Here is a 144,179-nt window from a genome sequence, read left to right as displayed (position 1 = left end):
CAAACTGTGTGTAATGTTACAGTGGCCAAAAATATTAAATATACCTATTAAATAAAGGCCTACTACACTAGAGTATTTAATGTTGGTCATTGTGCTGGTACTTGGAGAACAACGTTTTTTCTGAGGTGGTACTTGGTGAAAAAAGTTTGATAAGCACTGTTTTAGTGTATTTATTGTGTGTGTCTCTCCCCCCCAGGTGTCGGCGCTCAGAGCGAGATGTCTTCACTGAAGAGCTGAGCGGCGGCGACTCAGCATGTAGCGCAGGAGAAAAAAGTCCATTCACGCCTGCCAAGAATCTGACCAGGTGAGTCGCCTTGTTCCTACAGATGGATTTGAAGGATGACCGGCCATATGAACACATTTGTTTTAAAGGCAACAAGACTTTATATGACAACAACTTGTCTTGGGAAACCCTCAACGCCTTGTTCAAACAAAAGCAACAAAGCCTGAGGCGCCGAGCTAAACCGACTTTAAAGAAAATAAAAGTCCAACCGACTGATTCTTGTTATATGAGCGTGTCAATATGTTTGGTCGGTCCAGCGAGCGAAAACACGCCCTGGACTTACAGAAAATGAGCAGATGCATGCATATTCACACGCTAACTTTTCCAGCCTGAGTAACCACACGCATTGACTTTCCAACATCACAAGACATGTTATTATGCACTGGTCACCATTGTTCACTACTCTACTACTGCACAGGAAGTTAAATCGCTAGTCCACCAGATTTGTGGTGTCCCATGCTCAAGAAAACACTGCCCCCTTGCATGTTGGTGAAGGACTGCAAACTGTCAGCCCGTAATCGCATGAAACATTTCAATGTCACGTGTCACTTCACATCGGCAATCCTTTACATGTTTTTCACAAAAGTAATACTTTCCCAGTTAACTAATTACTTTACATTACAGTTGAGTTAATTCCATTACTAATTCAACTATGTTTGGGGGAAAGTAACTATAACTACTTACATATTAAAAGTAACTAAAAAACACCACTGTTTCCCACACATTCATTTATTTGTGGCGGCCCGCCACGAAAGAATTACGTCTGCCACAAATAAAATAAAACATTTTAAATTTTTATTTTTATTTTTTGTCCTGTCCAGGTTCTCAGGCAAATCATATAGTTGATGTAGATGCCCATAAAGGCTGTTCAGATTTACTTTACAAAAGAGAAGTGTAGGATACTTCTCTTGTTGCCTTATTTGTATTAGACCACTACTGTTTTCTGTTTATTTGTTACTGACTGTGGCAGGACACCTATGCCTCTGTTTCACTTTATGTTGCTGGTAAATAATATGGTTGTAGTAGTAGGCTAAAGTTAAATGATTTAGTATGCACTAATAAAGGGGCAGGGCTTTAAGAGACATTTTAGCTTTTATATTTTATAAAATATATTTTTTGTAAGAACTACAATTAATAAATATATTTCAGTGAATAACTTATTGTTCAAATCTGTATATAAATATGTACATAAAGTGTTGTAATTATATTGTGAAATGGATGGATGGATGGATGGATGGATGGAAGGACGTTTAAAACAAAACTGTTATTATTAATTAGTAAGTATACATTTTTTGAGCCTTTTTAGAGAAAATCATATCATTGTAGTAAATTATGCAAATTACTCGATGATGTCATGGTGACCACGCCCATAGCCACGCCCCCACCGCCACAGGTATCATGGCAGTTTATGGGAAACACTGAACACTGACAGTATTATATGTATTTTCAATGAACGATGCAAACATAATGATAGGGTAATTTCACTGAATCGGGGAATCTCACTCCATTCACTTTCCACCACTCTGCATTGTATGTAGCGATTTGGTAGATGATGCCCCAGTGAGTGTATTGCACACCCACTAGCTGTATTGACACTGCACTAATACTCAGTTACTGTTTCATAATGGTCATCCGTCATCTGCTTGATTAAAAAACTCACTAAACGAATAGCTCCCGAAAAGAAATATGAAGAGTACAACTCTGGTCAATAAGCCAAATAGTAAACAGGAAAAATAACATACACCTTTTTTGAAGCTATAAGATCAAAACGATCCCCGACTTCATAATTGTTGTTTTCTTAGTTACATTTAGATCAGGCGTTCCCAAACTACGGCCCGCGGGAAGTCCCAAGTTTTAAAAAAAGAAGTGATATTTTAATTATTTTTTTAAATTTTTTTTTTTTTTTAATCAATCAATCAATCAATCAATGTTTATTTATATAGCCCTAAATCACAAGTGTCTCAAAGGGCTGTACAAGCCACAACGACATCCTCGGTACAGAGCCCACATACGGGCAAGGAAAAACTCACCCCAGTGGGACGTCGGTGAATGACTATGAGAAACCTTGGAGAGGACCGCATATGTGGGTAACCCCCCCCCTCTAGGGGAGACCGAAAGCAACGGATGTCGAGTGGGTCTGACATAACATTGTGAAAGTCCAGTCCACAGTGGATCCAACACATCAGCGGGAGTCCAGTCCACAGCGGGGCCAACAGGAAACCATCCCGAGCGGAGACGGGTCAGCAGCGCAGAGATGTCCCCAACCGATGCACAGGCTAGTGGTCCACCCGGGGTCCCGGCTCTGGACAGCCAGCACTTCATCCATGGCCACCGGACCTATGCAACTCCCCCTCGCAAGGGACAGGGGAGAAGAGGAGAGAAGAAAAGAAACGGCAGATCAACTGGTCTAAAAAGGGGGGGTCTATTTAAAGGCTAGATTATACAAATGAGTTTTAAGATGGGACTTAAATGCTTCTACTGAGGTAGCATCTCTAACTGTTACCGGGAGGGCATTCCAGAGTACTGGAGCCCGAATAGAAAACGCTCTATAGCCCGCAGACTTTTTTTTGGCTCTGGGAATCACTAATAAGCCGGAGTTCTTTGAACGCAGATTTCTTGTCGGGACATATGGTACAATACAATCGGCGAGATAGGCTGGAGCTAAACCGTGTAATATTTTATACGTAAGTAGTAAAACCTTAAAGTCGCATCTTAAGTGCACAGGAAGCCAGTGCAAGTGAGCCAATTAATCTGTCCTTCCTAATCCATTTTCTACCGCTTGTTACTCTTGGTGTCTCCTAGCCGCTCAGGCAAATCACATTGTCTAAAAGTGCATTTTTCCTTTTATAACGTGACATTAAAGGCCTACTGAAACCCACTACTACCGACCACGCAGTCTGATAGTTTATATATCAATGATGAAATCTTAACATTGCAACACATGCTAATACGGCCGGGTTAACTTATAAAGTGCAATTTTAAATTTCCCGGGAAACTTCCGGTTGAAAACGTCTATGTATGATGATGTTTGCGCGTGACGTCAATGGTTGAAGCGGAAGTATTGGGACACGTTGTATCCCAATACAAACAGCTCTGTTTTCATCGCAAAATTCCACAGTATTCTGGACATCTGTGTTGGTGAATCTTTTGCAATTTGTTCAATGAACAATGGAGACTGCAAAGAAGAAAGCTGTAGGTGGGATCGGTGTATTAGCGGCTGGCTGCAGCAACACAACCAAGAGGACTTTGAGTTGGATAGCAGACGCGCTATCCGACGCTAGCCGCTGACCGCACCGATGATCGGGTGAAGTCTTTCGTCGCGCCGTCGATCGCTGGAACGCAGGTGAGCACGGTTGTTGATGAGCAGATGAGGGCTGGCTGGCGTAGGTGGAGCGCTAATGTTTTTAGCATAGCTCTGTCGAGGTCCCGTTGCTAAGTTAGCTTCAATGGCGTCGTTAGCAACAGCATTGCTAGGCTTCGCCAGGCGGTACAGCATTAACCGTGTGGTTACAGGTCCAGAGTTTGGTAGTATTGTTGATCTTCTTTCTATCCTTCCAGTCAGGGGCTTATTTCTTTTGTTTCTATCTACATTTAAGCACAATACTATCACGTTAGCTCCGTAGCTAAAGTGCTTTGCTGATGTATTGTCGTGGAGATAAAAGTCAATGTGAATATCCATTTCGCGTTCTCGACTCTCATTTTCAAGAGGATATAGTATCCGAGGTGGTTTAAAATACAAATCCGTGATCCACAATAGAAAAAGGAGAAAGTGTGGATTCCAATGAGCCCTTGTACCTAAATTACGGTCAGAGTGAAAAAAGATACGTCCTGCACTGCACTCTAGTCCTTCACTCTCACGAATCTTTCATCCTCGCTTAAATTAATGGGGTAATCGTCGCTTTCTCGGTCCGAATCGCTCTCGCTGCTGGTGTAAACAATGGGGAAATGTGGGGAGCCCTTCAACCTGTGACGTCACGCTACTTCCGGTACAGGCAAGGCTTTTTTTATCAGCGACCAAAAGTTGCGAACTTTATCATCGATGTTCTCTACTAAATCCTTTCAACAAAAATATGGCAATATCGCGAAATGATCAAGTGTGACACATAGAATGGATCTGCTATCCCCGTTGAAATGTGAAAATTTCATTTCAGTAGGCCTTTAAGTGCGCACTCTTGCAGTCAATTAGTGCGCGAGGAATTTATACACACATATATATATATATATATATATATATATATATATATATATATATATATATATATATATATATATATATATATATATATATATATATACATATATATATATACATATATATACATATATATACATATACGTATATATATATATACATATGTATATACGTATATATATACATATGTATATACGTATATATATATATATATATATATATATATATATATATATATATATATATATATATATATATATATATATATATATATATATATATATATATATATATATATATATACATAAATTGTTTTAACTCAATGGGGCCCCGAGTCAAAAAGTTTGGGAACCCCTGATTTAGATCGATGTTGCTGACGAAAACAGAGTCCTTCAACTTCTTTTAGTACAAGGAGTCACTTGCGAGCTGAAAGAAGCGCTTCCCGATAAACACAGTTTGGCGCTTCACATTGAAATGACACAGCAGTTGTATCAGTCATGTGTTTTGTCTTTCTTAAAGTGACACCAACATCGAGCCTTCGAGTGACACAGCATCAATCCTTGTGTTTCATGGGGCATCAATGCTTCTGTATCGTTTGATTAATCACTAATTGTATGTATATTGTAATGTCTGCTCAGTGGCCTTGTGGTTAGAGTGTCCGCCCTGAGATCCGTAGGTCGTGAGTTCAAACCCTGGCCGAGTCATACCAAAGACTATAAAAAAATGGGACCCATTACCTCCCTATTTGGCACTCAGCATCAAGGGTTGGAATTGGGGGTTAAACCACCAAAATGATTCCCGGGCGCGGCCGCCGCTGCTGCTCACTGCTCCCCTCACCTCCCAGGGGGCGATCAAGGTTTTGTGTCAAATGCAGATGATCATTTCACCACACCTAGTGTGTGCGTGACAATCATTGGTACTTTAACTTTTAACTTTACAATGAATGATGTCGGGCAGTGGTTCTCAAACATTTCGTCACCAAATACCACTTTCGAAAAAACTTTGCTCTGCAGATACCACCGTTAAAATACAGTAGCATAGTGGGCCTAAGTATTCATTAAAAAACAAGGCAGAGGTTTTATTTAACAAGCATATTTAATATTTGTGGCCACTGTAACATTACACAAAGTTTGAACAGTAACACAATGTTCGAATATAAGCGAAATAAAAAAAACTGTACTTTATTTGATTATTTGGCGTACAACTGGATGGAGCCCGCATACCACAGTTTGAGAATCACGGATGTAGATGTGATCGGTAGCTTGTGAGTTCAATCCCCGGCCGAGTCATACCAAAGACTATAAAAATGGGACCCATTACCTCCCTGCTTGACACTCAGCATCAAGGGTTGGAATTGGGGGTTAAATCACCAAAAATGATTCCCAGGTGCAGTCACCGCTGCTGCTCACTGCTCCCCTCACCTCCCAGGGGGTGATCAAGGGTGATGGTCAAATGCAGTAAATAATTTCACTTAGTGTGTGTGTGACAATCATGGGTACTTTAACTTTTTAAATTAATGTGCTAACTTTGCTCCTCTCTGAGCTGCCACCTTACCGTGGTAAAGGAGTTTGCGTGTCGCAATGATCCTAGGAGCTATGTTGTCCGGGGGCTTTATGCCCCCTGGTAGGGTCTCCCAAGACAAACTGGTCCTAGGTGAGGGATCAGACAAAGAGCAGCTCGAACACCTCAATGAAAAATAAAACCTATGGACCCAGATTGCCCTTGCCCGGACGCGGGTCACCGGGGCCCCCCTCTGGAGCCAGGCCCGGAGGTGGGGCACGATGGCGAGCGCCTGGTGGGTCCCCATGGGGCCCGGCCGGGCACAGCCCGAAGAGGCAACGTGGGTTCCCCCTCCAATGGGCTCACCACCCATAGCAGGGGTCATAGAGGTCGGGTGCGATGTGAGCTGGGCGGCAGCCGAAGGCAGGGCACTTGGTGGTCCGATCCTCGGCTACAGAAGCTAGCTCTTGGGACGTGGAACGTCACCTCGCTGGGGGGGAAGGAGCCTGAGCTAGTGCGCGAGGTGGAGAAGTTCCGACTAGACATAGTCGGACTCACTTCGACGCACAGCAAGGGCTCTGGAACCAGTTCTCTTGAGAGGGGATGGACTCTCTTCTACTCTGGCGTTGCCGGCACTGAGAGGCGACGGGCTGGGGTGGCAATTCTTGTTTCCCCCCGGCTAAGAGCCTGCATGTTGGAGTTCAACCAGGTGGACGAGAGGGTAGCTTCCCTCCGCCTTCGGTTGGGGGAACGGGTCCTGACTGTGGTTTGCGCTTACGCGCCAAACCGCAGCTCAGAGTACCCACCCTTTTTGAAATCACTCGAGGGAGTACTTGAGAGTGCTCCCCCGGGTGATTCCCTCGTTCTACTGGGGGACTTCAGCGCTCATGTTGGCAGCGACAGTGATACCTGGAGAGGCGTGATTGGGAAGAATGGCTGCCCGGATCTGAACCCGAGCGGTGTTTTGTTATTGGACTTTTGTGCCCGTCACAGATTGTCCATAACAAACACCATGTTCAAACATAAGGGTGTCCATATGTGCACTTGGCACCAGGACACCCTAGGCCGCAGTTCCATGATCGACTTTGTAGTTGTGTCGTCGGATTTGCGGCCTCAGGTTTTGGACACTCAGGTGAAGAGAGGGGCGGAGCTTTCTACCGATCACCACCTGGTGGTGAGTTGGCTGCGATGGTGGGGGAGGATGCCGGACAGACCTGGCAGGCCCAAACGCATTGTGAGGGTTTGCTGGGAACGTCTGGCAGAGTCTCCTGTCAGAGAGAGTTTCAATTCCCACCTCCGGAAGAACTTTGAACATGTCACGAGGGAGGTGCTGGACATTGAGTCCGAATGGACCATGTTCCGCACCTCTATTGTCGAGGCGGCTGATTGGAGCTGTGGCCGCAAGGTAGTTGGTGCCTGTCGTGGCGGTAATCCTAGAACCCGTTGGTGGACACCGGCGGTGAGGGATGCCGTCAAGCTGAAGAAGGAGTCCTATCGGGTTCTTTTGGCTCATAGGACTCCTGAGGCAGCGGACAGGTACCGACAGGCCAAGCGGTGTGCGGCTTCGGCGGTCGCGGAGGCAAAAACTCGGACATGGGAGGAGTTCGGGGAAGCCATGGAAAACGACTTCCGGACGGCTTCGAAGCGATTCTGGACCACCATCCGCCGCCTCAGGAAGGGGAAGCAGTGCACTATCAACACCGTGTATGGTGAGGATGGTGTTCTGCTGACCTCGACTGCGGATGTTGTGGATCGGTGGAGGGAATACTTCGAAGACCTCCTCAATCCCACCAACACGTCTTCCTATGAGGAAGCAGTGCCTGGGGAATCTGTGGTGGGCTCTCCTATTTCTGGGGATGAGGTTGCTGAGGTAGTTAAAAAGCTCCTCGGTGGCAAGGCCCCAGGGGTGGATGAGATCCGCCCGGAGTTCCTTAAGGCTCTGGATGCTGTGGGGCTGTCTTGGCTGACAAGACTCTGCAGCATCGCGTGGACATCGGGGGCGGTACCTCTGGATTGGCAGACCGGGGTGGTGGTTCCTCTCTTTAAGAAGGGGAACCGGAGGGTGTGTTCTAACTATCGTGGGATCACACTCCTCAGCTTTCCCGGTAAGGTCTATTCAGGTGTGCTGGAGAGGAGGCTACGCCGGATAGTCGAACCTCGGATTCAGGAGGAACAGTGTGGTTTTCGTCCTGGTCGTGGAACTGTGGACCAGCTCTATACTCTCGGCAGGGTCCTTGAGGGTGCATGGGAGTTTGCCCAACCAGTCTACATGTGTTTTGTGGACTTGGAGAAGGCATTCGACCGTGTCCCTCGGGAAGTCCTGTGGGGAGTGCTCAGAGAGTATGGGGTATCGGACTGTCTTGACTGTGGCGGTCCGCTCCCTGTATGATCAGTGCCAGAGTTTGGTCCGCATTGCCGGCAGTAAGTCGGACACGTTTCCAGTGAGGGTTGGACTCCGCCAAGGCTGCCCTTTGTCACCGATTCTGTTCATAACTTTTATGGACAGAATTTCTAGGCGCAGTCAAGGCGTTGAGGGGATCTGGTTTGGTGGCTGCAGGATTAGGTCTCTGCTTTTTGCAGATGATGTGGTCCTGATGGCTTCATCTGGCCAGGATCTTCAGCTCTCGCTGGATCGGTTCGCAGCTGAGTGTGAAGCGACTGGGATGAGAATCAGCACCTCCAAGTCCGAATCCATGGTTCTCGCCCGGAAAAGGGTGGAGTGCCATCTCCGGGTTGCGGAGGAGACCCTGCCCCAAGTGGAGGAGTTCAAGTACCTCGGAGTCTTGTTCACGAGTGAGGGAAGAGTGGATTGTGAGATCGACAGGCGGATCGGTGCGGCATCTTCAGTAATGCGGACGCTGTATCGATCCGTTGTGGTAAAGAAGGAGCTGAGCCGGAAGGCAAAGCTCTCAATTTACCGGTCGATCTACGTTCCCATCCTCACCTATGGTCATGAGCTTTGGGTTATGACCGAAAGGACAAGATCACGGGTACAAGCGGCCGAAATGAGCTTCCTCCGCCGGGTGGCGGGGCTCTCCCTTAGAGATAGGGTGAGAAGCTCTGCCATCCGGGGGGAGCTCAAAGTAAAGCCGCTGCTCCTCCACATCGAGAGGAGCCAGATGAGGTGGTTCGGGCATCTGGTCAGGATGCCACCCGAACGCCTCCCTAGGGAGGTGTTTAGGGCACGTCCGACCGATAGGAGGCCACGGGGAAGACCCAGGACACGTTGGGAAGACTATGTCTCCCGGCTGGCCTGGGAACGAGTCGGGATCACCCGGGAGGAGCTGGACAGGTGGCTGGAGAGAGGGAAGTCTGGGCTTCCCTGCTTAAGCTGCTGCCCCCGCGACCCGACCTCGGATAAGCGGAAGAAGATGGATGGATGGATGGATGGTGCTAACTTTGCACTCAGTATACATGACTGTGGTACACTTGCACTCAGTATACATGACTGTGGTACAATGTATGTGTAGCAATACTGCAGTATTTACCAACAACAATGACTGTAGTGGTGAGCTAACCTTGCCTTTGTCTTTGGAACTTTACTTCACCGACCTTTCACTCCTCTGTTTATAAAGTACCGCAGCGTTCCCAGTTAAGTTATTTTCCTGCTTCTAATGGTCCTGCGCCAAACTTTGCTGTATATTGGCATATTATCTACTTCCCTTCGGCTGGAAAGCAGCTGGCCTGGTAATACTTGCACCCACTGCTGTTTGGAGAGATCCTGAAAGTGCGCCTCCTCTCTGTGACTTAACAGTCCTGCTTTGACCACGGGGTCACATTCACGCAATCTGTCACCGCCACCCAGAAGCAAGAAAACGACCTTGACTGCTCCTCTGATTGGCTGACATCCAACACCCCACCTTTTTTGTGTCTTCCACCGTCTTTGAAGTACCTCGCTACTGCAAACGCGTGATCCATCAAGCGCAGATCGCCTCGGCTGGCGGCCGAACGACACCTCTAAAACATCGGTTGGCACGGTCTCTGCCGCAGTGACGCTTTGTTTTAAGCCACGCAGGTGATGAAAGGTCGCTGTGCGCGTTCAAGGAGGTTAATGACAAATCTGCCCACTGGGGCTTGAGGGTCAGCTGGGGCCAAACAGGCCTCCGGAGCCCTTTTTTGACTTCACAATTGAACAGGCAGTGGCTGCTTAAAAACACCCTCAGGCCTTAATTTTCCTTCTTTTTAGTCCATCTGTCTTTGTCTCAGCGTGCAGTCACCTTCCTGCATCAGTTAAATACTGTAGTGTGGTTCTGTTAAGCTGCTTATCTCTCTGACAGCACAATCAGCCACTGTTAATCTTGTCTTTTGTCTGGCCTGCTTAGATTCCTCCCCAGGTTGGCTCTTAGGTAAACGCAGAGAAACCTGTCCAGGCGTGGGGCAGAGGGGCTTGTCAAAAATGTTAAATATCTGTGTGGGCTTAACTACTCGCTACAACAGTATAGGAAGGGGATTAAGATGGCCCCAAGAAACATGACAAATTGGGGGGTGCACTATTCACTTTAGCCGTCAGACGTCAGTAGTGTTGAAAAACTCAAAATGTGTTTTATGGCAATTCCAACTTTGACCACAGCGTCAGTGTCTATGCAGAGGGGCCGCTTTCCGTCATTTTCAGCAGACTGCATTGCAAAATGATTAACCCCCATCGCCTCTTCCTTTCATGTGAGATCCACCCAGGAATGAGACCATATGAATCCCTTCCCTACTGTAGTTGATGATTGGCTGAGTGTTACACATATAGCAACTCTTTACCAATCAGATTTTCTAATCTAATCTGTGTGTGACGCATTCAGCTAATATCTCTCATAAATCCATAAAATGTTTTAATTAAAATAAGTGTGTGAATGTGAGTGTGAATATTGTCTGTCTATCTTTGTTGGCCCTGGTATGAGGTGGCGACTTGTCCAGGGTGTACCCCGGCTTCCGCCCGAATGCAGCTGAGATAGGCTCCAGCACCCCCCGCGACCTCAAAAGAGACAAGCGGTAGAAAATGGATGGATGGAATATAAGAAAAATAATATTTTAAAAATGTATTGTAATAATCTTCCCTTATTGTTCCCATTGGGTTAAGTTTTTTCTTTCCCGGATGTGGGATCAGAGCCGAGGATGTCGTGGTTTGTGCAGCCCTTTGAGGCATTTGTGATTAAGGGCTATATAAATACACTATGATTGATTAATTGATTGATTGATTGTAAAACTGGTGCTGCTAGCATGTGACAGTTACATTTTTTGCACGTATGAAACCAATTATAATAATTATGGACTTTCATCTTTTACACTATATTTAAAAAAAAATACTCAATTTACTTAGCAAATGATGAAGAGGATATGATGAATAATCATAAAAATATTTTAAAAATACAACTGTTTAAAACATATATTTATATATTTGGCATGAAATCAACTGAAATTAGATTATGATACACAAGGCTATTGGTTATACTTGATCAAAAATCAATAGTCATCCCTCACCACATCGCACTTCAAAGTATGCTGCTTTACTCCATAGCAGATTTTCTTAAAGCATTTTATAAATTTTTTTTGACTAAATTAAGCATTTTAATCATAAACTATGGCTGAATGAATTAAAAAATATCAGCAGGACAGACAGTAGTATTGGACTCTAGATGAGACCAAATTAATCAGAGCGCGCTGTTCAGTATCGTTGCCACTGATAGGCTCAGTCTCAGCCCACATTACTATATTGGATTAAATGTTTGTATATGTGACAATATGGATGTATTTTTACATCTAAGGGGCTTTCATAATGTTAAAGAATGTATTTGGAATGTCATAAACAAGGATTTTTATGCTCTGGCTATGAAAATATTTGATTCCACTTTGCGGAAATTCATTCAGACGCGGAACCAATTAGCAGCTATAAACGAGGAATGACTGTATTATCAATTTAGCTATAGTAGAAGGAAAATATTTTAGAAACAGTTCATACAATACAAATTATATTCTACATATTGTACTTACAAAATGAACTTGAACTACTGTAATAAAACTCTGAGGCAGATTTTTTGACACAGCTCTTGTCTTGTTTTAGCTGGTGCCTGAGCTACCCCCGTTTTTGTAAATAATGGGAGTTCCAAATTTCACACGCATATTTAGTGGAGCACATGTTGAGAATGCCACCAACCTTCAGCCCACACACAAGGCCTGACAGATGTCCAAGGGTGGACCTCCTTGAGGGAGAGGGGGTGCAGCACAGTGAGCAGAAAGAGCCTAGAGATATCAACCTGGCCCATCATGTGGAAGTGGTCGTCATGCATTTGTAGTTTAATTCAGAAATGTACCTTTTACTCCTCAGATCATGGGAAACTCATACGCCGGGCAGCTGAAGTCTGCTCGATTCGAAGAGGCTCTTCACAATTCTATCGAGGCATCTCTGCGCTCCAGCAGCGGAGATCCACAGCCCATCTTCACGCAGCTCTACCTGAAGCCGGAGTCGTATCCCGGCAACATGGAGGGTCAGTGGAGTGCTGTGGGAAAGTTGGAGGATGCCATTGAAGTTACATGCTCTCACAGGACAAAGGCTAGAAGGCTGTCAACAATCTGACACCATCTCTAATCTTCTACCAGAGGTGAAGCCAAAAGCTGAACTCCAAAGTGGCGAGCTGCCCGGCCACGAGCTCCTGAACAGCCACTCCTCCAACGACCAGGAGGAGCAGGAAGAGGAGGAGGACGAGGAAAGCAACAGCCCCCCGCTCCCCTACCTGCAGGGCCCTGCGCCAGACGGCTGCTGCACGCTGGATGGTAATCCACCCAAACTACAAGGCCTTTTTACAGGAAGCTGTCTTCTTTTCTGACTGATCTTTCTCAGAGCATTCTTACATTACATACCTTAAGGTAGCAAATATGGTTCTGATCCTTATAGTACCAAATATGACTCATTTTCTAATAACCGCTCATGAGATCCAGCGCCCTCTGCAGTGGGCATTTATTCAAGGACCCTTACTGTCACATGAGGCGGCACGAAATGTACTACCTGAAGTCCTAGGTTTAGCCCATTGATTACCAAAAGAACATCAGTATGTACACTACCGTTCAAAAGTTTGGGGTCACCCAAACAATTTTGTGGAATAGCCTTAATTTCTAAGATCAAGAATAGACTGTCGAGTTTCAGATGAAAGTTATCTTTTTCTGGCCATTTTGAGCGTTTAATTGACCCCACAAATGTGATGCTCCAGAAACTCAATCTGCTCAAAGGAAGGTCAGTTTTGAGGCTTCTGTAACAAGCTAAACTGTTTTCAGATGTGTGAACATGATTCCACAAGGGTTTTCTAATCATCAATTAGCCTTCTGAGCCAATTAGCAAACACATTGTACCATTAGAACACTGGAGTGATAGTTGCTGGAAATGGGCCTCTATACACCTATGTAGATATTGCACCAAAAACCAGACATTTGCAGCTAGAATAGTCATTTACCACATTAGCAATGTATAGAGTGTATTTCTTTAAAGTTAAGACTAGTTTAAAGTTATCTTCATTGAAAAGTACAGTGCTTTTCCTCAAAAAATAAGGACATTTCAATGTGACCCCAAACTTTTGAACTGTAGTGTACATACTCATTTAAATAAAATATAATATAAATATAGTAGGCTATATAATAGCTTCGATAATAGGAATAGATTATAAATACAATAGAATAAATAAAATTGATTGTGATCCTGTTGTCCAAATAGAATGTAAAAAAAAACAATGACAGCAAACCAAACCAAGTAAAAGCCCAGTTCAGTACATTGTGACACCAGTTTAGGTTTTGCATAATAGCAATGTTATTTTTCCAAAATGTGGGTATACTGACCAAAATCAAATGTTTGCTGTGGAGGACATTGGTTTTCTAGAGGATATAGAAAGGATATCTGGCTGTGCAGTGGCCTAGTGGTTAATATGTTGGCCTCACATAGCCAAGAGATCAATGGTCTGAGTCTGTGCCTCGGCATCTCTGTGTGGAGTTTGCATGTTCTCAACGTCTGCAGGGATTTTCTCTGGGCACTGCGGCTTCCTACAAAGTCCCGAAAACCTGCATGTAAGCTTAATTGGGGACTTGAAAGTGTTCATAGGTGTGATTGTGAATGGTTGTTTGTCGTATCTGTAGGTGTCTTGCTTTTGGCTGGCGACCAGTTTAGGGTGTACCCCGCCTCTCGCCCAAAGTCAGCTGTAGCACTCCTGAGAACCAGTGTTCTCTGTGATGTTTCTTTTTTATCTTTTGTCAAAATCACAAATGTTCCAAATAGCCCCTAAAGAGGACACTGGTTGTCGGGAGGACATACAAGCTTTGATACCACTGCTGCTTCTCATCCTTACCAAAATGAGAGTATTTTTAAATGAATTAATGCGTCCTACTCAGGGTTCTGCCAGGCTGGCAAGGATCTCCGTCTGGTCTCCATGGTAACGGAGCCCACTGACGTGCCAAAGGGCTTCGAGCTGGTCGGCGCCAAGTCCCCCAGCATCCCTGAGCACATCCTGGTGTGCGCTGTGGACCGTCGATTTTTGCCGGACGAGAACGGGAAAAATGCACTTTTAGGTCAGCGTGATCCCGGATAGCTGTTGTGTCATCTAACTGACAGCATCTTGTTCAACAGTAATTTTCCCTTTTTTTCCGGACCGTCAGGTTTTTCAGGGAACTGCGTGGGCTGTGGCGAGAAGGGCTTCAGGTACTTTACGGAGTTCTCCAACCACATCAACCTCAAGTTGTCCACGCAGCCCAAGAAGCAGAAGCACTTAAAGTATCACCTGGTTAAGAACTCTCAGGGTGCTCTGTGCAAAGGACCCCTCATCTGCTGGAAGGGTAGCAAGCAACACCCCCGTCTGACTACACTGAGACAAAGAAGCACACATTTCAATACTCTTCTTTTGTTGCCGTTTGCCGACTTGCCTTCAGATTGTAAAACACGTCAGTTCTCCAGCTCTGCATCCACGTCCAAACCCAGCTCCTCCTCCTCGGTCAGTAGTAAAGAAAACCTAGGAACCAGCGGAAATGGTTCATCGCCCTTCTCCCTCTCAGGTGAGCCGCAATACACTTTACTGGAAACAACATTAGGTACACCTCCGCAGTCTAATGTGGAACTGCACTGCATTGGATTGAATTGAAGCATTGAATGTGTATCTTAGAGGCTTGAATTAACTTTAACTTCTTCCTTCCACTTACCCCCCTGGTATTAGATTCTCCACCAACCAGAATGACGTCAGCCTCTTCCGTCTCTTTTGGCAGTCAGGACCTGAGCAGAGAGTGCAGCTTCATCAAGCCTCTGGCCTCCACACATGGAAACAAAACCCTACCAATAGGTGAAGAAGCCTCATGACAATGACATGCAGGGTCTGGAGCATTCATTACTGGGGATTTAGGCCTGCATGTGAATGTCACTTTAGTGGCCTTGCCCTTATTTGAAAAGTTGCTTAGCTACAAGGGAATATTTGTTTTGGTCCTTGTGTAAGACAGATGGAGTCACAGTTGACCATAGAGACGAACCTCTGCTATGGATTGCTTTGACACGCACACACATACACATACACACTGATCCATACCAAAGGAAAGAATGCTGTATTGACTTTTTAAGGTTTTGCTATTTATTATCCCATTTTACAAGGTTGTGTGATACTGACACAAAAATGTTATTATCAATGTTTTGTGTATTGCATACACAGTGAATATGATATTGGCGATGTCATTGGCAATCAATGTTCAAATAGAGAAAGTCAGAATTCATGCATTCCTCACAGTACAAATGATTGCAGCAGCATTAATACATGTGATCAATCAAAAACACTTACTGCATTAATTAACAAAAATTAATCACGCAATTTATTTTTACCGTACATGCTCCTTTAGCTTAACCGCGGATGGTTACCTGAAAGGCGGCGCAGGTTGTTATACGGTCGGCGATAAGGTCAATGCAGACGTCAGTGCATGGGTGAGTGAGGAGACTCTCACTGGGGTGTTTACTGGCAAAATTCCCTTCAAAATAAATCTTGATGGTACTAAGGTTTTGACCAAATAAATGACATGCATTCAAGTAAAATCTTAGAAAAAATGTTTGTGTATGATATTCCCACAATAAAATTACATTTGTGTCAAAATAATGGGGTCTTTTTTTAACAGATAATCTAAATTATGCATTAAGTAATTTACTGTGATTATTCAAAAATGAAAAGTGTGATAAATTACACAAATAATGTAACTCAAAATCTGCTTAAAGATATAATTGTTTTCCTACATTTAAAACATTTCCTTGTGGTCTACATAACATTTAATGGTGGTGTTTTGGTCAAATTTTTGCATAAATTATGTTTTACAGACCATCTTCAAGTCGCTTTCTAACTGTCTTTCCAGAATGTGCCGTTTTGTGGGCGGTCTTATTCACATGTCAAAGCCCTCCTCCACGCCAAGCCCCCTTCAACTGCATCTCTTTCCCATCAGCCATGTTGTAGTTTTTAGCGCTTCTATATCGAGTCTACCAACAGATATACGTGAGAACTATAGGCTACTTTTTTATTAGAAATGGCTACCGCGGCAGATTTTAGCATGCATGTGCATGTACGAGCCAGTCTACCCCTTAAAAAGAGGATAGAGAAAATTAAGGAACTTATTGACTACAACTGGATAAAAAAGGCAGACTCACACAAAGCTCTTTGGGTAAACCTTTACCGTACAAGGAAATATCCGCTGACATAACTAAGGGAAAATATGTCACTTCTTAAATCCTAGTTGGCTCGTTTGTAGCAAGTTTGGAAGACGGCAAGATGGTTTGATATCACATTTTCAGGACTTATGGGGAGCCCAAATACACAAAAACAGATATCAATAGTTAAGAAAAGTTGTTTTTACGTAATAGGGCCCCTTTAAAGATAGGAGATGCACGCTGATATACTTAGTAGTTGTTTACAGCCTTGGATTCATAGTTCTATCTATAGAGGGCAGACTTTTTCCATCTCTTAGGATTGTGCAGGTGTACCTAATGTTGTGGCTTGTATCGTCCTGAGAGTCAGCGTCTTCTGCAGTGGAAATTTGGGTTTGGCAGCTTGTTTGTTTTTTTCAGAAATGTGTAACTCTGACAAAATAACTTGACCAAAAACAAATGGGTTCTCAGGAGAATATTAACTTGATTTTCCATATGATTTACCAGTTCCCACAGCGCTGAGGGTAAACGGGCCGACCAATGGCTTGAGTGTTGATGGGCGTCCTCCTCTACTCAGCCCCTCCCAGGTTACCTTAGGACCTCCAAGTCAAGGTTATCGAACATCTGACTTGGGAGACAGTCCGGGTAAAGCTTTCCTTTCCTCCAGTTCAGACAATCCAGTATTTGTTGGTTTTTGTGTTTAAAATAGGTTCATGTTGTTTTTAAGTGCCCTCAGCCATGAACTCCGGCCCACCCAAGAAGCGCCATCGAAGCTGGCATCCCAGCTCCATTGTGCCAGTCCCTCCCACGGCCGTCCCTGTGCCAGCAATCAGGCCCATCGTCTGCTCTCCAGGTTGGTGTATGAATGTGCTTCCGCATGAATCAGACTGCAGCTTGACCCTCATGTGTCTGCTTTTGATCGTATGTCATGTTTGCGGACGTGCTCAGGCTATTTTGTTAATAAGCTCTCCTAGGTCTGGTTTGATGACGACAAAACAACATCACTGACATTCTGTGGGGTCGTTAGGGATGATTTGATCTCCATGGAGATTGAGCTACTGGAGAGTTACAAATTATTTAAGAGTAACCTGGAGACAAAAGAGAATGTATCCAATATATTTGTGATCATGCTCATGCCATCATTGCACATTAATTGTCTCGCAAATGTGTTTCACTTGATTTATACAGCAGCTAATCACAGTATTGTTACGCTTGTGTATACTGTACAAACAGGTTCTGTACTGGGGGGACCGACTCCTCAGCCACCGGGGCCGGGTGTCATCCAGCCCCAGCCTGTCAGTGCTGGAAGCACGGTGATTGTATCCGACAACCTACTCAACTGTGCAGGAGTTCGCCCTGTCATTCTCATTGGTACCCGACTCTTTTTCCATCTTGTATTCATATCAACACATGCTGGAAATATATTGTAAAGTTGTTTTGGGGGGGATACATTTCCAGAAAGCTAAGGACCGGGGGGCCGGACTTATCCCTTTACTATTATTTTGAGTTTGGTCTATTTATTTATCAGCGCTCGCTGCTGTTTTTAAGGACGATCTGCAAAAAAAACTAGTCAAAGATCATCTCTATGACAGAATTCTTGTGTTTTTAAGAATCTGCTGTGTCTCACAAGTTTTTTTAACTGAACTCGCGGGCTATTAGTTGAATAGCACAAATGATGAAAAAGAGAAGACCTTAAATGTAATCTTGAGAAAAACTACTAGTATAACAAAAGAAGTTGAACAAATGACTACTGACTGCATTTGAGGTAAACAATCTACAGAAACACACCTGAGTTACATAAATCACATTACGAAAATGAAAATAAGTTACTGCCAAAAAAGAGATGATTAGGGGTGCCTTGAGCAAGTTTGGACCCCAGTGTTTAATATTTGGTAGCAAGATTAAAATGCCAATGCAATGATCTGCCAATTTGTTTATAGTGGTCTAAGTTGCTCTATACCAGAGGTTCTTAACCTTTTCCACGAAAAAGGGGCCCGGAGCCCGCTCAAATATTAACACAAAATGAGTAATCTTTCTCTTGATTTTAATCGTATTCAATGATTATATCTAACCTACTTATTTTACAACCTTTTCCAAATGATATGAACCCATGTGTTAATAACAAAGATTATTATTTATTTAACACATAAACCTTAGGCTTAGGTCAGGCTGATTGGAAAAACTAAGCACCAACCAAATATAAGGCATAAAAAGGGACTCATAAATAACTGACAAACAATACATTTACATACAATTATTGTTGTGCTAAAATAAACTACTTTTATAATGAATATGTTTCTTAACTAAACTGTCCAAAAAATTCAGTTAAAATTAAAATATAGCTTCACCACTTTACTCATAATTTTTGTGCTTAAGAAATGACTTTATCTCCTGATTTCTTCTGTTTGATATTGACATTACTGCCACAAGTGGTGGAAAAGTGTATTACAACTACAAGATATTTTTTGGCGGCCCTCTGGGGAGCGCTTGTGGCTTGACAGCGGTCTCTGGCCCTGTGGTTAAGAAATACTGCTCTATACAACAATAACATTTTAGTGTTTTTATGACTTTGTGAAAAAAGTCTTTGTCTCCCAAGTTTTGAAATGAACCTGTCAGATGAATGGCCCTGCATTATATTGTATGCAGTGCCCTCAGTCTCCTCTTGGATAACACTAATACAATGGAGACTCATTCTCCTTCATCTTACTCGTGTTTTGCTGCGTCGATATTACATAATATAGGAAAGTAATGTTGACCTAACACAGTTGCAGTTTCCCTTGCGGCATTACTTCCCCCATCTGCTGCATTGTTTACTTTATTGTTTAACGGTGTTTCTCCAGGGCACGGCACTTTACCTTATTTCTACGGCAACATTGGGGATTTGGTGGTGAGCCCACTGCTGGTGGGCTGCTATAAGAACAGCCAGTTGACGGAGAAAACCTTGGAGACTCTGGGCCTGAGCAGCAGCCAACTGCTGAGCGTGGAGACCATGATTCTTCTTACGCTGCAGTATCTGGCACGTCTAGGTGAGCTGCAGAAGACACACAAAGGATAAACACTCTGTACTATACTTGCAGGCTAGCGAGGGTACTGACCTCTCACTCTTGTTTAAACACCACCCAGTAAAACAAATACACAAGTTAGTAGTGCGTGCATGTGTAACCCGTAGGGGTGTAACGATTAGTTTTAACAACATTTGTGGTAGCCGATACGATTTAGAGATTTTTTCAGAACGATACAATATGACACGATTCATTGAGTTGAAATTGATTCAGTAACTTTTTAGCAAAAAAATAAATAAAATGTGACTGTGACATACATAGCGGATACTGGACATTGAAGGTGAAGTTTCCTATATTCCTGTTTTTTCTTGTAAGGGAATTAATTATGAATGAATTTGGATACAAACAAGCAAGTAAACAACACTTAATGGCCAATGCGTTCACATCTTATTTGAATAAAGTGCAACCAACACTTCAGGTTGAAATTACAAGAGGAAACATTTTCTGCTCACATTTTCAATATTCAAGCAACTTTCAATCAAAGTAATGTAACAAACATTTTAAGTGTAGATTATTTTACCTGCTAAATAAAGTTCCCCGACTCGGCCATACAGTATCTGTCCCCTCATCACCACGAGCTAAACTGTTTTCAGATTTGTGAACATGATTGCACAAGGGTTTTCTAATCATCAATTAGCCTTCTGAGCCAATGAGCAAACACATTGTACCATTAGAACACTGGAGTGATAGTTGCTGGAAATGGGCCTCTATACACCTATGTAGATATTGCACCAAAAACCAGACATTTGCAGCTAGAATAGTCATTTACCACATTAGCAATGTATAGAGTGTATTTCTTTAAAGTTAAGACTAGTTTAAAGTTATCTTCATTGAAAAGTACAGTGCTTTTCCTTCAAAAATAAGGACATTTCAATGTGACCCCAAACTTTTGAACGGTAGTGTAAATTAATGTATCGATATATCACTCAGTTGTTACTCCTCTAGTCATCCGCGTGGTTCAGTCGCTGATTTTTCTGTTCAATCCGGGACTCGAACCTGGGTTGCCGGCCTGAGAGACAAGGGTTCTAGCTACCGAGCTCAAAGCCGGGGCTGTCAACCTGGTAGCCAACTCTGTTCTTGAGGTTCCCAGGGCCATGTGTACCAACGTACACATGGCCCAGCCAGACTGGCTGGCCTCCGTCACACATGTGCTTCGAAAAAGCAATTCCTCACCTAACTTTTTGGGTCATGCTCGTATTTTGGTGCGTCTTGCAGGCCCAGAGCAGATCCCCCTAAGGGAGGAGTTAGAGCAAATCGTTTTGAAGGCCATGCTCTGTTGCCCCGGCGGTCCCACCATCTCCCCTTCCCAACTGCCCTGGTTGGCTCGACTGGAGGCCAGCGTCTCCGGGGGCACCGTCCAAGTGGTGGTTACCCATAATTCCCTGGGGGAGGGCATTTGCGAGTCACTGCGCGCCCTCAGCGAGGTTCCCCACCACCAGCAGTCGCTACCCATCTACGTGGTCATCATATGTGCCTCTAAAATGAACAACAGCGAGTTCTGCGTGCTGGTCTTAGGTATGTTTCTTTTTTTTTTTTTTCACTATTGTTTTGCATGCCAAGACATCTAACATGACATGTTTGCACCACAAAGGGAAGTACCAAGCACGGGCTTTGGCGGAGGGCATGCTGACTACTAACGAGTTCCTGAAGGAAATCAGCTACGAGCTCATCACAGGGAAAGTCAGTGTGTTGGCATCTCACTTCAAAACCACCTCTCTAGGTAAGTGATAACTGGTTGCACTCTAACAGATAACAATACTTGTCATAAGAACAACAAATTCCAACATAATCTGAGGTATGAAAATCTTCATTTGTTAAATGTTATTACCAGAGCTAACTCATTTATCTAATACATTTTTGAAGTACTCAACACACATGATTTGATGATTTGGTGTAGCTTTACTCCAGAATGCAAGACCATGGCTGCGTGTAGGATCGTAAAATATTCATAATAAATAATCTGTTCACACAAAGCAATGTTTAAAAAAAACACAGAAAGGTGCATAGAGCTAACTAAAGACAAAACAGAGAAACCAAGACTCCCACTTACAAGGACTAATTACAGATCAAAATACACTGCAGTTAAGAACAGCATTACGAACCAAAACAAAAAACAGATGTTACAAAATAAGTCCCAAAAAGTAATGGCAAAGTACTCCAAACTTTCATGTGGAAAGTGACTGCCGAGTATGTAAGTCATACATCCGCAGCCAAGAAGAGCTTTTGTAACCTGTAACCTGTTTTAAAAAGGTTTTATTATAATTGTTATACCAAATGATATTGCGGAAATCGGTTTGAATCGAGAACTTTGTTGAAACGATAATTGTATTGAAGCGAATCGTCACTCCAGGAATCGGAATCGAATCATGAGCTTTTGTAAGTTTCACATCTCTGGTTATTAGTACTATTTAGTGAATTGTTGTTTTCTTTGTTTCTTGCATTGAACAGAAAGAGCACAGTCCACCAAGTCAAATTCCTTGTGTTTTAAACATACTTGGCCAATAAAGCTGATTCGGATTCTGATTCCGATTCTGGTAATGGGAATATTTCAGACACAATTGCAAATGGTGAATAATCATGACGAATTAATTTGAAAACTGTAATTAATCTGATTCAACATTTTAATAATTTGTGATTGTTGTATCAAATTTGAATTGCACTGTATCAGATCTGGACTGAACTTGGTTTTACGCTACATCTTCCAAGCCAGCAGACACAAAGTTAGTTAATTAGTTAGTTTTTACAGCTGTAAATATTTGAATATTCTTAGTGGATCAAATCTGCTCACTATCATCATTAGTCATGCATGAGTGTTACACACCGATGTTTAATATTCATGCCACTGTGTGTGTGTTTGTGCTCATGTTCTTATGCATCCGGCTGAACATTTGCCTCGCTCGTGGCTGTGTGGCGCCTTGTGTGTGTGTCTGTGTGTGTTACCATGGGGACTGCTTGTTTTCACAGGGGACAATCTGGACAAGCAGCTGGTGCGGTATCAGCGCCGACGGAAAGGCCAGGTCATCCAGCCCTTCCAGGGCGATGTCACTGACTACATCCACTCACAGGAGGCTGCCAGCATGTCACCACCTACAGACAGAGGTGAGGAACTAAACAGGATTAATTTTGACTTTGGAGCACAGAGTGAGGCAATATTTAATACCCGCCCTCTAGAATAGGCCTAATTTGATCTGACATGTTTCAAGAATCATTAAAAGAAGATTTTATAAGGTTGTATCTTTCCCTTGTTTCCCACGTCAGATCTGCTGAGTAAGGTCTTCCAGATCTTTCCGACCCAGCTGAGCGTGGCCCGTCGCCTCCTCTCCCAGGTCTGCTCCATCGCTGACTCAGGCAGCCAGAACCTCGACTTGGGGCGCTTTTGTAAAGTGGACTTCCTGGTTTTAGTCCCGCCCTCTCACATTCTGGTAAACCAGACGGCACAGCGCATCCGACATTCGGGTACGTAGCCAAAGCGGTGACCATGCAGCCGTAGTAGGAAGTGTCTTATCATTGCCTCCTATTTTCCACAGGCGTCCTGGTGGACTTAGGTATGGAGGAATCCTGCTTGGCCCAGCAGAAATGCGACAAGTACGTAGTGCGACTGGACACCGACGTGCATGGCAAGATGGAGGCTTTCATGAGGAAAGTCAAACAGAACCCTTACACGCTGTTTGTCCTCATCCACGACAACTCACATGTTGACCTAACGAGGTACGAGACACACTTGTGAGTTGTTATGGCTGCACGGTTGGCCTTGTCCTCTAGAGGAGGAGAGAGGAAGAAGGCTAACAAATACAATGGAACGACCTCGAAGTTTGCATAAATGCTGGTCAGGTCATTGAGTTTTATTTTCCATGCTCTTCTGCAGGTGTTATTTAGCATAGACACACAATCTTACACGATCCAATCCAAGGCTGCTTAAGAATTGATAATTGTAAATCCAAACAGCTGTTGTGTTGGATACACTATATTGCCAAAAGTATTTGGCCACCTGCCTTGACTCACATATGAACTTGAAGTGCCATCCCATTCCTAACCCATAGGGTTCAATATGTCGGTCCACCTTTTGCAGCTATTACAGCTTCAACTCTTCTGGGAAGGCTGTCCACAAGGTTGCAGAATGTGTTTATAGGAATTTTCCACCATTCTTCCAAAAGTGCATTGGTGAGGTCACACACTGATGTTGGTGGAGAAGGCCTGGCTCTCAGTCTTCGTTCTAATTCATCCCAAAGGTGTTCTATCAGGTTCAGGTCAGGACTCTGTGCAGGCCAGTCAACTTCATCCACACCGGACTCTGTCATCCATGTCTTTATGGACCTTGCTTTGTGCACTGGTGCACAGTCATGTTGGAAGAGGAAGGGGACCGCTCCAGACTGTTCCCACAAGGTTGGGAGCATGGAATTGTCCAAAATGTTTTGGTATCCTGGAGCATTCAAAGTTCCTTTCACTGGAACTAAAAGGCCAAGCCCAACTCCTGAAAAACAACCCCACACCATAATTCCTCCTCCACCAAATTTCAGACTCGGCACAATGCAGTCCGAAATGTACCGTTCTCCTGGCAACCTCCAAACCCAGACTCGTCCATCAGATTGCCAGATGGAAAAGCGTGATTCATCACTCCAGAGAACGCGTCTCCACTGCTCTAGAGTCCAGGGGCGACGTGCTTTACACCACTGCATTCGACGCTTTGCATTGGACTTGGTGATGTATGCCTTAGATGCAGCTGCTCGGCCATGGAAACCCATTCCATGAAGCTCTCTGCATACTGTACGTGGGCTAATTGGAAGGTCACATAAAGTTTGGAGCTCTGTAGCAACTGACTGTGCAGAAAGTCTTTGCACTATGCGCTTCAGCATTCGCTGACCCCTCTCTTGTCAGTTTACGTGGCCTACCACTTCCCATGGCTGAGTTGCTGTTGTTCCCAAACTCTTCCATTTTCTTATAATAAAGCCGACAGTTGACTTTGGAATATTTAGGAGTGAGAAAATTTCACGACTGGATTTGTTGCACAGGTGGCATCCTATGACAGTTCCTCACTGGAAATCACTGAGAGCGGCCCATTCTTTCACAAATGTTTGTAGAAACAGTCTCCATGCCTAAGCACTTGATTTTATACACCTGTCGCCGGGCCAAGTGATTAAGACACCTGATTTTGATCATTTGGATGGGTGGACAAATACTTTTGGCAATATAGTGTACATCCCGGTCATTTGTGACTGTATTTTTAAAAAGTGCAAGCTTGTAAGTGACATACAAACGAGAGTCTTTATTTTACCGTATCCAGCGCTCTGTCGGGCTCTGTGTGCCACGGCGAGCTGCAGGGTCTGGCTGACAGAGTCGTCAATTGCCAGGAGGTCCTGGAGGCGGTGAACCTGCTGGTCTTGCAGGTCAGCTGCTTCCCGTACACGTTGCAGACGCACCAGTCACGCATCAGCGTCCACAACGAGGTGCACTGGCCCTCCAATGAAAGCCTGGTGAGGATCAATTCACCACACTGTTATTGTTTTGCTTCCATGGTGTTATAAGCATCCCTGATTATAACAGCACAGTTGTCATACAACTGCTCCACCTAGTGGACATAAACTACACGTACATTCTGGTAATAAAGGTGGAAGTGGGGCATAATCACAGATGTATTGTTAACATTGACCTACATGGGCTGTGATGTATTTTATTGTGCAGTAAGACTCACAGAAAGGCCTGAAAACGCTAATCTGGATCAAATTTTACACCTTCAAAAACAACCACCTTTGTCATTAAGATGCATGCATTACTCTATTGACAAATTTAATGTATAAAATACACACAGTTGGCCCAGTTGACTAAGATAGTTTATTATTTAAGTTTTTGCTTTGGCCTACTTGTAAATGCCAATCACCTCCTTGGAAGAGACAGCGAGCTATTTTTGGTCCATTACTGATTATAGATAAGGTGTTTTGTTGCATCTTCCAGCAAGGAGTGCTCTCTTCTGGCGAGTTGGTCTACTTCGGCCTGATGGACTACAGCAGATCCCTGCAGTGGGGCGTGGCCAGCCCCATCCTGCGCTGCGACGATGCCTTTGAGAAGATGGTGCACACGTTGCTGCAGAGGTCAGAAGTCACAACTTTATAATGACGATAAAATGACTAATGTTTTTTTTTTTTCCGTGTCACCAGACACCCGCACCTGCACAGCATGGTGATTCGCAGCTACCTGCTCATCCAGCAGTACACAGAGGCCATGATGGCGCTCACCTCTTCGCCGTCCCTGAGAGACCACATCACACCGGAGACGCTGGCCATGGTGGAGGACTTGATCAACGCCCCCGGCAGGGAGGGCTCCCAGGGGCGGGGCCACATGCTGCTGGTCCGCGTGCCTTCGCTGCAACTGGCCATGCTGGCCCGGGAGCGGCTGGAAGACGTGCGGGACAAGCTGGGCCTCCAGCTGTGCTTCGCCGTGCTACTGGGAAGCCCTGCTTCCGAACTTAACCTGCCCAGGAACTTCACAAATCGCCTACGGGTGAGGAGCCACTCTGAGATTGTTAATAACTTCCATTAGAATAGTTATTATATGTGTGTGTGTGTGTTGAAGACATGGCGGGGCGGTGAGAATGAAGACTGGGTGCCGCTCACATACGAGGATCTAGAGGGTCTGCCCTGTATTGTCATTCTCACGGGGAAAGACCCTCTTGGAGAGACCTTCCCCAGGTAATTCCCTATTATTAACAATCCTTGAGTGTATAATTCCGTTGACTTCAAATAAATTTCCACTTTTCAGGTCTTTGAAGTACAGCGACCTTCGCCTAATCGACTCCAGCTACTTGACGCGGACGGCACTGGAGCAGGAGGTGGGCCTGGCCTGCACCTACGTTTCCATGGGGGTGGCCAAGGAGCCCAAAAAGACACCGGGCCCTCGGGAGTCCGACGTGGAGAAAGCCACCGCCAGCATGAATGACGGAGACGAGCTGGAGCGACCTCAGAGCAATGGCAGCGCAGCAACCAGGACCTCTGGTGGGTCGCCGTCCCTTTGAGTTTGAGTTGATTTATTTCAAGGCACAATGCACATTTATGAACACAACACAAGATGTTGTGTAAATATGCCAGATTTTAGCAAGGATGCTAATTTCCATCCACAGTCCTTAGACAGATGAACACAACAGCACAATACATTACACCAGTGTTTTTCAACCTTTTTTGATTTCATTGAAAAAATCCAAAGGCACACCACCAGCAGGAATCATTAAAAAATGAATTCAGTAGACAATAAAAAGTCGGTGTCGCAATTGTTGGATATGAATTTAAACCATAACCAACCATGCAGCACTATAGCTCTTGTCTCAAAGTAAGTCTACTGTCACATCACGGCGTGACTTATTTTGAGTTTTTTGGTGTTTTCCCGTGCGCATACATTTAGTTCTTGTCTTGCGCTCCTATTTTGGTGGCTTTTCCTGTTTTGTTGGTATTTTCCTGTTGCAGTTTCATGTCTTCCTTTGAGCGCTATTCCCTGCACCTGCTTTGTTTTAGCGATCAAGAATATTGGAAGTTGTTGCTATCTTTTTTTGTGTGGACATTGTTGATTGTCATGTCATGTACGGATGTACTTTGTAGACGCCGTCTCTGCTCCACACACTGTAAGTCTTTGCTGTCGTCCAGCATTCTGTTTTGCAGCACCGACACTCAACAACGGCACACTATTTGCAGATTATAATTATTGGTTTGCAAAAAATATTTTTAACCCAAATAGGTGAAACTGCATAATCTCCCATGGCACACCAGACTGTATCTCACGGCACACTAGTGTGCCGCGGCACAGTGGTTGAAAAACACTGCATTACACAACACAATAAAATACATTAGAATTAAATTTAAAAAAACACAGGCATATAGCAGTACTTTTAAGATTGTTTAGAAATGTTTGTATGTTTCTTTCTTCTTTACATTGGTTGAAAAACACTGCATTACACAACACAATAAAATACATTAGTATTAAATAAAAAAAACACAGGCATATAGCAGTACTTTTAAGATTGTTTAGAAATGTTTGCATGTTTCTTTCTTCTTTACATTTAATTCCGGTTGTATTTACAATTTTACTCTCTTAGGCTCTTTGGTAGAAAACGGTGTGAGTTCATCAGACGCCACAGATTCCCTGCAGAAGCCCTCCACGTCTACCTGTACACCAGTGGGTGCAGACACATCAGGTTTCAAGCAGGAGTGTGACTCCATGGGAAGCCAGCTCTCCTGTAACCCTCCCAAATCCTCCAAAGCCCCGGCCTCCCTTTACTCCAGCTCATCCTCCTCGTCCCCATCACCGTCCTCCTCTTCCACCCAACGGCCCAGCCAGTCCACGCAGTGCAGCCGCAACCCGAAGCCCGCCCGCGTTTCACCGAGGACAGTCATCATGTCGCGAGCGGCGTACAATCTGTTGGCGGGCGACTCAGGGAGCCAGCTGTGCTCCTTCTCCCTGCTGCCACATGCCGACGTGGCCTGGAACAGCCCTCTGAGGCCCCCCATCACGGCGAGCCTGCAGAGTGAGCAGCAGAGCACCTACTACCGACAGTGGACCGTTGCCAGGCAGCAACATGCTGATTACGAAGCTCCACCTGTGCCGCACCCTCGACGTCTTCTGCTCAGTGGACCCCCACAGGTAATTTCACACTTTATAATAATGAAAATCTTTAGAAATACTTTTTTTTATGGGGAACTGCTCTTTTTTTAAATGTTGTCTATCATACACAATCCCAATGTGACACAAGAACATGTTTTTACTATTTTTTTGTGTTTTCTAAAGTGTAAAATACAGCTCATAAGAGTCAGCTTTTGCGCCCATAAAGCCCTCTAAAAAAATCTGAAAACCACGAACAATACATGTCATGACCTGCACATTAATAACCAAGTGTTAGCAACATTGTTGTTATAAGCGCTAACGCAGAGGACATACTATTAGCAGTGCACTGATCAAAGAGCGCTAACTAGCTTATGCTATACTGAGCTGCTGCATATTGCCTCTGTGAGTTGGTCAAAAGTTAATTCTAGATAATAAATCATCCCTTTCACTTGTATAGCAGAAGGTTGTGGCCATAAACCGAAAAGTTGACCAACTTTGACGTTCAATTTAACCTTGAAGACATCGCTAGGAATACCCGACAAGACGCTAGTCGGGGGACACAAGTCTATTGCTGAAAGATATAAACATCCCGTCAGTCAGCATCCCACTGAGAGCAGACGTTGTACAGGGAGTGATTTTTTTAATTGTCTTTGTAGCTTGTATTTCTTGTTAAGCACTTAGAAATAGTGCTACTTGCTGGATCTGCTTATCACACAGCTTCTCAAATGTGTAGGTCATCCTCCGTATATTCAGGCTAAAAAATATAAGGTTCTAGACATCATTTGTCCCAAAGTAGTCGTTGTTGGCTCTCATAAAGTCTGCCATGATATGTACAGGTAGTGGTTATTGTTAAATGAAATAGCGAACGATGTGATGCTCTCTGTAAAATCAATGCGCTGCCGTAATGCTTAAAAAGACCAAATTACGTAAATATTACCGTAATTTCCGGACTATAAGCCGCTACTTTTTCCCCTCGTTCTGGTCCCTGCGGCTTATACAAGGGTGCGGCTTATTTACGGCCTGTTCTTCTCCGACACCGACGAAGAGGATTTGGGTGGTTTTAGTACGCAGGAGGAAGACGATGACACAATGATTAAAGACTGACTTTTCATATACCGGTAGGCTGGTTATTTTGATAACGTACAGACGAGCACTTTGTATTACTTTGCACCGTTGTATTATTTGTACTCTGCACGAATGCCGTTCGCCATGTCAAAGATGTGAAAGTTTGATTGAATGATTGAAAGATTTATTGTTAATAAATGGGACGCTTTGCGTTCCCAAGCAGTCATCTCTGTCCCGACAATCCCCTCCGTGGTAGCAGGAACCCCTATATACTACGCTAATTACACATCAAAACCCTGCGGCTTATAGTCGGGTGCGGCTTATATATGGAGCAATCTGTATTTTCCCCTAAATTTAGCTGGTGCGGCTTATAGTCAGGTGCGGCTTATAGTCCGGAAATTACGGTACATGTTATAATGAATGTGCTTGTTACTCCATTACATACATAGATACATACATACATACACAGCGTGTGTATAAAACGTTGGTAGGAGCTTTTGGATGTTTTTTTAGAGGGCTTTATAGGTAGATTAGATCAAATTCCTATTACCTGCATTGTTATCCACCTCTTGCAAGCGTTTATTTACTAGTTAGAATGCATAAAAAAAGAAAGACATATGTGTTCTTGTCTTAAATAAGGATTGTGAATGATAGGCAACATTTTAAAACAATCAGTTCCACTCTAAGAGGGTTATTATTCTGTTTGTTGTTTTTTAAATTCCAACTGTATCTATTTAGGAACTGCAAGATTGACTGCATGCTTGCCATATAAACTTTAATTTGTAAGACATAGTCGATGTAAAGTACAGTACAGTAAACCCTTGTTATCGCTGTTAATTGGTCCTGGGCCTGAATGTTGAAAATACATTTTGGCAAAGTAGGATTTTTTAAAATAAAAAATCTAATATTTTCATATCTACAACATAAAAAACTTTTAAATATGGATTTTAACCTCATAAGTGCACTCAAGACATATTCAATAATACGCTCATAAAAGCAGGACTGAATGCTACCTTAAGATGAGCCAATCAGTAACCACGATACTGAACAGCGCGCTCTTTGGTTTCATCTATTGGCCAATACTAATGTAGTATCAATATTTTTAGATTATTTAACCAATTTTATGCTTGAAAATGCCTAATTCAGGCCATAAAATATATTTTGTATGTTTAAAAAAAATCTGGGATAGGGTAAAAGGGAGTTGCAACGATTAATTCATTTAGAACACAGCTTAGATTAATTGTTTAATGAGTGCAATTAATAAAATTCAGACCGCATTGAATTCCCATAACTTAAAATGTACGAACATACACTACCGTTCAAAAGTTTGGGGTCACCCAAAAAATTTTGTGGAAAAGCCTTCATTTCTAAGAACAAGAATAGACTGTTGAGTTTCAGATGAAAGTTCTCTTTTTCTGGCCATTTTGAGCATTTAATTGACCCCACAAATGTGATGCTCCAGAAACTCAATCTGCTCAAAGGAAGGTCAGTTTTGTAGCTTCTGTAACGAGCTAAACTGTTTTCAGATGTGTGAACATGATTACACCAGGGTTTTCTAATCATCAATTAGCCTTCTGAGCCAATGAGCAAACACATTGTACCATTAGAACACTATGTTTGCTGGAAATGGGCGTCTATACACCTATGAAGATATTGCACCAAAAACCAGACATTTGCAGCTAGAATAGTCATTTACCACATTAGCAATGTATAGACTGTATTTCTTTAAAGTTAAGACTAGTTTAAAGTTATCTTCACTGAAAAATACAGTGCTTTACCTTCAAAAATAAGGACATTTCAAGTTTTTATTAATGCACACATTCTAAAAGTGCAATTTCAAAGTTGATGATGTGCATGTATTACAATAAAAGAATAAAGGTTATGGCAAGCAGCAACATTGTTGTTTATTTCAACTATTTCCCAAAATATGCAATAAGGCTATTATTAAGTGTTTTATTCCATTACTCAATAAATCAAACAAACTAATCTATAGATTAGTTGATTACTAAAATAACCTATAGCTGCAGCGCTAGAGTGAAGCCAATCTTGTGGTGGTGACGACTGTAGTTTGCAATCGCCGCATTTGGTTTTAACAATTTATTTTAGTTCAATTAGACCCTAATATTTGATCCACTTTTATGTTGGAATTCATGAGGAAATCCAAAGAATGGCATATGGGATATTTTGTGGTATGTTTGTAGTTTATTATTGTGATTGTAAGTAATGGTAACAGCAATACAAGTGAGTTGGCTTCATCTTTATAGCAGTCATAGCACAGAGTAAAATTGCTTTCCAGGGCACCTTCTTATTAAAGTTTGTTTAAAAAGATCCATAATATTTTTGTTACATTATTTAGCTACATGATACAGTAAACTTGCATGCCATGTTTGTCAAACAAAGCTAAAATTCCTTATAATTGCCCCTGTCCAGGTGGGAAAAACCGGCGCCTACCTCCAATTTTTACGTATCCTGTTTCGGATGCTCATTAGACTGTTGGAGGTGGACGTGTTTGATGAGGAGGAAGACGAAGACGAACTTGAAGGTACAGATCATTGACGCATTGATGCAGAATTTTGAGTGGAGAAAGTGGATGTTTGATTGGAAGGAAGACTTTAACTCTGCAGAGACACCCGAGGTCGTGACCCCTGTAAGCACCCAGTGGCCTGACATCGAAGACATCCGCAAGTTGCCCTTTAACCCCAACCCTCGAGACTCCAAGTTCAGGAAGGCCAGCCCAGTCCACTCTGACAAGATGCCAAAGCTGAAAGTGAGAGGTGAGTGCAAAAAAAAACGATACACCCCAAAAATTCCTTAAATGTGATGCGTTGCAATACGTAGGATTTTTTTTTTCATTTATTATCAGATATGAAAAAAGAAGAAAAGGGCCAAGTAGAAGCCAAACAGGAGACAAAGTCCATTCGACTCACTCGGTACGCCGCTCACAACGCCTTTCATCACTGCGAGCAGTGTCATCACTACTGTGACGCCAGCCCCGCCGCACAGGTTCGTGCACCACAAAGACCCTCTGCCAAACATTCCCGACATGTTTAAATATTTATCTTTGTGTGTGTGTGTGTCACAGCTGTCAGAGTGCACCTTCCATACCTTCACCTTCTGCTCGTCCATGCTGGGGGAGGAGGTCCAGCTCCAGTTTGTCATTCCCAAAGACAAGGAGCAGCACTTTGTCTTCAGTCAACAGGGAAGCCACCTGGAGAGCATGCGTCTGCCTCTGATCTCCACCAAGGTTGGTTGGTAAACACCTGCACCGGTCACTTCATTAGGCACACCAGCTAAATCTAAGTGGGGAAAAAAAAATACTGCTTTTTATTCACTTTGAACCGACACTGTCAGAAATAGTTATTGTTCACATATGTTAGGTAGGTAGGTTTTTATTGTCATTGCACAAGTGCAACAAAACTTTGTTTTCAGCACCAACCCGTTCAAAATTAGACAAACAAACAGTGTACAGGGTTACAGAACAGGAACGCTGATGGGTCGCCACAAGGCGCCCCGTAAAAGATGGGAAAAAGGTAAACGCGGGGGGAGGATGAGGAAAAATAATACAATCTAGACTGGGCCCCTTGGAATGGGAAAAAAAACCTCCATAGCAAAGCACATATACATATTACAACATACATCTCGAGACTTGCAACAGAGGGGAGGGAGTGGGGGCTACGGTGGCAGCCTGCAGCTCTTCAGGCGCTGCCCAGCCGTCCATCACCTCTAAGGGATTCGCGTCAACGGCGTTAGATGGGGGGTGGGGAATGTGTGTGTTTGGCGTATATTTTTTGTGGATGCACGTGTGTGTGTAAGCGTGCCGCGTGTCTTTGTTCCGCGGCCTTGGTGTCGTGCAGTCGCTAGTCAGTCCAAAGTCAACAACAACAGCTGTGTCCATGAGAGACAAGAAGGGAGTTTGTTGTGTCTTCGCCGCACTGTCCTTCGGGAGAGTCTCGAAGCCAGGGAAACAATCCAAGTTAGAATGTTTTGTATGCGAGTGAAAATAAAATGTGCTTTTCACTCTAAATTGTCTATGACTGGTCCTCAAATTCCTCATGCGAGGCAGACAGTCCGATGTTATCCAAATCACAAGAGTGTCCGCAGTTCTTCCCACATTCTCCAATCATTTGTGGCAGCTTTGGGGTATTTGGGTTATTGTTGTTTGCAGCGGTGTAACGGCATTTGAGAGCTGTTTATATTTGTTGAATGTATTGTTTATTTTACTCCCTCCGAGGTCTTAATCAAGGCTCCAGTCGTTCGTTTTGCTCACAGACATTTATTTCAGCCACGTCTTCGTCACGTTACCAATGATGCCAAATATAATGCTGTCATAACTAATAACATAAGCAAACAGAAATTACAATTAGTCTGACATCCAAAAAAGAAAACATTAATTTCACATACATATCAGAAGTAATCAAACCTCAAACTCCAAAGGAATAAAGTTTATTTTCAATCCAAGACTCCGTTAACGTCTTCTCCATCAAACACTTGTGGTCTCAGGCTGCTTCCTTAATTCCGTCACATATTAATTGTCCCTCCAACGTGACCAAACCGGAACACAAAATATTTGCCTCTCTCAATTTACATGGGTTTGTAACAAAAATAAAGTTAACATAAATTTGCATGAATTAACCCAAAGAAATACCTTTGTAATCACATTATGTGTACAATATGAACTTATATTTATTTATTCTCGCCAACTATGAAATTATACATCAAATATACATGTTGCTTCCGTCAGCAGCTACCGTTTATTTGATGTGGACATTACAAAAAGAGTGTTTTAGCACATATGCTAATTCACAACATTTGTCCACAGGAGGCTATTAAAAGGATAAAGAGATAAAAGTAATTTGAATAAAAAGAGGAGAAAGAAAGAAAATGCAATGTGCAATAACATTACAACAATAAGAGGCTTTTTTTTTTTTTAGATTAAAACATACATTAGCAACATGGTCAGGCAAGTTCTGTCTCACTCTGTCATGTAGCTAAATAAGATAACCAGCCTCTTTTACAGCACCAGTCAAAAGGCATAAGATTAATTTGAATAAGAGTTATGAGAATAATAACCTCTGCCAAGAATGAGGGCCAAGGCAAGAAATTATATACTATAGTTATGGTTATGGTTTAGTTGGCATACTTAATCCGTCTGTTAGCTAGCTATTAAAGTACTCAGCTAGTTAGGCATTTAGGTAAATAGCATGATTCCACTATAGCAACCAAACCCATGTTAATGTATATGTACAAAAGAATAACTCAAGAATATCTAAATAATCAAGATAACTCACTTTTGTTGTTTATTTCGGTCACTATGACATGGATGTACACAGTCAACAATAGAATCAAAATGGCACTATCCATTAAGCAGGAAGTAGCACTATCCATAGACATCTTATAAGTAGATGCAGCATGGAGCGCTACTGCCTACTGGCGCTGACGAGACGCGGGGCCACCATCTTGGAGTGGTGATCCGCTCCACTCAGTGCAATTCATTTGGCAGGAGCAATGAACTGTCAGCGCATTTAATTCATCTTACCTCACTGAGTACCACTGATTATCACACGTTTTTTTGTCATACGTGTAGCTATGATAAAGGACACATGTTTTGGCGTGTTTTATTATTCATAGTTTGCTTAACAGTAATAGAATATTCTTATATGCTATAAGTGACCAGACCGAGTCCGAGATCAAAACTGGGAATATAATCCCAGAGAAGGGGGAAAAAAACGGTCAGCTATTTTTAAGTCGAAGAAACAATATGATTAGGTTATATATACATGCGTATATCCTACAAAAACAATGTATGAATACATTAGATATCTACACTACCGTTCAAAAGTTTGGGGTCACATTGAAATGTCCTTATTTTTGAAGGAAAAGCACTGTACTTTTCAATGAAGATAACTTTAAACTAGTCTTAACTTTAAAGAAATACACTCCATACATTGCTAATGTGGTAAATGACTATTCTAGCTGCAAATGTCTGGTTTTTGGTGCAATATCTACATAGGTGTATAGAGGCCCATTTCCAGCAACTATCATTCCAGTGTTCTAATGGTACAATGTGTTTGCTCATTGGCTCAGAAGGCTAATTGATGATTAGAAAACCCTTGTGCAATCATGTTCACACATCTGAAAACAGTTTAGCTCGTTACAGAAGCTACAAAACTGATCTTCCTTTGAGCAGATTGAGTTTCTGGAGCATCACATTTGTGGGGTCAATTAACCGCTCAAAATGGGCAGAAAAAGAGAACTTTCATCTGAAACTTGACAGTCTATTCTTGTTCTTAGAAATGAAGGCTATTCCACAAAATTGTTTGGGTGACCCCAAACTTTTGAACGGTAGTGTATATATCTTAGGGACCTATAGACTGTATCTCTGTTGCTGCAGCAGCAGAGAGTTTATTATGTCTTGACACTTTGTATTGATATTTTGTATTACATTCTTCCCTTAAATAATAATGTTTACAGTGATTGTTTTACTTTTACAAAATTGGGTTGGAAAGCTAGACTAAATTTAGACTTGTATAATACTGTATAGCCACTGTCCATCTGATTGTCTAGTTAGTTAACATATATTACCCCCCCCTCCCCCCCCGCCTCCCTACACAATCTGGACTGTGGTCCCAACTTTTACCCCTGTTGGCTTTTACAATCTTTATCTTCAACTTTCAACTTTATGTTATTCAAGTATGACATTTTTAAATGTTATAAATTTCATTGACAAGCAGTTGTATTATAGTCATACTCTTGTTTGCTAGCGGCTACGATTTCAGTACTATTGAACAGTGGTCCCCAACCACCGGGCCACGGCCCGGTACTGGTCCGTGGATCGATTGGTACCGGGCTGCACAAGAAATAAAAAATAAAAATGTTTGGTTTTTTTTAAATTATTAAATCAACATAAAAAACACAAGATACACTTACAATTAGTGCACCAACCCAAAAAACCTCCCTCCCCCATTTATACTAATTCGCACAAAAGGGTTATTTCTTTCTGTTATTAATATTTGTGGTTACTACATTATATATCAATATTAGAGATGTCCTATCGGCCGATAAATGCTTTAAAATGTAATATCGGAAATTATGGGTATCGGTTTTTTTATTATCAGTATCGTTTTTGTTGGTTTTTTTAAATAAATCAACATAAAAAACACAAGATACACTTACAATTAGTGCACCAACCCAAAAAACCTTCCTCCCCCATTTACACAAAAGGGTTGTTTATTTCTGTTATTAATATTCTGGTTCCTATATTATATATCAATACAGTCTGCAAGGGATACAGTCCGTAAGCACACATGATTGCGCGTGCTGCTGGTCCACTAATAGTACTAACCTTTAACAGTAAATTTTACTCATTTTCATTAATTACTAGTTTCTATGTAACTGTTTTTATATTGTTTTACTTTCTTTTTTATTCAAGAAAATATTTTTTTTTTATTTATCTTATTTTATTAATTTTTGTAAAAAGGATCTTATCTTTACCATACCTGGTTGTCCAAATTAGGCATAATAATGTCTTAATTCCACGACTGTATATATCGGTATCGGTTGATATCGGTATCAGTAATTAAGAGTTGGACAATATCGGAATATCGGCAAAAAGCCATTATCGGACATCCCTAATCAATTAAGATCAATACAGTCTGCAGGTATACAGTCCGTAAGAACACATGATTGTATTTTTTTATGACCAAAAAAAAAATAATAAAATAAAAAAATACCATACACCCAAAAATAATAAAAAGACAAAAATGGCTATCTAAATCATTTTAAATGTTTTCAACAAGGATATCAATTAAAGGGCTTTTAATCAAATTCCAAGATTTTATTGTTAATTTAAAAGCATTAAGCCAATGGGAAAATGTTGGTTTTACTTTCAGAAATCTACAATGATGTATAAAAAAATTAGCTTAAAACATAATAATATTGATGAGCATTTCTACGTTATCATTTATAAATATGGAAAATTTGATCTCTTCTATTGCAAATTGGGACATGATCTCCACACCCTTGTTTCTAAGCCAATCTCTAATCTCCTCCCAAAACACACGTACACTCTCACATTCCACAAACAGGGACGTAGCACTATCCAATAAACAGGAAGTAGCAACGTTGTGGTCCCATTTATCAGTAAAAGAAAACAAACCGATATTTTGTGCAGGTCTGGCGACGGGTTCAAATAATAAAATAATATAGATTTAAAAGAAAGATGTTCATTATTTATTTTGGTTATTGCACCCTACAGGAATCAAATGGCTCCCTCCATAAACCAGGAAGTAGTTTGCTAACAAACAAACAAACAAAAAAAGTATTTCACTTCTGTACAAAATTTTTTTCCCTTTCTGTTTATTTTTTATGATGATGGAAGATATTTTTAATCACATTGTAAAAGTGTACCTAGTGAGGTGTCCGGTAAGAGTAGTAGATACACTTGACCATCACTTTCTGCTTGAATCCAATTCCTTTGTTTACGTTCGTCTCCAGGACCCCAATCATTTGAAGAGTCCTATCTTCACGCCGACGACAGGGCGACAGGAACATGGCTTACTCAACATTTATCACGCCATGGAGGGTGCCGCTCACTTACACATCCTGGTGGTCAAGCACTTTGAGATGCTCCACTACAGGAAGTACTGGCCCAACCACATCCTGCTTGTCCTGCCTGCTATGTTCAACAATTCAGGAGTTGGTGAGTGAGGCCCCCGCCCTGTATTTTTGGTTTGCAATTCCTTTATTGTAATAGTAAAATTTACTTATAAAGCCTTTGCCTGGGCTCCAGGGGCCGCTCGCTTCATGATCAAGGAGCTGTCTTACCACAACCTGGAGCTGGAGAGAAACCGCTGGGAGGAGCAAGGAGTTAAGAGGCAAGATGTCTGGCCTTTCATCGTCATGATGGACGACTCGTGTGTGCTGTGGAACGCCCAGCAGCCAGCAGAGGGCAGGTAGAAACTTTGACTCCATTTCTTTTATCACCTACAGCAGTTTTTCAACCTTTTATGAGCCAAAGCACATTTTTTGCGTTGAAAAAATCCGGAGACACACCACCAGCAGAAATCATTAAAAAACGAAACTCAGTTGACAGTAAACAGTCGTTGTCGCAATTGTTGGATATGACTTTAAACCAGGGGTGGGCAATTAATTTTTACCGGGGGCCGCATGAGCTACCCGAGCACTGCTGGAGGGCCACATTGACAATATTTCAATTAAATTTTGCTCAATATTATTTTTGATATATACCGTAAGATAAATAATAATAATAATAATAATAATAGTAATACTTCAACATAGTGTGTGTAACAGCATTCCATTACTAATATATATAAATTAACATTAATAATAAATGACAGTAAAATAAGCACACGTATGACTGAGGAGTCATAGTGTAACTTTGTGTGGTGTTTGAGTTGTCCGACTTTTTGTGTGGCCTTAAACGCACCAGTGGTGCTATGCGTGTTGGTGACAGATGACCAGTTGGTTTTGGCCTGGTTTGTACGGCAGAAAATGACTAGTTTTTCGAGATAGAATTGTTTTACTCATGTTTTTGGTGTGGTTATGTCCGAATATAAACAGTTTTGTTCAATAAAGTGATCGATATAATTCCTGTCCTCGAAGCATCTCGATAGACGTTACAATAATTGAACGGTGTTCAATTGAACGGTGTTGACGAACACCATTAGGGCCGCTTGTTGTCACTGTCACTCAAAGTTGCATTGCAAAATTCCATAGAATAAATATGTTTATTTTGTTTATAATTCAGATGGGATTTGATTTGGTGCGCGGCATATATACTTGCTGCGCGCAGCAGACGCTTGAACAGTGCGCAATTGCGCAGGCACGCACCTTAGGTGAGGGGACGTTGCTTTGCAGTTCATGTGTTGTTGAAAACACGCCATTCCTCATCAACTTTTCTCTTTTTGGCGTCTCGGGTGTAAACCGTGCATCACTTGTCGCTGCATGTGCACCTTCACTCGCAGGTTACACACGGACACACGCCCATAAATAATACTTTTCAAAATAAAAGCAGCACAGTTGTATTGCGCGCAGGACATAGATGTTTTTTCAACTTTATTTTGTAATTGCAGTTGTTCACATTCACTCACAATCACGCATACGTCCACACGGAAGTAATACAAATAACGATTTTCAAAACAAAAGCAGCACCGTTGTATTGCACACTCGACATAGATACTTTTTTAAATTTATTTTGTAATTTATAATTGGCCTCACGCGGGCCGGACAGGGACGCACAAAGGGCCGGATGCGGCCCGCGGGCCGCAGAATGCCCAGGTCTGCTTTAAACCATAACCAACCATGCATCACTATAGCTCTTGTCACAAAGTAGGTGTACTGTCACCACCTGTCACATCCGTGACTTATTTTGAGTTTTTTGCTGTTTTCCTGTGTGTAGTGTTTTAGTTCTTGTCTTGCGCTCCTATTTTGGTGTCTTTTTCTCTTTTTTTTGGTATTTTCCTTTAGCAGTTTCATGTCTTTTTTTGAGCGATATTTCCCGCATCTACTTTGTTTTAGCAATCAAGAATATTTCAGTTGTTTCTATCCTTCTTTGTGGGGACATTGTTGATTGTCATGCCATGTTCGGATGTACATTGTGGACGCCGTCTTTGCTCCACAGTAAGTCCTTGCTGTCCTCCAGCATTCTGTTTTTGTTTACTGTGTAGCCAGTTCAGTTGTAGTTTCGTTCTGCATAGCCTTCCCTAAGCTTCAATGCCTTTTCTTAGGGGCACTCACCTTTTGTTTATTTTTGGTTTAAGCATTAGAGACCTTTTTACCTGTACGCTGCCTCCCGCTGTTTCCGACATCTACAAAGCAATTAGCTACCTGCTGCCACCTACTGATATGGAAGAGTATTACACGGTAACTCTGCCGAGCTCTAGACAGCACCGACACTCAACAAAAACACATCATTTGCAGATTACAAAAAATATTTTTTTAACCCAAATAGGTGAAATTAGCTCATCTCCCACGGCACACCAGACTGTATCTCACGGCACACTAATGTGCCGCAGCACAGTGGTTGAAAAACACTGACCTACAGTACTACTATAGGAATATAGCTTTGGTGTTGTTGTGATTCCCGCTTCCGCCATCCTCGTCACTGCCATTGAGTCCTTGGGCAAGACACTTTACCCACCAGTGCCACCCACACTGGTTTACATGCAGTGGCAAGCGGTAGAAAATGGATGGATGAATGGATTTAGAATCGTTACAAAAAAGAATCGCTACAAAAAAGAATCGCCATTAATTCAAAGAAAAAAAAAAAAAGGTCTATATGACATCTGTTATTGAGTTGGACAAAGTGTAAAAAGCAGATAAAGTGCACAATAACACCTCATAAACACAGCTCATTAGCAATTAAGTTACAGACAAACAAAATGGTCCCCAGTAAGGCCTACTAAAACTCATTATTCTAGAATCAAGGCTAGATTTTAGACAACACACTTCCATATACTTTTGTGGCACCTCTTAAGTCTACTAAAAAATGTCTTCTTGCCCAACAGTATCCATCTCTTCTTGTCCCACAGCGATGCGACCGAAAGGGGCTGCACGCTCACCAACGTGTCCCTAAAAATGGTCTTGCAGCACATGGAGACTACGCCCAAGATCTCCCTCTACGCCATGTGCGGCACCCGCAAGTGGAGCAGCACCCTGGCTCGCAAGACCCCCCGCCGACCTTTCAGCCGGTGCCACCTCCATGATTTTGTCCTGCTCAACGTGGATCTGACCCAGAATGTCCAGTACGACCTGAACAGGTGATTGACGGGTGAAGGGTGTGGTGGTGCCTGGTCGGTGGCGGTATCATAAGGTTTGGTTGTGGTGGTGCGCAGGTACAGCTGCGAGGAGGTGGACTTCAACCTTCGGGTGAACAGCAGCGAACTCCTGCTGTGCTGCTTCAACAGCTTCAGCTTGATGAAGAAGAACATTCCAGTTGGGGGGAACCAGGACTTCATAGTCAAACCTAAACTCACGGTGGGTTACATCGCTACACAATAGACTGCTCTTCCATCCATTCATTTTCTACCGCTTGTCCCGCTCTGTGTCGCGGGGTTGGCTGGAGCCTATCCCAGCTAGGTTTAATATTCATTGCTCCCTATTGCTACAGGAAATAGAAACCCCTGCCGCAATCAGCCCCTCCCAGTACGTCTGTGCCCCCGATAGCGAGCAGACCCTGCTGGATGCCCCTGCCCAGTTCCTGCTGGAGAAGTTCCTGCAGAGCTGCAGCCACAGATTGTTCCCCAAAGCTATTCAGAACCCCAAAAACCCGGTTCTGTCTATTGACAGCTACCTCAACATCAGCCCAGAGGTGAGCTATTGTACAGAGATTACTTTCAAACCTACGGGAAAAAAAACAAGCCTTGAAGTAGATAATCGTGCGTGTTTTTGGGTGTGTTGTCAGATCTCCGTGTGTTACATCAACTCCCGTCCACACTCCACGAACCTCAACCATCAGGGCCTGCAGTTCAGTGGCTTGCTGCTGTATCTCTGCGACTCCTTCGTCGTATCCGGACTCCTCAAGAAATTCCGCTTCCTCAAAGGTGAGATGCAAACAATATATTGCATTAAACTACACAAACTGTTTTATTAATATTTGGATATCATTTAAATGTACACTATTAAAAGTATAGTTAAATGAATACCTTGCTGTAAGTGGGGCTGTTGTATCAGGGCCTTGAAGGGGAACTGCACTTGTTTTGGATTTTTGCCAATCGTTCACAAACTTTATGAGAGACAAAAAGACAACATTTTTGTTTTGTTTTTTGCATTCTAATTTGTAATAATCTGGTAGAAAATGGATGGATGGATGGGCTCGTTCTAGGTGCCAAGCAATGCAGCTAATGGCATCAATCCATTCTGCCTCTAAATCATTTTGAAAATGCATCCAAAAACTGTCAAGAATACTTTATTTACGTTCCGTAACTTGTATAATAACCAAGCTGTAGCGACATTGTTATTGTAAGAGCGAACACTGAGGAACTCTTTTTGTAGCGTACCATCACATTGCTCACTTCTATAAGCAGCAGTTCATCCTCCGTATATTCAGGTTCAAAAACATAAGGATGTGAATCCTCATTTGTCTAAAAATAGTTGTCTGTTACCAAGTCTGACATGATTAGAACACACACACACACACATGCGTTAGTTTCCAGAAGTAGGAACACACATTTGTTGCTGGAAGTCAGAAGTGCGCTGCTATGGAAACAAAAATAAATGCGTTAAGGAAAGAAGTTCTGGTACGGCTTAAAATGACCAAAATACGGTAAATATTGAACATATTATATATTGTTATGAACGTGTCTGGTACTACATTATATATATACTTGCAGTGTGTATATAAAACATTGATGTGTATATACAGTAGAGGCCAAAAGTTTGGAGACACCTTCTCATTAAATGTGTTTTCTTTATTTTCATGACTATTTACATTGTAGATTTTCACAGAAGACATCAAAACTATGAATGAACACATGAGGAGTTATGTACTTAACAAAAAAAGGTGAAATAACTGAAAACATGTTTTATGTTGTAGTTTCTTCAAAACCCTTTGCTCTGATTACTGCTTTGCACACTCTTGGCATTCTCTCGATGAGCTTCAAGAGGTAGTCACCTGAAATGGTTTTTACTTCACAGGTGTGCCTTATCAGGGTTGATTAGTGCAATTTCTTGCTTTATCAATGGGGTTGGGACCATCATTTGTGTTGTGAATGAGAAGGGGTGTCCAAACTTTTGGCCTGTACTGTATATATTATTTTCTTCAACAAAACAATATTATTCAGAGGGGGTATATCTAGATCAGGGCAGCACGGTGGAACAGGGGTTAGTGCATGTGCCTCACAATACAAAGGTCCTGAGTAGTCCTGAGTTCAATCCCGGGCTTGGGATCTTTCCGTGTGGAGTTTGCATGTTCTCCCCGTGACTGCGTGGGTTCCCTTTGGGTACTACGGCTTCCTCCCCCACCAAAAACATGCACCTTGGGATAGGTTGATTGGCAACACTAAATGGTCCCTAGTGTGTGAATGTGACTGTGAATGTTGTCTGTCTATCTGTGTTGGCCCTGTGATGAGGTGGCGACTTGTCCACGGTGTACCCCGCCTTCCGCCCGAATGCAGCTGAGATAGTCTCCAGCAGCCCCCGCGACCCCAAAAGGGACAAGCGGTAGAAAATAAATGGACTTTTCAAGTACCACCATAATGAGCAACATTAAAACACAGTAGCATAGTAGTAAAACCAGTGGCGGGCCGTGCGTTTCCCACCTAGGCCTTCAGTGATGTCCTGTGTCCAATGATTACCTCTCAAAATACCATCATTTATGTCACCACATGACCATTGCTGGAGAAATATTATACAGAAACACATTTACACACTACTGGGCATTGAATCACCACCAACAGTGTACAAAATGGGTTATTTTCGGGCGCATTTAAAAATCAATAAACCCGCATCAGCAATTAAAACATATCTTATTTTATTACATATCCGTCAAAATTAAAATTGCAAAAAACATATTAAACGTGAAAAAAATCAGAAATTCAATATCTGAACTCACAATTTGTATCACCCATTCGAGCTTCCGTGTTGGCCGACATCGTCTCACAAGATGTGAAGTGAAGTGAATTATATTTATATAGCGCTTTTCTCTAGTGACTTAAAGCGCTTTACACTGTGAAACCCAATATCTGAGTTACATTTTTAAACCAGTGTGGGTGGCACTGGGAGCAGGTGGGTAAAGTGTCTTGCCCAAGGACACAACCGCAGTGACTGGGATGGCAGAAGCGGGGATCAAACCTGGAACCCTGCTGGCACGGCCACTCTTCCAAGCTATACCGCCCTAAGCTAATATTGGTTTATCTTTAAATATCCTTCTTGAAAATGGCCTTGCAAATACATGTGTTGGTCTTGTCTAATCATAAAAGATGCAGACGAGGCGTGTTGGCTGACTCCTTAAAGTTTACTCCACAGCGTGCTCATCAATAACATCCTGCTACATTCAACAACCCCGTGGCATGCTGGGTAATGGAGTTCTTATGCTACCTAGCTCATAACAACACAATATATATCTGCCTTAGGCCAGCTAGAAGGCCTTACTGACAACTTGTGATCTGATTGGCTATCGCAACTGTCTGTCAAATGTTTGTGTTCGTTCACTGACAGTGCACGGGCGCCAGCATTGTTGATTCTGAAGGCTTCTGGTCCCCGAAAGGGACCAGCGGTAGAAAATGGCCTCTGTTTCTGGCGGTGTCACTCCAAACCGAGCATCACCACACTACCTTTGTCATGTGACCATGTCTGCAGGCGCCACCTTGTGCGTCATCTGCCAGGACCGGAGCTCGCTGCGTCAGACCATCGTCAGGCTGGAGCTGGAAGACGAGTGGCAGTTCCGCCTGCGGGACGAGTTCCAGACGGCCAACTGCAGCGAGGACCGACCCCTCTACTTTCTCACCGGCCGCCATGTTTGAAAAAGACAAACGCTCGATTCAACGTCAAGCCAGCAACTCTTGCCATCCGGCGAAAGGTCAAAAATGGCACCAGAGTCCCATTCACGCTCATGGCTCCACTTTTTTTGTGTTAAGATTGTACGCGGACTTTTAACCACGGTATGTCCCGCACTGGGCGTACGTGTTTATCTCAGGGTTTTAAAGCAAACTTACAGAGTTTTTCCTCTGCTTCATTGCGTTTACTTTACTTGGCACCAAAGACGATCTCAAGCTGCACCTTTTGCTTGTCCCCGCCTTCATGTCTTCATTGTTTCAAAAACTCCAGTTTCATGTCGCTGCCTCGTCCGAAAAAATCTCCCACACACGCTACATGCAACATAGCGGCGACTTCATTGACGAAGTCTGGGGCCCACCATTTAGGTTACATCAGGGGTGTCAAATTAGATCGGAGGCCACATGGAGAAAAATCTACTCCCAAGTGTGCCGGGACTGGTAAAATGACGGCACGATAACTTAAAAATAAAGACAACTTCAGATTGTTTTCTTTGTTTGAAAATAGAACAAGCACATTCTGAAATTGTACATATCATAATGTTGTTGGTTTTTTTTTTACAATTACCTGTTGCGGTTAATATTATATATACTTTATTTGTCATTATTTATATATTCTGAATAAATGATGTGATAATGTTCATCAGTCAACTCATTGCTGTTAATTTACAAGCTATCAAGATAAAAAATTACATTAAAATCTAAATACAGTATGTTATTTATGTAGTTTGATCATTTTCCTCGATTTATTTTGTACATATGTAGCATCAGCTGCAAAGTTACAAAGAATTGCTATTGCGACATCCAGTGGATACATTCAGAACAGCTGTTTCTTTCATTCAAAAATTTAAAGTTCATTTTTATACCAGCAAACTCATCCCGCAGGACGGATAAAACCTGTTCGCGGGTTTGAGTACGTTTGACACCCCTGGGTTACATAATATTGAGCATCTGTCCGTTGTACTGACATATCACGCGTCACGAGGTACCAATAAGAACAGATCGGGGACAAAAGGAGCGAGCCAAGAAACGAGACAATTGGACTACTGTACTGTTTAAAGCATTGTTTACATTATTATTAATATATTATACAATCCCCATTTAAACACAGAGGGATACTGATGTTGTTTTTTTGTAACTTTAACCAGTATGTTTTGGTGTCTTTTTCTGCAAGGCAAAAATAATCTACCTAGATGTGTCTCTACCGCCCTCTAGCGCCCTGGACGGCTCCTTATTTATTTTCCTTTTTTTGGGGGGGGGGGGGGGGGGACTGATAATCATGTTAAAAAAAGAAGAAGAAAAAACAACATCTATTGATATTCGATTGCATGCTTAGGGAGGGAGTGCGTCCTCTTGCTGAAGGCTTTGCACATTGACCCGAAACCCAACCCCGCGAAAAACATCACGACGATTGTTGAGTCTACCGGAAGTCACTGAGGAAGAGTGAACTTGCACTAAACAAGTTGCCAAACTGAATGGAAAGTAACCCACCCACCCACCCGGAAACGAGACTAATGATTGAGTGCGGGAATGTTTTGGCAGAAGGTTGAATAATATGCAACTTGCTCACACAATCACACAATATGAGTGTGATCTACCTCACGTGACCGTTGTGCTTGCAGGCTGTGACGTCGCATCAAAGCCATGCTGTTTTGTGTCTTGTTCTCAATTTTGAATGTAATAAAAACCGTAACTAATGGCTGCGTCGTTTTCATCAAAATACCTGTTATATCGCCATAAGGAACGCACTGCACAGGAATTGTTCTTAGTTGTTGTGTACTCAGCGTCTTTGTAGCACACACATGACTTGGCACACTCTTCTTCTAATGCCAAGTGACGTCGACAGGAGCCAACCTAACAACGAGTGCGCCCTCCATTGGCCTATCTGATATAAGTGTGATTATCGCTCAAGGGAGCCAACATAAATTGGCTAAGGGTTTTTTGATTGATTGATAGATTGATTGAAACTTTTATTAGTAGATTGCACAGTAAAGTACATATTCCGTACAATTGACCACTAAATGGTAACACCCGAATAAGTTTTTCAACTTGTTTAAGTCGGGGTCCACGTTAATCAATTCATGGTACAAATATTTACTATCAGCATAATACAGTCATCACACAAATTAATCATCAGAGTATATACATTGAATTATTTACATTATTTACAATCCGGGGGGTGAGATGTGGAGGGGGTTGGTGTGGGGGGTTAGGTTTGGTTGATATCAGCACTTTGATTGATTGATTGAGACTTTTATTAGTAGGTTGCACAGTGAAGTACATATTCCGTACAATTGACCACTAAATGGTAACACCCGAATAAGTTTTTCAACTTGTTTAAGTCGGGGTCCACTTAAATTGATTCATGATACAGATATATACTATCAGATATATACTATCATCGTAATACAGTCATCACACAAGATAATCACATTGAATTATTTACATTATTTACAATCAGGGGTGTGGAAGGGGAGGAGGGGGAGGATATGGACAGCAAGTAGTGGACAGAGAGAGAGAGAGAGAGAGAGAGAGAGAGAGAGAGAGAGAGAGAGAGAGAGATCAGAAGGCATAAGAAAAAGTATCTGCATTAGATTGTTTACATTTGATTATTAGCAATCCGGGGAGGGTGTTAGTTTAGGGTTGTAGCTGCCTGGAGGTGAACTTTTATTGCGGTTTTGAAGGAGGATAGAGATGCCCTTTCTTTTATAACTGTTGGGAGCGCATTCCACATGTGGCATAGAAAGAAAATGAGTTAAGACCTTTGTTAGTTCGGAATCTGTGTTAGTTCGGAATCTGGGTTTAACGTGGTTAGTGGAGCTCCCCCTGGTGTTGTGGTTATGGCGGTCATTTACCTTAAGGAAGTAGTTTGACATGTACTTCGGTATCAGGGAGGTGTAGCGGATTTTATAGACTAGGCTCAGTGCAAGTTGTTTTACTCTGTCCTCCACCTTGAGCCAGCCCACTTTGGAGAAGTGGGTAGGAGTGAGGTGGGATCTGGGGTGGAGGTCTAGAAGTAACCTGACTAGCTTGTTCTGGGATGTTTGGAGTTTAGATTTGAGGGTTTTGGAGGTGCTAGGGTACCAGGAGGTGCATGCGTAATCGAAAAAGGGTTGAACGAGAGTTCCCGCCAGAATCCTCATGGTGCTTTTGTTGACCAGAGAGGAGATTCTGTAGAGAAATCTCATTCGTTGGTTAACCTTTTTGATTACCTTGGTTGCCATTTTATCACAGGAAAGGTTTGCCTCTAGAATGGAACCTAGGTAGGTGACCTCATCTTTCCTGGTGATAACAATGTCACCAGCTTTTACAGTGAAGTCATTGACTTTCTTAAGGTTGATGTGGGACCCAAACAGGATGGATTTTACCCAAGTGTATGGATAGCTTGTTGTCAGCAAGCCAGGTGCAAGTTCTACAGAGCTCAGCACTGAGGATTTGACTGACTTCAGTCATCAACAATTATATCATCTGAGAAATGGACATTGTTTTTTGATTGGTTGAAACTTTTATTAGTAGATTGCACAGTACAGTACATATTCCGTACAATTGACCACTAAATGGTAATACCCGAATAAGTTTTTCAACATGTTTAAGTCGGGGTCTCTAGGTCGTCCTCAGGCGAGCCTTCCATCGTTGCTTCCAGTCATCCTGATTCTCCATACATTTGGCCAGTTCCTTGGTACTCTGAGGTCCTGCATCCTTCTTGAGTATGTCCCCGTATGTTAGTGTGGGACGTCCTCTTGACCGATGCCCATGTGTTGGTTCCCACAGCACCAATTTGCTGGCTGGCAGCTCCTGATGCCTTTGGCAGTGTCCTGCTAGTCTCATTCTCCTTACAGCAATCTTCTCACTCACCCTTGGTATTCCCTTGTAGAAGATTCTGTTGGTTACGTGCGCACTCTTGTTGATGTTAAGCACTGCACGCAGCATCTTGGTGTAGCATCCATCCAGAGACTTCTCCAGGATTGGCTTCAGGGTCCAGCATTTGCTGCCATAGAGGAGAACGGACTCAACTGTTGCATAGAAGAAGCTGAGTTTGATTTGGCGGGGGAGGTTGGCGTTCCATACACTGGTCATGCCGTTCAGGGCCCTCCATGCAAGTGCCTTCCTCACTTTTAGATCTTGCTCAGTTGAGTTGACCCATGCGCCCAGGTATTTGAAGTCCTCAACTTCTTTCAGCACAGTGCCCCCTCTGTTATCAGAAGTTGATGTTCTGGTGGAACGTTGTTGGTCATGACCTCAGTTTTCTTGGCATTTAGCCTAAGGCCAACCTTGGCGCACTCTAGCTCTACCCTGTGTAGTAGTTCTTGTGCTTGTTCCACGTTGTTGGAGAGCAGACTGATGTCATCCGCATAGTCAAGGTCTGTCAGGACCACTGCCGGTTGTCGACTCGACTTCCTTGGTGTCCACGTAAATCAATTCATGGTAACCGTGTAGGTCTGACTTCGTAGGATATGTACAGCGAGCAGTGAACATAGTGAGCTCAGAAAGCATAAGAACAAGTACATACATTTGATTATTTACAATCCGGGGAGGTGGGATGTGGTGGGGGGAGGGTGTTAGTCTAGGGTTGTAGTTGCCTGGAGGTGTTGTTTTAGTGCGGTTTTGAAGGGTGTCTCCATTTTGTGGAAAATGCAGAAATTACTAAATCAAAATTCACTAAGAACGATTTACTTAGCTCTTTTATTGCCGCATTTACAGTATTACGCTGAAGTTTGGGAGCACACCTACAGGGACACTATTGAGCTCCAAAAAAAGGCAATTAGAATTATACATTATGCCCCATATAGAACTCATACCAATGATCTGTTCATAATCAGTAATTTTCTTAAACTACATGATATAATCCAACCGGGGACGTTGTGGCATGGTTGGGAGAGTGCCCATGCCAGCAACCTGAGGGTTCCTGGTTCGATCCCCAGCTTCTACCAACCTAGTCACGTCCGTTGTGTCCTTGAGCAAGACACTACACCCTTGCTCCTGATGGGTCGTGGTTAGCGCCTTGCATGGCAGCTCCCGTCATCAGTGTGTGAATGTGTGTGTGAATGGGTGAATGTGGAAATAGTGTCAATGCGCTTTGAGTACTTTGAAGGTAGAAAAGCGCTATACAAGTATAACCCATTTACCATAATACAGTGGCCTTCAAGTTATGTTTATGGCCTCACAAAGGGCTCTACCTGCAAATATACAGAGTCTGTTTCCCACCTCCAAAAACATGCACCTGGAGATAGGTTGATTGGCAACACTAAATTGGCCCTAGAGTGTGAATGTGAGTGTGAGTGTTGTCTGTCTATCTGTGTTGGCCCTGTGATGAGGTGGCGACTTGTCCAGGGTGTACCCCGCCTTCCGCCCGAATGCAGCTGAGATAGGCTACATCACCCCCCGCGACCCCAAAAGGGACAAGCGGTAGAAAATGGATGGATGGATGTTTTAGAATATAATAGAATAGAAAGTACTTTATTGATCCCTGGGGGGAATTCAGCACCACAGTTCGCTCACAATAAACACTTAGGTATTTTTTACATGTGAATAATATAAATACAGTCTATTATACAGCATTATTCACATGTGAATAATATAAATGCAGTATATTATACATTCAAGCAGTCAAAAAGGAACATATGCATTATACATTATACATTTTCACTCATAGAGATGGTCCACATGAACTAAGGGGTGTCCTGAAATTCAAACATAACATGATGAATTCCACATTCAAGGCTCAAACGTTATCTATAGCGGGGGTGAAAAAGTGGGACAATGGGAGCGGAGAAATTAACCTGTCTTCTAGCCTAAGAGTGTTCAACCTTGCGGTAAAAAATGTGTTGTTGGGAAACTATCAAAAACATGACTAGTTGTTTGGACTATCTCAACTGTGGGACACAGGTGCAAAAGAACTCACTGTGGAATAAGGGACATAACACACCAGACAAGGCTTCAGAAGACGAAAGACACCCAGGCAAGATGGAGCTAATCTCACGGTCACTCAATGCTATTGACAAAAAAAACTGTCATGATCATCCATTATCATATGTTATACTTGTTCTGATACTTGGTCAACAGCCATACAGGTCACACTGAGGGTGGTCGTATAAACAACTTTAACACTGTTACAAATATGCGCCACACTATGAACCCACACCAAACAAGAATGACAAACACATTTCGGGAGAACATCCGCACCGTAACACAACATAAACACAACAGAACAAATACCCAGAACCCCTTGCAGCACTAACTCTTCCGGGACGCTACAATATACACGCCCGCTACCACCAAACCCGCCCATCTCAACCCCTGGGAGCATGTAGTTTCACATTAATTTGCATATATTTCACATCAGCCCAGCTCAAACTGCTTAAAGGCCTACTGAAACCCACTACTACCGACCACGCAGTCTGATAGATAGATAGATAGATAGATAGATAGATAGTACTTTATTGATTCCTTCAGGAGAGTTCCCTCAGGAAAATTAAAATTCCAGCAGCAGTGTACAGAATTTAGATCAAATTTAAAAAAGTAAATAATGGGGGTATAAATGGAAACAAAATAGAAAAATATTACAGTAGAATAAAAACAAAAAGCATCAATGAGAATACAAATATAACAGTAAAATAAGAATATAACAAGAGAAACAAGGCATTAGTGACCATGTCGTAGAATTTCTGACCTTTTGACCTATATTTCTTGTCTTTTAAGAATGTCCGCTCATTTTCAATTCTCTTCTATTTTGTGCCATTGAATGGACCAGTTGTGGGACAAAGGTGAATATGGAGTTATGCCAACCTGTCTACAGAATGTTTAGAATTTCCAAATATGACTAAGAGATACAAGGTTGTTTTGGAACCGACAAAACCAAAACAAAACAATCATGACGCACTAGATAAAAAAACAGTGACGCACAAGAGACATATAAAAAATGGCAGAAGACCGGAACTCGAGAGTGATTTTGGCTTGTGTGTGTCTTGTTTGCTCCGGAGTAACATGTGGTCTGTCTGCACGGCCAACTCAATTCAACCTGCACTTCTGATAATGGGTAAATAAAATTGTTGTACTAAACTACTTTTGTTGCCTGCTTAAGCTTCGGACAATCCACCACAACCATGTTATGAAAACGTATTACACTGTTATTGTTTTGCATCCCCCGTCATTCTAGTACCCCCCTCCCTCCCAGAGAGGAGTTGTACAGTCTAATGGCGTGTGGGACAAAGGAGTTTTTGAGTCTATTAGTCCTGCACTTGGGATGAAGCAGTCTAGCACTGAACAGGCTCCTCTGGCTACTGACAACGGTATGCAGAGGGTGACTGGCATCATCCAGGATGCTCACTAGTTTTTCCACAGTCCTCTTCTCTGCCACCGTCACCAGTGAGTCCAGTTTTAGTCCGATCGTAGAACCAGTTTCTCCAGTCTGGAGCTGTCCTTCTTAGATATACTGCCCCTCCCACCCCCCCATAGTTTATATGGTTATTTATATGATAGTTTATATATCAATGATGAAATCTTAACATTGCAACACATGCCAATACGGCCGGGTTAACTTATAAAGTGCAATTTTAAATTTCCCGCTAAACTTCCGGTTGAAAACGTCTATGTATGATGACGTATGCGAGTGACGCCACTAGATAAACGGAAGTATTGGTACACCTTTGAATCCAATACAAAAAAGCTCTGTTTTCATCTCAAAATTCCACAGTATTCTGGACATCTGAGTTGGTGAATCTTTTGCAATTTGTTTAATGAACAATGAAGACTGCAAAGAAGAAAGTTGTAGGTGGGATCGGTGTATTAGTGGCTGGCTGTAGCAACACAACCAGGAGGACTTACTTGGATAGCAGACGCGCTAGCCGACGCCCGCACGGATGATCGGGTGAAGTCCTTCGTCCTTCCGTCGATCGCTGGAACGCAGGTGAGCACGGGTGTTGATGAGCAGATGAGGGCTGCCTGGCGTAGGTGGAGCACTAATGTTTTTATCATAGCTCTGTGAAGTCCCGTTGCTAAGTTAGCTTCAATGGCGTCGTTAGCAACAGCATTGTTAATCTTCGCCAAGCTGGAAAGCATTAACCGTGTATTTACATGTCCAGGGTTTAATAGTATTGTTGATCTTCTGTCTATCCTTCCAGTCAGGGGTTTATTTCTTTTGTTTATATCTGCATTTGAGCCCGATGCTATCACGTTAGCTCCGTAGCTAAAGTGTTTCGCCGATGTATTGTCGTGGAGATAAAAGTCACTGTGAATGTCCATTTCGCGTTCTCCACTCTCATTTTCAAGAGGATATAGTATCCGAGGTGGTTTAAAATACAAAGTCGTGATCCACAATAGAAAAAGGAGAAAATGTGGAATCCAATGAACACTTGTACCTAAGTTACGGTCAGAGCGAAAAAAGATACGTACTGCACTGCACTATAGTCCTTCACTCTCACTTTCCTCATCCATGAATCTTTCATCCTCGCTCAAATTAATGGGGTAATCGTCGCTTTCTTGGTCCGAATCTCTCTCGCTGCTGGTGTAAACAATAGGGAAATGTGAGCAGCACTCCAGCTTGTGACGTCACGCTACTTCTGGCAGGGGCAAGGCTTTTTTTTATCAGCGACCAAAAGATGCAAACTTTATCGTCGTTCTCTACTAAATCCTTTCAGCAAAAATATGGCAATATCGCGAAATGATCAAGTATGACACATAGAATGGATCTGCTATCCCCGTTTAAATAAAAAAATTTCATTTCAGTAGGCCTTTAACTGTTTGTTTCTTAGCATTGCTGGTCGTGATTCCACAAAAACATGATCTGAAATATGAAGTTAAAGAACAATGAACAATAAATTCTTTATTTCTATGGTGAAAATGTAACACCGCCACCGTGTTTGTAACGTACATTAAAAAAACAGTATAGTTATACTTATTGTGCCACTTGTAAACAATATGTTACTTTGGTAACACACATACTAAAATTGGAACGATACAGAGAAGATTAGCATGTCTGCGAACTTCCGGTTCCTTGGGCCAAGCGCGATCGGCGCGCGCGGCCCTCGCGCCACACTTTCCCCGGTGCGGTAACACCCGTGGCCTTCCCACCACGTCTTTTCTGCGGAGACGCACGAGTCTCGTACCCGCCCTCGCATGCAAATTAGCCATGTCCCCAGAGGCCGCGCCCACCGTGTCCAGCAGTTCGACCCGACGGCGCGTGTTCGCGTCCCGGCCTCGTTCGCGATTTTATTTACATTTAATTATAAAAATTATATACATATTGACTTATTAGATATAAATAACTGTAGTTTTTGTATTTACAATAATAATTGCCACAATCATTAAAATCAACACTAGTAAAGAATGCAATGCAAACAATCAATAAAATCACGTGTTTAATTTACAGAGCAAACATAGACAATATACAATAACAAAACTATACAATGCAAAAGCAGTAGAAAAGGGACAATGCAAAAAACAGAGGGCCAATTAAGGTTACGGAGGTGGCTTTGGTAAAATCTTCCGCAGCAGCAGCATTGAATGGGCGTATGGGTTGGGTACAGGGGTCTGTGGGTTGGGCACAGGGGTCTGTGGGTTGGGCACAGGAAAAGCAAGTGGCTGTGGCTGGGTTGCTCTTGTGTGCTGGGTCTGCCTCTGTGGGTGACAAGACGAAGCAATCAGTAAAGAAGTTGAGGTAGTGCAGAATAAACAAATACTAGTACCTGTCTTTGGGTGTCCTGGTTCCTCTTCTCAGCCAGCCACTCCTCCACCGAACGCCCCTGCGAACGTGCGCAAAAGGTCTCGTTTCTGTAGCGATTGTGGCCATGTTCTTTATTCTTTGGTTACCCACAGAGTTTGCACTTGAATGTCTCGGTTCGCTTGAGGTCGTCGATGTCCATAATACCACCTGGGCTGAGTGCCTTCTTTTTCCGATACCAAGCAGTTGAGCGTGGTACCCTGGTGGTGGAGCCCGATGGAGGAGCAGCAGCATCAGCAGCATCAGAGGATGATGGAGGAGGATGAGGAGGAGCAGCAGAAGCAGGAGCAGCAACAACAGCACGGTAGAGTTCTGGCACCACAGGCCCCCTCCGTGTGCAAGACAGGCCAGAGGTGTCAGCTGGGTGCTGATAATCGTGTGCATCATGGGGTTATGCGATGTCTAACATAAGTTCCCTGGCTGCAGGAAGGGACTGTGTTGTCGTCGCTGCTCCACTTTGTGCTGGCACCGTCGCAACAACATCAGCAGTGGCCATGTCCTTACACCGCTTGTTGAACCTGTGTGTATATATACATAAATGTATTAGCATTTCCATCAATAATCAGCACTGTTTTACGAAGCATACATAGTATTATTATACACGCGTTACCATAGAGTGAGCGTACGGTGGTTGACCTCCAAGAGGCGAATGCTGCAGCCAGTAGCTTTGATGGCCCGGTTGCTGGACAGGTTCTCGCGAATGCGCGTGTAGTCCCGCATTATCAGCGACCATCGGCTCTGCCGGAACCCCGAAATGATTTGCTCTTGCCTGTGGTGGCTCGACAGCTGAATAAAGACGGCCTCCATCAACCTGCTTGTGTCCGGAGAGTGCGCAACCTCGGCGCCCCGCCCGATGCACAAACTAGATGGAAAGAACACCAACATCACACTGATTAGTACACACATTGAAAAATAAAATAAATTGTCTAGCAAAGGACACAAGTTGATATAATAAAATAAATTGTTTTGCGCATATACCGTTTTACACTGGCCACACCTTCCAAGTGGTGCTGCCTGGAGACCTTGAAGCGTCCCTTGTTCAGCTTGGGAGTGTGGCGGGGGGAAGGCTGAGAGGAGCTTTGTCTCCGTCTGTCAGCTTTTGCCAAAGTTTGATAATCTGCCTCTCCTGCCGAGGTTGCACAAACATTCGGCGCCGCAGCGCAACAAGGGCGGTGGCCAAGCGACAGACATGCTGGTATCCTCCGTGCCCGTCTGGACCTAACACATCCTGTGTCAAAAAAAAGATCTTTATTACTCACGTTCGAAATCGTCAGGTAAGTCAGGAGAAAGACGACACTTACTTCTTCTTCTCTTCTGCCGGCTCATCATCGGGAGGGAAGGAATGGCGGTCACCTGGATACTGCTCGATTCCCACTGGCGTGTCATCGTAACCCTCGTCATCCTCGAGTTGGTCTTCGTCCTCCTGCTCGTCTCCCAGGTCAGCTGAGTCATCAGGCTGGTCCGGATCATCCACGGCGTGGGATTGCAGCACGGCGCCAGTCTGGGCATACAGGTACTGGATGCCAATAAGCTCTCCTTAACACAATTAGACATCAAATGAGACCGGAATGGATTTTCATGGCCGCCGCAGCAGCAAAGCTTCCACCCCCCCTGTCCACGTTACCTGTGTACTTGCTCGCCGGGGTGTAATTTTCAACCAGCGTGACACCCATGTGCCGTTGTGTCAGCCGCGCGAGGGCGTCTTGCAGACTGGCGTCATAACACTGCACCGTGACAGCATCGGTCCCTTTCACCGCCGCTTTTCCTCGGTCCTCGGTCCACCTACACAGACCCTCCAGGAGGTTAACCTGGAAATGGAGGGCGTTGGCAGACGTACCTGCGGCATCGTACAGAGGAAATGTGTTAGACACGCACGTCTGCGAAAGTGGCCCAAAAGGCTTGTCAAACACATAGACTTTACCTGGAATGAAACGGCACAAGTGCAGATGGAAGCTCTCCAGAGAAGTGGAGCCCCGTGCACAGCGGAAGACGGGAAGAGCCACCCCTCCTCTGGTCACTGTGGAAGTTCTGGTATAAAGCGTCATGCCAGGCGGGTCCTGGATGCAGCCCAAGTGGCGTCGCTGAGTGCTCCAGATCTCCTTCATTCTGTCTTGGTCAAACAGCTTGACGCCCATTGTGTCTTTGGCATCCCACATGTGATCCAGCACCTCCTGGACAAGACGCTTGGTCTCCTCCGCTCCTCTGGTGCGCCGGCGGCAGTGACGGTGCAGCTCCTTGGTCGACAGCTGGACGTGGGAGTTCCCGCCATGCTCTGCCCGCTTAGCCTCACTCAGACGCCTCACGTCCCCCTCGTCCCACTCAAACATGGCAAACGAGAGTCTATTCATGAATTCGCCATAGAGCGTGTGGGCCTCTGTGGTAACGCCGCTGGAAAAGCGGCGCGTGAGGTGCCACACGTCCAGGCGCACCACCAGCCGGTCCCACTCGCCGAACGTAGCCGCCACCTAATGACACAGACGTTATGCTAGGCAGGCCATAATTTGAAGACAACCAAACAACAGATCAAAACCTCACCTTAGGCTGTCCGGCGGCGGAGCAGCAGTCACGGTCCACGTAGATCACGAGAGGAGGGTCTCGCCCGGCCTCCCGGTAGCGGCGCATGAGCCCCCGGGCCATGGCCAGCAGACCGTCCCCCTCTGCCGCCGTCACCACCGACATGAGCACCTGGCCAACCTCGTTGCCGACGTTGGTGACCCAGGCAGCCGTTCCCGCGGCTTCACCTGCCAGCTTCTTGGTCATCTAGGAAACACAAAAGACGTAAGGCATTTAACGTGATCGTAGTCGGTGCCGTTTCTCGGACGTACCTTCTTGGTGGAGTTCATTTTCCGGATACTTCCGAATATAGACGTAATCCTGGCCTTCGTGTGCTCCATGCGAGGAAGAACCTCCCTCACGTACACTGACAGCAGCCAGGAAACGCTCGGTAGCGGGCGCATGGGCGGGATACAGGCCCTCGGCAGCGACGAGGAGCCGACGGAGCGAAAGCGATCCATCACCTCCAGGTAGCCAAGGGCCCGAGTTTGCCACTCTTGCGAGTGCTCCACTACCAAGTGGGAGCGAAGACGAGTGGCACTGTTACCCAGCGTGCGAGCCTGCATCTGCCATATGACCTTCTTGTCACAAGATGACCTGTTAAAAAGGGAGAGGAACACACGGTCACACAGATTCCAGACAAATGCATCACACATCCTTGGCTCTTTAAATGACTCACTTGTAGGTGGGGATGGCCGGGAATTCTGCCTGGTTTGCCGTGCTCAGCTGCCCGATGATGTTGCTGGCCCACGCGGCATACTTCTTGTGGCACTCCAGATACTCTGTGGCCATGTAGTACCAGTCACAGAGGTCCAGGACCTTTCTCAGGGTCTTGTATAGTCCGCAACCCGTCAGCTTGCACCTGCATTTTGGGCACTCTAGCTTACAGCCCCAAAGCTTGTACGGGCACCACAGGAAAAAGCGGGATTGGAAAAACACAGAGGACGAGGCAGGGGGCTGCGTGTAATACGGCAACTTCTTAGGAGGTTGCCACCATAGCTGCAGCCCGGACTTGAGAACTGCTTTCCCCTTGGGACCTCGGACAAAAAGCGCACGGCCCACCCAGTTGTGCTGGTCCTCCGGCAGCGTCTGTCGCCAGGACTTGGGCAGCAACTGTAACAGAAGGGACACCAAATAAACACGTTGGCTGGAATAACCTCAAACGTCGCGTCGGCAATGCGCTCGTACCTCGGCGCCTGAAGTCAGGGGCGACGCAGCACCATAAGTCAGGGGCGACGTAGCACCATCTCCGGCGATAGGAGCTGTAAGGCGGGAAGGGCCTGCTTCCAGCGGCGTCCTCATCGGTGTCTGCGAGGTAGAAGCTGTTGGCACATTTAAGTCAGCTAAATTCAGTTCAGATTAGCGTATATTTTGGACAATGAACAATGATGAAAACTCACGCTGAGATTCAGCCTCCATGGCCGCTTCAAGGAGCATGGCATCAGTGGGCTCCAGGAGCATGACATCAGTGGGCTCCTCTTCACCTGTAAAAGTCAAGCAAACCTGGGGAGAGCATTTACCTGGGGCGTCAGGTCCGGGCGCGGTCTGCGTTTGCGCATCCTTGTCACGCTTCAACATGTAACGCTGGAAGGCGTGCATCGTGGAACCCGGTTTGGTCTGCTTGCCTCGTAGCCATTGCAAGTAGCTGCATAGACACAACACATATGTTACATGTGCAATGGAAAGTATTCCCCCATCAATCAAATTAAACTTACAATTGATCGTCGCCGTAGGGGGATTCATACAGTGCGGAGTATGTCCTTTTGGCATGAGCCCCAAAACCCACTGCTCTGCCATCCAGCTCCCTGATGGGCATCTCCCCCATGAGCGCGGCTTGAGAGCGCAGGGCGGCGACCATGTCCGGAAAGAGTCGCGCGTATGACGCCAGTGCGGTTTTGTTGACCGCGAGGGGTGACTGGGAAGTGTATCCGCTGTCACGCTCCTTCTGGTGCAACACCAGGATGCTACAGGCGTACCCCCTGTCATTCCCCAGCAGCCACTAGAAGGTTTGACCCCGGTACTGCCCAAACTGGAGCTTGCTCTCACTGAGCACCAGCTTGGCGCATCCGGGGCCCAGCAGAGGATGTACTTCCTGCGGCAGCTGAAGAAACTTAAAGTGCCGACCGAGATGCTGGTGCAGTTCTACTCAGCCATCATCGAGTCCATCCTCACCTCATCCATCACCGTGTGGTTCCCCGGCGCCACAGTCAGGGACAAGCATCGACTGCAGCGCATCGTACGTGCTGCTGAGAAGGTTATTGGCTGCAAACTCCCACCCCTCCAGGACCTGTTCTCCTCCAGGACCAGGAGGCGTGTGGGTTGGATCACAGCTGACTCTTCTCACCCTGGACACAAACTATTCTCCGCTCTCCCCTCAGGCAGGAGACTACGGTTCATCCAGAACCACACCTCCCGCCACCTAGGGATGATGTTCGAAACCGGTTCTCCCGGTTGTTCGATAAGAAAAGAACCGATTCCGTGGAGTCAAATCCCTTTTTGAGAACCGGTTCCCGTTATCGAGGCCACTAGAGTAAAGAAAAATAGTTGGTTCTTTATTCGAATCCCCTGGGAAATGCCCTGTGGGACATCACAGGAAATGACGTAGCTCTGTCATTAGGCGGCAGATACAGAAAGCAGCAAAAATAACGGACTGGAAAAAACGCCTCAAGGCATGGCTTCATTTTACAAAAACATACGACGAGGAAACGACAATATGCAATTATTGCCAGGCTTCCCTCTCATGTAAGGGGAGCAGTACAACAAACATGTTGAAACATGTTCAGGCCGCACATAACCTGAACGTTCGAGAACATTGTCGTGTTTTCGACACGTGGAGAAGCAGCGACAGAGATGACGAAGCACGCCCCTCTTCTTGTGCTTCAACCTGCAGCCCCAGTTATAGTGATAGTGACGGTGAGTAACTAACATTAACTGTTGCCGGTGAATTTCCATATCTGCTCACTTGTAGCCTTTAGGCTAAAATAACGTTACCTCTTATGTCAACCAGGACTGCAGTAATGTTAGCTAGACTAACGTTACCTAAGCACAGTCAGTGGCTAACGGTAACGTTAGCCTTTTTGTATGTGTCTGATAACGTTAACGGTAACTTGTAGCCTACACCACTCCAGAGTTTGCAGGTCTGTCTAATAAACTAGTGCTTTCTTTCTTTCTTTAGTTTATTTCGTACATGAACACACCTACAGTGTAACACATCACAGTTTCATATAATTTCACTTTACATCATGTTTGAAAAGGAGTAGGAAGAAGCAAAGCTTATTTAATCCTACCCTTTCCCAATTCAGAGCGTTTACAAGTATATACATAATTTACTGACCTTTTTATAATAAAATAACATCTGTGAATTAGTATATATAACAGTTTTGTAATATGTAATTAATTCAGTCATTATTAGAGATGTCCGATAATATCGGCCTGCCGATATTATCAGCCGATATATGCGTTAAAATGTAATATCGGAAATTATCGGTATCGTTTTTTTTATTTATTAAATCAACATAAAAAACACAAGATACACTTACAATTAGTGCACCAACCCAAAAAACATCCCTCCCCCATTTACACTCATTCACACAAAAGGGTTGTTTCTTTCTGTTATTAATATTCTGGTTCCTACATTATATATCAATATATAACAATACAGTCTGCAAGGGATACAGTCCGTAAGCACACATGATTGTGCGTGCGGCTGGTCCACTAATAGTACTAACCTTTAACAGTTAATTTTACTAATTTTCATTCATTACTAGTTTCTATGTAACTGTTTTTATATTGTTGTACTTTCTTTTTTATTCAAGAAAATGTTTTAATTTATTTATCTTATTTTACAAATTTTTAAAAAAAGTACCTTATCTTCACCATACCTGGTTGTCCAAATTAGGCATAATAATGTGTTAATTCCACGACTGCATATATCGGTTGATATCGGTATCGGTAATTAAAGAGTTGGACAATATCGGAATATCGGCAAAAAGCCATTATCGGACATCCCTAGTCATTATTAATATACTGAGATGAAGAATATCTTATTTTCAATAAGGTTGAAAGTATTTCTCATAATTCTTCTTTGTACTTTGTAAGCACTATTAATTTGAACAACCTCTTAAAGTGGATCATATCAGTACAATGTTTAACTTCATTACTTAATACATTCCATCATTTAATTCCACATACTAATATGCTAAAGACTTAATAACAGACACCCTAATCTTCACATTCAGCTAATTTCCCCCCTAATTCTATGCTGTGTCTGTCCCTCATTTTCCCTCTAGGACAAGGACGTGCAGTCATTCCTGGAGGAGGCCACACTGATGGACCCCAGAAGGTTTCCCTCCATGACAAGGACGTGCAGTCATTCCTGGAGGAGGCCACACTGATGGACCCCAGAAGGTTTAGATACAGACTGGAGGAGGATGTCGTCTGGGAGAGACTGAAGAGAAGAGCCGTGGCAGCAAACACAGTAGCAGCAGTAGCATAGGTATTATTTGAAACAATTTATTGAACTGAAGCAATATTTTATTGTGAGACCTTCACTTTGGCTCTGTTGTACTTTAAGGACCACTTCAGCCTAAAACAACATTGTGCTGAACTAAATCAGTTTGAAATGTATTTTTTTCAAGCAGCCAGTGAAAGAGGCAGAGAGGCAAGAAAAGGAGGTGAGTCCAGCTCTTGGTGATGATCAGAGGGGGCATGAACGGAAATACCTAAACTACATTATTTAGTTATAAGGTCTGGGACTTTTACATTAATTAAAAGCCTCTGAATAATTTGATTAAACATATAATTTTTTTAGGGGGGTAACAACAGTCAATATTTATTTATTTGATTTTATTCTTATAAAATAAAAGTGAGCTTTTGTTAAACCAAATATTGTGTTTTTTTTCCATATACAACAACCTGTCTGGATTCGATAAGAGAATCGATAAGAAAATCGTTAAGAAATCGGTTCGATAAAAGAATTCGATAATGGGCTCAAACTTGATAATTTCTTATCAAACATCATCCCTACCGCCACCTGAACAGTTTTTTTCTCCTCGGCCATCAGGCACATTAACAATATCAAGATCTGATAGCTCAGTTACAGCTCATGTGGGGGGTGGGAGGGTGCCGACCGAGATGCTGGTGCAGTTCTACTTGGCCATCATCAGGTTTGGTTGTTATCATCACTTCAGTCATCAACAATTGAGAACAGAGAAATGGACATTGAAACAGTGTAGGTCTGACTTGGTAGGATATGTACAGCAAGTAGGAGGGAGGGAGGGAGAGAGGGAGAGAGAGAGAGAGGGAGAGAGAGAGAGAGGGAGAGAGGGAGGGAGGGAGGGAGGGAGGGAGGGAGAGAGAGAGAGAGAGAGATCAGAAAGCATAAGAAAAAGTATCTACAGTTGATTATTTACATTTGATTATTAACAATCCGGGGAGGGTGTTAGTTTAGGGTTGAAGTTGCCTGGAGGTGTACTTTTATTGCGGTTTTGAAGGAGGATATAGATGCCCTTTCTTTTACACCTGTTGGGAGCGCATTCCACATTGATGTGGCATAGAAAGAGAATCAATCAATCAATCAATGTTTATTTATATAGCCCTAAATCACAAGTGTCTCAAAGGGCTGTACAAGCCACAACGACATCCTGACCTTTGTTAGATCAGAATCTGGGTTTAACGTGGTTAGTGGAGCTCCCCCTGGTGTTGTGGTTATGGCGGTCATTTACTTTAAGGAAGTAGTTTGACATGTATGTTTGGTGGCAATCAGGGAGGTGTAGCGGATTTTATAGACTAGGCTCAGTGCAAGTTGTTTTACTCTGTCCTCCACCCTGAGCCAGGGTTGAACGAGAGTTCCCGCTAGAATCCTCATGGTGCTTTTGTTGACCAGAGAGGAGATTCTATAGAGAAATCTCGTTCGTTGGTTGACCTTTTTGATTACCTTGGTTGCCATTTTATCACAGGAAAGATTAGCCTCTAGAATGGAACCTAGGTAGGTGACCTCATCTTTCCTGGTGATAACAATGTCACCCACTTTTATAGTGAAGTCATTGACTTTCTTAAGGTTGATGGGGGACCCAAACAGGATGGATTCCGTTTTACCCACGTGTATGGATAGCATGTTGTCAGCGAGCCAGGTGCAAGTTCTACAGAGTTCAGCACTGAGGATTTTCTCCACCTGTGACTTGTCCTTGTCTGATACCAGCAGGGCAGAGTCATCCGCAAACAAGAACAACTCACAGTCGCATGCTGATGACAAGTCGTTTATGTATATTAGGAACAGTAAAGGCCCTAATATATAGCCTTGGGGGACTCCACAGCTTACTGAAGGGGGGGGGGACACAGTGCCGTTCACCTCTACCACCTGTTTCCTCCCCTCCAAGTAAGATTGCATCCAGCTTGATGAGGTTTTGTCAAATCTGATTGCTCTGAGCTTATCCAACAGTATAGCGTGGTTAACGGTGTCAAAGGCCTTCTGAAGGTCCAGCATGACCATGCCGAAGTATTTGCCCGCGGCCACCTCATGTTTGATGTGGTCGGTCAGATAGAGAAGGCATGTGTCAGTGGAGTGGTTAGTTCTGAAGCCGGATTGGAATTTGTACATGAGTTTATTGGTGGCAAGGTAACTATCGACCTGTTCATAAACTATTTTTTCCATTACTTTCGAAACGGAACTGAGAATAGAAACAGGTCGGTAGTTGCCAGGTTCCAACTTGCTTCCTTTTTTAAAGAGGGGAGTTACTCTTGCTATCTTAAAATCTTTTGGTACTTGGCTTTGTGAAATTGAGAGGTTTATTATGTGCGTGATGATTGGGGCAATGGTGGAGGCAGAGTCCCTAAAGAATCTGGAGGGGATATTGTTAAGGCTGGTGGCCTTGTTTGGGTGGAGCGCGCTAAATTTTTAAATTAAATTTAAATTTAAATTATTTAAGCACCTAATCAGCTGAGACCATTTCTAATTTGATATCGTTGTTGGATACTCCTAGCTTTCTGTAGAAGGCTTTAATGTGTTCTACACCAAAGCGACCAGAGTGGTGGGACAGCTTGTTGACAAGAGTTGCGGCTATGCTGGTGAAAAAGGTGTTAAGCCTGCACTCAAAAAAGTGAATGAGGTGTGTTGTGCACTATATATAATTTTTATGTTTTCAGTTTACTTAAAATACATGTCTTTGTTATGTTAAAATATTTTTTTCTAATAAAGTCCATGTAATTGTGTCTTTGGTTATGTGTACAAAATAATTATGCGTTGGTTGATCACAAAACATTTAATTGAAGTGAATTATGATTGAAATACTTATTACATCCAGAAGGTGGCAGTAAGAAGAAAATTCAAATGCTTCACACTACACGTGCGCAAACTCTGAATCAACTTTCTTGTTTTTGCCGGTGAACTTGCCAACGGTCGTCACAATTTGTCTGCGTTTCTGGCTTGAGACTACAGGGCATTTTTCATCAATACTTATTGTATTATTTACATATTGAGCATGATTTAATTGTGTGTTTGTGATATAACACTTCTATATTTCCGTTGTGTTTGTGCTTCAGAGAGCAGTAGCCAGTGCATGATAAAACTACACTACCTTCGGTCTGCTTTTACCCCGCCGACCCCCAGGCAGGTAGGTTAGCTACTAAAATAAAGCACCAGTGGCATTTGTCAAGGGTAAATGTCACCAACAACGGGAGCATCTGGTTATGTTTAACGAGCAGTAGAGCCGTTGTGGTGAGCTGGGAAGCGGGTGTTAGCCGCGAATGCTAACCGCTAGCACTAGCCGAAGTTAAAGGCCTACTGAAATGAATTTTTTTTATTTAAACGGGGATAGCAGATCTATTCTATGTGTCATACTTGATCATTTCGCGATATTGCCATATTTTTGCTGAAAGGATTTAGTATAGAACAACGACGATAAAGATCGCAACTTTTGGTATCTGATAAAAAAAAGGCTTGCCCCTACCGGAAGTAGCGTGACGTAGTCAATTGAACATATACGCAAAGTTCCCTATTGTTTACAATGATGGCCGCATGAAGTGAGAGAGATTCGGACCGAGAAAGCGACAATTTCCCCATTAATTTGAGCGAGGATGAAAGATTTGTGGATGAGTAAAGTGCAAGTGAAGGACTAGTGGGGAGTTGAAGCTATTCAGATAGGGAAGATGCTGTGAGAGCCGGGGGTGACCTGATATTCAGCTGGGAATGACTACAACAGTAAATAAACACAAGACATATATATACTCTATTAGCCACAACACAACCAGGCTTATATTTAATATTCCACAAATTAATCCTGCATAAAAACACCTACGTGTTTGTTATGCTAGCTCCTAGCTCCTCTGCTAGCTCCTAGCTCCATAGAACACGCCAATACAATTCAAACACCTGATCAACACACACAATCACTCAGCCCAAAAGACCGTTCACCTAACCCAAGGTTCATAAAGCTTATATATTTTTAAAAAGTTACGTACGTGACGCGCACATACGGTCAAGCTATCAAATGTTTAGCAGCCAAGGCTGCATACTCACGGTACCTGATATTCAGCTGGGAATGACTACAACAGTATATAAACACAAGACATATATATACTCCATTAGCCACAACACAACCAGGCTTATATTTAATATGCCACAAATTAATCCTGCATAAAAACACCTACGTGTTATGCTAGCTCCTAGCTCCTCTGCTAGCTCCTAGCTCCATAGAACATGCCAATACAATTCAAACACCTGATCAACACACACAATCACTCAGCTCAAAAGACAGTTCACCTAACCCAATGTTCATAAAGCTTATATATTTTTAAAAAGTTACGTACGTGACGCGCACATACGGTCAAGCTATCAAATGTTTAGCAGCCAAGGCTGCATACTCACGGTACCTGGTATTCAGCTGGGAATGACTAAAACAGTAAATAAACACAAGACATATATTTACTCTATTAGCCACAACACAACCAGGCTTATATTTAATATGACACAAATTAATCCTGCATAAAAACACCTACATCTTTGTTATGCTAACTCCTAGCTCCTATGCTAGCTCCTAGCTCCATAGAACACGCCAATACAATTCAAACACCTGATCAACACACACAATCACTCAGCCCAAAAGACCATTCACCTAACCCAAGGTTCATAAAGCTTATATATTTAAAAAAAGTTACGTACATACGCAAAAAAAAAGTTGCGCACATACGGTCAAGCGATCAAATGTTTAGAAACCAAAGCTGCATACTCACGGTAGCACGTCTGCGTCTTTGTCATCCAAATCAAAGTAATCCTGGTAAGAGTCTGTGTTGTCCCAGTTCTCTACAGGCGTCTGTGTATCGAAGTCAAAAGTCCTCCTGGTTAGAGTCTCTGTTATCCGAGTTCTTCCATCTTGACTGCATCTTTCGGGAATGTAAACAAAGACGCGCTGGCTGTGTACTGTTGTTGCTGACTTCGTTCGAAAAATACGTCCGTTTCGCACCGACAACTTTCTTCTTTGCTTGCTCAGCTTCTTTCTCCATAATGCAATGAACATAATTGCAACAGATTCACGAACACAGATGTCCAGAATACTGTGGAATTATGAAATGAAAACAGAGCTTTTTTGTATTGTATTCAATGGGGAAGGCATACCTCTGTTCCCCGGGCTACGTCACGCGCATACGTCATCCTCAGAGGCGTTTCGAACCGGAAGTTTAGCGGCAAATTTAAAATGTCACTTTATAAGTTAACCCGGCCGTATATTGGCATGTGTTATAATGTTAAGATTTCATCATTGATATATAAACTATCAGACTGCGTGGTCGGTAGTAGTGGGTTTCAGTAGGCCTTTAAGGCCCCTACACATGATACGCGGTAAAACACTTTGAACCGGCCGTTCCATTCAGTGCCTATGGAAGAGGCGGTAGCGGGGCGCACCGCTGTGTCCGAGTTTTCCGAACTATTTAACGTTGCATTAAAGTCGTATCCAGATGTCTGAAGAAAACGTAATGCTTGGAGGTTAAGATGTAGTCACCAGCTAACGGTTGTTAGAATACTAAGGTCGATTTAGCCGTTTACTGGCACTCTGCTCCCAACCTCGCGGTGAGCCCAGAGCAAAAAGCTGATTATGAGAATCGCGGTAGCTCAGCACTACAGCCCACATACTTGTTACCAGAGAGAGATATTGTAAACATCCAGGACAGCTAACTTACTGGGGCCAGAAGCCCTTATTCCTTATTCTTCCTCCTGTCTTCCCATAGCACTGTACTCATAACAAGTATGATCACAACTAGTGATTGTAATACTGTGAATTGTGTTGCCAGTATTTTTATTTTAATTAACATTTATCAGGTAACAGATTCATTCTCTTGCTCTCGTTCTGAATGTGTTTTTATTTTTTAGATTTCTAGTTCTCTTTAAAACAAGTAATGAACTACATTAATGTATGGATCCACATGAATGGATGGATTTATGGATTAACATGATGAATTTCAGATCCTGGATGTGATAGCTGTTTCCTAACTCATCGATGTGGTTTAGACGGCACTGCTGAGCTTGCCCGTGGTATGTTAACAGTCAGACTTTTCTTTCTTAATACTGTTTTACAAATTGAGTTTCCTTTACCAATATATCATTTTTTGCCTCCCAGATTTGAATGTGGCAGTGTAAAAGTTGCAGTTCAAAGACCTCAACTAGAGGCCAGTTGCTTAAACATTACAGATTAAATCATCCACATTATGGGCGCAGGCACCCACATCCTTGCCCATATAGTAGTTGTCCATGTACATCTAAGTCATGGAATGCACTCAGGTCACATTTGTGTAGAGTCCACACTAGAGAAACATCACAGCAAACATTGACATCGACGACATTCAGCTGTCATGTTTGTGGGTTCTCTGAAGTTTCCTCTGAAAAGGAGTATTTCACTCATATAAATTTGCATCTCAAAGCCAATGAAACAGTCCCCTGCATGTTCAAGGGTTGTACATTTAGGACAAATATTTATGGGACATTTAAATCACATAAAAATAGAAAGCACCTTGGTTATTCTTACAGTGACTTTAAACCTGGAATAGTTGCAGAAAGAGACAGTTTTGAGAGCTCAAGTGTTTCAGGTGAACATGGAGACAATGAAGAATCACAAGCAGCCCAGCTTGAAGTGCAGTCTAGTTTTCAGAGGGACTGCTCAGAAAATCTTGAGAAGATGATAGAAGAGAAACTTGCAGCAGTGTTGCTTAAGCTGGAAAACATACTCCATGTTCCCAGCAATGCAGGTGATGAACTTTTACAGGACTTGCACTTCCTAATAAGTTCCGCATCCCAGACTACATTAAATACCATTGTTTCAGATTTTTGTACAAAGCATAATCTTGTTCTCGATGCAAAAGAAACTGAGGAATTGGCCTCTGCCTTCTGTCTTGCTAATCCCTTGACCAAAGCAATTGGAGATCAGGGCCCACTTGGCACTGCTTTTAAGCGGAAACAGTACTTCAAAGACAAGTTCCAAGTAGTTGAACCAGTTGAATATGTTTTGGATAAGGAGCGCAACCATACCTACCAATATGTACCATTATTGCAATCATTGCAGCAGCTCCTTAGCAAAGATGGTATAATTGATGCTGTAGTAGAAAACTGGAGTGCTCACCAAAATGAAACTGCACAAGAATACAAGTCATTTCAGGATGGAGAATTTTTCAAACAAAATGAGTTCCTATCTTCAGGGGAATTGGGAATACGTGTGACCCTTCATATTGATGAGTTTGAAGTGTGCAACCCTCTGGGCACTTCCAGAAAGAAGCATAAACTTTGCGCTATGTACTGGATTTTGAGCAACTTACCCCCAGGCCAGCACTCTTCTTTGTCATCCATCTACTTGGCAGTGCTGTGTAAAAGTAACTTGATCAAGGAATACGGATATGGGAAAGTGCTTGAACATCTTTTGCGTGATCTGGTTGTCTTGGAAGAGCATGGCGTGTTTGTCCCACAGATTGGAAAAAATATTCAAGGCACAGTACAATGTGTTGCTGCAGACAATCTGGGTGCCCATGGAATTGCAGGCTTTGTGGAAAGTTTTTCAGGAGAGTTTGTTTGTCGATTTTGCACAGGGCGTTTCAGTGATTTTCAGACCAAGCAGGTTCTGTCGGGTGAGTTTAGTCTTAGATCCAAAGACGAACACAAAGAACATGTTAAACATGCAGTGGAAAATGGAAAGCCTTGTGTTGGAGTAAAAAGGCCATGTGTGCTGACAGAAAATCTTTCTCATTTTGATGTAACAACTGGATATCCACCTGATGTACTCCACGATGTGTTGGAGGGTATTGTTCCAGTGGAACTTGCACAGTGCCTGGGTGTGTTGATATCCAAACAATACCTCTCTTTGGACACTTTAAATAAGGTCATTCTCAATTTCCCCTACAAAGGAGAAGATAAAACAAACCGCCCTCATGTTGTGCCACAAAAACTTTTAAGCAAAAAGACAATAGGTGGCAATGCAGCTGAAAACTGGACCCTCATAAGATTGCTGACTTTCATGATTGAAGATGTTATACCTGATGATGAACCAGTGTGGGAGATAATTTTGGATTTAAAAGATATAGTGGAACTTGCTGTTTCCCAGATCCATACAGAAGAATCAATTGGATATCTTCAGTTAAAAATATCTGATCACAGACAGAAATATCAAGAAGCATTTCCGAACCAAAAACTCCTCCCAAAGCATCACTTCTTAGAGCATTACCCTCACATGACCCGATGTTTTGGTCCTCTAGTCAGGGTCTGGACCATGAGATTTGAAGGCAAACACAGTTTTTTTAAGCAAGTTGCCCATCACACCAAGTGTTTCAAGAATGTTGCTCTAACACTGTCAAGAAAACACCAGATGATGATTGTGTATCACTTGCACTCATCATGTCCACAGAAACCTGCAGTTGAAGTATCAGGAATATCGAGAGTCCCTGTTGAGGTGCTGAAAGATGATGTATCATTGCCTCTTCAGCAGATGTACCCAAACATGGCAGAAGTAAACATGGCTAACAGTGCAAATTTCAAGGGGATCAACTATAGAAATGGAATGATAGTCATTTGTGGATTTTCTGATGGGCTACCTGAATTCGGAGAGATAATAAGGATATGTGTACTTCAGGATATGCTGAACTTCTTAGTCAAGATGTTCTCAGCTTGGTTTAGGGAGCACTACCGGGCCTTTGAACTGCAACCATGTACAACTGGCACAATGTCCCTGATAACACATGACGAACTGGCAGAGAAGTACCCATTACATGATTACTTTGTTGGGCCCCTTCGACTGGTTACATTTAAAAGATATCCATATATTCAATCAATCAATCAATCAATCAATGTTTATTTATATAGCCCTAAATCACAAGTGTCTCAAAGGGCTGTACAAGCCACAACGACATCCTCGGTACAGAGCCCACATACGGGCAAGGAAAAACTCACCCCAGTGGGACGTCGGTGAATGACTATGAGAAACCTTGGAGAGGACCGCATATGTGGGTAACCCCCCCCCCCCCCCCCCTCTAGGGGAGACCGAAAGCAATGGATGTCGAGTGGGTCTGACATAACATTGTGAAAGTCCAGTCCACAGTGGATCCAACACATCAGCGGGAGTCCAGTCCACAGCGGGGCCAACAGGAAACCATCCCCAGCGGAGACGGGTCAGCAGCGCAGAGATGTCCCCAACCGATGCACAGGCTAGTGGTCCACCCGGGGTCCCGACTCTGGACAGCCAGCACTTCATCCATGGCCACCGGACCTATGCAACTCCCCCTCGCAAGGGACAGGGGAGAAGAGGAGAGAAGAAAAGAAACGGCAGATCAACTGGTCTAAAAAAAGGGGGGTCTATTTAAAGGCTAGATTATACAAATGAGTTTTAAGATGGGACTTAAATGCTTCTACTGAGGTAGCATCTCTAACTGTTACCGGGAGGGCATTCCAGAGTACTGGAGCCCGAATAGAAAACGCTCTATAGCCCGCAGACTTTTTTTTGGCTCTGGGAATCACTAATAAGCCGGAGTTCTTTGAACACAGATTTCTTGTCGGGACATATGGTACAATACAATCGGCGAGATAGGCTGGAGCTAAACCGTGTAGTATTTTATACGTAAGTAGTAAAACCTTAAAGTCGCATCTTAAGTGCACAGGAAGCCAGTGCAGGTGAGCCAGTATAGGCGTAATATGATCAAACTTTATTGTTTTTGTCAAAAGCCTTGCAGCCGCATTTTGTACCAACTGTAATCTTTTAATGCTAGACCTCGGGAGACCCGAAAATAATACGTTACAGTAATCGAGACGAGACGTAACGAACGCATGAATAATGATCTCAGCGTCGCTAGTGGACAAGATGGAACGAATTTTAGCGATATTACGGAGATGAAAGAAGGCCGTTTTAGTAACACTCTTAATGTGTGACTCAAACGAGAGAGTTGGGTCGAAGATAATACCCAGATTCTTTACAGAGTCGCCTTGTGTAATTGTTTGGTTGTCAAATGTTAAGGTGGTATTATTAAATAGATGTTGGTGTCTAGCAGGACCGATAATCAGCATTTCCGTTTTCTTAGCGTTGAGTTGCAAAAAGTTAGCGGACATCCATTGTTTAATTTCATTAAGACACGCCTCCAGCTGACTACAATCCGGCGTGTTGGTCAGCTTTAGGGGCATGTAGAGTTGAGTGTCATCAGCATAACAGTGAAAGCTAACACCGTACTTGCGTATGATGTCACCCAGCGGCAGCATGTAAATACTAAAGAGTGCATATTAAAAGGAAGTGTTGAATATGTGAGTAAATGGCTTTAATTGATAGCTTACTAAATGTGCACCTAATACTAACCCGTTACCTCTTTCCACTTGGCTGTTTACTTTCCTGTTTCTGTACATGCACTAACTCCGTGTCACTGGTAGGGCTGGGCAATATTTTGATATCATATCGATATTGTGATGACACTTGATATCATCTGTGATTTTGGATATTGAAATATCAGAATATGGCATAAGTATAGTCTCTTCCTAGGTTTAAAGGCTACATTCTTTCAAAGTGTGTCCATTACATTAAAGTGATGACATTTTCTGAACTAGCAATTATTTGCTTTTACCCACATATAAATTATGATTATTATCAAAAATCTAGTTGTGTAAATATTTTCTAGAAGCACCATAGTCATCCCCACTATATCATCACAATATCGATATTGAGGTATTTGGTCAAAAATGTCATATTGCCTATTCCAACCTAAATCAACTAATTTGAGCACTGTTAACCATAGTATGACACGTTTGTTTCCCATGCTACTATCATTGTCACTGGCTTCTGTCTGTGGATTGCTCAATGTTTGCTTCAGTGTCCAGTTCGTTTTACATATGACCAAAGTCAGTTGGTTTCTTTCTCATTTGAATGCTTTTAATGTATACATATTTAATGACTTCATACTTTTGTTTTCATCTTCTCTAGACTGACTCATTTGGATGATGGCTGCACCAGTAAAACTACGGATTATCCTTGGTTCCAACAATGCTGAAAAACTGACCATAGAATCAGGCATGCCAATGTCTGTTGAGGATCTTGCAAATGAGATCAAACGTCAGTTTGATATAGAGGAGGACATTAGACTCCAGTACATGGACAGTGACTTTGATAACGAATTTGTTAACCTTAACAAAATTTGCGACATTTAAGACAAGAGCACAGTGAAAATCATCCGCTTGTCAGATGCTCTAGACCTCAGCCAAGGCAGCATAAACCAGAGTGGGGAAGAAGCATCCTTGTCTTCTTCTGACACATTAAAACTCTCCTCTGATTCAGAATCTTCTCAATCACATTGGCCCACAGAATTCCAAATTCCAAAGTTTTCATATGACGTGGAGATGCAACTTCGAAGTGCAAACCAGGACTTTGTATCAAATGGAGTTCTTCTGACCCCCGGTCATAAACTTAAATCAGACATCTTGGAAAGTCTGGCTCAGGAAATCATCAAGTTCAAGGCATATCCCTCAAACTTGGAAATTGAATCTGTTGCTGAAGCTTTAATCAAAGCACATCCATGTTTGAGAGAACAGGGATCCTTCTGTGGTTTCTACGGCTGGAAAATAAGCCTCAAGTATAAGATGGCAAACTACAGGACAAAACTTAGAAACTTGGGGTGCCCAGAACTGAGCATCAATTCCCTCAAGCACAAACCTGCAGATAGATGTCAGCCCGCCTATGATGTCAAAAAACCAGGGAAAGCCAAAGTCAATTTTTCCCCCCTCTTTCCTGCTGGAGAGACCCAGGACAGCCTTGAAGGGGAAAGATTGGCGTTGTTATCTGAGGTCAAGAAGAGACATAATGATAAAGTTGTCAAAGAAAAGATGGCTAAGACCTTCGCATACAGAAGGCAAGAGGTCGTCAGAGACAAGCCCATGATCATGGAGTTCAAGATCAGATGGCCAGGACTCTTCACTGTCGCAGAGGTATGAAATGCTTTTTAAATCGGCTATAGTCAACAATTTCAATTTATTTATTTTTTGCAATTCTGCTATATTGCATAGTGACAGACATGGAGGGCAGGGGAGAGAGAGTTGTAATGGCTTCCAGTCACATGGGAATGTTAATCATTTTGTGTAAAATGTAACACGGGAAAGGCTGTTATACTACAGTACAACCTGTTTTTGTACATTCTTGTGAAAGTATTTCTGTTTTAAATGTTAAATGCTTTAATAGGTACCAATAATATGTTGTTTGTGGACATTATGTTTTCAGGTGGAAGCAGAATTTGTGAGGATCACTACTGGTCCCCTTGTCTCAAAGTTCCATGCCCAGCTTGACCAACACACTGCCCAGCTCATCAAAGTGTTCAAGAAGAAAGGAGGCTCTGCAGGGACTACCATCAGAAGGATTTTGGTCCCAATCTCACAGGTATGTTTTGCTATCGCTACAGATATGAGATGGGGTGAGAGAGAAAGGGGGAGACATGCAGCAAAGGGAGTCGAACCCGCGGCTGCTGCCTCGAGGACCTTCGGCCTCTTTACATGTGGCGACTGCTCTAACCACTGTTAGCCGCCCCAGCGAGTCAGTTTTGACAAGTTAACAGTCAGAATAATATCTCTGTATTTTTTTCTTTCTTTAGAATGAAACTGTTGCAAAGAGGAGGGAGTGCATCCTCAGGGCGCTTTGTATCTACCTCAACGAAGACCCGAACATCCTCTTCAAAGAATACCTGGTTGGTAATTTTAATAGTTTAGTTTCTACCTGTAATAAATAATTTTAAATTTTAACCTCTGTGGGGGTGGTACCAAAGCCACTGACGTTGATGGCTCGTTGGTGCCCTGGGTGAAGCTTCGTTAGTGCTCCATTTTGCTGTAACAACAGCCAACTCTAAGAAATATATATATTAGATTAAATAACTCAGGTGACAGATTCAAAATTTTGCTGGAATCACTCGGCACTGCTTTATCTTATTTTTACACAAATAGCACTTTCTGAAGTATCTAGTTATTTTCATTAAAAGGAAACCTAAAAGGCAAAAGTTAATCTTTGGAATTCTACAAAATCTGTGATTTCATAGATTGGTTGTGTCCAATGTAAAGGATACTGCTGGCACCGCTGCACAGAGGGAGCTTGAGCAACTTACCCTTGGCATCTACATCATCAAAGTCGAGGGAGGTGATGCCACCACTCCTCCAGCTGATGTTGGAATAGTGATCGAGGGTGTTGAAGTTCTTCATGACCTGGGAGACGTCACCTCTGCATGTGCACTCTTAATGGGTGTAATATATGCACTGAACCTCAGTTATCCTAAGGAACTGAAGACCTTCTCTGAAGGACTTCAAAAGCTCTTCCTTCAGCTGGATGCTGGCAGACTCTCAGCCAAGGTACAAATGCTCAAGAACAAACTGTATGAATGAACCAAACATTGATTTGGATGCTGAAGTGACAAGTTAAGTGAGAGACCATGCAGCACCAAATTTGTTGACAACTGAATGGAAATAGAAATAGCAAATCTTCTAGCTGAAGTTATTGTTTACGTAGATATTGAAAACTCTTTCATAACCAGAGGACCATAAGAACTTCGTGTAGTGGCTGCAACACGAGCTGACATGCTTGTAAAAATGTTTTCCTTCCACACTACTAAATTAAAGGTTGACAGCAGCACATGTTGTTATAGTTTGACTATTATGCTGTTTAAAAAAAAAGAGAACTACAAGTTTGTTATATTGTCACACAATAATATTGACAAATCAGGGATGTTTTGTTTGTTTATGCTGCATCAAGGTAGTTTATAATTGTTAGTGTTGGGTAACGATGCAAAACAAGTTGACATGTTTGTCAATATAATTACATTTCAGGGTATTCCCTCCACAATATTAAAAATGGTTAGATTACAATGCTGTTACAAAAACAAAAAATTGAGAACTGCAAGCCTGTTGGATTGTTGGATTGCATAAAAGCAGTTTGCAACTGTTGGTGTTGAACCATGCTGCACCCTAATATCTGTTAGGGTTTTATTTTGGACCAAGTGGCAACAAAATGTTCAATAAATATCGCTTAATAAAGGAAATGACAAATATATGTTGGGTGTACGAAATTCATTTGTGTGGAACCTGTTGACAAACTAGAATTAGGTCACACTAATTAGTATAAAATAAATTGGATGAAAACCTATTTTTATAAATTGAACTTAAATTTATTATTTTACTTCTATAAATAAAATATATGTTTAAAGGACAAATGTAAAACATGTAGCCTGTATATATATTATTTATGTCCATATCCATATAACATAACTGAATTCGATTGGATAAACTTAAATATCTCTTGTTGAATAGAAGTAATTTTATCTAGTTGGGTCAATTAGCATTGTGTTAATGTAATACAAGTTCATAAAGTTAGATGAACTTAACATTTTTGCTTTTAACTAACATAATACACTTATGTGGAACCTGTTGACAAAATAAATTTAATTAAATTCAATGTTTCAATTTTTTGAGTGTGCTTGCTACCTCCATTTTGTCTGTAATGAGGGAGTCACCCTCCTTGATGCTGATGTTGGTGAGTCTGGTTTTAAGTTTTTGGCTGCAACCGGGAAGCTGGTTGTTGAGGATTTTCCAGAGCTCACGTGGCTTATTTGTGTTTTCCTCTATTTTGTCGTTAATGTAATTTTTTTTAAAGGATTTAGTCAGGTTGGTTGTCTTATTTCTTAATTTATTGCATTGCTTTTTAAAAGTTGAAAGGAGTGATTTGAGGTTATTATTGGGTTGTTTATCTACTTCTGTTTTACACTTTTAGTATTCGGAGTATTTTCTGTCTCTTGTCTTTTATGGCAGCTAATAGGTCCGGATTCATCCATGGTTCAGAGCGGGCTTTGATCCTGACTGTTCTCACGGGAGCCATGTCATTTAGTATCTGTAGGAACGCTGTTTTGAAGCGATCCCAAGCAACATTGACCAGGTTGCTCATGAGCACAGGGGACCAGTCCCACTCATCTAATTTTAAATTTAAATTATCACTGGAGTACTTTTTAAGGGATCTGGATTGGGCTGTTTTGTGGCCATTGGCTTTGGGTTTAGCTATTTTGCAGGTGCAGAAGGTGCTAGTGGTCGCTAAGACCACAGATCATGACCCCACTATTTTTTTTATTTTAGGCCGGTCTGAAGTGAGAATGAGATCTATGGTAGGTAGTGTTATTATTTGGGAAAGACCGTGTAGATTACAAAATTTATTGTAGGATCTGAAGACAGGCGCATCTCTGCGTTGAATATCTGTGTTCAGATCTCCAGTTATAATTTTCTCCACGTTGTCTGCCCCAGCCAAGCACTCCTCGAGAGCCCCATAGAAATCACTCTCATTTAAGGGTCTGTAAACAGTCCCTATCAGTACCGGCTTAGCGTTTTTAAATTTATTTTCCGCCCACACAGATTCAAGGTCATTGAGAGGTGGGAGTGTAGCTGCTGACAGAAGCACATTGTATATATATTAGAGATGTCCGATAATATCGGTCTGCTGATATTATCGGCCGATAAATGCGTTAAAATGTAATATCGGAAATTATCGGTATCAGTTTTTTTATTATCAGTATAGTTTTTTTGGTTTTTTTTAAAAATTCAATCCACATAAAAAACACAAGATACACTTACAATTAGTGCACCAAACCAAAAAACCTCCCTCCCCCATTTACACTCATTCACACAAAAGGGTTGTTTCTTTCTGTTATTAATATTCTGGTTCCTACATTATATATCAATATATATCAATACAGTCTGCAAGGGATACAGTCCGTAAGCACACATGATTGTGCGTGCTGCTGGTCCACTAATAATACTAACCTTTAACAGTTAATTTTACAAATTTTCATTAATTACTAGTTTCTATGTAACTGTTTTTATATTGTTTTACTTTTTTTTATTCAAGAAAATGTTTTTAATTTATTTATCTTATTTTATTTGATTCATTTTTTAAAAAAGTACCTTATCTTCACCATACCTGGTTGTCCAAATTAGGCATAATAATGTGTTAATTCCACGACTGTATATATCGGTCGATATCGGTATCGGTTGATATCGGTATCGGTAATGAAAGAGTTGGACAATATCGGCATATCGGATATCGGCAAAAAGCCATTATCGGACATCCCTAATATATATGTTATATAATTTCATAGTTGGTTAGTATAGATAAATACAATGTATAAATATAAGTTCATATTTACATATAATGTGATTAAAAATGTATTTCCTTTGGTTAATTCATGCAAGTATATGTTAACTTTATTTTTTGTTACAAAACCCATGTAAATTGGAGAGGAACACATTTTTTTGTTCCGGTTAGGTCACATTGTTGGTGGGACAATTAATATGTGACGGAATAAGGGAAGCAGCATGAGACAGCAAGCATTTGATGGAAGAGGTTAATAGAGTCTCGGCTTCAAAAGAAACTTTATTCCCTCTGAGTTTGTGAGGCCAATGAGGTATGATTCTTCCGGATAATGTATGTGAAATCAATGTGTTTTCTTTTATTTGATGTCAGACTAATTATAAGTTCTGTTTTTCTTATTCATTAGTTCTGACGGTATTATTTTGGCATTGTGTTGGCATCGTTGTTACGAGAAGAAGGCGTGGCTGAAATAAATGTCTGTGTGAGAAAAACGAACAACTTGAGCCTTGATTAAATGGTAAATGGGTTGTACTTGTATAGCGCTTTTCTACCTTTTTTAAGGAACTCAAAGTGCTTTGACACCATTTCCACATTCACCCAATCACACAAACACATTCACACACTGATGAATGATTAAGACCTCGGAGGGAGTAACACCGGGTAATGCGGTAATTATCAGATCCCGGAAACAAGATGGCTCAAATGTCCAGGGTGAGTGGAGTGTGTGGATGGTGGAACGGTTAGAATCGGATGAGAAATGTGGGAGTTGTGGAACTTTGAAAATCTCCATTCATTTCAATGAGAATTTCCTGGAATTTTGGGAACTTCAAGAAAACCTGGACATTTAAAAAATATAGATAATATCACAATTGTCCTAGATAATATGATTGGGTTAGTGTTAGAGAATTGTTTAAATTGGTTGACAAATGTTGATGTAGTAACACTTTGATCTGAGAATTGGTATTTCAGAATTTTGGGGAAACTTGGGAATTTGTACAATAAAAATTAACTGTTGTCCCAAATAAGAGAACGGTTTTGATGGTGGAATGGTTGGAATTGTTTCAAAAATGTGAACTGTGAAAACTTTACAGTAAGAGGTGAAAATAGGGCTTTGGAAAACCTGGCTGGGCCATATGGATCAAAACTTACAGTATATCCCGATATAGTTTGGCCCACAAACTAACCCATGAAGGGAAATATCCGTTGACGTAACTACAAAACCCAAAACCAGTGAAGTTGGCACGTTGTGTAATTCGTAAATAAAAGCAGAATACAATGATTTGTAAATCCTTTCCAACTTATATTCAATTGAATGCACTGCAAAGACAAGATAGTTAATGTTCGAACTGAGAAACAATTTTTTTTTTGCAAATAATCATTAACTTAGAATTTAATAGCAGCAACACATTGCAAATAAGTTGGCGCAGGGGCATTTTTACCACTACTGTGGTGACTTTGGTATGTACTACTCTGGACTTTGCGAGTACAATAGAGCGATGGATTGCTCCTGGGCCCTTCCGAACTTTGCATAAGACTCCCACCAGCGTGTTGGTCAACTCTGGTCCGGTCAAATGGTAATCATTCAACAAGACTCCTTTATACTTCACCGAACAATCGAAGACCACTCTTATTTTTCCGGGCTTTTGGGGGTTGTACAGCCCAGGATGTGGAATTTACCAGGCAGGATCCTTGTCCAGTTCTTCAGGAGGCACCTTTTCTGCATCTCTGCGCTCTATTGTTTCATTCATGAACTTTGTGTAGTCTTTGCGATACGGTTTGTCTCTTTCAAATCTTTTCTTCAAACACTTGAGTCGATGTTCTGCACATTTCTTGTTGTTCTGTAAGTTTGGTCTGTCTTGTTTGAACGGCAAAGGTAGTTCACAAAGACCATCTTCTTGCATTTTCACTCCCTTTCCATTATTGAAATGAACCGCAAGTCCTCTTGGGAGAAATGAGAGTCTTCCACTTTCCTTTCGTTGAAATCAGACTCAAGCACTTTAATCACATCCAACGGTGTGATTACTTCTTTGACTTGGGTGCGACCAATGAGGTGCACTTCCTTTATCAACTGATCAGATGGTGATTTGGGTGTCACTTCTTTGACAACAATCCTGTGGCTGCATCCAATTGCATCTCCATAGTCAACACATGGATCAAGTCCTCCAACTATGGTCCAGCCAAGATCTGTTTTCTGAGCAAAGGGCTAATTGTCTCTTCCTGACACGACTTCTCTGGGTACCAGAGCTTGTGAACAGTTGTTTATTAGCAGACTAACATCGCATTCAATTAGAGGGGCGATCTCATCAGCGAGGTGCTCTAAGTGAGGCCATGCTCTTGCTGCGTTCGGAGTGGGAATGTGACTTAGATTGGCAGGGATAAACTCTCTTGTATATGTCATGGGAAGAGAGATTCTCTTTGACAAGTAGAAGCCTCTGACTTGTAGACCTGTCAGCTTTTGACTAGAAATGACTGTGTCTTTGGATGACAGTGTGGAGAGCTTTAACTGCACATCTTTCTTGTATGTGTCCAAAACATCTGCCTTTTCTAGCATAACAAATGTTATGTCACTCTTGACTGTCTAAAAGAGCGTAAACCAATAGTTCTTGTTCTGGATTACTTGTTGTGGACAACCACACTGGAACAATTGTGGATGTGAGGTCAGTATTGTCACTTTGGATAACACGGTTTGAGATAGCCTCATTTGGTGTTTCTTGACTTGGTTCTTTAGTTCATTTAGTTTCCTTTGACTCACTTGTCCTTTTTGTTTCCCTTTGGCTGTCCCTATTATTTTTTGACTCTTTGTCTCGTTCTTCATGTAAACATGTTGGGTGTCTCCCCTTGCATGTGTTGCAGATACTTCTCTTTTCACATTTCTTGGAGATGTGTCCAGAGTTAAGACAACCGAAACACAATCCTTTGTCTTTTACAAATGTCACTCTTTCAGTGTTCTCCTTCTCCATGAACTTTCGACATGTCAGAATGTTGTGATTTGACCTTTCACAGAATTCACACTTCAGTGTATCGGTTTTCTCTTCCGTACTGCTTGTCAATGTCCTTGCTCCAACATTCCGAGTCATTGGAGTTTTTGCTTTCTCTTTCTCTGAGGCATTTGCCTTGAGAGCACTTAGAGACGTCACTGGGTTGCACGCGATCCTGGCTTCCTTTTCTACAAAGTTGACAAAATGGCTGAATGTAGGAAATGAACCACACTGATCTTCAATCTCAACTACTTTACGATTCCATCTTGCCGTAAGCCAATCAGGAAGCTTGCTGAGCATTCTCTGGTTCTCATAGCAGTCATTTAGAATTTGAAGACTATCTGTAGCATTGCCACTTCGCAACCTTTGAGAAAGTCTGAGAACTCTTAGTTCCACATTATCCTTGGTTCCAATTCTTGGCCAGGCTGAGAGCCTGCCTCTGAAAGCTTTGGCGATTACAAATGGACTACCATATCTTTCTTCCAGAGTGTTCCAAGCTGTACGGTATGCCATTTCTGTTCCGAGCAGAAAGTAGCTTTCAACTGCCTTTCTCGCAGGACCGCCAACATACTTTTGGAGGCAGTAGATCTTTTCAGCCACTGGGATGTTCTTTCTTTCAATCAGTAATTGAAAATACATTTTCCAGTCCTTGTACTTAATGGGATCGCCATTGAAAACTGCGGGCTCTGGAACCGGTAGTCGAGTAATGTTGATGGACTCTGCCAAGGCTTTAGCCAGTGCTGTTATGCCATCTTCTGGTGTTTCATTGCTAGTAGGTTGCCCTCTTGTGGTGTCTTTTGGTATGAATGGTTGTGTATATGGATTGCAACCTGAAGATTCCTTTTTCACTTCAGACTGTCTTGGATGGTAGTTTTTTTGGTGTGCTCCTTCCATGCAGAAGATCTGACAATTCCTCATCCGAGTTGCCTTCTTGTTCATACACTTCCAGTCGCGCTTTTGCAGCATTCATTTGCTTTACCGTTTTCAAGTGTTCAAGCTCCCTCTTCTTTCGTTCCATTTCTTTCTCAAGCATTTCGAGTTTACTTTGACCACGTTCCATTTCTTCTAAGACCAACAAGAGTGGCTTCAGCTGCAGCTACTTCTGCTGCTGCGTCTTGCCTTTTTGCAGACAGCTGACTTGAACGTCGACTACTTGAGTTTTTGGATCTTTGCGAGGATGCTAAAATAAATGCTGAGCCAGTTTCACTCCAGTGAAATGACCTCTTGTCTTGATCTCGCTCATCTTCTTCTGTTGCAAGATGTTCTTGTGCTTGTTGGAAAACCTTCTGAGAAACTGCATCACATGTGTCAACTCTGCGGCAAGAGTTTCCATCAGGAGTTTCATGACTACGTAGTTCTTCATACGCTTGCATGACTTCACCAGAAGTTTCTTGTATCCAAGCAATGTGATCGTGCAAGCTTGCTATGTCAGATGCGTCAAGTGCTCTTTTTGCTTGTTTGGCAGTAGATTTCCATTTTTCATAACTGGCGTTGAATCGAGCTTGAAGCTTGCTCACCATTTCCTCATGAAACGCTTGGCCTTTCTCAGTGAGCTTTCTGGGTCTTGTACTTTTCCTTAAACCCTCTTCTTTCACTGCCTGACTTGTGCTCGGCTCATGGGGATTTGGGGTCGCAACTTCTTCAGGATCTTCCAGCAGCAACACCACAGTGTGCAGAGTGTCAGTGTGTTCTTGGTCAGATGTGTTGCTAGGCTATTGATTTTGTGTTTTAGCTTAATTTGGTTTGAAAATTAGCTAACTTAAAAGTTTGGATGAAAATGTTTTAACTGTAGTTGAATACAAATTTAAATGTAGGCCCACTGTCAACTTAGATATGTTTAAGTTTGCTTTTTCTTTCAAAAATAAAGTTTGTGTATTATGACACTGTTTTTAGTTAAAGTTTATCTTCTTCCACTTGTTATAAAACACACATAAATTTCAATGTCAAAATGTATTATAAATGTGCCTTTTAAATACTTTGATGTGCTCTTTTAAATTTTCAAAACAAAACAAGCAATTAATTTAAGATAAGCTTTGCAATGATAATCACCTTGTATCATACAAGCACTTTCTTAACTTAAAAAATTACTTCAAACCACAGCAGGATATCCCTTTTAGCTTTTAGAAAGTCCCTTTCAAGTTAGCAGGTTAAACCAACATTCACATTTACCGTATTTTACGCATTATAAATCGCAGTTTTTATTTTCATAGTTTGGCCGGGGGTACGACATATACTCCGGAGTGATTTATGTGTGAAATTATTAACACATTACCGTAAAATATCAAATATTATTATTTATCTAATTCACGGAAGAGACGAAGCAAATGTCAGCAATCGTCACACACACACGTCAGCGTCGTCACACACACGTCAACCAATAGAAATTATGCGGGGGCGGGTCATGGCACAAGTGCATTGTGGGTCATGATGGCGGTGTATTGTGAAAAAAAAGACACGTCCGTACCTAGGAAAATGGATCCTTTCAACATTGGCGGTAACTTATAAAAACTGAGAAGGGCTGAACAAAAATGGCACCGAAAAGGAAATCATATACTGCAGATTACAAGCTGGACGTAGTGAAATATGCAGCGGAGAACGGCAATCGAGCAGCAGAAAGAAAGGACATACCAGAGGCGACACCGGGGAGGAAGATTTAATCGGATTTAGCGATCGGGAGTGACTGATTGTTTGGTAAACGTATAGCATGTTCTATATGTTAATAGTTATTATATGTGTTGCGTTAACATACCAGGCACGTTCTCAGTTGGTTATTTGTGTGTCATATGGCGTACACTTATTCAGCCTGTTGTTCACTATTATTTACTTATTTTAAATTGCCTTTCAAATGTCTATTCTTGGTGTTGGATTTTATCAAATAAATTTCCCCAAAAATGTGACTTATACTCCAGTGTGGCGTATATATGTTTTTTTCCTTCTTTATTGTGCATTTTCGGCCTGTGCGACATATACTCCGGAGCGACTTATAGTCCGAAAAATACGGTAACTTGTTTTAAACGTGTTACTTGGTGTTGAGTTAACCACGCTACACCGTTGGACCCTGATTGCTTCTGGAATGTCCTTGCATGCGGCTTCTTTCCTTTGAAGATTGAGAGCGATGTCACTCATCAAATAGCTGCTCGTTAACGGCTCCGCTGCTGCGACAGGCTCCTGTCAGTCTCTCCTTCTCTTCAGCGCGATGTAGGCTGAGTTCTGACTGTTACTCCCTCCGAGGTCTTAATCAAAGCTCAAGTTGTTCGTTTTTCTCACACAGACATTTATTTCAGCCACGCCTTCTTCTCGTAACAACGATGCCAATACAATGCCAAAATAATGCAGAAATAATGCCGTCAGAACTAATGAATAAGAAACACAGAATTTACAATTAGTCTGACATCAAATAAAAGAAAACACATTGATTTCACATACATTATCAGGAAAAATCATACCTCATTGGCCTCACAAACTCAGAGGGAATAAAGTTTATTTTGAAGCCGAGGCTCTATTAACCTCTTCCATCAAATGCTTGCTGTCTCATGCTGCTTCCCTTATTCAGTCACATATTAATTGTCCCTCAACAATGTGACCAAACCGGAACAAAAAAATATGTTCCTCTCCAATTTACATGGGTTTTGTAACAAAAAATAAAGTTAACATATACTTGCATGAATTAACCAAAGGAAATACATTTTTAATCACATTATATGTAAAATATGAACTTATACTTATACATTGTATTTATCTATTCTAACCAACTATGAAATTATATAACATATATACAATGTGCTTCTGTCAGCAGCTACACCCGGAATTAACAGGAATTTACCCCCACTGAAAATTAATGGGCAATATACCTTTACCTACACCACATTTCTTAACAGATTTGAACGCTACCAATGACGAAATGCTCCTGGTGCTTGTTACTCAACTGCTAGCATACTACCGTTAGCATGCTATCTTTTGCAGCTATTTTTTACACTTTTTTGGCTAATTTCGCAGCCATACATCTTATAGCTTCATAACTTGATATGTGATACATGTTATCTAATATTAGCATGCTAGCATCATAACATTAGCATGCTAACTTTTTTTTGATAACTTTGCAACTGTGTTCCCCAGAGTCATACAACTTCATAGTTGCCACATGCCAACTGTTAGTATGCTACGGTTAGCATGCACACATTTTCCCACATACCAACTGTTAGTATGCTACGGTTAGCATGCTGACATTAGCATGCACACATTTTCATCTAATTTAACACTTTTTCCGGTAATTACACAGCCATACATTTTAGTCATATAACTTGGTATGACACATGTTAACTGTTAGCATGCTAACTTTTCCAGCAAATTTTGCAACCGCTTACCCCAGAGTAATATAACTTCATAGTTGCCACATGCCAACTATTAGTATGCTATTGCTAGCATGCTCACTTTTTCTGCTAATTCCACAGCCATACACTTTAGAGTCATATAACTTGGTATGACACATGTTGACTGTTAGCATTTCCATGCTAACTTTTTCAGCTAATTTTGCAACAGTCTACCCCAGAGTCGTACAACTCTACATAAGTTAGCTGTTCATGCTAACTTTTTTTGTTTTGCTATTTTTGCAAAACGACTCATTAAATTTGGTACCTGACACATGCGGATGCAGTCACACACAATTCCTGCCCGAAATGCACGGATTCTAGTCTGGTGTTTTATTGTTTTCAATTTATACTTTTTTTCAACATTTGAAATACATTTTCGATTTTTCTACTTTCTCGTTTTATATTTGTCTAGCTAGTGGCAACAAACAAGGAAAATTAAGCAAATTTTGACTTCTTAAGGCTGACAGTATTGGAGGTGTTAGAAATTTCATATGTTGATATAAGTTGGTGACAACTGGAAAGCAAGTAATACATATAAAGTTTTGAATCCTGACTGCACTACATAGAGAAAACGTGCTGGTTTTTGCAAGTAGTATTTTTTTAAATATTTAGCAAGGTCGACCACACACTTAAATAACAAAAAACATCAAGGTAATGATAATATTTGTCTTCTGTAATGGCGTATTGGTAAGGACTTGTGAAGAAAGCCATGTGGTCAAGAGTCATGAGCGTTCTCCACGAGAACAAGTCTGCTCCAAGGCCTTTGGATATACTACCCATCGGCCCTTACTGGGACTGACTCAGACTGCATTTGAAGTTTATTTTTAGCGCTATCATTACATACACACATTAAACCATAATCACCCGTAAATGTTGACAAGTAGTATCATATTGACTTAAATTTGGCTTGTTTTCTGCCACTATGTCTGTGCAAAAGGTAGCAGGACGTAGCCTACTTATACCAAATCGTTTTCTACACCTACTTCGGTAACGCATATACTAAAATTGGAACGATACAGAGAAGATTAGCATGCCCCAAGAGTTCCTTATTTTTATTTTAATAAGACATTTTTCCTAACCCTAACCATGCAAGTATTGCAAAGTACTATATGCTTCATCTTACATCATTCTTACTGCACACATTGTCCCAGCTTTGTTCTCTCAAAATATCCCAGCTTTGTTCTCTCAGATTATTCTTCCAAGATTTGATACTTTTCTCTGTGCTTCATTCGCCTCTTGCAGGACCTTCTCTGTGCTGCACACGCAAGCACACACGCACAAAACAGAACACACACATCAGAATCAGGTTAATTTGGCTGAGTATACTTGCATATACAAGGAATTTGTCTTCGGCAGTTGTTAGATCTCTAAACATACAACAAATAGACACGTATACATTCACTGAGCAAGTAAGTACTCTAGGTGCATACTTTACAGCAATACATATACTAGCCACCTATCAGCATTATAAACAAGTAAGACAAAACAAGATTTTGTGCAAAGTACAAATATATTCATAAGAAAGGTATATAGTTACAACACATGTGGGAGAAAGAGTAGTGCAGTGCAAAAAAAGCCAGGTGCATGGTCTGTAATGTACAATAAGTCTGTAATATGCAGGATGCATGAGTGATAAAGTCAGTAGTGCCAGTAAAGTCTGGCTGTGCTTGGGAACAGATTGTGCTGTCCACATTATCTACTGTTCAGAAGTGGGAAAGAAGCTGTTCTTGTGTCTAGTAGTTTTCAGGAAAGTCACAGCCTCACCATCCCCCTTCACCGTGATACTCTCCCACCCCCGTCTCCATTGTGGACTTCATCAGTTTCTTGGGCACCACCATCACCCAGGACCTCAAGTGGGAGCCAACCATCAGCTCCCTCATCAAGAAGGCCCAGCAGAGGATGTACTTCCTGCAGCAACTGAAGAAACTTAAGGTGCCGACCGAGATGCTGGTGCAGTTCTACTCAGCCATCATCGAGTCCATCCTCACATCCTCCATCACTGTGTGGTTCCCCGGCGCCACAGTCCGGGACAAGCATCGACTGCAGCGCATCGTACGTGCTGCTGAGAAGGTTATTGGCTGCAAACTCCCATCCCTCCAGGACCTGTTCTCCTACAGGACCAGGAGGCATGTGGGTCGGATCACAACTGACACTTCTCACCCTGGACACAAACTATTCCCCACTCTCCTCTCAGGCAGGAGACTACGGTCCATCCAGACCCACACCTCCCGCCACCTGAACAGTTTTTTCTCCTCGGCAATCAGGCACATGAACAATAACAAGATCTGATAGCTCAGTTACAGATCATGTTATTCTATTTTGTGTTATATGTGTTTTATGTTGCACGATTGCACCAAGTAAAATTCCTAGTTTGTGAACCCGTTCTCAAACAATGGCAATAAGAACTATTCTGATTCTGAAACGCTTCAAAAATTGGTCTCCTCAGTTCCCCGAGCGAGAGAAAAAGGCCATGTAACAGTGGTAAAAATGCCCCTGCGCCAACTTATTTGCAATGTGTTGCTGCCATTAAATTCTAAGTTAATGATTATTTGAAAAAAAAAAATTGTTTCTCAGTTCGAACATTAACTATCTTGTCTTTGCAGTGTATTCAATTGAATACCTGTATAAGTTGGAAAGGATTTGCAAATCATTGTATTCTGTTTTTATTTACAAATTACACAACGTGCCAACTTCTAACATCAAGCAGCTTGCTGTGAGTGTGTGTGTCTTCAATTCAATACATCGGCGCAGGGAACCGTGTATGACTTTGTTTGGAGAACAAAAGGAATCCTAAGTTAAAATGGCTGCCATCACCAACAAACTCCCCCCCCCCCCCACTCATTTGTTGTGTACATGTAACATTCTTCTACTACTAGTACTACTACTGTTGTTGCTACTGCTACTACAAGTGCTACTACTACTACATATACTACTACTACTGCTACTACAAATACTACTAGTACTACTACTACTGTTGTTGCATGTGATTCTTCTGCCACTGGGAATATTTGTATATCATTGTTTACATGTAAACTACTAGTACAACCATCCATTTACAATACAAATAATTGACAAGAATAGTCAAAAACACATAAAATGCTGTTCCCCCCAGGTAAGCCATACATATTTAACTAGATATAATAACAACTGTTATAACAATAATAACAATTAAATTGTTTATAAACATGCATGTGACTTTATGCTTTGTTTTGGCAGACAACACAACATGGATTTTCGGCCATTGTTTGTGTGTCATGGCTTCGGCTGTGACCAAACCCTGGAGCGTACGGCGGAGGCAGCCAGGGTGGCGAAAAAAGCCGATAAGTCGTCGGTGGCCTGCGCGGTGCAGAAAGGCGAGGAGGTTTAGAGAGGAAGCCAGGGCACGCATCCGCCAGTCTGGAGGAGACCCCGGATGCGCCAAGCTGGTGCTCAGTGAGAGCAAGCTCCAGTTTGGGCAGTACCGGGGTCAAACCTTCAAGTGGCTGCTGGGAATGACGTGGGCCTGTAGCAGCGTGGTGTTGCACCAGAAGGAGAGTGACAGCGGGGACACGTCCCGGTCACCCCTCGCGGTCAACAAAACCGCACTGGCTTCATACGCGCTACTCTTCCGGGTCATGGTCGCCGCCCTGCGCTCTCAGGCCGAGCTCATGGGGGAGACACCGTTCAGGGAGCTGGATGGCAGAGCAGTGGGTTTTGGGGCTCATGCCAAAAGTACATACTCTGCACTGTATGAATCCCCCAACGGCGACGATTAATCGTAAGTTTAATTTGATTGATAGTGGAATACTTTCCATTGCACAAGTAACGTATGTGTTGTGTCTATGCAGCCACTTGCAATGGCTACGAGGCAAGCAGACCAAACCGGGTTCCACGATGCGCACCTTCCAGCGTTACGTGTTGAAGCGTGACAAGAATGCGCAAACGCAGACCGCGCCCCGACATGATGCCCAAGGTAAATGCAAATGCTCTCCCCAGGACTGCCCACTCAGGTCGCTCATTCACACCCAACGCCCACCATGTCGGCCACATTTGTTTACTTGAGTTTGTTTACAGGTGAAGAGGAGCCCACTGATGCAATGCTCCTTGAAGCGGCCATGGAGGTGGAATCTCAGCGAGAGTTTTCATCTGAACTGAATTGAGCTGACTGAAATGTGCCGACAGCTTCTACCGCGCAGACGACGAGGAAGCTGCCGGAAGCAGACCCTTCCCGCCTTACAGCTCCTGTCGCCGGAGACGGTGCTGCGTCGCCCCTGACTTCAGGCGCCGAGGTACGAGCGCATTGCCGACGCGCACGTGCGGTTATTCCAGCCAACGTGTTTATTATTGTCCCCTTTGTCACACCTGCTGCCCAAATCCTGGCGACAGACGCTGCCGGAAGACCAGCACGACTGGGTGGGCCGTGCGCTTTTTGTCCGAGGTCCCACGGGGAAAGCGGTTCTCAAGTCCGGGCTGCAGCTATGGTGGCATTCTCCTCAGCTGTTGCCGTATTACACACAGCCCTCTGCCTCGTCCGCTGTGTTTTTTCCACTCGCGCTTTTTCCTGTGGTGCCCGTACAAGCTTTGGGGCTGCAAGCTCGAGTGAAGTGAAGTGAAGTGAATTCTATTTATATAGCGCTTTTCTCTAGTGACTCAAAGCGCTTTACATAGTGAAACCCCAATATCTAAGTTACATTTAAACCAGTGTGGGTGGCACTGAGAGCAGGTGGGTAAAGTGTCTTGCCCAAGGACACAACGGCAGTGACTAGGATGGCGGAAGCGGGGATCGAACCTGCAACCCTCAGGTTGATGGCACGGCCACTCTACCAACCGAGCTATACCGTGCCCAAAATGCAAACACAAGCTGACAGGTTGCGGACTGTACAAGACCCTGAGAACGGTCTTGGACCTCAGTGACTGGTACTACATGGCCAGAGAGGACCTGGAGTGCCACGCGTGCCACAAGAAATATGCCGCGTGGACCAGCAACATCGTCGGGCAGCTGAGCACGGCAAAACAGGCGGGGTTCCCGGCGATCCTCACCTACAAGTGAGTCATTTAAAGACCCAAGGATGTGTGGTGCATTTGTCTGGAATCCGCATGACCTGACCGTATGTTCCTCTCCCTCTTTAACAGGTTATCTTGTGACAAGAAGGTGATATGGCAGATGCAGGCTCGCACGCTGGGTAACCGTGCCACTCGGCTTCGCTCCCACCTGGTAGTGGAGCAGTGGCGAGAGTGGCAGACTCTGGCCCTCGAGTACCTGAAGGTGATGGCTCGCTTTCGCTCCGTCGGCTCCTTCCCGCTGCCGAGGTCCTGTATCCCGCCCATGCGCCCGCTACCGAGCGTTTCCTGGCTGCTGTCGGTGTATGTGAGGGAGGTTCTTCCTCGCATGGAGCACACGAAGGCCAGGATTACGTCTACATTCGTAAGTATCCTGAAAATGGACTCCACCAAGAAGGTATGTCCGAGAAATGGCACCGACTAGGATCAGATTAAATACCTTTTGTTTTTCCTAGATGACCAAAAATCTGGCAGGTGAATCTGCGGGAACGGCTGCCTGGGTCACCAACGTCAGCAACGAGCTGGGCCTGTGCAATACAACGGTGCTGCTTTTGTTTTGAAAAGCGTTATTTGTATTACTTCCGTGTGGACGTATGCACGTGCGTGACTGTGAGTGAATGTGAACAGCTGCAATCAAAAATTACAAAATAAAGTTGAAAAAACATCTATGTCGTGCGCGCAATACAACTGTGCTGCTTTTATTTTGAAAAGTGTTATTTATGGGCGTATGTCCGTGTGTAACCTGTGAGTGAAGGTGCACAGCGACAAGTGATGCACGGTTTACACCCGAGACGCTTAAAAGACAAAGGTTGATGACGAATGCCGGGTTTTCAACAAGACATGGACTGCCAAGCAACGTTCCATCTAAGGTGCGCACCTGCGCAATTGCGCACTGCTCAAGCGTCCTCTGCGCACAGCAAATATGCCGCGCACCAAATCAAATCCCATCTGAATTCTAAACAAAATAAATACATTTATTCTGTGTAATTTTGCAATGCAACTCTTGAGTGACAGTGACAACAAGCGGCCCTAACGGTGTTGATCAACACAAACGCCGTTCAATTATTGGAACGTCTATCGAGATGCTTCGAGCCCAGGAATTATATCGATCAGGTTATTGAGCAAAACTGTTTATATTCGGCCATAACCACACCAAAAACATGAGTAATACACTTCTATTTCGAAAAACTAGTCATTTTCTGCCGTACAAACCAGGCCAAAACCAACTTGTCATCTGTCACCAACACGCATACCACTAAACCACTGGTGCGTTCATGGCCACACAAAAAGTCGGACATCTCAAACACCACACAAAGTTACACTATGACTCCTCAGTCATACGTGTGCTTATTTTACTGTCATTTATTATTATTGTTAAGTTATTGATATTAATCATGGAATGGTGTTACTAGAGAAAGTTACAGCAATGCACACTTCATCCTATGCTTACATTTCATTGTGGAACATAAGGATGTTTAAGGGGAACTAAATGTGATCTCTGAAAGGAGTACAAATGATTTCCAAAGCAGTACTTTTGGTATAAAGTTAAGTTAGGTTAAATACAAGTATTCTTATTAATTATTATTATTATTATTATTTATCTTACGGTATACATAAAAAATAATATTGAGCAAAATTTACTTGAAATATTGTCGATGTGGCCCTCCAGCAGTGCTCGGGTTGCTCATGCGGTAAAAATTAATTGCCCACCCCTGGCCTAAAGTGAGGTTTTGATTGTGCTGTGCGGAAAGTTTTCAAACGGTGGCCTGGAATAACGTGTGTCTGTGTCAGTAGGTGGCGGCTACGTTCGGCGAGTGGGACCGGCTGGTGGTGCGCCTGGACGCGTGGCACCTCATGCGCCACTTTGCCAGGGGCGTTTCCAGAGGCCCACACGCTGTACGGCAAATTCATGAATAGACTCTCGTTTGCCATGTTTCAGTGGGACGTGAGGCGTCTGCGTGAGGCTAAGCAGGCGAAGCATGGCGGGAATGCCCACGTCGCGCTGTCGAGCAAGGAGCTGCACCGTCACACCAGAGGAGCGGAGGAGACCACGCGTCTTGTCCAGGAGGTGCTGGATCACCTGTGGGATGCCAAAAACACCTTGGGCTTCAAGCTGTTTGACCAAGACAGGATGAAGAAGATCTGGAGCACTCAGCGACGCCACTTGGGCTGCATCCAGGACCCGCCTGGCGTGTACAAGGACTTCCACAGTGACCAAAGGAGGAGTGGCTCTTCCTGTCATCCGCTGTGCACGGGGCTCCACTTCTCTGGAGAGCTTCCATCTGCACCTGTGACGTTTTATTCCAGGTAAAGTCTAGGTAACTATCGATTGGGGCCACTTTCGCGGTCGTGCGTGTCTGACACATTTCCTCTGTACGATGCCGCAGGTACGTCGGCCAACGCCCTTCAACATCCAGGTTTACCTCCTGGAGGGTCTGTGTAGGTGGAACGAGGACCGAGGAAGAACGGCGGTGAAAGTGACCGATGCTGTCACGGTGCAGTGTTACGACGCCAGCCTGCAAGACGCGCTCGCGCAGCTGACAAAAGAGCTCATGGGTCTAACGCTGGTTGACAATTACACCCCGGCGAGCAAGCACACAGGTAACGTGGGCGGGGAGGCGGAAGCTTTGCTGATGCTGCGGCGGCCATGAAATCCATCCCGGTCTCATTTGATGTGTAATTGTGTTCAGGAGAGCTTATCGGCATCCAGTACCTTCATGCCCAGACTTGCGCCGTGCTGCAATCCCACGCCGAGGATGATCCAGACCGGCCCGACCCAGCTGACCTGAACGAAGACCAGGAGGACGAAGACCAACTCGAGGATGATGAGGGTTAAGATGACGCGCCAGTGGGAATCGAGCAGTATCAGGGGTGACGCGATTCCTTTGTGACTTGGCCTCCCGACGATGTAGTTACGTCAACGGATATTTCCTTTTATGGGTTAGTTTGTGGGCCAAACTATATCGGGATATAAGTTTTGCTCCATATGGCCCAGCCAGGTTTTCCAAAGCCCTATTTTTACCTCTTATTGTAAAGTTTTCACAGTTCACATTTTTGAAACAATTCCAACCATTCCACCATCAAAACCGTTCTCTTATTTGGGACAACAACAGTTAATTTTTATTGTACAAATTCCCAAGTTTCCCCAAAATTCCAAAATACCAATTCTCAGATCAAAGTGTTACTACATCAACATTTTTCAACCACTTTAAACAATTCTCTAACACCAACCCATTCATATAATCTAGGACAATTGTGATATTATCTATATTTTTTAAATGTCCAGGTTTTCCTGAGGTTCCCAAATCTCCAGGAAATTCTCATTGAAAAGAATGGAGATTTTCAAAGTTCCACAACTCCCACATTTCTCATCCGATTCTAACCGTTCCACCATCCGCACACTCCACTCACCCTGGACATTTGAGCCATCTTGTTTCCGGGATCTGATCATTCCCGCATTACCTGGAATTAACTGGAATTTACCCCCACTGAAAATTTATGGGCAATATACCTTTACCTAGACCACATTTCTTAACAGATTTGAACGCTACCAAAGTCGAAATGCTCCTGGTTGCTTGTTACTCAACTGCTAGCATACTACCGTTAGCATGCTATGTATTATTAGCATGCTAGCATCTTAACATTAGCATGCTAACGTTTTTTTTTAGATAATTTTGCAACCGTGTTCCTTAAGAGTCATACAACTTCATAGTTGCCACATGCCAACTGTTTTATACATTTTAAATACATTTTCGACTTTTCTACTTTCTCATTTTATATTTGTCTAGCTAGTGACAACAAACAGGGAAAATTAAGCAAATTCTGACTTCTTAAGGCTGACAGTATTGGAGGTGTTAGAAATTACATATGTTGATCTAAGTTGGTGACAACTGGAAAGTAAGTAATACATATAAAGTTTGAATCCTGACTGCACTACATTGAGAAAACGTGCTGGTTTTAGTTTTTGCAAATAGTATTTTTTTTAATATTTAGCAAGGTCGACCACACACTTAAATAACAAAAAACATCAAGGTAATGATAATATTGGGCTTCTGTAATGGCGTATTGGTAAGCCATGTGATCAAGGGGCATGAGCTTCTCCACGAGAACAAGTCTGCTGGAGGAGGAGTATGTTCTGATGGGGGAGGAGTATGCAAATATTCTTGACGTCAGACTGCTGCCATTGTTGGTGCCGTGAGGGAACCTTTTGCACCAATGCTAGCAGTCTGACGTCCAAGGCCTTTGAATATACTACCCATCGGCCCTTACTGGGACTCACTCAGACTGCATTTGAAGTTTATTTTTAGCGCTAGCATTACATTTACACATTAGATCACAACCATCCGTAAATGTTGACAGGTAGTATCATATAGACTTCAATTTGGCTTGTTTTCTGCCACCATGTCTGTGCACAAGGTAGCAGAACGTAGCCTACTTATACCAAATCGTTTCCTAGACCCATTGCGCTACTTCGGTAACGCATATACTAAAATTGGAACGATACAGAGAAGATTAGCATGGCCCCTGGCGCAAAAGTGCTGCCGGTTCTTCGGGCCGGGCGCCGACGGCGCCCGGCGGCCCCTCGCGCCGACTTTCCCCGGTGCGGTAACACCCGAAGTCTTCCTACCGCGTCTTTTCCGCGGAGACGCACGCGCGACGTCTGGCACGCAGGTGCGCTTTCTGGTACCCGCCCTCGCATGCAAATTAGCCATGTGCTCCGGTGTGCCGCGTCCCCGGAGGCCGCGCCCACCGGACGGCGATATAGCTCCCCTGGCAGCGAGGGGAGCTATATCGCCGGACCTGACGGCGCGTGTTCGCGTCCCGGGCCTCGTTCACGATTTTATTTACATTTAATTATAAAAACTATATACATATACTATTGACTTATTAGATATAAATAACTGTAGTTTTTGTATTTACAATAATAATTGAATGCAATGCAAACAATCATGCAATGCAAACAATCATTAAAATCAAACAATCATTAAATTAAACACTAGTAAAGAATGCAATGCAAACAATCATTTAAATCACATGTTTAATTCACAGAGCAAACATAGACAATATACAATAACAAAACTATAAATAACAAAACTATACAATGCAAAAGCAGTAGAAAAGGAACAATGCCAAAAACAGAGGGCCAATTAAGGTTACGGAGGTGGCTTTGGTAAAATCTTCCGCAGCAGCAGCATTGAATGGGCGTATGGGTTGGGTACAGGGGTCTGTGGGATGGGTACAGGGGTCTGTGGGTTGGGCACAGGGGTCTGTGGGTTGGCAAGTGGCTGGGTTGCTCTTGTGTGCTGGGTCTGCCTCTGTGGGTGACAAGATGAAGCAATCAGTAAACAGTAAAGAAGTTGAGGTAGTGCAGGATAAACAAACACTAGTACCTGTCTTTGGGTGTCCTGGCTCCTCTTCTCAGCCAGCCACTCCTCCACCGAACGCCCCTGCGAACGTGCGCAAAAGGTCTCGTTTCTGTAGCGACTGTGGCCATGTTCTTTATTCTTTGGTTGCCCACAGAGTTTGCACTTGAATGTCTCGGTTCGCTTGAGGTCGTTGATGTCCATAATACCACCTAAGCTGAGTGCCTTCTTTTTCCGATACCAAGCAGTTGAGCGTGGTACCCTGGTGGTGGAGCCCGATGGAGGAGGAGCAGCAGCAGCAGAGGATGATGGAGGAGGAGGAGGAGGAGGAGGAAGAGCAGCTGCAGCGGATGATGATGGAGGAGCAGCAGCGGATGATGATGATGATGATGATGGAGGAGCAGCAGCAGCAGCAGCAACAACAGCATGGTAGAGTTCTGGCACCACAGGCCCCCTCCGTGTGCAAGCCAGGCCAGAGGTGTCAGCTGGGTGCTGATAGTCGTGTGCATCATGGGGTTGTGCGATGTCTTCCATCAGTTCCCTGGCTGCAGGAAGGGACTGTGTTGTCGTCGCTGCTCCACTTTGTGCTGGCACCGTCGCAACAACATCAGCCTTGGCCATGTCCTTACACCGCTTGTTGAACCTGTGTGTATACATACATCAATGTATTAGCATTTCCATCAATAATCAGCACTGTTTTACGAAGCATACATTGTATTATTACACAAGCGTTACCATAGAGTGAGCGTGCGGTGGTTGACCTCCAAGAGGCGAATGCTGCAGCCAGCAGCTTTGATGGCCCGGTTGCTGGACAGGTTCTCGCGAATGCGCGTGTAGTCCCGCATTATCAGCGACCATCGGCTCTGCCGGAACCCCGAAATGATGTGCTCTTGGCTGTGGTGGCTCGACAGCTGAATAAAGACGGCCTCCATCAACCTGCTTGTGTCCGGAGAGTGCGCAACCTCGGCGCCCCGCCCGATGTACAAACTAGATGGAAAGAACACCAACATCACACTGATTAGTACACATATTGAAAAATAAAATAAATTGTCTTGCAAAGGACACACGTTGATACAATAAAATAAATTGTTTTGTGTACATACCGTTTTACACTGGCCACCCCTTCCAAGTGGTGCTGCCTGGAGACCTTGAAGCGTCCCTTGTTCAGCTTGGGAGCGTGGCGGGGGGGAAGGCTGAGGGGAGCTTTGTCTACGTCTGTCAGCTTTTGCCAAAGTTCGATAATATGCCTCTCCTGCCGAGGCTGCACAAACATTCGGTGCCGCAGCGCAACAAGGGCGGTGGCCAAGCGACAGACATGCTGGTATCCGCCGTTCCCGTCTGGACCCAACACATCCTGTGTCAAAAAACATATCTTTATTACGCACGTCCGAAATGGTCAGGTAAGTCAAGAGAAAGACGACACTCACTTCTTCCTTCTCTTCTGCCCGCTGCTCATCATCGGGAGGGAAGGAAAGGCCTGGATACTGCTCGACTCCCACTGGCGCGTCGTCGTAACCCTCATCATCCTCAAGTTGGTCTTCGTCCTCCTGCTCGTCTTTCAGGTCAGCTGAGTCATCAGGCTGGTCCGGATCATCCACGGCGTGGGACTGCAGCACGGCGCCAGTCTGGGCATACAGGTACTGGATGCCAATGAGCTCTCCTGAACACAATTAGACATCAAATGAGACCGGAATGGATTTTCATGGCCGCCGCAGCAGCAGCAAAGCTTCCACCCCCCCTGTCCACGTTACCTGTGTACTTGCTCGCCGGGGTGTAATTGTCAACCAGCGTGACACCCATGAGCCGCTGTGTCAGCCGCGCGAGGGCGTCTTGCAGACTGGCGTCATAGCACTGCACCGTGACAGCATCGGTCCCTTTCACCGCCGCTTTTCCTCGGTCCTCGTTCCACCTACACAGACCCTCCAGGAGGTAAACCTGGAAATGGAGGGCGTTGGCCGACGTACCTGCGTACAGAGGAAATGTGTTAGACACGCACGTCTGCGAAAGTGGCCCAAAGGGCCTGTCAAACACATAGACTTTACCTGGAATGAAACGGCACAAGTGCAGATGGAAGCTTTCCAGAGAGGTGGAGCCCCGTGCACAGCGGAAGACGGGAAGAGCCACCCCTCCTCTGGTCACTGTGGAAGTTCTGGTATAGAGCGCCACGCCAGGCGGGTCCTGGATGCAGCCCAAGTGGCGTTGCTGAGTGTTCCAGATCTCCTTCATTCTGTCCTGGTCCAACAGCTTGACGCCCATTGTGTCTTTGGCATCCCACAGGTGATCCAGCACCTCCCGGACAAGACGCTTGGTCTCCTCCGCTCCTCTGGTGCGCCGGCGGCAGTGACGGTGCAGCTCCTTGGCCGACGGCCGGACGTGGGCGTTCCCGCCATGCTCTGCCCGCTTAGCCTCACTCAGACGCCTCACGTCCCCCTCGTCCCACTCAAACATGGCAACCGAGAGTCTATTCATGAATTCGCCATAGAGCGTGTGGGCCTCTGTGGTAACGCCGCTGGAAAAGCGGCGCATGAGGTGCCACACGTCCAGGCGCACCAGCAGCCGGTCCCACTCGCCGAACGTAGCCGCCACCTAATGACACAGACACACGTTATGCTAGGCAGGCCATAATTTGAAGACTACCGCACAACAGGTCAAAACCTCACCTTAGGCTGTCCGGCGGCGGAGCAGCAGCAGTCACGATCCACGTAGAGCACGAGAGGAGGGTCTCGCCCGGCCTCCCGGTAGCGGCGCATGAGTCCCCGGGCCATGGCCAGCAGACCGTCCCCCTCTGCCGCCGTCACCACCGACATGAGCACCTGGCCCAGCTCGTTGCCGACGTTGGTGACCCAGGCGGCCGTTCCCGCGGCTTCACCTGCAAGCTTCTTGGTCATCTAGGGAACACAAAAGACGTAAGGCATTTAACGTGACCGTAGTCGGTGCCGTTTCTCGGACGTACCTTCTTGGTGGAGTCCATTTTCAGGATACTTCCGAATATAGATGTGATCCTGGCCTTCGTGTGCTCCATGCGAGGAAGCACCTCCCTCACGTACACTGACAGCAGCCAGGAAACGCTCGGTAGCGGGCGCATGGGCGGGATACAGGCCTCCGGCAGCAAGGAGGAGCCGACAGCGCAAAAGCGATCCATCACCTCCAGGTAGCCGATGGCCCGAGTCTGCCACTCTTGCGAGTGCGCCATTATTAAGTTGGAGCGAAGACGAGTGGCACTGTTGCCCAGCGTGCGAGCCTGCATCTGCTGGATGACCTTCTTGTCACAAGATGACCTGTTAAAGAGGGAGAGGAACACACGGTCACACAGGTTCCAGACAAATGCACCACACATCCTCGCCTCTTTAAATGACTCACTTGTAGGTGAGGATGGCCGGGAACTCTGCCTGGTTTGCCGTGCTCAGCTGCCCGATGATGTTGCTGGCCCACGCGGCATACTTCTTGTGGCACGCGTGGCACTCCAGGTACTCTGTGGCCATGTAGTACCAGTCGCTGAGGTCCAGGACCCTTCTCAGGGTCTTGTACAGTCCACAACCTGTCAGCTTGCGCCTGCATTTTGGGCACTCCAGCTTGCAGCCCCATAGCTTGTACGGGCACCACAGGAAAAAGCGGGAGTGAAAAAACACAGCGGACGAGGCGGGGGGCTGCGTGTAATACGGCAACTTCTTAGGAGGTTGCCACCATAGCTGCAGCCCGGACTTGAGTACCGCTTTCCCCTTGGGACCTCGGACAAAAAGCGCACGGCCCACCCAGTCGTGCTGGTCCTCCGGCAGCGTCTGTCGCCAGGACTTGGGCAGCAACTGCAACAGAAGGGACACCAAATAAACACGTTGGCTGGAATAACCTCAAACGTTGCGTCGCCAATGCGCTCGTACCTCGGCGCCTGAACTCAGGGGCGACGCAGCACCGTCTCCGGCGATGGGAGCTGTAAGGCGGGAAGGGCCTGCTTCCAGCGGCGTCCTCATCGGCGTCTGCGAGGTAGAAGCTGTTGGCACATTTCAGTCAGCTCAATTCAGTTCAGATTAGCGTATATTTTGGACAATGAACAATGATGAAAACTCACGCTGAGATTCCGCCTCCATGGCCGCTTCAAGGAGCATGGCATCAGTGGGCTCCAGGAGCATGGCATCAGTGGTGGCATCAGTGGGCTCCAGGAGCATGGCATCAGTGGGCTCCTCTTCTGTAAAAGTCAAGCAAACCTGGGGAGAGCATTTACCTGAGGCGTCGGGTCCGGGCGCAGTCTGCGTTTGCGCATCCTTGTCACGCTTCAACACGTAACGCTGGAAGGCGTGCATCGTGGAACCCGGTTTGGTCCGCTTGCCTCGTAGCCATTGCAAGTAGCTGCATAGACACAACACATATGTTACATGTGCAATGGAAAGTATTCCCCCATCAATCAAATTAAACTTACGATTGATCGTCGCCGTAGGGGGATTCGTACAGAGCGGAGTATGTCCTTTTGGCATGAGCCCCAAAACCCACTGCTCTCCCATCCAGCTCCTTGACGGGCATCTCCCCCATGAGCGCGGCTTGAGAGCGCAGGGCGGCGACCATGTCCGGAAAGAGTCGCGCGTATGATGCCAGTGCGGTCTTGTTGACCGCGAGGGGTGACTGGGAAGTGTCTCCGCTGTCACGCTCCTTCTGGTGCAACACCACGATGCTGCAGGCGTACCCCACGTCATTCCCCAGCAGCCACTTGAAGGTTTGACCCCGGTACTGCCCAAACTGGAGCTTGCTCTCACTGAGCACCAGCTTGGCGCATCCGGGGTCTCCTCCAGACTGGCGGATGCGTGCCCGGGCTTCCTCTTTCACCTCCTCGCCTTTTTGCACCGCGCAGGCCACCGATGACTTATTTTTCCCCACCTTGGTTGCCTCCGCCGTACGCTCCAGGGTTAGCTCAGTGGAGAAGCCATGAAACACAAACAATGGGTGAAAATCCATGTTGTGTTGTCCAAGGAAGCTGTTGTCTGCCAAAACAAAGCATAAAGTCACATGCACGTTTATAAACACAGTTATTGTTGTTATTCTCACAGTTATTGTTGTTATTCTATCTAGTTAAATATTTTTGCTTTATCCGGGGGAACAGCATTTAAGTAGTAGTAGTAGTAGTAGTAGTAGTAGTGTTAGTATTAGTAGTAGTAGTAAAGTAGTAGTGTTAGTAGTAGTATAGTAGTATTTGTAGCAGTAGTAGTAGTAGTAGTAGTAGTAGGAGTATTTGTAGTATTATAGTAGTAATACTTGTATTTGTAGTAGTGTTAGTAGTAGTAGTACTTTGTATTTGTAGTAATAGTAGTAGTAGTAGTAGTAGTAGTAGGAGTATTTGTAGCAGTAGTAGTAGTAGTAGTAGGAGTATTTGTAGTATTATAGTAGTAATACTTGTATTTGTAGTAGTGTTAGTAGTAGTAGTAGTAGTAGTACTTGTATTTGTAGTAGTAGCAATAGTAGTAGTATTTGTAGTAGTAAGTAGTACTTGTATTTGTAGTAGTAGTAGTAGTAGTACTTGTATTTGTAGTAGTAGCAATAGTAGTAGTACTTGTATTTGTAGTAGTAGTAGTACTTGTATTTGTAGTAGTAGCAATAGTAGTAGTATTTGTAGTAGTAAGTAGTACTTGTATTTGTAGTAGTAGTACTTGTATTTGTAGTAGTAGTAGTAGTAGTAGTAGTAGTAGTAGTACTTGTGGTAGTGTGGTACCAGCAACAACAGTAGTAGAGGGGGGAAAAGTTTGATAGTGATGATGGCAGCCATTTTAGCTTAGGATTCCTTTTGTTCTTCAAAGAAACAAACAAACAAACAAAGTCGCAAGCTGCTTCATGTCTCCTCATGCTAAAAGTTACACCACAACAGCAACGTTACAAAGTTAAACCATACAGTACTTGCACATACACGATTAAAACATGTTTTATTTGCGTTAATTGTTTAAATGTGTCGAAGAATACAACCCCCTCTTCTCCTCCTCGTGTTTAACGTGTTAAAACGCACACCACAACGTTAACGCTGTTCATGTAAAAAGCCCAAAACTTTCACACACTAAACATAAACATTTTTAAGTAATAACTTACCGTCGTTGTTGTCTGAATTTGAAGAGCTGCGTATAATCCTATCGAAGTCTACGTGTGGAGCAAGCGCGCTGAGAAAGACGCCACCTTTATGGGCGGACTCCACCTTTATGGGGCGGACACAAGAGCGGCGGGACCAATAACAGCTCTGTTATGTTAATTCGAAGCTTTGTCCAACAGTTCAGTGAGAGCGAATCAGACGGCTGTAATTTTGAACTTGGAACAGAGATCATCCTTCTCCGCGAGGCGCAAGGATGACACGCAAATTCGTGAAGCGTTCCTCATTTTTATTTAAATAAAAAATATTTTTCCTAAATAAAAAATTAAAAAGAAAAAAAAAGAATCATCTACTTTAGGCCTGGCCTACCTGCAGCTCTTTGGCTGGTTTAATGCAGCTCTTAACTCTATTTAAAAAAAAAAAAGAATTTAAAAAAAAAAAAAGATTTTTTTTTTTTTTTTTTTTTAATCATTGGTGCCGACGAGGTGTAGATGCGACAAACTCTTTTTGATGTCAGAGGCCCACGTTGCCGTGTTACTGTGCTGTAGTATATCTACTGTCCCTGGCGTTCGCCGGGACGAAAAACACTACATTTCCCAAAAGCCATACAATGAAGAGGACTTCGTTAAAAAATGCCTCAGTGACGCTGTTGAAATCTTGTCTCCTGAAGACGACAAACTAAAAAGAAAGGTATCGGAAGTCCAACTGTCCTGCCACACTGTTAAACGCAGACTATCGGAAATTAACACAGCTATTGAATCACAGTTGCACTCTGACTTCAAGCATGACAGTATTTTAGTGTCGCATTGGATGAGAGTTGTGAATACTTCGAAGACCTCCTCAATCCCACCAACACGTCTTCCTATGAGGAAGCAGTGCCTGGGGAATCTGTGGTGGGCTCTCCCATTTCTGGGGCTGAGGTTGCTGAGGTAGTTAAAAAGCTCCTCGGTGGCAAGGCCCCGGGGGTGGATGAGAGCCGCCGTTCCTTAACCTTCGTCTTGTGTTAGGGTCGACACCGACCCGTTTTAGTTTTTAAATGCATAAAATAACCACATAAATTTATTTTTTTTGCGTCAAGGCTTTTTGACTTAGTCAGGGACCTCTATTTCAACAAAATAAAACTTTTTTTTTTTCCCCACTAAATTATAAAATGCTCTGGTTGAAATTATGACCTTGGTGTTGTTGGGGTCGGTTTCGACCCAGTTATAGAAATAAGATTATAAAGCAATAATTGGAGCCAAAACTGAACACAATGACAGCCAGCTCATCTCCCAATCATGTGAGCTTTAGGAGATTCTCATTTTACCTTGTTATCCAGTACAAAAACAAACAAAGACAGGCATGTCCATACATGTGAGGTCAATTTAGTATAGAGTTGGTGACTTGCAGAGTGCACATCTCCAATTTGCAGCATGCGAAAATGAAAAAAAGATTTACAGTGAGAGAAGTTCTGGATAATATTTTTGGTGAAAATGAGGTAGAGGACACGGAGCAGCATAGTGATACGGATGAACAGGTTTCTGAGGAGGAAGACAATGTGGAGTATCATCCAGAAGACACAGACACATCTGATGAGTCTGATGAGGAGGCCCCCTGTGGTGAGAAGAAGGACAAGAACTTCTCAGGAGGAAACTTACCATGGTGGGCACAGTGAAGAAAAATAAACCTGAGCTGCCTGCTGAAATCTTGCAGGTGAAGGACAGGGCTCCACTTTCCTCAAAGTTTGCTTTTACAGACACCACCACTGTTGTCTCATATTGTCCAATAAAAAAACGGAATGTGATACTTATGTCTACTCTTCACAAAGATGCAGCTGTGTCATCAGGAAGTGACAAAAAGCCCACAATTAACCTCGACTATAACAAAAACAAAGGAGGAGTTGACAACCTGGACAAGCTGACTGCCACTTACACTTGCCAGCGAATGACCAGGAGATGGCCAATGGTTGTGTTTTACAACATCCTCGATGTGTCTGCATGTAATGCATTTGTGTTGTGGACCCACATCCACCAAGGGTGGAACTCAACCAAAAAAAAAACAAGCGGAGAATGTTTCTTGAGGAGCTGGGAAATTCCCTTGTCAAGCCACACATTGAGCAAAGGGTACGGGTACACTGCAGCCTTGGTCAGACAGCTGCAGAGCTCGCCTAGAACTCCATCCACTTCATCAGCAACACAAAGAGCATCCGCGCCAGCATCCTCCTCAGCCAGCTCTGCCTCAACACCAACCAAAACAGCCACAGCCACAACCCAACTCAGGCCACCTGATTCTCAAAGAAAGAGGTGTCAGGACTGCCCAAGCAGTAAGGACAGAAAGACAAACGTATTGTGCTTCAACTGCAAGAAATATCTCTGCAAAGAACACACTAAAAGTGTTACTTTTTGGCACACATGCATCTAAACACACACACGTACACATGCAAGTTCTTGCACACAGAGACTTTTACTCTGATTTTGTTTTTTATTAGTTTTGGAACTAGAAATGTATTTCTATTGGTTTGATTTGCTTGATTGGTTGTTGTTTGTTTGACCTTGAAGTTCTGTTGCTGAAAAAAATACTTTTTAGCCTTTTTCTTGAAGTAAATATATATGGGTCGAAATTGACCCGTAACACCATAGATGTTACTATAGTTAAAATTATTAAAATGAAAAAATAAATCAACAAATTTATTTAAGAGATGTGTTCTAATACCCCTCAGTAATAGTCAGGTAACACAACAACCTTTTATTTATTTATACGATTCTCCTGAGGTTCATTTTACCATTTTTTAAATTGAAATTGAGGGGTATACTGACAAAAAAAAAGGCCCAATGGCCCACACCAAAAATATTAAAACCAATATTTTCATGGATAAGGAAGCCTAACAAGGTAACCAAGAGATGAGAAACAAATTGGATGATAGATAATTGTTTTTAGTGTATTTTACAGCTGATTTAAGACATGGGTCAAAACCGACCCGTTAACATAAGAGATGGTAACAGAAAGCTAACACAAGAGGAAGGTTAAGGCTCTGAATGCTGTGGGGCTGTCTTGGTTGACAAGACTCTGCAGCATTGCGTGGACATCGGGGGCAGTACCTATGGATTGGCAGATCGGGGTGGTGGTTCCTCTCTTTAAGAAGGGGAACAGGAGGGTGTGTTCCAACTATCGTAGGATCACACTCCTCAGCCTTCCCGGTAAGGTATATTCAGGTGTACTGGAGAGGAGGATACGCCGGATAGTCGAACCTCGGATTCAGGAGGAACAGTGTGGTTTTCGTCCTGGTCGTGGAACTGTGGACCAGCTCTATACTCTCGGCAGGGTCCTTGAGGGTGCATGGGCGTTTGCCCAACCAGTCTACATGTGCTTTGTGGACTTGGAGAAGGCATTCGACCGTGTCCCTTGGGAAGTCCTGTGGGGAGTGCTCAGAGAGTATGGGGTATCGGACTATCTGATTGTGGCGGTCCGCTCCCTGTATGATCAGTGTCAGAATTTGGTCCGCATTGCCGGCAGTAAGTCGGACACGTTTCCAGTGAGGGTTGGACTCCACCAAGGCTGCCCTTTGTCACCGATTCTGTTCATAACTTTTATGGACAGAATTTCTAGGCGCAGTCAAGGCGTTGAGGGGATCCCGTTTGGTGGCTGCAGGATTAGATTTCTGCTTTTTGCAGATGATGTGGTCCTGATGGCTTCATCTGGCCAGGATCTTCAGCTCTCGCTGGATTGGTTGGCAGCCGAGCGTTTGCCCAACCAGTCTACATGTGCTTTGTGGACTTGGAGAAGGCATTCGACCGTGTCCCTTGGGAAGTCCTGTGGGGAGTGCTCAGAGAGTATGGGGTATCGGACTGTCTGATTGTGGTGGTCCGCTCCCTGTACAATCAGTGTCAGTTCTTGGTCCGCATTGCCGGCAGTAAGTCAGACATGTTTCAACAAAAGGGTGGAATGCCATCTCCGGGTTGGGGAGGAGACCCTGCCCGAAGTGGAGGAGTTCAAGTACCTAGGAGTCTTGTTCACGAGTGAGGGAAGAGTGGATCGTGAGATCGACAGGCGGATCTGTGCGGCGTCTTCAGTAATGCGGACGCGGTACCGATCCGTTGTGGTGAAGAAGGAGCTGAGTCGGAAGGAGAAGCTCTCAATTTACCGGTCGATCTACGTTCCCATCCTCACCTATGGTCATGAGCTTTGGGTTATGACCGAAAGGACAAGATCACGGGTGCAAGCGGCCGAAATGAGTTTCCTCCGCTGGGTGGCGGGGCTCTCCCTTAGAGATAGGGTGAGAAGCTCTGCCATCCGGGGGGAGCTCAAAGTAAAGCCGCTGCTCCTCCACATCGAGAGGAGCCAGATGAGGTGGTTCGGGCATCTGGTCAGGATGCCACCCGAACGCCTCCCGAGGGAGGTGTTTAGGGCACGTCCAACCGGTAGGAGGCCACGGGGAAGACCCAGGACACGTTGGGAAGACTATGTCTCCCGGCTGGCCTGGGAACGCCTCGGGATCCCCCGGGAAGAGCTGGACGAAGTGGCTGGGGAGAGGAAAGTCTGGGCTTCCCTGCTTAGGCTGCTGCCCACGCGACCCGACCTCGGATAAGCGGAAGAAGATGGATGGATGGAGTTCGAACATTAAATATATTGTCTTTGCAGTCTATTCAATTGAATATAAGTTGAAAAGGATTTGCAAATCATTGTATTCTGTTTTTATTTACAGATTACACAACGTGCCAACTTCACTCGCTTAGGGTTTTGTACATTTGCAAAAAAATTATTGCCCTAAATAATACTGCATCTCAACTTTCAAATTCTGCCCACCTTACACAGACAACAATCACTGAATTACAAAAATAATGTAAGCAAAACGTTCTATTGAATATTCAAACATAATATATATTTCTTACCTTAAAATTTTTCTGTCAGCTGCAAAGTGGTGATGACAAAGCTCTCCACTGAGCTAAATCACACAAAAGCAATGTAAACAAAAACAACTTATTTAGTTATGATTATAGTTACAATAAATATAATTCAAACATATCCACGCTAAAAGCATACATACAAGCATCAGAATGTAATGATATGTAAAGGTTACAAGCTTGTTCATGTGTGATTTAGCTTCACAAGAAAGACTTATAGCTTCACAAGAAAGAACAATCCTCATTCTGCCTATCTAATATATGTGATAAATCAAATCCACGTACATTGAGATAACTTTGTACTGTACAACTTAACTGACTCGAGTTATGTCATTAAACTAGCTAGGACCAGGAGCTAAGAAACTACCTAGCAAATAATCTTAAACTAGTGAATCAACAAGCTGGCAAATCTAAAGTAAACATGAACATCTGTCGGTAGGTATTTTTGTACTTGTTTCATTCGGTAATTACTGAGAACAAAAGAAAAGTTTTGAATGTCGTGCGAATTGCTAATGATTAACTAGCGACATGCTACGTTAGCTTCACCCAACAAACAAGCTTCAGTATAAATGTAGTGCTTTCTTAACAACAGTCAGTGTGAATTGATTATTTAAACGGACAAACCTTTTATTGTCAGTTTTCCTCGCCACAGGGACACTTTGTTGAGGTTCTGTGTGTGACCTCTTCTTCAACGTGATGTCAAACGTTCTTGTCACAACTCCTTAACATATTTTTAAGCAATAAAATTGAGTTTAATAAAATCTATTCATGATGGAATGGAGCAGTGGTTAGGAAGCAGAATAGCAATCACACCTTTAATAGGGATCTGAATTCAATCCCATGTTTAAATGAGATGCCAACAGATTACATTCCCTTGTATTTTCCCCAGAAATGTTATTACATTTGTACAAAGAGTTGATTAATTACAGTGCTTAGAAAAATGAATAATTTGTGTTTTATATAAACTATTAAAAACAAATCCTAACTACACTTCTCTCCAAAAAAAATCTTAAAACAGCGCCACTTTTTCAAGGAACTCAAATTATAGTCAAAGTTGGAACTGGGACTAAACAATTCCAGCTCTGTACTGCGATCTAGTGGTTAAAATTGGTAGGGCATTCTTCACTCACGTTTAGAGTGAAAATTGGTGCAAAATTGCAGTTGCCTGCTGTAGGCTGGTTGAGACACAATGTGCGTTGAGACATAACTTGTTGACTTTTTGTTTACTTCACAAACTCGGTCTGAACTTGCCATTGATTCACACGATTGGGTTGAGTAAATGAAATTGGCTCTCTAGTCATCATTACTTCCCTCTGCTGGTGATGAAGGATGAAACAAGTTAGTTAGTGTGCCCTCTACTGGACACGTAGCACAAATACATCTTTGAAGAACATCATGTTACTTGTGTTTTATTAGTGAAAAATACATTTTGACATCAGTGTCAATCAGCCAACTTTCAGCAGATTGAGATTATTGTCTAATAGCTATGATGGTGTCACGGCTAGTTACACCAGACCGTGTCTTAATGTTGGGTTTTGTTAGTGTTCTCTGATGTTTTGTGTTAGTTCCTGTCTTGTGCTTTTATTTTGGTGGCTCTCCCGGTTTTGTTGGTGTTTTCCCGTGGCTGCTTCACTTTTGTCCCAGAGCATTTCCCCTCACCTGTTTAAGTTTCTATCTTTGTTGTCAGGACATTGTTGATGTTATCTATTCTCTATTCGCTGGTGACCATAGACCAGTGGTTCTTATTCTTGTTGGAGGTACCGAACCCCACCAGTTTCATATGCGCATTCATCAAACCCTTCTTTAGTGAAAAATAAAAAATGTTTTTTCAAATTTAAGACAAAGTTATATGTTTTTAGTAACACTTTAGTATGGGGAACATATTCTAAGTAACAAAGACTTAATTTAGAGTTTTTTGGACACTAGGGTAACATATTCTAAGTAACAAAGACTTAATTTAGAGTCATTTGGTTAGGGTTAGGTTTAGAGGGTTAGGGCCAGGCTTAGAGTTATAATAAGCCCATGCCGAATAAGGCATTAATAAGTACTTAAAGGCCTACTGAAACCCTCTACTACCGACCACGCAGCCTGATAGTTTATATATCAATGATGAAATCTTTAACATTGCAACACATGCCAATACATGCCAATACATGCCTTTTCTGTCTTGCCACTGGTGAGGGCGGTCGCATCTCTCTCCGCTCCCTCCTTCCCTCCCTGCTTGCTCTCTTTGTTTTTGTCTTGTTTGAACTATTTTGAAGCCTCTTTTCTTGAGCTGTCCTCAAATCTAAACATCAAAATGAATTTGATCAACTGGACTCTCGACGCAATTGACACAGTCTTTTCGACAAGGAAAAGAGGCTCGGGGGAGCCTGGCTGCCCTGATGGAACCATTGCTGCGGGGTACGTGAGAGATTCCTGGAATACTTGGAGAATCATGTGCCTCTCAGTCCTTTCCATCGAGGACGTGGAAGACATCTACCTATTTGGAGCTGTGATCGCAGGGCATTTGCTGATTGGGCTGGGCATTGCTCTGGTGTATCGTCAAATTCGGAAGACGATGGCAGCCACTCAAGGGGCCAACAGGCTGTTCAACGCAATGGAAGGATTGGGTCGTGCTGTGGGATCACAGACTGGAGCCATTGCTGATTTGAATCGCAAGGTAGATTCGATCTTGATGATGTTACAGAAAGAATAAATTGGAATTGTCAGAGCCAGCATATAGAGCAGGAATGTCATTGTTTTGACTGCTCGAAGAAAAAAACAACATCTTAATCTACGATTTGACTCCCTCGAATGGCCTTGAGGAACAGGCTGTTTGAAAACACACCCCCGAGGACTCCTCAAAGATGGACGCTTTTGACCTTTCCCTTTTCTTCAAAAGCACCTGGGTCGGACTCTTGAACTCTTGAACTCTTGGGGCCGGCCTCGGCCCATAAAGACAATCCAACATCTCACCCAAGTTAATTGGGCATACATGCACGCACATACCCTTCCCCAATCAACGCCTTCACCAATGCTTTATTCCTCCGGGGTTGTGGGGGCTGAGCAGCGCTTAACAGCAGCTGCTGGCCTCCAAGGTCCTGTTGGATGACTTTGTTGCGAGTTTGTTGTGATTAAATGTACCTTGTTTATGTGTGCCATGCTATGTGAGGTTTTTTTCCTCGGACTCAGTCTGGACCATTCCTGAGGGTCCAGCCTCAGACTGATATTTTTTTTACTTCCACCCTCCCCCCAATGTCACCTTTTTCCCACCTTTTTGAGGAGCGCCTAAGTGAGGCTGATCCGTTGGCGGTCCCGTCTTGTCTCCCTGTAACGTATGTCTGCTCTTAGCGGGATTGTGCCGAAAATGTAATTTCAGTTCTTATGTGTCTTGTACATGTAAGAATGGACAATAAAGCTGATTGATTGATTGATACGGCCGGGCTAACTTATAAAGTGCAATTTTAAATTTCCTGCGAAACTTCCGGTTGAAAACGTCTATGTATGATGACGTATGCGCGTGACGTCAATGGTTGAAACGGAAGTATTAGGACACCATTGTATCCAATACAAAAAGCTCTGTTTTCATCGCTAAATTCCACAGTATTCTGGACATCTGTGTTGGTGAGTCTTTTGCAATTTTTTAATGAACAATGAAGACTGCAAAGAAGAAAGCTGTAGGTGGGATCGGTGTATTAGCGGCTGGCTGCAGCAACACAACCAGGAGGACTTTGACTTGGATAGCAGACGCGCTGTCCGACGCTAGCCGCCGACCGCATCGATGATCGGGTGAAGTCCTTCGTCGCTCCGTCGATCGCTGGAACGCAGGTGAGCACGGGTGTTGATGAGCAGATGAGGGCTGGCTGGCGTATGTGGATAGCTAATGTTTTTAGCATAGCTCTGTGAGGTCCCGTAGCTAAGTTAGCTTCAATGGCGTCGTTAGCAACAGCATTGTTAAGCTTCACCAGGCTGGAAAGCATTAACCGTGTAGTTACAGGTCCATGGTTTAATAGTATTGTTGATTTTCTGTCTATCATTCCAGTCAGGGGCTTATTTCTTTTGTTTCTATCTGCAGTTAAGCCCGATGCTATCATGTTAGCTCCGTAGCTAAAGTGCTTCGCCGATGTATTGTCGTGGAGATAATAGTCACTGTGAATGTCCATTTCGCGTTCTCGACTCTCATTTTCAAGAGGATATAGTATCCGAGGTGGTTTAAAATACAAATCCGTGATCCACAATAGAAAAAGGAGAAATTGTGGAATCCAATGAGCCCTTGTACCTAAGTTACGGTCAGAGTGAAAAAAGATACGCCCTGCACTGCACTCTAGTCCTTCACTCTAACGTTCCTCATCCACAAATCTTTCATCCTCGCTCAAATTAATGGAGTAATCGTCGCTTTCTCGGTCCGAATCGCTCTCGCTGCTGGTGTAAACAATGGGGAAATGTGAGGAGCCTTTCAACCTGCGACGTCACGCTACTTCCGGTACAGGCAAGGCTTTTTTTTTAATCAGCGACCAAAAGTTGCGAACTTATCGTCAATGTTCTCTACTAAATCCTTTCAGCAAAAATATGGCAATATCGCGAAATGATCAAGTATGACACATAGAATGGATCTGCTATCCCCGTAATATGCAGATAGGGAGAAGTTTTAATTTACACGATGAGTCGGGTGTGTTTGGACCTCCGCCGAACCCCTGAGCCCGACTCACCGAACCCCTAGGGTTCGATCGAACCCAGGTTAAGAACCACTGCCATAGACAAACCTTTTGGATGCGAAGCGCAAGTACACTCGTACTCTGTGGATGCCATCAGCTCCACATTTCCTGTGTTTTGCATTTTGTTTTGGTCAAAGCCTGTCCGGTCAGAGCACTTCCCTGTTGCTCTCGCTTTTTGTTCATTTATTTAAAAAAATTCCCCCTTTTTACCTCACGCTCCGACCTCGTTCATCTGCATCCTTAAATGCACAACAAACTCTGGCGTCTCCCATGACGCACCATTTGTCAACGTTTAACAGATGGGATATTATTAAGCTGCAGTATACGTTAGGTAGATGCTTAGAAGATGCTCACAATAAATGTAAATATGCTTCACACACGAAACGTAACAAGTACAAAGCTGCGTCGCAAGGGGGATGTTTGGCGTGATTTTGGGTCTAACTCACCTCAGGAGCGTGGCGGCCATTGCATCCATTTTTGTTCACAAATACCTCCTGGTGGTGGCCATTAAAGCCAATCTGTTGTAAACTGGCATGTTGGAAAGTGTTTAAGATTCCAACGATGCGGAAAACTTTGGGCAGATTGCAGGTTTCAATATCATCCATCCATCCATTTTCTATCGCTTGTCCCTCTATCACAAGGCAAAATACAAAATAAAAAGACGTGCCGCTGGTAAACGCACGTGAAGCTCAAAGCAGAAAATGTGGCTCCTCCGATAGCATGAAAAAACTTAGTAGTGTAAGCTAACAGACATTTGCATGACGCCAACAATGGACCAGCGTCCACATGACGTGGACGGGCGTAAAAAAAGGAATTATTAGGATTTGCAACCGGTGTGAGTCCTGATTAGCCAAATTGATACTGCCGTGAAAAACTCAATCTGCCTAGCAACAAGGAAACGTAAACAAGGAAGAAAATGCGTATTGAAAACATAACAGAACACTAAACTAAGGAGAAAAATATTTAACACAAACACAGAATATGACCTGTGAAGACAGGTCATGACATTACCCTCCCCCTTTTCCAGGGGCGGATTCCAGACGTCCCAAACCAGAAAGAAAAACTAATCCAAAAATCCTGGGAGGGTGGCCCTAGTGGTTGGCGGCGGGTCGCCAGGCCAAGTGTCCTCGAATCCACCTGGGACGAATCAGGTGGCAGCGGCAAATCGAATGGCGCTGCAGCTGGCGAGGCGTGCGTCCATGCACTGGCCGAATCTTTGGCCGACGACAAGACGGACATGAGCACCACCACAACTTCAACAGCCAAAGAGTTTCTTTCTCAAGTCTTGGGCGTCGTCGCTGATGGCGCAGAGGGCGTCCACGATTTGGCCACATACGTGACCGATGAGGAGGCGAACACGGGCGAGAATACTTCCTCAACAGCCATTGTGGTCCACACCGAAGTTCTGGACATGGCTGCTGATGGCACGGGGGGCATCCATGGACCGCGAATCCTCACGGCCGACAGGGAGCTGACTGCCCCAAACTGGAGGAGAGGCTGAAGCTGACTGCAAAGCTGGAGCTGGAAGCGATAAAAGGAAACTGCAGCGGCGCTGTCAGACCTGGTGGAGGCGGCCTTGTCGGACCTACTTGAGAGGCTGGTAGCACTTGACCCACTTTAGTCGTTAGTGGCGTCTGACCCACTTGAGTAGCTGGAGCAAGCTTGGCTTGAGCGGACGTCGAAGGTGGAGCGAGCTTGATTTGAGCGAGCGTCGAAGCTGGAGTGAGCTTGGCTTGAGCGGACGTCGAAATTAGAGCGAGCTTGGCTTGAGCGGGCGTCAAAGCTGGAGCGAACTTGGCTTGAGCGGGCGTCGAAGCTGGAGCGAGCTTGGCTTGAGCGAGAGTCGAGGCTGGAGCAGGCTTGGCTGGAGCAGGCATCAACATAAGAAGCTGAACCTTCATCACTAGCTCTAATCAGAACCTTCCGGTACCACTCGGACATCCACGCTGCCCTATACTTCTCTGGATGGTCCCCAATAGATTGCGGCGCAGGAGCAGGAAGTGGAGTCTGTGTGAATCTGTGTGAAACACGTCACCTGCGCACGCCCCCTTGCATGATTGACGTCGATGTCTACTTGTGGTCATTGGAGGGTGCCATCGTGCCTGCTTCGAACAATAGTGTGACAACATCGTGCTACGACAGGCAAGAATCTAGGACGTGCTGGACGACATCCGTAAACAGAAGAATGATGGGAAGTAATCATACCAACATTAGGCTTGAGTGAGAGGAAAACGCAGCTGACCATGTCGGCGTCTGGCAAGAGAGAGATGCAAATGGGGATCGTGTTGGGGACGACTTCCTTAGATCGGTAGCAGCTTTCTGCCTCCGTTAACTTCACCATCAACAGACTCCACGCTTCCATTGTCATAGTAGAGAGATCCACCTTCGTCTCCCCTTTGTCCTCATCCGCCAAGGTATACCATGGCTGCTGTGCTTCTGCTCTCATTTCGTTGGAGGATCCCTTGTTTGTCTTTGTCCAAGAGAAACATTTTGTTTGGCTGTCTCAATCTGTCGTCTGACTGAGCAGCATCCCTAGACATGAACCGTTTGGCTAAAAAAATGATAAACAGGATGACCAAATTGTGGCTGTGACAGCAACGGAGTTCAAGCAGTCTGCAGCTCGCTTTGACCAGGTGGATGAATCCGTGGGTCCTGGGCATTGTGATGGCAGGCCGAAGCCACTGAGGTCGGCTTTCGCCCGCATTGACGAGTTTAGGTGAAAATAGATTGGTGTTGTAGACAGAGTAGACTGGGACGGCTTCACCATTGGGTCCCTGAATCCAAGTCATGTGCTCCTCGGGCGAATAATGGAAACCCTACGCCTCCAATGCCTCCAGTTGTCGCCAGTTTCACTCCAAGAGTCCTTCGAACAAAAGGGTCCTCCTCGAAATTGCTTGTCGGCTGGTCCATTCTGTTGTAAGCTGACATGTTGGGAAGTGTTTGTGATTCCAAAGATGCAGAGAACATTGATCTTATTGCAGGTAACAATGTTGCCGTTAACGCACTTTGAGTCTTTTTACGCATTGAAATCAGAAAGGACGCACATTTCCGGAAGGACATGCGTCCCTGAGATGCAGTTTTTTTTTTACTGACCCTGCCTCCTCCGTGTCAAAACTCCGGTTAGCTTGTTTTGCTGGTGTTGTGCCAAAATGTGATTCCCTGCAAAAAAATGTATTTCCTTCGCGGGACCATGCACCGCTTGCTAAACCTGCATTGCTTGGCTTCGTTTGTCCACAGCGGATTACTAGATGTAAGACAAACACTTGATCTTCGTGGTTATTGTAATGCTATGTGTTTGACATTATTTAAGCCTTTATCGTGTCTGGAAAATTGACAGTTTGCCTTTTCTGTGGTATTAATTAGATTTAAAGGCCTACTGAAATTAATTTTTCTTATTTAAACGGGGATAGCAGGTCCATTCTATGTGTCATACTTGATCATTTCGCGATATTGCCATATTTTTGCTGAAAGGATTTAGTAGAGAACATCGACGATAAAGTTCGCAACTTTTGGTCGCTGATAAAAAAGCCTTGCCTGTACCGGAAGTAGCGTGACGTCACAGGTTGTGGAGCTCCTCACATTTGCACATTGTTTACAATCATAGCCACCAGCAGCGAGAGCGATTCGGAGCGAGAAAGCGACGATTACCCCATTAATTTGAGCGAGGATGAAAGATTTGTGGATGAGGAAAGTGAGAGTGAAGGATTAGAGGGCAGTGGAAGCGATTCAGATAGGGAAGATGCTGTGAGAGGCGGGTGGGACCTGATATTCAGCTGGGAATGACTAAAACAGTAAATAAACACAAGACATATATATACTCTATTAGCCACAACACAACCAGGCTTATATTTAATATGCCACAAATTAATCCGCATAACAAACACCTCCCCTCTCCCGTCCTAATAACCCACCAATACAACTCAAACACCCGCACAACACACTCAATCCCACAGCCCAAAGTACTGTTCACCTCCGTAAAGTTCATACAGCACATATATTTCCCCAAAGTTACGTATGTGACATGCACATAGCGGCACGCACGTACGGGCAAGCGATCAAATGTTTGGAAGCCAAAGCTGTGTACTCACGGTAGCGCGTCTGCTATCCAACTCAAAGTCCTCCTGGTTGTGTTGCTGCAGCCAGCCGCTAATACACCGATCCCTCCTACAGCTTTCTTCTTTGCTGTCTTCATTGTTCATTAAACAAATTGCTAAAGATTCACCAACACAGATGTCCAGAATACTGTGGAATTTTGCGATGAAAACAGACGACTTAATAGCTGGCCACAATAGTGTCCCAATATGTCCGCACAATCCGTGACGTCATGCGCAAACGTCATCATACCGAGACGTTTTCAGCAGAATATTTCGCGGGAAATTTAAAATTGCACTTTACTAATCTAACCCTGCCGTATTGGCATGTGTTGCAACGTTAAGATTTCATCATTGATATATAAACTATCAGACTGCGTGGTTGGTAGTAGTGGGTTTTAGTAGGCCTTTAAAGGACTGTTGTTAGTCCTATGTTGATGTGATTAAAACCTCTTTCTTGTTTGGAAGATACATACAGTTGTAACTGTTATTTCTTTGTGCACATAATAAATATTTATAAAGTGTTTGGATGTATTCATTTATATAAAATGTTCATTAAATGTAATATTGACAAAAAGTGATTCAACGTAATATTTTGATATTTACACATTGCATATTTACACACTGTTGGCGTTAACGCCCTTTGTTGTCTTTTTACACATTAGAATCAGAAAGGACGCGCATTTTCGTAAGTCCGCGCTTCCCCCGGGATGCTGATTTCTTTTTTTTTATAAACTGACCCTGCCTACTCCGCTTGCTTGTTTTTTTTTTTCATCGATTATTGCTTTCCGCCGGTGTTTTGTTTTGTTTGTATTTGCCATCCCGGTTTATTGCGTTTTTATTGGTTGTCTTCAAAGTAGAGAACTTTCCGGTACAATTTCTTAAATTTTGATTCGCCGAAAGTTTTATCAATCACAAATACTGCCTCAGTTTGCACTCGGACAACTTTACCTCGAGGGGCTGCCAAAAGAAAGACTTCATAATAAACACTAAGGTGAGTGTAAAGCCAACCTTTTTAACTTTATCCTGTGCCATTTATCCAGTAAATTAGTTGTTTTAGTCTTTGTGAGTCCATGGAAACTTCACTTTTATCTCCCGCTGGAGCGACATCGTTCAAGGATGGAGACAGGCTAGCTGTTAGCTTCAAGCTAACCAGCACCCGACCAGACTCCTCAACCCCAAAAACATACTTTGCAGGTTACCAAACGGGGAAAATATGCGCCGTTTGAAGTGTTAATGTGCGAGGAGTGTTCAAAAGAAGTCTCTTGGAGAAGTGGCTGACAACTTAGCAAGTGTCGATCTCATCGCTGACAGTGACGTCATCACCGTCATTGTTTACTGAAGCAGAGATGCTGACTGCGTTATGATAAATGCGCATGCGCCGCCAGGCTCTGCTTTTTAATCGATAAACTTATCAGATTACATTTTTTATAATCTTTAGCAGGGGTGTAAAAAGTGTGGTCCGGAGGACATTTGCGGCCCGCAGCTAATGTTTTAAAGGCCTGCGGCACATTCTAAAAAATACTATTAAAAAAAAAAAAAAAAAAACATAACAAAAGTGAAATAAAAAAGCTTACAGGTGAAATGTAATTTAGAAAAAGTTGCAATGTTGACTAATAAAACATATGTTTTTTTCATTAAAACTCTCATTATTCAAAAAATAATATAGAATCAAAATCAATGTTTTTTATGAATTATTGACCTATCCAAGGCTCCGATTACTTCACATCAAAAATTCCACTTTGAAAAATATTTTTTGTGGAAGATTTTGTGTTTGCCATAAAAAAATATTTCTTTGACAAAAAGGGCAGACAACAAACAAACAAAAAAACAACATAAAAACATTTTAAAAAAACCTCACGATTTAAGTGTTTGTCCTGGCACACGGTTATCATAATTTCATGACCAAGGCAAAACACTTTTTACACTTTTATACTGAAAAAAATACACCTACAACTTATTAAATACAAATGTAGTAGAATTTCTGACCTTTGAACTATATTTTGTGTCTATTAAGAATGTCTGCTCATTTCATTTCTCTTCTATACCATTGAAGGACCAGATGTAGGACAGAGTTGAATATGGAGTCGCTCTGACCATTCTACAAAATATTTTGATTTTCTAAGCATGACTAAGGGATTCATGGATGTTGCAAAACAAACAGTTCGAAAACAACAGGACCTTGACGCATGAGGGAAACAGATAAAAATGGCCAAGTGACAAGGGCTGAGAGAGATTTGCTTGATTCTTGTGTCCTCCGGAGGACGTTTGTGTGTCTGCATGGACAGCTCAATCCGACTTGCACTTTTGACTATGGGTAAATAAACTTTTTGTACTAAATTCACTTTTGTTGCTGTTTAAGCTTCGGACAATCCACTACACAAACATAGAAAAAACTACCGGCAGCTGTAAAGTTTAGATCCATGAAGGAAAGAAAAAAGTGATGTTTATAACTTAATACATTTTATATTTGCATAAAAAATTGTTTTCTTTTGTATTGTTTTTTTTTATGAATTAAGTAACATTTATGACAACCTTTTTCCAAAACACAATATAGCAGGGGTCACCAACCTTTTTGAAACCAAGGGCTACTTCTTGGGTACTGATTAATGCGAAGGGCTACCAGTTAGATACACACTTAAATAAATTGCCAGAAGTAGCCAATTTGCTCAATTTACCTTTAACTCTGTTATTATTAATAATTAATGATATTTATGTTTGTGGAAACACTGATCATCTTAATGATTTCTCACAATAAATATATATAGAAACAGATAAATATCAATATGCAACACTTTATTTTTATATTTTCTCTAAGTGCACATTTTTCAAATTGAACATTTTCAAATGATCACTTCTAAGACAGTCTTGTGAAATCACAATATCCCATTTTAACTAGCTAGCCACTAACATTTTTGAACAAATCATGAATTACTTTGCACCATGTTTGTACAAATAATAACTCATGTAAAATACAAAAGTAAACTCTCAAATTTTTAAATCATGTCACACTTTGAACTGGACACCAAATCTGTTATCTGTTTCTTTGTCAGTTAGTGGGAAGCCTGGCATTGCATGCTGTTAACTAGTGTGTTGTACTCTGGTGTGTAACTTGACACTGCAACTCTGAGTGAGTCTTGCAGATGTGCATCAGTGAGGCGTGTTCTGTGTTTGTTCTTGATGAAGTTCATGTCAGAAAAGGCTGATTCACAGAGATAAGATTTTTCCTCATTGTTTGCGGAACCTTCTTAATCTTTTGGACATATTTTCACAGCAATCTGGCCTTAAGCTTAATTATGATAAATGTAAAATGTTAAGGATCGGAAATCTAAAGGGAACGTCCTTTCGAATGGAATGCAAAGTGCCTGTTTTGTGGACAGATGGACCAGTTAACATACTTGGTGTTGTTGTCCCAGAAAATCTGGAAGATCTAGGCTCAGTAAATTATGATAATCGACTAAGAAAGCTGGACAAAATTATGCAATTATGGAAAGGGGAATCCCTAACCTTGTATGGTAAAATGTCTATTGCCAACTCGTTAATTATTCCTCAATTTATTTATTTGTTTTTGTCATTACCAGCTCCATCACAAAACTTTTTTAAGATTTATGAGCGGAGGGTCTTCGATTTTGTCTGGAACGGCAAACCAGAAAAGATTAAAAGAAAGGTTTTGTACAAAGAGCATGAATATGGGGGCCTGAAACTTCTCAACCTTGAAGCTATGTGTCTGTCTTTAAAAGCATCAATTGTTCCAAAGATGTATTTAAACGTTGAGTGGTACACAAATGTCCTGTTGGACAAAAAACATGTACTGTATCAAAAGAAATTGTATCCTTTTTTACAAGTTATCCCCTCCCAGAGAGTCTGCTGGGAAACATGGCGGGGTTCATAAAGGAAACAATCCACTCATAGTGGTGTTTTCAATTTTATGTGCCAGAAAAAAGAGACGATATTTTGCAGCAGTTAATATGGATGAACTCTAATATTGTAATAGATGGAAAGCTTTTCTTTTGGAAAAATATGTTTGAAAGAGGAATCATTTTTGTCAATGATATTATCAATGAGAATGGTAAAATTATGAAGTATGATGAATTTAGAGCTAAGTATGGTGATGCTTGCTCAAGCTTTTCATTTGATCAACTAACTGGAGTAATTGGGGAAAAAGATTGAAACAAATAATTAATTATGAAACTACTAAATTATTAGTTTGTAAACCTCTAATAAGAAATTCTAGTTGGCAAAACGGAACTAAAATAAATAGAAAAATATATAATTTTTATTTAATAAAGAAATCTTTGAGGGCTGCCTCATACAACACAAATGGAAAATGGGAGGACTTTTTTGACTGCCCGTTGCCATGGGATGCCATATTCAAACTAATCTATAAAACCACTATCGATGTGCAAAATCGTTATTTTCAAATTAAAATTATTTATAACTTCTTACCCACAGGGAAAATGTTAAAATTATGGAATATGACAGAGTCAGATGATTGCCGATTTTGTTGTCAGGAGCCTGAATCCACCCTGCATTTGTTTTGGTATTGTCATATTGTGTCTTTGTTTTGGGTGGAAGTTGAAAAAATGTGTTTAAGGATTGGTTTGTTTATGAAGCTTAATGTGGTTTCTGTTATTTTAGGAGAGTTCATTGACAATCATGATTTAGTCAATTTAATTATAGTACTCGGTAAAATGTTTATTTTTAAGGCCAAAAATAGATATTCACTTAGTATTACTTTCTTTAAAACATTTATTTAGTATTTTCTAACTTTAGAAAGTTACATGGTTGAAAACGAAAATGATGCCAAAAAACATTAAAAAAAAGATGAGAAGTCCTCAAAGGCTTATTTTGAAAGTATAATTATGTTTATAGATTATATGATATCTGTTGTTGTGTTCCCTAATTTGAGTGACCTGGACATAATCTGGACTGTACATAAATGCTTATTTTGAAAATGTAATTTTGTTTATAAATTATATGCAATCTGTTGTGTTCCCTAATTTTTTTCTGTGTACATGAATGAAGGTGTGTGTTGCTGAGTCCGACTTGGACATTATCTGGACTGGGCCTGGTTTAAAAAACCCTTTAAACAAATCTAATTTCATTGACAACCTGGTCTGTTGAAGATAAGGCCCTTTTTTAAAAAATAAAATAAAATAAGATAAATAAAAAACATTTTCTTGGATAAAAAAGAAAGTAAAACAATATAAAAATAATTACATAAAAAATAGTAATTAATGAAAATGTTAGTGGACCAGCAGCCTATACAATCATGTGTGCTTCAGGGACTGCGTCCCTTGCAGATGTGTTGTCTATGTTGTGGGAACCAGAATATTGGTAGCAGAAAGAAATAACCCCTTTTGTGTGAGTGGGTGTGGATGAGTGTGCATGGGGAAGGTTGTTTGGGTTGATGCACTGATTGAAAGTGTATCTTGTGTTTTTTCTATGTAGATTTAATTTAAAAAAAATAAAATAAAAAAATAAAAATACTTTTTTTAATTTTTTTATTATTATTTTTTTAGAACAGGCCCGCGGGCGACTCATCTGGTCCTTACGGGCGACCTGGCGGGCACCGCGTTGGTGACCCCTGCAATATAGAATGTGAGATATAACAGGATAATGCATACATTTCAAAACGGTTACAAAAAAGTGGGATCCCAAACATTTACGGGACCACATTTTTATGAATTGATGGGGTCCCTGGGAAAATTGAAAATTTCTAGCGCCAACACTGAATATGTTACTGCATATGTCAGCAGACTACAAACCCTAATTAGGAGCCTTTGTTTGTTTACTTACTACTAAAAGACAAGTTGTCTAATATGTTCACTATTTTATTTAAGGACAAAATTGTTCTTTGATCGCAATAAGAAACAGATGTTTAATGTACCGTAAGATTTTTTGTTAAAATAAAACCGATAATGCCATTTTTTATGGTCGCCTTTGTTTAGAAAAGTATTAAAAAACATTTTGGTACCGTATCGGGACCACCCTACTACCTATTCATGTAAACCAGGGGTCTCAAACACGCGGCCCGCGAGCCGTTATTTTGCGGCCCACACCTTAATATGAAAGTTTAATGTTAGTGCGGCCCGCAAGTTTTAAATGAATGGCGCTTGACAGCGTTGTGTGCGGAGCTGAAGGAATCTACCAATCACGGTGTGGTTTAAGGTTCTCAACAACATTGAGGGTGTGCCATAATGGCACTATCTTTAATGTCCTTTAGAAACTGTCACCGCATCATCTTTTTCTCCATACTAACAACGTGCCGGCCCAGTCACATGTTGTATGAGGCTTCTGCAGACACACGACAGTAATTGCAAGACATACTTGAGGAACATTCATACATGTCACACTGAGGGTGGTCATATTTTATTTTATTTATTTTTTAACACTGTTACAAATATGCGCCACACTGTGAACCCACACCAAACAAGAATGACAAACACATTTCGGGAGAACATCCGCACCGTAACACAACATAAACACAACAGAACAAATACCCAGAGTCCTTCGCAGCCCTAACTCTTCCGGGCTACAAAAACACCCCCGCTACCCCCAACCCTGCTCACCTCAACCCCCCCACACACACCTCAACCCCCCATCTCCCATCTCCCGAATTCGGAGGTCTCAATGTTGGCAAGTATGCATTGACGTCACTTGCGTGATGCAGAGAAACATTTTGCCACTTTTCCACGACACCCGCACACGCTCTTCCTCCCTCCCTCCCTCGCTCGCCCGCCTGCTCGCTCCCGCCCCCGTTGTAAACAGTCTGGGCAGGGAAGACCGCAGCGGTCCGGTACCTTCCAAAGCACCCCGTCAAAGGAGCGAGCGACAATACAAAAGTGTGGTGCACTGGACCCCAGCACTGATACTCCGACAGAGAGTCGCTGGGCGAATCAGACGTGTAACACGTTAGTGGTGATGTTAGCCCGTTCGGGGCTAATTGTGCTACCGTAACTGTAGGCTCCACGGCGAGGCCCCCCCCCACTCCTCCCGTTGGCTCCAGACAGACGATTTTTGATGCAATATTTCTTTGTTGAGCACAGGGGCACCCCGACGTGTCTTATTTCATTTCATTTCATTTTTATTTATCTCCTTCATTGATGTGCATCTTTGATCGATAGACAATTATACCTCAATTATTCAATTATACATTTACACACCAATGCCTAAGAAGGAGCAGGATGAAGAAAATCTTATATTTTTCTGCCCCCTTCAACATAATACGTAGTCTTACTTATGATATCATATAAACCAACAATTACATCCAAATATAACGAAAACAAACAAAAAAACACAAGTGCAAAACTTCATGATGTACAAACCGAACAAAAAAAACTAAAGATGTAATATACACCTCGCGGGATGATACAAAACAAATACAAAACCAGGCAAAAAATAAGTAAAATAATAAATATAAAGCAAAATGTAAACACTTATGGCTGTCCATATGACCTTATTGTTCTGTCTTTATATATTTTTTTCAATTGGAATATGTTTTTGCAATCTTTTATCTCATTGTAAATAAGGCTGAAACGACGTCATCGGTTACGTAAATACGTCGACGACGTTTCTGTGCGTCGACGCGTCGCATATTTACGTCACACTACCGTCATGGCGAAGCGCAAAGCAGACGATCAAAGCAGACGATGCGAGCGGTGCGAGCGAGGGGGGAAAAGCATGCCAAAAGTGGTCAAAAGTGTGGGAGTATTTCAATAAACGGCCTAATAATGTTGTTGTATGCACACTGTGTCGAGCGGAAATGGCCTATCATAGCAGCACAACAGCTATGAACGAACATTTGAAAAGAAAACCATCAACTAGTCAATCGTCCGCGTGAGCATACGTTGTCGTCATTACACAAAAACATGAATGTGTCATTTGTATCTGCTAGGGGTGTAACGGTACGTGTTTTGTATTGAACCGTTTCGGTACGGGGCTTTCGGTTCGGTACGGGGGTGTACCGAACGAGTTTCTAAGCTAAAGCTAAAGTGTTAACAAGCTGCTTGGCTCCGTCTGCCTCAGCACGCAGCATTGTCCCACCCACACAACCATCTGATTGGTACACACGAAGCATTATCAGCCAATCAGCAGTGCGTATTCAGAGCGTTACCCAATCAGCAGTGTGTATTCAGAGCGCATGTAGTCAGCGCTTCAGCGTGGAGCAGATAGGTGTTTAGCAGGTGAGCATCAGGCAGCGGACTCTCCCCAAATGATAATAAACACCTCCCAGTCAACTACTAGTAACATCACTATGAGCCCGTTGACCTTCTAGAAACTTCAACTGCAGCTCAGCTCACTCGCAGTCCTGGCTTGAGGTGAAGGCTAATTACCTCTCAGTTCCAGCCACATCGACCCCTTCTGAGCGCCTATTTTCAGCTGCTGGGAATATTGTAAACAAGAAAAGAAGCAGAGCATGTAGACATGCTAACCTTTCTTCATTATAAGGCTGAAACGACGCGTCGACATAGTCGACGTCATCGGTTCCGTAAATACGTCGACGCCGTTTTTGTGCGTCGACGCGTCGCATAATGACGTCACACTACCGTCATGGCGAAGCGCAAATCAGACGATCAAAGAAGACGATGCGAGCGGTGCGAGCGAGGGGGGAAAAGCATGCCAAAAGTATGCAAAAGTGTGGGAGTATTTCAATAAACGGCCTAATAATGTTGTTGTATGCACACTGTGTCGAGCGGAAATGGCCTATCATAGCAGCACAACGGCTATGAACGAACATTTGAAAAGAAAACCATCAACTAGTCAATCGTCCGCGCGAGCATACGTTGTCATCATTACACAAAAACATGAATGTGTCATTTGTATCTGCTAGGGGTGTAGCGGTACGTGTTTTGTATTGAACCGTTTCGGTACGGGGCTTTCGGTTCGGTATGGGGGTGTACCGAACGAGTTTCTAAGCTAAAGCTAAAGTCTTAACAAGCTGCTTTGCTCCGTCTGCCTCTGTCTCAGCACGCAGCATTGTCCCACCCACACAACCATCTGATTGGTACACACGCAGCATTGTCCCACCCACACAACCATCTGATTGTACACACGAAGCATTATCAGCCAATCAGCAGTGCGTATTCAGAGCGCATGTAGTCAGCGCTTCAGGGTGGAGCAGATAGGTGTTTAGCAGGTGAGCATCAGGCAGCGGACTCTCCCCAAATGATAATAAACACCTCCCAGTCAACTACTAGTAACATCACTATGAGCCCGTTGACCTTCTAGAAACTTAAAACTGCAGCTCAGCTCACTCGCAATCCTGGCTTGAGGCGAAGGCTAATTAGCTCTCAGTTCCAGCCACATCGACCCCTTCTGAGCGCCTATTTTCAGCTGCTGGGAATATTGTAAACAAGAAAAGAACCAAAGCATGTAGACATGCTAACCTTTCTTCATTACAACTGTTAGACACTCACTGGAATGAGTAGAATTGGTTATTGTGTACTGTGTTGGACTGGTTTATTTTGCACATTTTAAAAGCAATACTTAATGTTTACAGTGCTCCAGAATATTTAGATTGGCACTTTTTTGTATTGGATGTTTATCTTTATTTTTGCACATTTTAGCAAATAAGCAATACTTTCACTTTTGTTGAAATGTTTACACTGTTGTTACAGAATATTTCGTTTTGCACTTTTTTGTATTGGATGTTTATCTTTATTTTTGCACATTTTAAAGCAAAATAAGCAATACTTTTACTTTTGAAATGCCTATACTATTGCAGAATATTAAGATTTGCACTGGATGTTGACTTTTATATTTGCACATTAAAAAGCAAATAAGCTACTTTTAATTTTGTTAAATGTTAAAAGTTTGAAATGTTTACATTGTTACAGAATATTTAGTCATGTTGTTGTCAATGTTGACTGAGTGGCCATACTTCTTTTTTTTTGTAAATAAAAGCCATGCCTTTTGAAAAAACGGGCCTACATTTATTTTTTCGTCTTCATTTTGAATAAAAAAATAATCGGTAAAAGGAAAAAAAATCTATAGATTAATCGAAAAAAAAAAAAAAAATCTATAGATTAACAGATTAATCGAAAAAAATCTATAGATTAATCGATAGAAAAATAATCGTTAGCTGCAGCCTTACTTCATTACAACTGTTAGTCACTCACTGGAATGAGTAGAATTGTTTATTGTGTACTGTGTTGGACTGGGTGTTTATTTTGCACATTTTAAAAGCAATACTTAATGTTTACAGTGCTCCAGAATATTTCGATTGGCACTTTTTTGTATTGGATGTTTATCTTTATTTTTGCACATTTTAGCAAATAAGCAATACTTTCACTTTTGTTGAAATGTTTACACTGTTGTTACAGAATATTTCGTTTTGCACTTTTTTGTATTGGATGTTTATCTTTATTTTTGCACATTTTAAAGCAAAATAAGCAATACTTTTACTTTTGAAATGCTTATACTATTGCAGAATATTAAGATTTGCACTGGATGTTGACTTTTATATTTGCACATTAAAAAGCAAATAAGCTACTTTTAATTTTGTTAAACATTAAAAGTTTTAAATGTTTACATTGTTACAGAATATTTAGTCATGTTGTTGTCAATGTTGACTGAGTGGCCATACTTTTTTTTTTTGTAAATAAAAGCCATGCCTTTTGAAAAAACGGGACTACATTTATTTTTTCATCTTCATTTTGAATAAACAAATAATCTGTAAAAGGAAAAATAATCTACAGATTAATAAAAAAAAAATCTATAGATTAACAGATTAATCGAAAAAATAATCAGTAGATTAATCTATAGAAAAAAAATCGTTAGCTGCAGCCTTAATTGTAAAGATAATTCCATAGTTTAACCCCCACCACTGATATGCACATTTGTTTTAAAGTTGTCCTTGAATACTGATGTTGGAAATGACCTTTTCTTCTATGCTCTTCATTCTCAGAAGTGATGACAAACATTTTGTGTAAATTTGCTGGTAATGTTTTACTTTTAGCCTTAAACATGACACATAATGTCTGTAACTTTACTAGCTCCTGTAATTTCAATAAACCCGAATTAATAAATAATGTTAGTGTGTTCTAAGTAATTTACTTTATGAATAATCCTTATAGCTCTTTTCTGTAGTTGATACAGAGAAAGTTGCCGTGCACAAGGACTACAATTTAAAATGTCATTATACAACTAGACATGCTGTTATACAACTAGACATGCTGAGGAGTATGCAAAATACCAGGGAGATGAGAGAGTGAACCGGGTTGCAAATTTTAAAACCAGTCTACTGAGGCAACAAGATTTTGTCAAGAAAGCAAGCGAAAAGAGCGATGCAGCAGTCAAAGCTAGCTACATGGTGAGTGAGATGGTTGCTAGGACGGGAAAGCCATTCAAGTGAAGTGAAGTGAAGTGAATGATATTTATATAGCGCTTTTTCTCTAGTGACTCAAAGCGCTTTACATAATGAAACCCAATACCTAAGTTACATTTAAACCAGTGTGGGTGGCACTGGGAGCAGGTGGGTAAAGTGTCAAGAAGGTGAATTCATTAAAAAGTGCATGCTAGATTTTTTTGAAGAAATCTTTTCTTGCAGCCCAGCCTCACCCAGTTTCTGCATCCAGTGGCCCCCAGGTAAATTGAGTTTGAGACCCCTGATGTAAACTGTATTGATGTTTATTTATCTATTCATTTAATGATGTATTGTTGTTGTAATTAAGGTTGAAAAAGGAAGTGAACAACTGTGTTAGAAATTATTACTAGACAGAAAAGGGGTGGATTAAATAAGCTCTACTTCTTCCTAGTCCTTTTCGGACATGTTAGAATGTGAAACTGTAAACGTGATGTAAACATTGTAACTGTAAATATGTTCTGAACACATCACATCGCGTGACAACCGTGAGGAAGGCAACAGTTGTAGCCGAAACCATTAGGTAAGTAAACATACAGGTCTGGGTTTAAGAATAACAAATTGCATTAATTTTTGAAGACCTAATGAACCTCTTTGAATTACATCATGAGAGACTTCCGATTGAGGACGCATGGCGTGAAGACGTATTAGCCTCTAGCTCCCGCTTAACTCTTCCTTTTAACATGCACCCCACCTGTATTTGAAGAGCATTTAACCGCTGGTAACTATTTTCTACTACAACGACGCATAACAAAACGCTTGATGACCGACAATGCCTCCCAAATCCGCAAAGTCGCAAGAGAAGGCAGAGACCGATGCTGCAGCCGTTAGCAAATCTGAGCTAATCGCTATATTATCGGACCACAGATCAACCTTGCTAAACGAGCTCAAAGCATCCTTTAGTGAGGTAAACGAGAAGTTGGACGGACTTCAGGAGACGGTCAACAGACATAACTACAGACTGACCTCTCTGGAGGAAAATGCTGAATCCATACATCAGCGGTTGGAGCAGGTGGAGGCTGTTTGTGACATGCTACAGACAGACAACCAGAAGCTAAAGGCTAAACTCACCGACCTGGAGGGAAGGAGCAGGCGCAGTAATGCCCGGCTAGTTGGCTTACCTGAAGGGATAGAAGGCCCGCAACCTACCAAGTTTTTCTCCTTGTTGCTGAAGGAAGTACTTGGTGAAGAAGTATTTGCCTCTCCACCTGAGCTGGACCGCGCTCATCGCAGCCTGGCTCCCAAGCCGGCACACAGGGACAAGCCCCGACCTACACTGCTCTGTTTTCATCGCTTCCAGAGTAAAGAGTTGCTGATTCGGGAGGCAAGGAAGAGAGGTACGCTGCAATATCACGGGCACGCGTTCAGAGTGTACGAGGACTACTCTCCAGAGGTTGTGAATCAGCGGAGGGCTTACCGGACCGAGATGGCGTCTCTTTACAAGATGGGACTCAAACCCTCGCTACTTTACCCGGCCAGGCTCCGCATCACACAGACGGATGGCACTCGCGTTTGGCTCGGATCAGTAGCCGAGGCAGCTAACTACATCAAGGCGCATTAACGGCCTCATCAACAAACTTTGTTTATGAGTTACAGTGAGTTTAACACCTGGACTGTATAATCATATTAAACGTTATACTTTCTACCTCAATCTATATCACTGTTGTTGCTACCATGTGTTTATAGCTAGCTTTTATATCGGTCTAGATAGAAGTTTGTAAAGTTTCAGCAGCATATAGTACATTCATTTAAGCCGATAATTTATTATTTTCTCTTATTTTCCTTACCTCATTTGAGATGCATGTTTATAAAATAGCCTTTTTTTCTCTCTCTTTTTTTAACCCGTTTTATTTGTATCTTTTTTGAAAATGATCAAGCTTCATTGGTTTATTTCATTTTGCAGGGTTTTGTGTTTATCAAATTATTATTATTTTTATTTTTTCTGGTTTAAGCTGTTAAGGTTTAACATAGTTTATTTCTATCTCAATTTTGTTCCGGTTCCGGTTCACCGTGCGTGACTGCTCGCCGTCTGTTCGCTGTTGCGAAAAAGCTAAGTAGCGCTCTATCTGTGTGCTTTTAATTGTTCTACAGCTTTCTTTATCACTTCTCAAACATTTTTAGTGGTACTATTTAACTTGCAAATCACCCGATCTCTGTCCCACCACCCTTTCCTCAGCTAGCTAGCTGCTAAGCTAGCGCGGAGAAAGGCAGCGCCGGTCAGTAAGAAGCTACTCCTACAGACCGCGACCACTTCCCTGAGGACAGCAGGAACTTCACTCGGTGACAGAAAACACTGTGAGTAATGGCTTCCTGCGCGTCTTGCACCATACTCACGGAGAGGTTGGCTCTGCTAGAGGGCCGTGTCCGCCAGTTAGAGCAGAGTAATGTCGTAACTTTAGATGTTGCGGACACATCTGCTAGCGTTAGCTGTAGCGAGCTAACTAGCCCAGCTTGTAGCAGTCCTAAGCGGCCTACAAGCTACGGTGTACCGGTTGAGACGCATAATAGATTTAGCTCTTTAGCTAGTCCTACACCCCAGTCTACCGGGCACCACACCTTAGTTATAGGGGACTCCATCACCCGAAACATAAAGCTTAGCAAACCAGCCACAATAAAGTGTATCCCCGGGGCCAGAGCACCTGACATTGAAGCTAATCTTAGGGAGCTAACTCGCAACAGGCCTAGTAAACACGTACGACAGGCTAATCGCACCACTAATTATGCGAATATAGTTGTACACGTTGGCTCCAATGACACTAGAATGAGACAGTCAGAGATTACAAAGAGAAACATAGCCAGGACTTGTGATCTCGCCAGAAAGATGTCCAGGCATCGAGTAATTGTCTCTGGCCCCCTGCCTGCGAGAGGCAATGATGAGAGATATAGCAGATTAGTCTCGCTTAACAAGTGGTTGGCTAGCTACTGTAGGCAGAAGGGACTAACGTTTATTGATAACTGGCCCTCTTTCTGGGGCAAACCAGGCTTGCTGATGAGAGACGGCCTTCACCCTAACCAGGAAGGCGCCATCATCCTGTCTAGAAACATAGACTACTATTTAAGTCTCACTTGACTGACTACACTAGAGCAAGCCCGGTCACAGGCAATTACAATGTCTGTTAGTCCGGGTGAGGAGTCAGTTAAGCTAGAACTAGCCAGCGCCAGGCTGGATAATCCATGTACGCATAGCAATTCTCTTAGAATAATACACAATTCACATAATGTTTTTTCTGTTGTGTCTGTGTCAGGGGTGGACATGCATTCTACTGAGGTGGCAAATTATGATATGTCCAGTCTATTGCAGCACCAAGCAAACAATCGGAAAATTCCCGTCATATCAATTCCTAGATATGGTCGAAACTATTTAAAGTGCACTACGCATAATAAACGCAACATTGTTAATATTGCCACTACGGATAATCTTAACAAAAACTCGTCAAAACAGCCCAATACCTATAATATGGGCTTTTTAAACATAAGATCATTGTCTCCCAAGGCGTTATTGGTTAATGAGGTCATTAGAGACAACAATCTTAACGTCATTGGTCTTAGCGAAACCTGGCTCAAACCGGACAAATTTTTTGCGCTCAATGAGGCATCTCCTCCTAACTATACGAATGCGCATGTTGCCCGCCCTCTTAAAAGGGGAGGGGGTGTCGCACTAATATACAATGAAAATTTCAACCTTACCCCTAACCTAAATAATAAATATAAATCGTTTGAGGTGCTTACTATGAGGTCTGTCACACCGCTACCTCTCGACCTGGCTGTTATCTACCGCCCCCCTGGGCCCTATTCGGACTTTATCAGTGAATTCTCAGAGTTCGTTGCTGATCTAGTGACGCACGCCGACAATATAATCATAATGGGGGACTTTAATATCCATATGAATACCCCATCGGACCCTCAGTGCGTGGCGCTCCAAACCATAATTGATAGCTGTGGTCTTACACAAATAATACATGAACCCACGCATCGCAACGGTAATACAATAGATCTAGTGCTTGTCAGGGGTGTCACCACCTCCAAAGTTATGATACTTCCATATACTAAAGTAATGTCCGATCATTACCTTATAAAATTTGAAGTTTTGACTCTTTGTCAACAAGCTAATAATAATAATAACTGCTATAGCGGCCGCAACATTAATGCTGCCACAACGATGACTCTTGCTGACCTACTGCCTTCGGTAATAGCACCATTCCCAAATTATGTCGGCTCTATTGATAAACTCACTAACAACTTTGACGATGCCTTGCGCGAAATTATTGATAGTATAGCACCGCTAAAGCAAAAAAGGGCCCCTAAAAGGCGCACCCCATGGTTTACAGAAGAAATTAGAGCTCAGAAATTATCATGTAGAAAACTGGAACGCAAATGGCGCGCGACTAAACTTGAGGTTTTCCATCAAGCATGGAGTGATAGTTTAATAACTTATAAACGCATGCTTACCTTAGCTAAAACTAAATACTACTCAAATCTCATCCGCCTCAACAAAAACGATCCTAAATTTCTGTTTAGTACAGTAGCATCGCTAACCCAACAAGGGACTCCTCCCAGTAGCTCCACCCATTCGGCAGATGATTTTATGAATTTCTTTAATAAGAAAATTGAACTCATTAGAAAGGAGATTAAAGACAACGCATCCCAGCTACAACTGGGCTCTATTAACACAAATACGACTGTATATACGACGGACACTGCCCTCCAAAATAGTCTCTCTATTTTTGATGAAATAACATTAGAGGAATTATTACAGCGTGTAAGTGGGATAAAACAAACAACATGTTTACTTGACCCACTTCCTGGGAAACTTATCAAGGAACTGTTTGTATTATTAGGTCCATCAGTGTTAAATATTATAAACTTATCACTTTCCTCCGGCACTGTTCCCCTAGCATTCAAAAAAGCGGTTATTCATCCTCTGCTCAAAAGACCTAACCTCGACCCTGACCTCATGGTAAACTACCGACCGGTCTCCCACCTTCCGTTTATTTCCAAAATTCTCGAAAAAACTGTTGCACAGCAGCTAAATGAACACTTAGTGACTAACAATCTCTGTGAACCTTTTCAATCCGGTTTCAGGGCAAATCACTCTACGGAGACAGCCCTCGCAAAAATGACTAATGATCTATTGCTAACGATGGATTCTGATGCGTCATCTATGCTGCTGCTTCTTGATCTTAGCGCCGCTTTCGATACCGTCGATCATAATATTTTATTAGAGCGTATCAAAACACGTATTGGTATGTCAGACTTAGCCTTGTCTTGGTTTAACTCTTATCTTACTGACAGGATGCAGTGCGTCTCCCATAACAATGTGACCTCGGACTATGTCAAGGTAACGTGCGGAGTTCCCCAGGGTTCGGTTCTTGGCCCTGCACTCTTTAGTATTTACATGCTGCCGCTGGGTGACATCATACGCAAGTACGGTGTTAGCTTTCACTGTTATGCTGATGACACTCAACTCTACATGCCCCTAAAGCTGATCAACACGCCGGACTGTAGTCAGCTGGAGGCGTGTCTTAATGAAATTAAACAATGGATGTCCGCTAACTTTTTGCAACTCAACGCTAAGAAAACGGAAATGCTGATTATCGGTCCTGCTAGACACCAACATCTATTTAATAATACCACCTTAACATTTGACAACCAAACAATTAAACAAGGAGACTCGGTAAAGAATCTGGGTATTATCTTCGACCCAACTCTCTCGTTTGAGTCACACATTAAGAGTGTTACTAAAACGGCCTTCTTTCATCTCCGTAATATCGCTAAAATTCGTTCCATCTTGTCCACTAGCGACGCTGAGATCATTATTCATGCGTTCGTTACGTCTCGTCTCGATTACTGTAACGTATTATTTTCGGGCCTCCCTATGTCTAGCATTAAAAGATTACAGTTGGTACAAAATGCGGCTGCAAGGCTTTTGACAAAAACAAGAAAGTTTGATCATATTACGCCTATACTGGCTCACTTGCACTGGCTTCCTGTGCACTTAAGATGCGACTTTAAGGTTTTACTACTTACGTATAAAATATTACACGGTTTAGCTCCAGCCTATCTCGCCGATTGTATTGTACCATATGTCCCGACAAGAAATCTGCGTTCAAAGAACTCCGGCTTATTAGTGATTCCCAGAGCCAAAAAAAAGTCTGCGGGCTATAGAGCGTTTTCTATTCGGGCTCCAGTACTCTGGAATGCCCTCCCGGTAACAGTTAGAGATGCTACCTCAGTAGAAGCATTTAAGTCCCATCTTAAAACTCATTTGTATAATCTAGCCTTTAAATAGACCCCCCCTTTTTTAGACCAGTTGATCTGCCGTTTCTTTTCTTCTCTCCTCTTCTCCCCTGTCCCTTGCGAGGGGGAGTTGCATAGGTCCGGTGGCCATGGATGAAGTGCTGGCTGTCCAGAGCCGGGACCCCGGGTGGACCACTAGCCTGTGCATCGGTTGGGGACATCTCTGCGCTGCTGACCCGTCTCCGCTCGGGATGGTTTCCTGTTGGCCCCGCTGTGGACTGGACTCCCGCTGATGTGTTGGATCCACTGTGGACTGGACTTTCACAATGTTATGTCAGACCCACTCGACATCCGTTGCTTTCGGTCTCCCCTAGAGGGGGGGGGTTACCCACATATGCGGTCCTCTCCAAGGTTTCTCATAGTCATTCACCGACGTCCCACTGGGGTGAGTTTTTCCTTGCCCGTATGTGGGCTCTGTACCGAGGATGTCGTTGTGGCTTGTACAGCCCTTTGAGACACTTGTGATTTAGGGCTATATAAATAAACATTGATTGATTGATTGATTGAAATGCAGCTGATCTAAATGTACTACTTACATGCAAGCTATGCACATGCAACAATAATAGCTATTGAATTGTATTTATATATTTTATTTTTTATTATTATTTTTTTAATAGCATTTATTTTCTGATTATATATACATTTAATAGTTTACACTGTTCTATTTTATTTATATCTAATATATCTCTCTGTACTCAGTTATTCTCCCTGTATCAGGTGGGGTACTTAATATATTAATAATATGGGGGAGTAGAGGGTTTTGTTTTTTTTAAGAGGTAATCTGGAAGTCTTTAAGTTAGTTAGGGAAGGTGTGCTGTTTTTTTTTATAGCTGAAGTCACCTTAGGGTTGGGGGGAGGTTGTTTTTGTTTTGCTGTCACTCAAGGTATAAAGGCTGGTCACTATTACTTGAGTACTTGGTCTAAACTTAATAGGCACCATATCACCTGTTTGATGTTTAACTGTCTTTCCATATCACACATAGAAGCAGCATGAACTGTGACATCAACCTCGTTAGCTGGAATGTCAAGGGCCTGAATTAGGGCTGGGCGATATGACTAAAAAATGCATCACGATATAAGTGTTTCATATCAGTCGATATCGATAATTATTGATAAAAAAACCCAAAACTATTCTAAATAAAGACCAGGAGAAAAAAGGCTGAATTTAAATACTTTTATTTTAAATATAACCTTTACCCTTTGGAACGAGGTCAGCATTATGAAAAACAGTCAGATAAATGAAAATACTGGTCGATGTGCAAATATTGACATTAAATAAATGCTTAATCCAACAAAATGTGCAAAGTATTGTAATTAAGAAATTAGTAGTGTACAACTCAGGCTTTAAAGCCATATTGGTAACAATATATGCAAATAAATAACAGTCACATTAAGCAAGCAGAAACAAACATGTCTTACAGAATATTGTAAACATCGGAGTGAATTTGCGTCTGAACATCTGTGACAAAACAAACCGGTTACCCTCTTCAGTCATTTATGGAAAAATCAAACCAACTTCAGTATCTCCTTTTCCACGGATTTCCTGCACATTGTGTAAAGCTTAGGAATAGCTGTCTTGGAAAAGTGCTTTCGGCCAGGTAGAACATAACGGGGGTCGAGCATGTGTATGAGATTCTTGTACCCAGACTTCTCAACTATGCTGAGCGCTAGCATGTCCTTCGCTAATTGATACACCACTGCATCCGTTATTTCTTTATAACGTTTTGAATTTTTGTCGTATGGCACTGCTGCCGAGTAATACTGTCTGCGGCAACAACAGACCACCATCGAGACGATGGTGGTCTGTTGTTGCCGCTTAGGTGCTGTTCCACTTGCACCGGCTGATGTAGATGGTTGTGGCTGTTTGATACTGCTGTACTCCAGCGGGTGAGAGCGGCTCAGGTGCTAAAATAAGTTTGTCGTGTTCCCAGACTTGGTCGGGACGACAACCTTGCAAAGTTTGCAGACAGTATTACTCCGATTCGTATCGGATTTTAAAAACTCCAAAATACTGCCAAACTGGTGACGTGACGTTTCCTTTTTTATTTACAATTTCCTCTCGTGCTGCCGCACTCATATTCCCGTTTCGTTTCACTCCTCGTCGTCAGCTAGCCGTTGTTGCTTTTTTTTCTCTTCCTGTTAGCATTTCCCAGAATGCCTTGCGGTTCAGGCTCGGCCGTGATAGGTGGAGAGGCCAAAGCCCTTCCTCTGCCTACACCCCCCAGAATGCCGTGCGGTTCCGGCTCTGCCTTTCTTCCTATTTTTTTTCTAACAGAACTCAGTGAAATTATCGAACGTTTTATCGACCCCATTTTCTATTGATATTGATCACATGTCTATCGCGATATATATTGTTATTGTTTTATCGCCCAGCCCTAGCCTGAATCACCCGGTAAAGAGGAAAAAAGCACTAGTAGACCTCAAGCGTCTGAGGACGGGAATTGCATTTCTGCAGGAGACCCACCTTCGAAGGTCAGATCACTCTCGTTTAAAATGTGGTTGGGTGGGTCAGCTCTTCCATTCAACTTTTCAGGCTAAGGTGAGAGGCGTTGCTATATTAATAAATAAGGATATATCTTTTACCCCCTCTGGTATCATAGCAGACTCAAACGGACGTTATATTATTGTTACTGGCCAACTTTATAACACCAAGGTTGTACTGGCTAACGTATATGATCCGAATTTTGATGATGCCCAGTTTTTTGATCGTCTCATCAAATTACTTCCAGATCTAAACTCTCACCAGCTCATTATGGGAGGTGATTTTAATTTTTGTTTAGAACCTGGGATGGACAGATCAACAGCCAGAAAAGGTTATGTAGCATCCAAATCAGTTTCTCATATAGAAACTTTTCTTTCGGAATTTGGCATGTCCGATATATGCCGTTTTTTGCATCCAAAAAGAAGGGAATACTCTTTCTTCTCGCATGTGCACCACACATATAGCAGAATCGACTATTTTTTCACTGACAATAAATTAACTCCCTACATAAGATCTTGTGAGTATCAAACTATATTAATATCTGACCATGCTCCCCTTTTATTGAAGCTGAATTTGCCTGAATCAAGGACAATCAGAAGAAATTGGAGGTTTAATTCTCTATTATTAGCAGATGAAAACTTTGTACTTTTTTTATCAGAAAAAATCTCTCTATTTTTGGAAATAAGCATGACCACAGATGTTTCAGTTGCAACTGTTTGGGAGGCCCTTAAGGCTTACTTAAGAGGGCAGATAATATCTTTTATGGCTGATAAGAGAAAGAACTTGGAAGCAAAACTAAGTCTGGACAAGCAAATAGCTGAAATTGATAAAATATATGCACAATTCCCATCTCCTGACTTATATAAAGAGCGCATGAAACTTAAAGCAGAATATGACCTTATTTCATCATCTTTCATTGAAAACCTTCTGCTCAGGAATAGGAGTGCTCTGTATGAACATGGGGAAAAGGCAGGGGAAATTCTGGCCAGACAATTGAAGGGGGCAAGAGCTAAACAAATTATCAATGGGGTGCTTTCTCAGGATGGTACAGTCATTACAGACCAACAAGAAATAAATAACATTTTTAAAGAGTACTATTGTAAACTGTATGCGTCCAACAGTCCCTCCAACCCCAATGCCATACAGGACTTTTTTAAGGATCTACATATCCCATCCTTGCCACCAGATCAGGTCTTAAATCTAGATAAGCCAGTAACACAACAAGAAATATTGGAGGCCATTAAGTCTCTGCAAACTAAAAAATCACCTGGTTTGGATGGTCTGTCGTGTGAATTTTATGTGAAATTCTCCACACAGTTAGCTCCTTTTTTGGCAGCCATGTATTCAGAATCACTAGAAGCGGGATTTCTTCCAACCACCCTAAATCAGGCATGCATAACATTACTGGCAAAAAAGAGCAAGGACCCCTTAGACTGCGGATCCTATAGACCCATATCTTTGTTAAACACAGACTATAAAATATTGGCCAAAGTACTAGCTTGCCGTTTGGAAAACATTTTACCCAGTTTAATATTCCCAGACCAGACAGGTTTTGTTAAGCATAGACGCTCCTTTTTTAATACCCGACGCCTGTTTAACATAATGTACACTCCTTGTCAAGCTGCTTCAGAATGTCTTCTCTCCATGGATGCAGAGAAGGCATTCGATAGAGTAGAATGGGACTACCTCTTTGAAACGCTGGCAAAATTCGGATTCGGGGAAACATTCATCACATGGATAAAACTGTTATATTCCAGCCCTTCTGCTATGATTCTGACAAATAATTTGCATTCAAGTCCTTTTGACTTACACTGTGGAACTCGCCAGGGATGACCCCTCAGTCCCCTTCTTTTTGTCCTGGCTATTGAACCCCTAGCTTTAGCCATTAGGTCCAATCACGCTATAATGGGCATAAATAGAGGAAATATAGAACATAAATTGTCCCTTTATGCTGACGACCTTCTCCTTTATGCAGAGTCTGCAATTCCATTAATTCTTAGCCTGTTACAACGGTTTGGTGAAATCTCCGGTTATAAATTGAATTTAAATAAAAGTGAGCTACTGCCCTTGAATATGGACGTCTCAATACTAGAAAACATTAGGTTGCCCTTTAAGATCACTACAGACAGTTTTAATTACCTCGGAGTTACTATTACAAAGAACTTTAAAGACCTCTTCAGGCAAAACTTTGGAAAGTTGTTTACACAAACCAAGCAAGATCTGGCTAATTGGACTCCCCTTTTCATTTCACTTATAGGCAGAGTCAATGCAATTAAGATGACTGTGCTTCCAAAATATTTGTATCTGTTTCAATGCTTGCCCGTATTTATCCCTGGTACATTTTTCCAAAAATTAGACTCTATAATCTCATCTTATATTTGGAATGGCAAACAGCCACGTCTGCGCAAGGAGTTTTTACAAAGAGCAAAACATGATGGAGGTATGGCCCTTACAAATTTCTGTATGTATTACTGGGCCACCAACTTGCATTGCATGTCATACTGGACATATTACCACCTACATCAGGAAAGCCCTACATGGGTGAAGCTGGAGACACATTCTTGTGGTTCTGCTTCCTTAGCAGCCCTAATGGGTGCAGCTTTGCCTCTATCAGTGAAGACAATTAACAATCCTGTAGTAAGTCACTCGCTCAAAATATACCGTCAATTTACAAAACATTTTAACCTGCAAGGAATGAGCCTTTTCAGCCCAGTAGCATCAAATCACTGCTTTCCACCTTCAACACTTGACTCAGCTTTTAACATGTGGCAACAAAGGGGTTTGAAATGTTTCAATGACCTTTTTATAGACAACATACTCGCCTCTTTTACGGAGTTGTCCAAGAAATTTAATCTACCCAGTTCCCATATATTTAGATATTTCCAGATAAGGGATTATGTTAAAACAGTTCTTCCACAGTTCCCTAATAAACCCTCTAAATCAACCACAGATGAAATTATGTCTTTAAATCCAACAAAGAAGAGGGCAATCTCATACATACTTAATTTACTTTTAGGATTAGAATGCACCTCCATGCAAAGAATAAGAACAGCATGGGAACAAGACCTCCAAATTCCAATAGATGACGTAACCTGGGCAAAAATTGAGAAAAGGGTTCACTCATCTTCAATGTGCGCACGACACTCACTGGTCCAATTTAAAGTGATACACTGGGTACACTTCTCAAAAGCAAAATTAGCAAAAATATTTCCCCAAATTAACCCATTATGCGATAGATGCAAAGTAGACAACGCAACATTAATACACATGTTTTGGCTGTGTCCGAAGCTAAAGGGGTACTGGAAATCCATCTTCGAAGCACTCTCCACGGTCTTAACCATTCAAATCGATCCAAACCCTTTAATTTCAGTATTTGGAATCATTCCTGAAGGGATGGAACTACCTGTAGGGGGGTCACAAAATAGTTGCCTTTACCACCCTCCTCGCACGCCACCTGATATTGTTGAAGTGGAAGGAGGCTGTCCCACCCTCAGTCTCCCACTGGATAAGGGACGTGTTAGCAAACCTAAAGCTAGAGAAAATAAGATATACATTACAGGGCTCTGAAAATTAAGTTTTTTAAAGTGTGGAGACCTTTTTTGACTTTTTTTGACCAATCCTCTACACAAGTGCAAGAAGAGCCCTAGATATGTACCTTAATATGACTGCCGACGTTTCAGGCCTTGTCATGATGCTTCTACAGTGTGTTTCAGTTTTCAATTACTTTGTCTCAAGTGCCTTGTATTGAACTTTATTTATTTATTTTTTTTACTCTGGGTACTTTTGTACTCTTACTTTTGTTTATTGTTTTTGTTTTGAGTGACAGCAGGGGTAGGGGATGAAGAGGGTTTGTATTTGTTGTTAATGTGAATGTGAAATCAATAAAAAGAACTATGAAAGAAAGAATTACATCATGATGAGTGAGGCTTGTCGAGGGACTCCATTGCTGCAGTAGCAAAAACAAACAAAACTGGACCGTGTATGCGCCAAGAAAGATGGACAAAAACTGGACTACCCGGCAAAAACAGGAAGTTTGACATGTATGCAGATGAGAAAATACTGTTGCCGACTCACGAGTGAAGAGGGGTGCGTGTCTGCGGAGAAAGCAGCTAAACAGACTAGAGAACAGCTCTCACAAGAACTCAAATAAATGCCCCGTCCGATATAAAAAGCATATTTGGAGAAAATTATTGTCAATGACTTACTTATTTCGCCAGCATTGGACAGAAGCAGCAGACCTCCATTTCACTCTGTCCATAGCAAGACTATCCAGATCAGTTGTGATCGTTCTCCATGCGGGTCACCCTTTCCTCTCCCCATGCTGAGGGGTCCACTCTGGTGAGGACCTTTCGGTCTCTTCCTTCTTCCATCCTGTCGATGAGTCATTTTTAAAATTAAAAAAAGAGGACTTTACTAATGCAGGGCAACAGGCTGGTACTTGAGCAGTGTTTATTACTATCTACTTCACTAATTATTGTAATTTTTAATACTACATAATGCCATCATGTGTGTGTAGCTTCTGAAGTAGTTCTGTTGTAAAAGGTCGTTAAAAAACGGGTTGAAAAAGGACGATAGAGATATACGTAAAAATGCCAAATATCGGTGCCGATAATTTGTCGATCCTTACCACTGAATCAGAGATACTCTATTTATTTACAGACAGACATAATTTTGTATTACCGTATTTTTCCGATTATAAGTCGCAGTTTTTTTCTTAGTTTGGCCGGGGGTGCTACTTATACTCTGGAGCGACTTATGTGTGAAATTATTAACACATTACCGTAAAATATAAAATAATATTATTGATCTAATTCACGTAAGAGACGAGGCGTATATCAGCAATCGTCACACACACGTCAACCAATAAAAATTTGGCGGGGGCGGGTCATGGCACAAGTGCATTGTGGGTCATGGTGGAGGTGTATTGTGAAAAAAAAGATGCTACCTGCTACTACATCCGTACCTATGAAAATTGATCATTTCAACATAGGCGGTAACTTATAAAAACTGAGAAGGGTTGAAAAAAAATGGCACCGAAAAGGAAATCATATACTGCAGATTACAAGCTGGACGTAGTGAAATATGCTGCAGAAAACGGCAAGAGGTAGCGGCGCATACCTTTGGAGTTGGCAGAGTTGTTTAGAAGCGACACAGAGGAAGAAGATTATCGGATTTAGCGATTAGGAGTGACAGATTGTTTGGTAAACGTATAGCATGTTCTATATGTTATAGTTATTTGAATGACTCTTACCATAATATGTTAACATACCAGGCACGTCCTCAGTTGGTTATTTATGCGTCATATAACGTACACTTATTCAGCCTGTTGTTCACTATTTTTTAGTTATTTTAAATTGCCTTTCAAAAGTCTATTCTTGGTGTTGGATTTTATCAAATACATTTCCCCAAAAAATGTGACTTATACTCGAGTGTGACTTATATATGTTTTACTAGACTGGCCTGCCTGTAGTCCAGACCTGTCTCCCATTGACAATGTGTGCCGCATTATGAAGCCTAAAATACCACAACGGAGACCCCCGGACTGTTGAACAACTTAAGCTGTACATCAAGCTAGAATGGGAAATAATTCCACCTGAGAAGCTTAAAAAATGTGTCTCCTCAGTTCCCAAACGTTTACTGAGTGTTGTTAAAAGGAAAGGCCATGTAACACAGTGGTGAACATGCCCTTTCCCAACTACTTTTGCACGTGTTGCAGCCATGAAATTCTAAGTTAATTATTTGCAAAAAATAAAGTTTATGAGTTTGAACATCAAATATCTTGTCTTTGTAGTGCATTCAATTGAATATGGGTTGAAAAGGATTTGCAAATCATTGTATTCCGTTTATATTTACATCTAACACAATTTCCCAACTCATATGGAAACGGGGTTTGTACAAAATACAGTTCAATACATCCATCCATCCATCCATTTTCTACCGCTTATTCCCTTCGGGGTCGCGGGGGGCGCTGGAGCCTATCTCAGCTGCAATCGGGCGGAAGGCGGGGTACACCCTGGACAAGTCGCCACCTCATCGCAGGGCCAACACAGATAGACAGACAACATTCACACTCACATTCACACACTAGGGCCAATTTAGTGTTGCCAATCAACCTATCCCCAGGTGCATGTCTTTGGAGGTGGGAGGAAGCCGGAGTACCCGGAGGGAACCCACGCAGTCACGGGGAGAACATGCAAACTCCACACAGAAAGATCCCGAGGCCGGGATTGAACTCACGACTACTCAGGACCTTCGTATTGTGAGGCAGATGCACTAACCCCTGTGCCACCGTGCTGCCCCAGTTCAATACAATTTCTTTAAAAATCTACCAACCAAATACACATTTACAATTTCATACCAACCTACCAACAGGTTGACATTTATAAAAAAGGAATCTTTAAATCCGCCAAATCAGTCTCGATTTCCTATTATTCAAATTTGATTAAAAAGTTGCATCTTGAAGATGTGCAATCATCTCATCATACACACAGAGGTCAAGACCAAAATTATGCGACTAATATGAATCCCTCAACCATAAGGGGCGTGCTAAATAAACTATGCATAACGTTGCAATACACTTCGCTTAAAACACTTTGTAAAAGTGTTTAACGAATGTGATTCTTTTCTAAAGATATCAATCTCATTCCAGATCATTGAGCCTCAACGGGCTTGTACACTTTAAATGACCATGTTTCACTCTTAATAAAGGTTTGCTTCTAGTGTTAAAGGCCTACTGAAACCCACTACTACCAACCACGCAGTCTGATAGTTTATATATCAATGATGAAATCTTAACATTGCAACACATGCCAATACGGCCGGGTTAACTTATAAAGTGCAATTTTAAAATTCCCGCCACACTTCCGGTTGAAAAACTCCTCTGGATATGATTTATGCGCGTGACGTCACAAAAGCAACGGAAGTGGTTGGACCCCATCGGACCCGATAGAAAAGCCTCTTGTTTTCTTCGACAAAATTCCACAGTATTCTGGACATCTGTGTTGGTGAATCTTTTGCAATTTGTTTAATGAACAATGGAGGCTGCAAAGAAGAACGTTGTAGGTGGGATCGATCGGTGTCTTAGCGGCTAAGTACAATACTTATAGCAACACAACAAGGACTACTTACTACGCCTAGCCGATGCTTGCCGCCAAACCCACGGATGAAGTCCTTCGTCGCGCCGTTGATCGCTGGAATGCAGATGAGCACGGCTGTTGATGGGAAGATGAGGGCTGGCTGGCGTAGGTGGAGCGCTAATGTTTTATCATAGTTCTGTGAGGTCCGGTTGCTAAGTTGCTAAATTGGCCTTAGCGTCGTTAGCAACAGCATTTTTAAGCCTTACCAGGCTGAGAATTTTTAACCGTGTAGTTACATGTAAATGGTTTAATAGTATTGTTGGTCTTCTGTCTATCCTTCCAGTCAGGGGTTTATTTATTTTGTTTCTATCTTCATTTGAGAACGATGCTATCACGTTAGCTCAGTAGCTAAGTGTGTCACCGATGTATTGTCTTGGAGATAAAAGTCACTTTAAATGTCCATTTCGCGTGCTCGACTCATTTTCAAGAGGATATAGTATCCGAGGTGGTTTAAAATACAAATCGTGATCCACAATAGAAAAAGGAGAGAGTACATAGTTCTGTGAGGTCCGGTTGCTAAGTTGCTAAATTAGCCTTAGCGTCGTTAGCAACAGCATAGTTAAGCCTTACCAGGCAGAGAATTTTTAACCGTGTAGTTACATGTACATGGTTTAATAGTATTTTTGATCTTCTGTCTATCCATCCAGTCAGGGTTTTTTTTTAATTTAGTTTCTATCTGCATTTGAGACTGCTATGCTATCACGTTGGCTACGTTGCTAGGTTAGCTTCTATTTTTTTTAGCTTCGCAAAGCTGAATATTATTAATCGTGTATTTACATGTTCATGGTTTAATAGTATTTTTGATCTTCTGTCTATCCATCCAGTCAGGGTTTTTTTTTCTATTTAGTTTCTATCTGCATTTGAGACTGCTATGCTATCACGTTGGCTATGTTGCTAGGTTAGCTTCTATTTTTTTTAGCTTCGAAAAGCTGAATATTATTAATCGTGTATTTACATGTTCATGGTTTAATAGTATTTTTGATCTTCTGTCTATCCATCCAGTCAGGTTTTTTTTAATTTAGTTTCTATCTGCATTTGAGACTGATGCTATCACGTTGGCTACGTTGCTAGGTTAGCTTCTATTTTTTTAGCTTCGCAAAGCTGAATATTATTAATCGTGTATTTACATGTTCAGTCACTGTGAATGTCCATTTCGCGTTCTCGACTCTCATTTTCAAGAGGATATAGTATCTGAGGTGGTTTAAAATACAAACTGTGATCTACAATAGAAAAAGGAGAGAGAGTGGAATCCAATGAGCCAGCTTGTACCTAAGTTACGGTCAGAGCGAAAAAAGATACGTCCATCACTGCCTCTCAAGTCCTTCACTGTAATGTTCCTCATCTACGAATCTTTCATCCTCGCTCAAATTAATGGGGTAATCGTCACTTTCTCGGTCCGAATCTCTCTCGCTCCATTGTAAACAATGGGGAATTGTGAGGAATACTAGCTCCTGTGACGTCACGCTACTTCCGGTACAGGCAAGGCTTTTTTTAATCAGCGAGCAAAAGTTGCGAACTTTATCGTCGATTTTCTCTACTAAATCCTTTCAGCAAAAATATGGCAATATCGCGAAATGATCAAGTATGACACATAGAATGGATCTGCTATTCCCGTTTTAAATTAAAAAAATTCATTTCAGTAGGCCTTTAAATCTATGACAAGTAGTGGTCACTGGAATGAGCTGGCAGAGTCTAGAATTTAATTTGTTTTTTGATTGATTGAGACT

The 144,179-nt window shown here is 42.8% G+C and overlaps 3 protein-coding genes, 1 long non-coding RNA gene and 2 pseudogenes across 23 annotated transcripts in view; 3 read left to right on the top strand and 3 right to left on the bottom strand.

Annotated features, from left to right (window-relative positions):
- The window catches only part of greb1l (GREB1 like retinoic acid receptor coactivator), a 133,750-nt gene extending 87,243 nt beyond the window's left edge, over positions 1–46,507 (top strand). For 2 of the 8 annotated variants that reach the window (XM_062022442.1, XM_062022441.1), the window contains exons 2-34: positions 197–304; positions 12,289–12,448; positions 12,561–12,734; positions 14,334–14,510; positions 14,598–14,774; positions 14,868–14,990; positions 15,149–15,271; positions 17,110–17,247; positions 17,330–17,455; positions 17,836–17,973; positions 19,443–19,628; positions 20,880–21,179; positions 21,256–21,384; positions 22,629–22,763; positions 22,923–23,120; positions 23,192–23,372; positions 24,946–25,135; positions 25,614–25,750; positions 25,817–26,159; positions 26,232–26,347; positions 26,418–26,650; positions 27,742–28,286; positions 31,743–31,854; positions 31,922–32,086; positions 32,176–32,315; positions 32,395–32,556; positions 37,806–38,010; positions 38,083–38,263; positions 40,838–41,089; positions 41,165–41,306; positions 41,440–41,640; positions 41,734–41,872; positions 44,628–46,507. In XM_062022442.1, the coding sequence (XP_061878426.1) occupies positions 12,292–12,448; positions 12,561–12,734; positions 14,334–14,510; positions 14,598–14,774; positions 14,868–14,990; positions 15,149–15,271; positions 17,110–17,247; positions 17,330–17,455; positions 17,836–17,973; positions 19,443–19,628; positions 20,880–21,179; positions 21,256–21,384; positions 22,629–22,763; positions 22,923–23,120; positions 23,192–23,372; positions 24,946–25,135; positions 25,614–25,750; positions 25,817–26,159; positions 26,232–26,347; positions 26,418–26,650; positions 27,742–28,286; positions 31,743–31,854; positions 31,922–32,086; positions 32,176–32,315; positions 32,395–32,556; positions 37,806–38,010; positions 38,083–38,263; positions 40,838–41,089; positions 41,165–41,306; positions 41,440–41,640; positions 41,734–41,872; positions 44,628–44,791 (5,889 nt within the window). In that variant the 5' untranslated portion in view covers positions 197–304; positions 12,289–12,291 and the 3' untranslated portion in view covers positions 44,792–46,507. The remainder of the gene's footprint in view (positions 1–196; positions 305–12,288; positions 12,449–12,560; positions 12,735–14,333; positions 14,511–14,597; positions 14,775–14,867; positions 14,991–15,148; positions 15,272–17,109; positions 17,248–17,329; positions 17,456–17,835; positions 17,974–19,442; positions 19,629–20,879; positions 21,180–21,255; positions 21,385–22,628; positions 22,764–22,922; positions 23,121–23,191; positions 23,373–24,945; positions 25,136–25,613; positions 25,751–25,816; positions 26,160–26,231; positions 26,348–26,417; positions 26,651–27,741; positions 28,287–31,742; positions 31,855–31,921; positions 32,087–32,175; positions 32,316–32,394; positions 32,557–37,805; positions 38,011–38,082; positions 38,264–40,837; positions 41,090–41,164; positions 41,307–41,439; positions 41,641–41,733; positions 41,873–44,627) is intronic. The other 6 variants (XM_062022449.1, XM_062022447.1, XM_062022443.1 and 3 more) reach the window with 6 other exon arrangements.
- The window catches only part of LOC133630739 (uncharacterized), a 123,511-nt gene extending 76,835 nt beyond the window's left edge, over positions 1–46,676 (bottom strand). For 4 of the 8 annotated variants that reach the window (XR_009821325.1, XR_009821327.1, XR_009821326.1 and 1 more), the window contains exons 1-11: positions 46,545–46,676; positions 41,975–42,054; positions 41,776–41,865; positions 32,418–32,608; positions 25,827–26,140; positions 25,540–25,742; positions 24,937–25,132; positions 22,605–22,751; positions 19,458–19,633; positions 15,135–15,204; positions 12,275–12,460 (exon numbers count right to left, since the gene is read on the bottom strand). This is a non-coding gene — a long non-coding RNA (uncharacterized LOC133630739). Of the gene's footprint in view, positions 1–8,783; positions 12,164–12,274; positions 12,461–14,861; positions 14,948–15,134; positions 15,205–19,457; positions 19,634–22,604; positions 22,752–24,936; positions 25,133–25,539; positions 25,743–25,826; positions 26,141–31,433; positions 32,338–32,417; positions 32,609–41,775; positions 41,866–41,974; positions 42,055–46,544 lie in introns of those variants that run through there. The other 4 variants (XR_009821331.1, XR_009821332.1, XR_009821328.1 and 1 more) reach the window with 4 other exon arrangements.
- Positions 46,677–54,176: 7,500 nt separating this feature from the next.
- LOC133630736 (uncharacterized) lies at positions 54,177–62,357 on the bottom strand. 3 transcript variants are annotated; one of them, XM_062022440.1, is made up of 14 exons: positions 58,808–62,357; positions 58,493–58,737; positions 58,281–58,414; positions 57,772–58,205; positions 57,365–57,689; positions 57,075–57,299; positions 56,461–57,004; positions 56,164–56,376; positions 55,841–56,075; positions 55,518–55,767; positions 55,150–55,401; positions 54,633–55,057; positions 54,505–54,561; positions 54,177–54,436 (listed from the first exon to the last, which is right to left on the bottom strand). In XM_062022440.1, the coding sequence occupies exons 1-10, from the start codon at positions 58,948–58,950 to the stop codon at positions 55,758–55,760; spliced, it is 2,508 nt and encodes an 835-aa protein (XP_061878424.1). In that variant the 5' UTR covers positions 58,951–62,357; the 3' UTR covers positions 54,177–54,436; positions 54,505–54,561; positions 54,633–55,057; positions 55,150–55,401; positions 55,518–55,757. The 3 variants fall into 3 exon arrangements, with proteins under 3 accessions (XP_061878424.1, XP_061878422.1, XP_061878423.1); XM_062022438.1 differs by having other exon boundaries at positions 54,505–55,057; XM_062022439.1 differs by having other exon boundaries at positions 54,505–55,057; positions 55,537–55,767.
- A 23,663-nt stretch (positions 62,358–86,020) lies between these two features.
- Positions 86,021–86,116, top strand: LOC133631675 (U6 spliceosomal RNA; annotated as a pseudogene).
- Positions 86,117–94,546: 8,430 nt separating this feature from the next.
- On the top strand, positions 94,547–94,610 carry LOC133631674 (U6 spliceosomal RNA; annotated as a pseudogene).
- Positions 94,611–95,103: 493 nt separating this feature from the next.
- On the bottom strand, positions 95,104–139,684 carry LOC133630735 (uncharacterized). 4 transcript variants are annotated; one of them, XM_062022434.1, is made up of 15 exons: positions 139,522–139,681; positions 111,528–111,710; positions 99,861–100,416; positions 99,513–99,790; positions 99,325–99,434; positions 98,807–99,249; positions 98,400–98,724; positions 98,107–98,334; positions 97,489–98,032; positions 97,198–97,410; positions 96,874–97,106; positions 96,550–96,800; positions 96,182–96,433; positions 95,474–96,089; positions 95,104–95,398 (listed from the first exon to the last, which is right to left on the bottom strand). In XM_062022434.1, exons 3-15 carry the CDS (start codon positions 100,388–100,390, stop codon positions 95,237–95,239), a joined length of 4,185 nt encoding a protein of 1,394 aa, XP_061878418.1. In that variant the 5' UTR covers positions 100,391–100,416; positions 111,528–111,710; positions 139,522–139,681; the 3' UTR covers positions 95,104–95,236. The 4 variants fall into 4 exon arrangements, with proteins under 4 accessions (XP_061878418.1, XP_061878420.1, XP_061878421.1 ...); XM_062022436.1 differs by lacking the exon at positions 111,528–111,710 and having other exon boundaries at positions 139,522–139,684; XM_062022437.1 differs by lacking the exons at positions 111,528–111,710; positions 139,522–139,681 and adding an exon at positions 106,373–106,431.
- Positions 139,685–144,179: the final 4,495 nt, after the last annotated feature.

Source organism: Entelurus aequoreus, linkage group LG16 (assembly GCF_033978785.1).
Source record: "Entelurus aequoreus isolate RoL-2023_Sb linkage group LG16, RoL_Eaeq_v1.1, whole genome shotgun sequence".
Classification (NCBI taxonomy): domain Eukaryota; kingdom Metazoa; phylum Chordata; class Actinopteri; order Syngnathiformes; family Syngnathidae; genus Entelurus; species Entelurus aequoreus.
The sequence above is the reverse complement of the archived record's forward strand: the minus strand, read 5'-3'. Positions and strand labels throughout refer to the sequence as shown.

What these genes read in the sequence shown, in the direction of transcription:
- LOC133630736 (XM_062022438.1), bottom strand. Translation starts at nt 58,950, where the DNA reads ATGGTCGCCGCCCTGCGCTCTCAAGCCGCGCTCATGGGGGAGATGCCC. An exon ending in CCCTACGGCGACGATCAATT is followed by an intron (nt 58,738 to 58,807) that starts GTAAGTTTAATT and finishes GTGTCTATGCAG; the next exon opens with CTACTTGCAATGGCTACGAG. An exon ending in CATGGAGGCTGAATCTCAGC is followed by an intron (nt 58,415 to 58,492) that starts GTGAGTTTTCAT and finishes ATGTGCCAACAG; the next exon opens with CTTCTACCTCGCAGACACCG.
- LOC133630735 (XM_062022436.1), bottom strand. Translation starts at nt 100,390, where the DNA reads ATGGATTTTCACCCATTGTTTGTGTTTCATGGCTTCTCCACTGAGCTA. An exon ending in CCGGCCATCCTCACCTACAA is followed by an intron (nt 98,725 to 98,806) that starts GTGAGTCATTTA and finishes CCTCTTTAACAG; the next exon opens with GTCATCTTGTGACAAGAAGG. An exon ending in CTTGTGCCGTTTCATTCCAG is followed by an intron (nt 97,411 to 97,488) that starts GTAAAGTCTATG and finishes CTCTGTACGCAG; the next exon opens with GTACGTCGGCCAACGCCCTC.